The 141,194-nt window shown below is 43.5% G+C and overlaps 11 protein-coding genes and 4 pseudogenes across 18 annotated transcripts; 3 read left to right on the top strand and 12 right to left on the bottom strand.

Annotated features, from left to right (window-relative positions):
* Positions 1–4,268: 4,268 nt before the first annotated feature.
* Positions 4,269–5,967, bottom strand: LOC133896645 (uncharacterized). 3 transcript variants are annotated; one of them, XM_062337246.1, is made up of 2 exons: positions 5,944–5,967; positions 4,269–4,948 (listed from the first exon to the last, which is right to left on the bottom strand). In XM_062337246.1, exon 2 carries the CDS (start codon positions 4,855–4,857, stop codon positions 4,468–4,470), a length of 390 nt encoding a protein of 129 aa, XP_062193230.1. In that variant the 5' UTR covers positions 4,858–4,948; positions 5,944–5,967; the 3' UTR covers positions 4,269–4,467. The 3 variants fall into 3 exon arrangements, with proteins under 3 accessions (XP_062193230.1, XP_062193229.1, XP_062193228.1); XM_062337245.1 differs by lacking the exon at positions 5,944–5,967 and adding an exon at positions 5,422–5,765; XM_062337244.1 differs by lacking the exon at positions 5,944–5,967 and adding an exon at positions 5,464–5,763.
* Positions 5,968–21,737: 15,770 nt separating this feature from the next.
* LOC133897197 (protein EMSY-LIKE 3-like) lies at positions 21,738–26,544 on the top strand. Of its 5 annotated transcripts, XM_062337833.1 has the most exons (10): positions 21,738–22,095; positions 22,912–23,111; positions 23,212–23,321; positions 23,419–23,632; positions 23,707–23,829; positions 23,927–23,995; positions 25,164–25,406; positions 25,494–25,556; positions 25,670–25,733; positions 26,020–26,544. In XM_062337833.1, the coding sequence occupies exons 1-10, from the start codon at positions 22,059–22,061 to the stop codon at positions 26,088–26,090; spliced, it is 1,194 nt and encodes a 397-aa protein (XP_062193817.1). In that variant the 5' UTR covers positions 21,738–22,058; the 3' UTR covers positions 26,091–26,544. The 5 variants fall into 5 exon arrangements, with proteins under 5 accessions (XP_062193817.1, XP_062193820.1, XP_062193816.1 ...); XM_062337832.1 differs by lacking the exon at positions 21,738–22,095 and having other exon boundaries at positions 22,103–23,111; positions 26,023–26,544; XM_062337831.1 differs by lacking the exon at positions 21,738–22,095 and having other exon boundaries at positions 22,105–23,111.
* A 341-nt stretch (positions 26,545–26,885) lies between these two features.
* Positions 26,886–30,226, bottom strand: LOC133897217 (uncharacterized; annotated as a pseudogene).
* A 1,540-nt stretch (positions 30,227–31,766) lies between these two features.
* Positions 31,767–33,326, bottom strand: LOC133897576 (uncharacterized). The gene has a single exon (XM_062338350.1). The coding sequence runs from the start codon at positions 33,089–33,091 to the stop codon at positions 32,015–32,017; it is 1,077 nt and encodes a 358-aa protein (XP_062194334.1). The 5' UTR covers positions 33,092–33,326; the 3' UTR covers positions 31,767–32,014.
* Positions 33,327–35,791: 2,465 nt separating this feature from the next.
* LOC133896571 (uncharacterized) lies at positions 35,792–38,244 on the bottom strand. Its single transcript, XM_062337169.1, has 2 exons — positions 37,816–38,244; positions 35,792–36,190 (listed from the first exon to the last, which is right to left on the bottom strand). Exons 1-2 carry the CDS (start codon positions 37,993–37,995, stop codon positions 36,017–36,019), a joined length of 354 nt encoding a protein of 117 aa, XP_062193153.1. The 5' UTR covers positions 37,996–38,244; the 3' UTR covers positions 35,792–36,016.
* Positions 38,245–38,800: 556 nt separating this feature from the next.
* On the bottom strand, positions 38,801–42,762 carry LOC133897211 (AT-hook motif nuclear-localized protein 10-like). The gene is made up of 5 exons (XM_062337854.1): positions 41,488–42,762; positions 40,922–40,974; positions 40,076–40,207; positions 39,710–39,871; positions 38,801–39,528 (listed from the first exon to the last, which is right to left on the bottom strand). Exons 1-5 carry the CDS (start codon positions 42,005–42,007, stop codon positions 39,268–39,270), a joined length of 1,128 nt encoding a protein of 375 aa, XP_062193838.1. The 5' UTR covers positions 42,008–42,762; the 3' UTR covers positions 38,801–39,267.
* A 13,349-nt stretch (positions 42,763–56,111) lies between these two features.
* On the bottom strand, positions 56,112–58,114 carry LOC133897178 (protein PIN-LIKES 3-like; annotated as a pseudogene).
* A 194-nt stretch (positions 58,115–58,308) lies between these two features.
* Positions 58,309–61,070, bottom strand: LOC133897176 (heat shock 70 kDa protein, mitochondrial-like). The gene is made up of 5 exons (XM_062337800.1): positions 60,865–61,070; positions 60,713–60,780; positions 60,544–60,622; positions 59,795–60,361; positions 58,309–59,708 (listed from the first exon to the last, which is right to left on the bottom strand). Exons 1-5 carry the CDS (start codon positions 60,934–60,936, stop codon positions 58,452–58,454), a joined length of 2,043 nt encoding a protein of 680 aa, XP_062193784.1. The 5' UTR covers positions 60,937–61,070; the 3' UTR covers positions 58,309–58,451.
* Positions 61,071–61,474: 404 nt separating this feature from the next.
* On the bottom strand, positions 61,475–64,373 carry LOC133897177 (cinnamoyl-CoA reductase 1-like). Of its 2 annotated transcripts, none has more exons than XM_062337803.1 (6): positions 63,874–64,373; positions 63,577–63,750; positions 63,029–63,210; positions 62,652–62,814; positions 61,912–62,101; positions 61,475–61,833 (listed from the first exon to the last, which is right to left on the bottom strand). In XM_062337803.1, exons 1-6 carry the CDS (start codon positions 63,989–63,991, stop codon positions 61,635–61,637), a joined length of 1,026 nt encoding a protein of 341 aa, XP_062193787.1. In that variant the 5' UTR covers positions 63,992–64,373; the 3' UTR covers positions 61,475–61,634. The 2 variants fall into 2 exon arrangements, with proteins under 2 accessions (XP_062193787.1, XP_062193786.1); XM_062337802.1 differs by having other exon boundaries at positions 63,029–63,214; positions 63,581–63,750; positions 63,874–64,371.
* Positions 64,374–65,810: 1,437 nt separating this feature from the next.
* Positions 65,811–67,839, bottom strand: LOC133897181 (cinnamoyl-CoA reductase 1-like). Its single transcript, XM_062337805.1, has 6 exons — positions 67,584–67,839; positions 67,298–67,467; positions 66,964–67,152; positions 66,711–66,873; positions 66,400–66,589; positions 65,811–66,295 (listed from the first exon to the last, which is right to left on the bottom strand). Exons 1-6 carry the CDS (start codon positions 67,696–67,698, stop codon positions 66,106–66,108), a joined length of 1,017 nt encoding a protein of 338 aa, XP_062193789.1. The 5' UTR covers positions 67,699–67,839; the 3' UTR covers positions 65,811–66,105.
* A 14,974-nt stretch (positions 67,840–82,813) lies between these two features.
* On the bottom strand, positions 82,814–90,329 carry LOC133897180 (cinnamoyl-CoA reductase 1-like). The gene is made up of 6 exons (XM_062337804.1): positions 90,081–90,329; positions 89,802–89,971; positions 89,541–89,726; positions 83,780–83,945; positions 83,371–83,560; positions 82,814–83,214 (listed from the first exon to the last, which is right to left on the bottom strand). The coding sequence occupies exons 1-6, from the start codon at positions 90,196–90,198 to the stop codon at positions 83,025–83,027; spliced, it is 1,020 nt and encodes a 339-aa protein (XP_062193788.1). The 5' UTR covers positions 90,199–90,329; the 3' UTR covers positions 82,814–83,024.
* LOC133897179 (uncharacterized) lies at positions 86,383–89,532 on the bottom strand (annotated as a pseudogene).
* Positions 90,330–97,317: 6,988 nt separating the features above from the next.
* On the bottom strand, positions 97,318–99,518 carry LOC133897018 (cinnamoyl-CoA reductase 2-like; annotated as a pseudogene).
* A 1,224-nt stretch (positions 99,519–100,742) lies between these two features.
* LOC133896712 (uncharacterized) lies at positions 100,743–103,365 on the top strand. Its single transcript, XM_062337312.1, has 3 exons — positions 100,743–100,807; positions 100,886–101,426; positions 102,642–103,365. The coding sequence occupies exons 2-3, from the start codon at positions 100,904–100,906 to the stop codon at positions 103,055–103,057; spliced, it is 939 nt and encodes a 312-aa protein (XP_062193296.1). The 5' UTR covers positions 100,743–100,807; positions 100,886–100,903; the 3' UTR covers positions 103,058–103,365.
* Positions 103,366–110,667: 7,302 nt separating this feature from the next.
* On the top strand, positions 110,668–114,916 carry LOC133897642 (3-hydroxy-3-methylglutaryl-coenzyme A reductase 3-like). Its single transcript, XM_062338434.1, has 4 exons — positions 110,668–111,617; positions 111,840–112,021; positions 113,021–113,367; positions 114,148–114,916. The coding sequence occupies exons 1-4, from the start codon at positions 110,695–110,697 to the stop codon at positions 114,388–114,390; spliced, it is 1,695 nt and encodes a 564-aa protein (XP_062194418.1). The 5' UTR covers positions 110,668–110,694; the 3' UTR covers positions 114,391–114,916.
* Positions 114,917–141,194: the final 26,278 nt, after the last annotated feature.

Raw genomic sequence — 141,194 nt, forward strand, 5'->3', positions numbered from 1 at the left:
CGTAATTCCGTCGCTTTCTCGTCGTCGCGCCTCAGTTCACGAGCGCCCGTGCGGGCGCCGTATTCGCCGAGCCGTCCACACCGCCCTGGAGTCTGGACAGCAGCCGATTCTTGCCGCTGGTACCGGCAGCGCCTGCGAGCCTCGGCCCTCAGGTACAGAGACGCGACGGCGACCGAGGGACTACGGGGATCAGCAGTGGCGCGCGCGCGCAGGGCAGCGCCGTGTCGCGCGGGACAGGCGACCAAACGAGCGCGGGAGGGGCCGGGCGGCCGGTGCTGCCGCCGTCGCTAGCGGCTGGCGTCCGCACTGTTGCTGCGCTTACCGGTGACTGTGCACGCTGTGGTGCGCTGGGGTAACGCTGTGGAGAGCGTTACTGTGTGTCTTGTGACTGTGAGCCTGCGAGTTGGGCCGGCCGGGGCAGCGATGGCATTCTAGCGAGGACTGTAGCCGTGCGCTTGGTTTGGGTTGATTGAGGAACTTGATAGGCAGATCGAAGTATTGTCACTGACATCCAAGCGCATATTGTGTAGCGGGAGCGGCTGCTGACCATACCCTGCATGAACTCTAAAGCAACATTACAGGCCTAGTCGATTGCAATTTACAAGCTCAGTTACCCACTCGAGCTACCATGCAAGCGACTAAGCGAGCGAGAAGATCTCGTGCAAGCGTCTCGCGCCAACACGGGCTCTGCACCGTCCGGCGCTCTCGCCTTAGCCCTCCTTACAGTACAGCCCGATGCGGATCCCATGACCCGGACGCTGTGCCCGTGGATTGGCCCGGTGCTGTGTGCTGCGCAGCTGCCCGGATGGGAACAGTGCGTGGGCTGTGATGTCGCTTTCCTCGGCGCCCCGTCTGGTTTGAGCTGGCCCGACGGTGGAGCAGCCCGTGCGCATGGGGGGGGGGGGGGCGTCCCCTCCCGCCTGCCACCTTGCGGAGTTGCGGTGGTACATACGCGTTGGATTGGACGGCACCGGAAAAGGCTGGGGAAGGGACGCCATTCCTGCTCGGTTTTTAGCTGTCGATTCGATCTGCGAGTTTTCTTTTCGACGTGGTCTCACTGTCACCTTCGCGTGTGCAACGACAGACAAAGCATGAGACCGATGTACCACCCGTCGTCGTGTTACGAGCGGAAGTACGTGCGCTCGGATGGTGAGCGTACGCATGGTAAGGTTGGGGCGATGGCGTCCTTGGCGTAGTAGTGCAGGACCTTGGGCAGCAGGAGGACCTGCTTCCTGACCATGACGTTGGCCTGGATGAACTGGAACCAGGCTACCTCCAGCTGGTGATGTATCTTCTTGGCCGTGTACAGCCGAACCTGCAATGAGAAGGTTTCGCGGTAAGATTTTGCAAACAGAATTGAATCAGCAGCAGGAGATGATGCTATGCTGAAGGGCTAGTTACAGGTGGGTCTGAAAATGCCCCGGTCGAGAGGGCGAAATGCGCAACCGGCTATGGATGGTGGAGAGCATAGGGGTGCCTGGTCGTCCCTGCCATGGATCTTTTTGTCGGCGTGAATAGCGCACGAACCCACTTCAAGGCCATGCTCATTAGTTTGTTTCAAGCGATTGTGTTTGCATTCTTATGGAAATTCAGTATTCTGCACATACCAACGATGGCGTGTAAAGCTTCACGCCACCGTTTACATCTGCACATTTCACCTTTTTATGCATGCCAAAGGTAGCTGCATAAGGAATTCAGGATCAGTATGTAAACACAAACGGCCTGAGGAAAATGATCTTCAGAGGTTGCAGAGGATGTTCAGCGATGACAAACGGTAGCATGCGCCGGAACTCTACATATGCACCTACAGAATACAGAAGTTCAACACAATACATGATGTGGATATAAGTTCATCTCATTTGCTCAAAAACAGGTGGAAGAGATATGCTGCCTAGTAAAGCCACCGTTTTTTATGACGCAGGCAGGCTCATCCAGGCAGCGATTCAGATACACAAGTTGACCGAAAGCTACTGGTACATGGTGAACAAGAAATGGCACAAACAAAGAGGCAGAGGTGTGGAAGAATGGAAGACACACAAACCCAATACTGTGATGAGTAAATAGATTGTTCATGTGAGTAAAGAAGGATAATACATCAAACTTAAAAGATGAAGGCTCTCACCTCATAAACTAATTTTTGAGGTGTTCAAAGGAACTTTTGGTCCAACAACGAGTATGAGTGCTTGATTTACACCTCTCTTGCCCGATGGATACTATTGTGAGAGGATCCACTGTGGACCTTTAATATTGATGTGGTATGATCGAGAGACCATCAGTGTACAGTGAAAAGACAGTGAATAGGGAGATTATAGGGATAGTCCCATATTATTGGTGGAAAGGTGGAAGGGCAACACACTCACCGAACTTGGTGTGCGGTGAAAGGGCTAAGGGACATCAATGTGTAAAGATTGTGGAAATAGTCCTACATTGGTGGTAGAAGGAGGAAGTGGTCTGCACTCGGCTTAAATACCAACTTGATGTACATTAAATGGGCTGAGAGACATTATTGTGTGAAGAGAAAGACTATGAGAATAGTTCTATGTTGATGGTGAAAGGATGGAAAGACAATACACCTAATTTAAAAAAAAGAGAGCCTTACCTCAAAGGTTAACCTTTTGAGGTGTAGAAAGACCCTTTCATTGCAACCGTTCAGAAACTACTGCTCCACACCGGCTTGTATATCTTGGTAGTTCCCGCTTGTGTTAGTAATTTGGTAAAGGAAAGAACATATTATTTTTTTTCCAGCATGTAAATAAACTACCAATGTGCTTAAAAGCTTAATGTCTACAGTCAACACTCAACAAAAGAGTGCACTTAACATGGTTAAACGTTGAACATTAATATCTTTTTTGAATATTTTTATTAATCTTTTGAAAATGGTATAGCTTGATACAATTTTGCTATATTTTGCATACATTTTATACTAGTAATTAATAGTTAAAATAGTGTATTGATGATCGTATCGATATACAAAATAACACTCGTTTAGAGCAACTCCAACCAATCCCTTAAATTTGGCTCCCTATTATCCTAAATAGTGAACTCCCTATCCAGATTTCACTACCTATTTATTAGCACACTCCAACCGGCTCTCTAAATTTAGCTCTATATTCAACTGTTTCAAATTTAAAAGGTGTCATTTCGAACAACGATATTTTCAACTGCTATATTTTCAGTGATCATAATTCAAGGCAATTGAACAATTCAATATCAAGTTGGACTGTAGCCAGTGGTGGCGCGAATGGAGGATTCCGTGGCATCGGTTGCTCGATAGCCAGCTGGTGAGGCTCGCTAGATGCGACGAGCGAGGGGGAGGAAGTAGCGAGCCACCAAATTTGGCGAGTTGTATAAGGAGCCGGTTGGAGCTCGGTTTTATTCTATTTTTGCTAGAAAATAGGGTAGGGAGTGGGATCGCAAGCCGGATGGTTGGAGATGCTCTGATGACTAGAGGGAGTATAAAACTCATCTCTTCCTTGTACAATAATGCTCTGTGGCATGGGAGTTTAACATAGCAATGCAGTTAAAACTAAGGGTGGACAAAAACATTGCAAACCGAACATAGAAACCAAAACCAAACCGATATAACCGTCTTTGCAGTTTATTCGGTGTTTGGTTTCTAAAATTATTCTGTTCGGTTTTCAACTTCCAGAAACGGAACTAACATAATAAATCGAACTTATCGTGATTATCATTGTTGTTGAACTTCCACCTGCTAAGTGTGAAACTATTTGAGTTAAAGCGTTGGATTTATTGTGAATTTGTGATGTTTCATGACTGTATCTGTATTGCAATGCTTCATGCTTGTGTGTCTTTGTCCTTTTGTATGAAGTACAAGCCAGTTGGTTATAATGAGCTGTTTAAAATTTCTATTTAAAACCATAAACCTGAGTATGGCGGGTAATTGTATTTGGTTCCTATATTTTATCTGGTTGTTCGGTTTCTAATTTTAAAAAACCGAACCAAAATAACCGCACTAATCAAATGCACACCCCTAGCTAAAACACATCTTTGCCATGAAAAGTGTTCAGAGAAACGGTGAAACGTTTGGAATATGTACAATAATCTACATTAACTGCGATTATGACCACCCATGACCATGATAAGCAAGGAAGCATATATTACACATTCTCTCAGAAAACTATACTGCCTGATAGGATACTGATGAGAGAATATTTCACAAGAGGATTAACCGATCAACAAACCACTGCGAAAAATCCATACCAACAAAAGTCTAACTACTACTACCAGTGCATTTTAAGCAATAGAACTGCTTAATGCCAATCGGCAACTTATCATTAGCATTACACAAGTCATAGCATGCTCATGCTAATGGAGGCAAATCACCATGGAAGCATAGATTCCTGGACACTTGATCTATACAACACAGAGTAAGGCAATACAGAAAGAAAGAAAGAAAGAAAGAAAAAAATCAATCAGTTTTGGCTCGCATAGTTCATCCGAACCTCACTACTTGCACTCAACCCCTGCCTCGGCAGCTCGCCGCGGGGTGCTCTTCCGCCGGCTCCCGTGTTGCCGGAACCCGTTCTGCCTCACCGGTTCGTCCTTCTCCTCCATCGCCGGGTCGCAGCCGCGCTTCGGTTGCCTCCTCCTCTTCTTCCCTCCGTTCTCAACCGAGGCGCCCTTGCTCGGCACGATCGGTTTCGCGCCGTCACTGTCCTCCTCTACCTTGGCATCGTCCTCTTCCTCGTCAGTGTCGGCCTTGATGTGCTTCTGTGGCCTTCCCCTCCTCTTGTAGGCTGGGATCACGGCCTCCTCGTCGCCGCTGCCGGCATCGGTGTCCTCGTTCTTCGTAGCTTTGGTCGGTCTTTTAGCATTTCCACCTCTAGGCCTACCCATCCGGGAATGGATAAACTCTCAACCTGCACTCAACCAACAAGGGCCAAGGCAGTCGCAAGCTTGTGCAGGTGCCACTCGGTCAATCACACATCTGCAAATAGCCAAAAGGAAAAAAAAAAAAAAGGACCTTTTTTATGCATGCCAATATATATGTGCGAATTGCAGTAGCTATGACATGCATCTCTACTCTGCCGGGAAGGATAAGAATACATGATTCTAACATCTGAAATATGCAACTAACTTTTACCCCCAAGACCAAGGCAGGCAGGAGCTCTGCTATTCGTTAAAAGGAGAAGAAAAGCTAGAAAGGAAAAAAACAGCGAGGAAGATAAAGGAAGAATCCTCTCTTTCGAAAAAGAAAAGAAACAGGATGAATCTGCAACTAGAATGGTTAATAGAAAGGACATGACAGACCAAGCTACTATTGTTTGCCTATTTGATATGTCCTCAAAAATGAGATTCAGATGTTGGGGAAGGAAGATTGCTACCATAGATCTATTCTTCAAGTGATGGATAATACCAAAACCAGAACCAACTACAAAGGAGACGAGACGGCTACTGTACCATCGAATGCAAAAACCTGAAACAGAGGCAAGAACAAAGAACCTTGTGGTTTGTTCTCCGCGATTAAGAGATTTCTACTTGTAGCACTAGCGCGATATCTTCAAGGCTCGGCGCAAAAACTACCAACCGGGGCAAGAACAAGACAAAGTTCAGAGAAGGAACAAGAGATGCTGCAGGTTGTGATGGATTTTAGATAGCCGGATAGAGCGGTGAGCGTTAGAAGTTTTGCACAAGAGTTCCTGGGCATTGAGAAGAGGAGAAGGCCGAGAGAGAGAGAGAGGATGCTTCACTTGTCCGCCAGAAATATGCTACTCCATAGTCCCCATGAGGCCATGACCCGTACAAACAATGAGGACGGCGAATGTACCACGGCGGCAGGGCCCGGGGGACAGCGTCACAGTAAAAGCAGTTTCGCTCAGTATTAACTGTTACAGATGGGAAAAGAAATTGAGAACTCGTAACATGCGAGTGTGCGACACACTAATGTGAAAATTGAAATGTCCATGCTGGCTCAGTACACACTGCTGATTCCTGTCCGGAGGAAAGGCGAAGAGACGGACGAAATGGAGAAAGAAAGAAGAGTCACAAGCCATCCATGTGATGTTGCAAGAGGATACGTTTTTTGCCATCCATGTGATGTTGCAAGAGGATACGTTTTTTTCTTCCAACGCGAGGTAGGGGTGGCGGAGCAGAATTCGTGCTTCATACCTCTTCATACATGTTGAGCCGATTAAGGATCTGTTTGTTTCAGTTGAAGATTCTGAAAAACAGTTTATAGAAGTTGGATTGTGAAAAACTGAATTATAAAAAGTTGAATTATAAAAAGTTTTTAGATTGTAGATTCTCAAAAAATTTAATGGACAGTTTAGTAAAATAGGCTTTCATAATCTATCAAAAACTGAGAAAAACCAGCTTCTCAAATTCCTACGATCCAACTAGCAGATTTTAAAAAGCTATAACCAAAAGCTGTCTGTTTGTTTCAGCTTCGAATTATAAAAGTTGAAAGCCACAGTTCAAAACTGAAACAAACAGACCCTAACGCTATTGAGTGGAACTATTTATCTTATATGTGAGTAAGACGGTTTATGGCTCTGCTTTTGTAATAATAAATGATTGCGTGCATCAGAGATAGAGGCTAATATAGTTTTATTTGTTTACGTAAAAAAAGTCTCATTACACAGCACCAAATGCGGCATGTACCGTACTGACTGAGGCTATCTTCAACAAATACTTTAAAAATTTATCCCCTATAACACTATTACAGCATCCTCTAACACTATTATAGTACTCTTTTTTTTCTCCAACAACTACCCTATTTCCTACCTTCTACTACTCTTCTCCTCCTTCCAGACCCACAGTCAATCTCTATGAACAGTATTGCGGTTACTACAGTGTTCTACAAATTTGAAGTATCATATTCTCTCAATACTGTAGCAGAACTGTAGCTCTAGGTACAGCATCTGTTGGAGAGAAAATTCGAATGTTTTCTGTCTCCAATAGCTACCCTATTTTCTACCTTCTACTACTCTTTTTCTCTCTCGGAACTCACAATCAACCTCTATAAACAGTGTTACGGTTGCTACAGTATTTTGGCAAATTTAAAATGTTAGATTCTCTTCTCAATACTGTAGTAGCACTGTAGCACCGGGTGCATCACCTGTTGAAGAGAAGATTCAAATGCGACAGTGTTTTGGGGTATTGTAGCAATAGAAATCTCTTCTGTTAGAGATGGCCTGATGACCACAGTTACCTCTGCTCCTGCTCCGGCGCACGAATCAACCAGTTGCCCGGTTGGGCTTGGGCACCGTCGACGGTTTAAGCAAAACCGGGTGCCACGAAACCGGCTTTTCTTTTTGTCTCACAGAAAATGAAGAGATTTTTGCTTGCCTCGTAGATCTGGGGCCATTTGGTTGCTCGGACTGGTTCGGCCGTTGCCTGATCCTGTGTACGAGCTGCTGCAGGTCGTCAATAGTGAGTACGTTTTGATACGGCGTCGCTGTGTAGTGCAGGAGCAGTAAAACTATAGCGCGAGATCACTGTAAGTGTAAGGTTGGTGCCCGTCACCAACACACACACGTCCAGCCTTGTAGCTCTGGGGCCATTTGGTTGCTCCTGCACTGGAACGACTCAAAAAAGAAACGAACTTGTGAAAAAGGAGGCGGCCGTGGTGAGGTGGAGGAGTCGTGGAAGTGGAGCGGGAGGCGCCGCCGTCGTGTCCGGCACAAGAAAAGGCAGCCGCGCGCGCGGCGGCTTCCCCCACACTCTACCTATCCGCCTATCTCCTACCGCATGTTTCATGCTAGTAACTTGCATGCAGCCATGCAGGTAGCCAAAGTTAAAACTGATTTGCACTCAATATTTTACCGGCTTTTCTTCAAGTTCATTTTTTTTTTCGAAAGACCAGAATATTACTGGCTTATGTATTAATAAAAAGAGAAGCAATTACATGAGTTATGAAACTTCTCATCTATTACATATATTAAAGGGATAATAACCGGAGCAATTCTAGGGTCAAATACTGTAGATGCTATTTATGTTGTTCCTATGTATGTGTAAGTATACATATGGATACGTATATGTATCCGTATATGTATCCGTATATATATGTATATACAGGTACATATGTGTACATGTATGTATCCATATATATATATACACGTAGTTTTTTTTCAAAATTCCAAAAAAATAAGGAAAAAAATAGTTATATTGATAAATTGGCTGAAATAATCTAAAATGCATAGTAAAATATCTAAAACTCAAAAAAATATAAAATAAATCTAGTTAGGTTCGTATTACTATCGTCTAAATGTTATATTATATGTATACATGAAAGTAACATTATTTTCTCCATAATTAAATGAATGTATTAAATATTGATAAATACATAAATAAATATTGGGATATCTAAAAATGATAAATCTATTTTTTAATCTTCTTTTATTATGCTCTGTGCAATAAAAAAAACAGGTGTGATGTAAGCACGTCAATCCACCTAAGTAAGAAACTGCACAACCAAGAAAAGCGGCGTTGGTGGTATTAACGAGTGGGGCGGGCAGGCGGGGATGGAGAAGAAAGCAGCGTTGGTGGTGTCTGCCGCTGGTGCACGCCGGCCGACAGCCTCGTGCCAAGGCCTGCAAGCGCGCTCGTGCCCCCCTGCCCTGCCATGCTCGCTCTCTCGGTTTGCCGGTTTCAGACCCACCACGGCGTGCCTGTGGTTGCAAGGCAGGGAGCGAGCGCCGCCGACGGCCGTCCGTGTTAAAACAGTCGAGGGAGGGAGACGCCAGATGCATGCACGCGCAGGGTCATGGCTACAATGATCCGTCGGTCGCCACGCCGGGTTGCAGAGGACGGAAAAGACGGCCTTTATCCAACTCACGGGAAGCAGATTACCAGAAGCGTGCTGGCGTGTTGATGGCTTGCTGCTTTGTTGGTGCCACACCTCTCTCTCTCTCTGACACGGTGGTATGTGACACTGGTGTGCACCATCTTGTATACCGCTGGAAAGCCCATGGATTGGAGGGTATTATTGCGTATGCTGAAAAATGCAGAAGGCCTGTCATTGGGTTGCCGTTGCAGCCTGGAAGAAAGGCCGCGTTCCCGCTTCCGACCCATCGTGCCGCGGGCTCACATCCCATAGCAACAAAGGCGTCCCAGGCGATGCGAACTGCTGTCAGAAACATACACCGCGGCGCGTAGAGCCCTCGCGCTCACGCCGGCAGCGCGGCCACGACGCGGAGCGGCACCTTCTTCCGCGACGTGATCCCGGGCGCATCCTCCGTATCCACCACCTCCGGCGTCCCACCCGTCGCTGCCGGAGGCATCGCCCAGTCGAACCGCCCCACGAGTTTGGCGAGCGCGAGCTCCACCATGGCCGACGCAAACCCCATCCCGATCTTTGAAGGATCCCCACGGATGAATCTAAAAATTAGTACAAGGCAATTGAATGAGAGGTCAATTCAGCTCTGACTAGGTCTATTCAATACCTTAAATGGTTGAAGATTACGATCACCTTCAATCAAGTTGATCACCCAACTACGGTTCCACATCCTAATCAATACCCGATTATGATCCAACAAACTATCCTCAACATCAAAGTTGTCCAAACTTAGGTCGACATGGGTAGTTCACTTAACCTCATCTTCGCTAAGACCCTAGACAAGATGAGAGTTTAGAGGTTAGAGTTTAAGGCGGGAGTCGAGCCTTTCTATAGTATAACCCCTAACTCATCGACCATGTCCCTAGGCTAAATCGAGTTGCCAATTACGTTTGGCACGTCTGACAACTTTCGAATAGAGAAGCTTACCTTCGATGTCGTGGACTTCGAGACAGCGTACAATATGATCCTATGTCGTCTAATGCTAGGCAAGCTCATGGCTGAAGTGTACTATGCATATAAGATACTCAAGATCTCAGGTCACAAAGGGATCATAACTATCAGATGAGACCAAAGCGGCGACCAATGCTGAGCAAGTTTATGACTATGGTGAACTATGCATACCAGTCACTCAAGATCTTGGGTCTAAAAAGAGTCATAACTGTCAGGGAGACCAACGCATGGCGGTAAAATGCGACAAGCAGAGCCTAGACACGGTTGAACACTTCAGTCAAGCGACAACCACTTCTAAAGACATGAATTCCAAGCATTAGAAGCATCAAACCACCGTTGAGATCAAGGACTCCAAGCTTTTAAGTCTTGCTGACACCTCCAAGTCTAACGATGCCGCCAACGATGAGATCAACAATAGCACTAGCGACAAAAAGACTTATGGTGGCGTCAAGGCGATGCCCCTCAACTCGTCTGAACCAACCAAGACAGTTAAGGTTGGGTCTAACCTCGACCCCAAATAGGAATTCGAGCTCATCACTTTTCTCTAGGCAAACCAAGACGTGTTCGCGTGGCAACCGTCCGATATACCTAGAGTCCCTAGGGAAGTGATCGAGCATCAACTAGCTGTTAAACCTAACTCCAAACATGTGGTGTAGAAGTAGTGAAGATTTACGGAGAATAGGAAGCAAGCTATCCAGGAGGAGGTTGACAAACTCCTTAAGGTGGATTTTATTCGAGAAGTTTGTCAACCTACATGACTCGCGAACTCTGCCTGGGGCCAAATGGGATGAGCGGGTGTAGGATCTACAGCTCAAAAAAATAATAAGAGGGGTAAACGGTTGCCAAAGTTAAATTCAAATTATAATCCATCTTAAAACAAAAATCCAATGTATCCTTGTATTTCACTTTAGACATACTATAGACAATTAGACACGTCACGAATAATATTATAGATCCAAATCATGCTTAAATTTTAACAATAAAAAACTAGACAAAGCTACGGAACTAATCCAATAAAAAATCATGTCAATAGGATATATATAGATATAAAGTTATGAACCTCAAAAGATAAACTATGACAGATGATGATGAAAAATAATTAAACATTAATTTCATGATTAAATATAAATTACGAATGGTTAAACACTAATCTAGGTTATCCTCAATAGGAAATAACAATGATGGGAGCGTCTATACAACACTTATGTTTTAGAGGCTCCTACACCCGATTCTTCAGCCATTCTGTTTTGAGATCCGCAACTCATATTATATCAAACTTTGTACTAATAAAAAAATTAGGTGTTATTAGAGGCTCCAACGCACGAATTTTGATTACACCATCATTACTAAAAATTACACCAAAAAGTGACTGTAAATTCTATGCAAAGTAGTTGTAATTTCAATATAATGTAATTGTAACTAAGGTGTAAATAAAATATGAATTGTAACTAAGGCCTTAAAACATATGAATTTTTCTTACCTCATACACGCATTATCCATAAAGCACCAATCTTATACAAATCCTAAGGCACCAAAAATCAAGTGTTAGATGCCATCTAAAACACTCGAGTGAGATTTAGCAATTCCCTAATTTAAAAAATAAATAGTTGAGGATTAAGTCGTATGGAAGAAAGCGAAATGCATTCATTAGGCAGGAGAGTAAATGTGGCGATGGGATCAATACCACACACCATGAGAATTGAAGGCTTTTTACAAAATATTATACAGATCGAACTGATTATATATGGTCTATTCTTTTCTAACGGTTAACAATTATAATAACCAAGACGGGACAGGAGAGCACTGAATTAGATTTCTGTGTTAGGCCATCTCCAGTAGCAACTTTAAAAATTCGTTCTGTATTAGACCATCTCCAGTAGCAACTTTAAAAATTCGTTCTCTATAATACTATTACAACATCCCCTAACATTATTACAGCATCCTCTAACATTATTACAGCATCTTCTATTTTTTTTTCATCTCCAACAGCTACCCTATTTCCTATCTTCTATTATTCTCCTCCTTCTCTCGAACCCACGTATATACTCAGAGAACAGTGATAGAGGCTCCCTTTTCTATCGGCATATTTGCCGTTGCTCAGCCCCCACTCGTATTCCTGTTCATCTGGAAACCGGAGCTGTTGGAGACTGATGTCGCTGCTCCCGATCGGCAAAGGACGAATCTTTTCGTCGGCACAGGGATACGGTAACATTTTCCATCTCCGTTGAAGTCGGCCTTATAGGGTTCGATGAGAATGTCAGGGGTTGTTTGACATAACATCAGCTCTAAGAATTTTTTTACTAAAATATTAGTAGCTCTAAAAATTTATAAAATTAGAGCTAAATATACACTAAAGATATTTAGATGGGTTATCTTGTTTGCATTGTAAACTAAAAATATATATTTAAACTATTTTATATTTACCTACAATTATTAGATCTAAGATAAATCTGAGAAGCAGAGCTCTATCAAACAATATCTTAATTTAATGCTCTAATCCGTGGTACTCTGTCTTTTTCTTAAGACAACCAAATTTAAGTCGTGCGAATGAACACGAAATACATTGATTAGGTAGGAAGGACAAACGCATTGATTAGTATAAGAAAATGCTAAAAGTATGATTTTTTTCTTTAACTTTTAAAGCAACATGAAATTCAACACTTATAATTTTGTTTTACTTTTAAAGGAATCCAACGGTGCGGGACAATTCCACTTACAGTATGTTGTTAGTATCTTCTAGCTTTAAATAACCATGATAATTAAGGTTGGGGTTCCGTGTAGGTGTTTGGTCACTGTTGAGAGCTAATTCATGATAATATTTTTGGGTATATCAGATGATCAACGTGTTTCGTGTGTGTGAACTTAGAACATCATGTTTATTCATATTCAAGCCTCTCACCGGATAACTACCCAACGTCCTGTATATTTTTTATGGGTAATAAGAAATTGTTTGTAGGTATGTTCTCTTCTTCTTACAAGCTCGGTCCTTCTCTATTTATATAGCAAGAGTGGTGTACATATAAATAGACCCCGCCAATAGCGTGATCGGTCTAACCTTGACGATACCAACTACCCCTAGCTATGGTAGGTATGCAGACCCTACACTGGTCGACCGACCTGTTCTGTCCCATCGGCGAGCTCAAAGAGCTCGGTAGTGCTCTGGACTTTCTTGGTGGCCAACTTCTCGACCATCTTTTGGCCCCTGACCCCCCCCCCCCACCAGAAGGCTATGACCACAAAATCACATGTGATCCTTGGAATGGTATTCCGATGTTCGGTGAAATACCAGATGAAGTCTCGCAACGACTCGACTTGTCATTGACTGGCTTGATACAGGTCATCCTTGAAAGTGGCCGAGCATAGGTCTCCTGGAAGTTAGCGATAAACTGGTCGCATAAGTCCTCCCATGAGTGAACCGACCCGTGGGGGAGGTTCATAAGCCAGGACCAAGCTGAATCGATCAATGCGGTTGAGAAATAGTTAGCCATGACTTTCCCGTGGCCTCCCGTAGCCTGCACTATGGTGGTATAGATCTACAGGAACTCTTCGGGATTGATCAAGCCATCATATTTTGAGGCTAGGACTGGCCAGAACTTGTCTGGCTAGCGCTCCACTCAGAGCCAATAGGATAGGGTGTTGCATCTCGTCCCGTAACGGGGTCACTCACTAATGGGCAACGACACGTGCTCGGGGAGAGAGACGGTGGTCTCACAGCCTGGGCAACAGGTTGGAGGAATCTGATGCCTCCCTGCGAAGGGAAGGTTAGTGGTAGGGCTACTTGCCCTTTTTCAGCTCACGCCGAGCATGATTTCCTTGCTCTCGGTCAGCCCTCTGACCCTGGATCACGTCGCGGAGGTCGCCTTGGTGAAGAGAGTCACGCATGTCGGTGGGTTGGCTATCCCAACTTGATGGGGTCTCCAAGCATTTCCTGCCGTGTAGGGAGCACGAGATCTTTCCTGTCGCAAGGCCTGCTGTGAGTCTTGGTGATCGCGACCTCCACCAACCCTTGCGATGGACGCTGTGTTTACGGGCACGGTTTGGTGTCAGGCGGTCTTAACCAGGAGCGTGAGGTTGCGCAGCTAGGGGTGGCTAAAAAGTATTCACATGGTCTGCAGATTCTGTGTGGATGTCATGGCATCATAATCAAGCTGCTGAGCACAGAGAAGCGACATATCACGAGGAGGGGAGCCCCCAGTGTCCACATTGTGTGATGGCCTAGGTGACGACGCTGCCACAAACTGTGCCCTATGCGGGAGTTCCTTTGGACGGTGATGTAGATGCGGGGGTTGTATCGAAGCGCCACCTTGTTCGGTGTCAGGCCGGTTTCCCTCTAGGCACAAGGTCTAGGGCTCATTGACAGTACTCGGAGCATGAGGACTTCCACTGCCCCTTGCTGCATGGTTGCCCATGCAGATTTCACGTTGAGTCTCAGAGCCTTCAAACTCTGATTCGGTGTCTCATGCTTGGAGCACACTGGGCTCATCTAGGTTGTACCTCATGACGAACACCTCGTGGCGACCAGAGTCCTCAGAGTGGCTCAACGATTGCCGTGTATCTGGCCATAGGTAGCCCAGTCAAGTTATCAGCACTTACCAAAACGTGAAAACACGCCTCCTACCTGACGCTCCAACTGTCGAGAGCTAATCTTTGATAATACTTCCGGGGTATACTGGGTGATGGGTGTGTGATTGACATATTCGATGTGTGTGTGTATGAACTAAAGAACACTAGGGTTATCCAAATTCACACCTCTCACGGGATAACAACACTATGTCATATGTATTGTTTTATTGATAGTATGATACTATTTGCAGTGTGTTCCCTCCTTCTTACACGTCCGGTCCTCCTCTATTTATATAGCTGGAGTGGTGTACATACAAACAGACCACGCCAACAGCGTGACCGGTCTAATCTTGATGAAACCAACTACCCCTAACTAGGGTAGGTATGCAGATCCTACACTGGTCAATCGGTTTGCCCTGTACTATCGCTCACGCGCGCATGCCTGCCTCCTATGCTATCCCATTGACCGTGTGGTGCCAAGCCTGTCTATCCATTGGGATGGGACACTGCCCATCTGTGTCGACCAATAATTTGTTCGCTGGAGGGGGTGTCTGGGGAAGAAAAATACTTGAGTAGATGACATTTAATGCGACTTGATAGTTTAAGATGAAATATCTACTCTACTACGAGTGAGACTGGTCGCAGGGCTTACCTCCGCGACCAGGGGGCTGGTCGTGCAATTAGGACACGGTCTTTGAAAAAATATCTACCGCCAATTGTCACTCCCTTGTACGGACACCCTCTGACAGGGGACCCCCTTATTCAATACACCGATAGTCACTCTCAGTGTTAATTTTTAGACATCAATTAGGTGTCCACCTAAGCAAAAAAGATGATGTAGCAAGTAATTTAAAGATAAAAGAGAATGCGTTTGTTTTTATGGAAGAAACTAACTCTTTGAGCAATTTTAGGTGATTGTGAGACAATAAATTGCTTTGAGAGACCTTAAGAAACTAGCAAGATACATGCATCCATTGTAAGTTTGTTTCTTAACATCAATTTCTTACTCTCTCTTTTCTTAGACATCATTTAAGAAACAAAGCATTGGGTGTGGCCTTAGTTGGGTGCTTTAGTCCCGATTTGGAATGCGATAATTGAAAAATACAACAATACAGAAAACACACATGGATTCGTATGGACACAAGTATCTCATCCGGTCATAAATATATATCATTTTGAAAAATGTTTGGTTAAACTTTAACTAACAATAGCTTTCAAAATATTTAGTTTGGAAATCTTCAAATTCTATATGTAGATTTATCTTGAAAAATAATTTCATAACATCACAAATTCAATGAATTTTATAAATATATTATAATAAAAAAATAGTGGTTAAAGTTATGCATCGGAGATCATGACTTATCTAAAATGCCATGTATTTATGACCGGGGGAATATAAGACATAGGATTGCAAAAACACATGAGGGTTTCAGGATGAATTCTAGTAGAGAATGACACAAAAGAATATAGTCAAGGGTTAATTAGATATGTGCAATTACTATTTTTTTGATATTGAAACATAACACTGCAAAGGTCGAAATTAGAAACATGATATTATTATTCGGTGTCTAACTGAAACATATCATTTTGTACAAATTTGGACAACAATGCCCTCATCTTCTCATGCAAGCCATCCATTTCCTCATTACCTTCCCCATCTGCCATGACCGCCACCAGTCGAGTCCTCCTCCGGTGACCCTTCACTTTCTCTGGAGGACCATAACAACCCAAATCCAAGTGGATCAGGATCGGAGAGGTCCAAATTCGAGTGGCATGACTGACGGTCGAGGCAGAGGCGGACGTGAGTGGCGTCTGTGTCGTTGGCGTTTTGGATGAGCTCATGCAATGCAATGGTGCCCTTTGGGTAGTTGGCGAGCACCTCGCGGATGTGCCGAGTTAGGTCCACACGTTTCCCTAAGTCCTTAAGGAGCATCCCATCCTCACTGCCGCCCGGATCCATGGTGGTGATGCGTCGATCGAAGCTATCGGGCCATTCAAGAAGTTAGGCCCTAGCACGACGGTTGGCGGTGTCGGGATCTCAGCGGCCACAAACCCATGGTAGCATGCCTCATTGGGTCACTTGAGCGCGCGCCCAACGAGCTCTTGTGCGTACTGGTGCACATAACAGCAGAATGGGCATGCCGTCTAGAACTTCGTAGGCTCGGCAGCGGAAGCAGGCTGGGAGCAGGGGGACCACCGATTGTGGCAGTGGCGGCGAAAGGCGGGGGGGGGGGGGAGGAGGCGATGGGATGCGTCGGAGAGGAGGGAGAAGGCATTGTGGACGAGGCAGAGCGACATCTTGGCACTAGGTTGCGGAGAGCGAGGAGGAGCGCGATGTGGACGGCGGTGACGACGAGTCAACCTGCGCGACTAGCTTCGTGGTGCTACTACAGGATTCCTCGGCTTCCCGCGGCCTAGCGGAGAGAGTTGAGGTCGGCGGAGGGTGTCGAAGACGAGGACGACGGCGGCCAGGAGAGGGGAGACCACACCTGACGAAGAGGCGGCAGGGGTGTTGGAGAGGAGCAGCAAGGAGATGGGGATAGGGAGCCAGATGTGGCCTTCGCTGGTGACCTCAAGGGACTGATGGATGGATTGATTCGGTTAGGAGGAAGAAAAGGTAAGGGAGAGATGGTATGTTGAAGATAAGGACATTTATGTTCAATACGTGTAAAATACATGTAAAATATGTATATCAATGGTATGTTTCAGACTGGCCCGATTTCGACCGGTCAATAGGTTGAAGAGAAATTGTAATCGTGCTGGCCCGATTTTAACCTTTGTAATGGTATTTTTTGAAACTAACAAAATTGTAATAGCATGGACCTAATTAACCTTATGATCAATGCGTTGGACAACACTTCACATTCCTCCAAACTTCTTGAAGCAATGCAACGAGTCATTATATGGGAATTTCATAGGATGTTCAAAAGGCTTCTCGAAGCATTGCAAGGAGTCATTATATTGCAATTTCATAGGATAATCGAAAGGCTTATTCTTTTGTTCTAGGTGGCTTCATAGATCTTCCGCTGAATTGTTATTTAAAAAAGAACAAAAAGGTAATTTGTCAGTGTTAAGTCTTCCTTTCGAACTGATTGGTTGTTCTCTTCTAAGGTTCTAACTGTCAACAACCATAATAATATTTTCCGGTTTAATTTATCAGTGTCAAATCTGCCGTCCCCGGCCTACAACAGCGCGCCACGTGCATGGGTTATCTTTTTGAGTGCACCCAACGAGCGACCGTTGTATAGTAATTCGGCTTGCTAGTTCCATGTTGCCTTTTTAAAGTCCATCGATCAGCTTTAGGCTGTGGCCCATCATATCGATCGCATGAAAGCCCATGGATTGGAGTGCATCTTCGATAAGGCCTATCTAGTAATCCATAAGGCCCAGGGAAGGCCAGCCCTGGGAGAATTTTATTTATTTGTATATTTTTTATTTTTAAAATTAGCAGAAATATAATATTCTCTTTTATTGAGTGGGTGAGATATAAATATCGCCAACCAAACGAGCGATATGTTTAAAACGAGCTCTCCTATTGAGCGATTTATTTTCTTACCCAATCAAAGAGCGAGAAGAGGGCACATGCCATCACGGTCAAAAACTTTTCTCCCATGCCAGGAGATAAGTTGAAAAAAATCTCTTGTCCAGTGAGCGACAATGGTCAACTGCGACACTCGCGCTACTGGTAGGGTCCTCCATAACTATGGAAGGGGAGATTAATTTTTGGCTCATACTCCATAGGGACGGCAATTATCTCCCTTCTCACTGGGCGAGAAGTGCCCTCCCTGCACATGCTAGTGTCAGATATGTCGTCCGTTCGAGCGATATAAGTACGTATGTTCATTCAACAGGTGAGAAGAATATTTTTTGTAAATTTTGAAAATGATAGTACATTTCTACTAAATTCAAAAAATATAAAAAACGCGCTGCGACACAGCCGTAGCTACCGCAGCCAGCGTCTGTGACGCACGAGCGCCAAGTGGCTAGCCAGCTGACCTGCACGTGCCACAAGTGTTACCGGCCACGGATGCCATGTCCCCTCCTCATTTCATTTCCGGTAAAAATCTAAAAATGGACAACATATGATATCATATTTATTAAAATAAATAATATGATAACACATACGATATCGTATTTGTTAAAATAAATAATATAATAACGTATTTGGAAATTTGACATGTGTATTCGACACCTCACGTAACGAAAACCTGATTTCGGCACGCAAGGTGAAAAAAATCATGGGTCCGGCAATTTTTTACACCCGAGGTGCCGAATACGGCACTGTGTAACGTATTCGGTGCACTATGTAACATATTTGGTTCCTCAAGTGTCGAAAATAGTATGTATTCATCACCTTAGATGTTGAATACGGTGAACAGGTGCCGAATACAACCGCCCAATTTTGTACCGCTCACGAAGAAATAAGCTAGAACCTGGTTGTACATGATTGTTTATATTTTTATTTAATTCTCGATTTTATTTAGAGTACAAAAGTAGTTCAAAAATTCTAAATATTTTTATGAGCTAACTAGAGCTTACTAGCAACCTGTTTTAATTAGTTTTATAAAAAGCCGGAGCCAATGTTTAAATAAAATTATCCAAATAAGCCTACCTTTATAAATTCTAGCAATTTTTAATGCCTCAAATAAATTCTCAAAACTCTAGAAAAAATCACTAATATTCTTCTCATGTGATGTACTAATTTATAAAAATATGTACAATACTAGGTTATTTGGTGAAAAAATAAGTTCTTTTGTAATGCTCCATTTATATACAATTTTTCTCATTTCATGTGGAATTATCTTTTAAACTCCATTTGAATAACAAAATTTAAACATTCATTTTGATGCATAGAACCAAAAAATCAACAATTCACTAATATCTCTCATTTGATGCGTGATAGGTTGACAACTGCTACTAAGATGGTAAAGTCACACACTTAAGAAGTATATAGCCCAGGAATTACAATATATTTATATTTACATTCGTCTTTTCAAAGCAGACAGTGATACGATAAGTTTTAATATTTAGCAATTAAATATGGCAACTGATATATCTAAAATTTAAACAAACAAATAAGAAGCTTGCAGATAGGGATGTCATCTCTCAAAGCAGGAAGAGAGAATCAAGGAAGAAATAAAATATAAAGAACAGTAAGAATATGCTTAATATTAATCTGAGAGGTTGTTCGATATTTTTAGCTTGGTGCCAGCAACATATTAAAGGGAGCATATTTGAATTAATCTGAAAACCAAGGTTTTCTGCATGTTTAGATTTTTTATTTAAAATGAATTAAAAAGAGAATATCACATGAAATAAAAAAAAACATATAAATACAGCATTACAAATGCTTAATATTAATCTGAGAACTAAAATTTTGTGCATGTTTGAATTTTTTAATTCAAATTGAATTAAAAAGAGAATACCACATGAAATGATAAAATTGCATACAAATGAAGCGTTACAAAGGAACTCATTTTTTTACCAAATAACTTAGAATTGAAAATATTTTTATAAATACGTACATCACGTGAGAAAAATATTAGTAAATTTTTCTAGATTTTTAGGAATTTATTTGAGGCATTAAAAATTACTAGAATTTATAAAAGTATGCTTATTTAGAGTATTTTAATTAAATATTGGATTGAGTTTTTTGTATAAAAAAAATTAAAACGGGTTCGTAGTGAACTCTAGTTTGCTCATACAAATATTTAGAATTTTTAGATTACTGTTTTAATCTAAATAAAATTAAAAGTTAAATAAAAAACATAAACAAACACGTACAACTAGGTTCTAGCTTCTTTCTTTGTGAAAGATACGACTATATTAGACACCTATGGTGCTAAATATGATATTATTCACCGTATTCGATATCTACAGTCTATTTTTAGTATCTAAGTTGCTAAAAATATTGCACAGTGTCGTATTCCGCAACTCAAGTGACAAAAACTGTCGAGCCCATAGTTTTTCAGTGTCTTACCTGCCGAAATCGGATTTTTAGTACGTGAGGTACCGAATACACATGCTAAATTTATAAATACATTAATATATTATATATTTTAATAAATATGGTATCATATATTGTTTATTTTTGAATTTAGACCATTTTTTTCCTTAACGACGCAGCATTCATGAAGCAAGAAGCATCGCCGGTATTGCTTGTAAAGGTGCTAATGGTTTGGATTGGGATGGATTAAATGGTTTGGATTCTAATCTGGGTTAGTCATGGATGGGGTGCAAACGGTTTGTTGATGATAATGGGCTGGGGTGGTTTACGTTGAGGAAAAAAACGGGCTGGTTTGGTTTGGTGTGGGTTAATGTTTTTTTGTTGTAACGGTTTGAACTCGCGGTCTGATGTAGTCGCTAGTTCGCTACGAAAATTATTTTGAAGACCGGTTCCTAAAGCAGTTTTGAAATGTGTCGTTGTGAGTAAGCTTGTGCCTCGGCTGGAGATAGATAACGTGGCCGCGACCATCGTCACACCAAAGCCACCAAGACTTCTGACCTCTTCGGCGTCACATGGGTCATCACATCCACTACCTCCTCCTCCTCCTCGGTCATAGTTTGCGCGGGTAGGTATGCCATGATGTCGGCTTGACATCGCGAGAAGTCCTGCTATCTGGGCGGGCCATGAGCAGCAGGATGCACCTGGTCCTACGGAGGCAACAAGTAGGTCCCCTCCCATATCAGGTGGCGTCGTGACATCGCCAACGCATTGCGAGGGGAGGCCAAGGTGCGCAAGGCACATGCAAAGGGCGTGCATCATGAGACCCTCTTGCTTGGAGTCGTGCACGAACATGCGCCTGGTCCCTCGTGGTCACGGCTGCAAGATATGAGACAAGGACAAAGCTTGATCTCGCAACGATCGACCCACACGCTCGCAGATCTAGTGACACTGACACTATTTCTGAAGTGAAAACAATTTCTAGCATAACAGAGCAACACAAGAGGGAGGGAGATCTCTCGAGCGACAACGAAAGAAAGGGTGGAGAGGTGCGGCATGGGGGAGTGAGGCTGCTGGCGAGACCGCCATATACAACGTGTTTAGATAAGATTGGTTCGGTGTGTTTTTGAACTGATTTTTAGCCCATTAGTAGGCTTAATTGCTCGGTGCCGAGAAATTGTCTTGAAAAAAAAAAACCCTCAAGTCAAAGTCTTCGTACTTTGAAATCAAGCCTCTCCAGCGTTGCTTTGTTGAGTTCGAATTCTACTATTTGAGATCGAGTTCGAATTTTGCCGCGGCTGCTCGCCCACTTTTTAATCGTTATTCCTTATACTCTTGTCAAAATTATTTTAGGAAACCAGCATGAACCAAAATATGATTCCCATTTTTATTCCCTTGCGCGCGTGACTTGAATTCGTCCGCGATGACATCACACGGGTATAAAAGCGCACAACCACCTCGTAGTCCGGCGGACGCACACAATATTCAGAGAGCCCCCCTGAAAACTTGTCGCGGGAAGGAGTGGAAGCACTACCGCAGAAAAATAGTACTCTTCAGGGGGCTAATAGAAAAACACCTCTTAATTTTCCCGACCGCCTTGAACCCTAGCCTCTCCGCCCCCCTCCCCCCCCCCCCCCCCCCCGCGTTCCCCAACCCTCGTCCGACCGAGCTCCGCGCCCGATTCGGCCTCGGAGCGCCCCGCAAGTAGCCGGATTGGAGCGCACGAGGGCCGGCGCGTCGAGATCCGGCGGAAGCGCGGCGGATTTCCTGCGGTTCCTCCGTCTCGCCGTTCTTGGCGTGGTTATGAATCCGGCCGGCTACGACCCCTACGATAGCAGCGGTGAGTTTTCCCCGAATCGGCGGGCTTGTTGTCCCCGCGAGTTTTCTCGTGGCGGGGAATCCCCGTTCTGTTGGGTCGCTTAGGAATGTTAGCTTGGTTGTGTGCTGCCCAGTTTCGATGATGAGGTGGGAATAGATGCGTCGACGCTGTTACAAGAACTGTATGAAATTTCCACGAATTTGTAATCAAGGAGAAAAATGAAAAGGGCAGTCATTTTTGTAGTTTTAAAGAGCGTTGTTATGAACTATGGCATTGTAATCCTGGAAGAAACTCTCGAGGGGATATTGGTATTTGTTGCTACTTAGTAAGGTAAATGTCCTGCAAAATATGTGAGTTTCTTTCTTATAAAGACAGGACAATAGATAACTTGCTGAAATTTATTTTAAGGGAATTAGCCAGGGGCTTCTTCATAGCCTGATAGGGATTCCACAGAGGTTGCTTGAAAAATAAAAGGGGATTTCAGATATGTACTATTGGCTACAGAAAATCCATATCAATTCTGTAGGTTCTTTAGCTTGATAATTTATTGCATCAAAAAGGATTTCAAGCTTTATAGCTATCGTTATCCCAACTTTGGGTTGATGGTTTCATGTCACCCGCCTTTCCTGGCTTGTTGTAGGCTTCCTGCACATGATGCCATGCAAATTCTAGTTCTAAGAATAGTTGGTATAGCTGGCATTGGATTATGTGACCTTAAGATATTTACAGCAGATTTTGTGACCTTCTGCTATATATCATGATGTGATAAGTTGATGGCTTGCTGTCAAGTTGTGCGTTTCATTTACTACAGTACTGGTTCCTCTCCCTTGGTTGCAGGGACTGATGACGATCTTCCCCTGGCACAAAATAGAGGACTAAGAGGACGATCATTCAGTGGGAATGGCCGAGCATCTGTTGTGCCATTCCCTTTCATGAGGACACATAATGATTTAGAGAGTGAAATACATCGGGTTGAGCAAGATGCATATACTGGTGTTCTTAGAGCATTCAAAGTGCAATCTGATGCAATATCCTGGGTATTAGTAACAAAATGAATTTCGTTCCTGCAGTTTTAGTTATGATATCTTGGCCCGTCGTTTGTGCTGAGAAAAAAAAAACAAATATGCTTCTGTGCAGGAAAAAGAAAGTTTGATTACTGAACTCAGGAAAGAACTGAGGGTTTCTGATGAGGAGCACAGGGAACTATTGAACAAGGTTGATGAAGATGGGACCATCCGTCGAATGAGGTATTTCCAAAAACCATTCTGATAAAAACGTTTGCACATGTTTCATCATCACGAGGTAATCCTTTGTTAATTGCTTGCAACAAAATACTCTCTGCAGGGAGTTGAGACAGGGAGGTGGAACCCAGAGTGGTCTGCATCGTGGCAGTAGGGCTCTATATGATGCAGAACCTGGGTCCACTGCCAAGAGGCAAAGAACATCTCATTCAATTCCTTCACAATCTGCAGGTCTCCAATCCCCTGTCATGCCTTCCCACTCAGTTCAATCTGCAAAATGGGGCCCCTTGTCAGCAAAAGGCAAGAAGGCAAAGACGGTAGGTTAGAATATTACGCATATTGTTTCTTGCTTCCTGAGAACAATATTATGATTGTTTCTTGACTTGTACAGCCCATGCCATTGGCACTACCATCTGTGGATCCAAGTTCATTAATAAACCGCAAAATTTATACAAGGTGGCCAGAAGACAACAACTTCTATGCGGCCACCATAACCAATTATGATCCCGCAACGGTGGGTTTAAAACTTCACTACTATTTGCTCCTTGATGCGGATATGTATCCGTGTCAAGTAACCTCACCTACTCTCCTGATCTCCCGATCCCTTTTAGGGTGAACATGCTCTCGTCTATGACATGGGCACACAATCTGAGACTTGGGAGTTGGTCAGGCTTTGTGATGTAAGCGCTATTTGCCTGTAATGCTTGTATTGTTTTCTGTTATCTCTTTTCTTACTCTTTTCCTCCATATTTGGTTGTGTGCTCTGCATTGTATACCATTTAAGTATTCCTTTTATGGTTATGTTTTCAATCCATAGCTCAGATATTTCCTTCTTTGCCCTTGGTTAAGAATAATTCAATTTTCTTATATTGTTACCTGTGCTAGCCTCTGTTGATTGACACCAACCAGTCACTGTCTGTTCATGTACCCCAATTACTAAAATGTAAAGAGTAAAGGGTTTGTCATTGCTGCAGTTGTCTTGCCACAATTATGCTTATAGTTGTACCAACTATATGCCATTGAATAAGGACTGGTTCTAAGATTCGCCATCGAATAACTTTGGTTTACTTCTATGCCATTGAATAGCAAGTTTTTTTTCCTCGTATGACATCCCCACCTTAGCTGCCATTAATGTTTCAAAAATTCCGAGACTGCCTTTAACTACATGTACAACCAAGAAGGAGAAATCGATTTGAGCCACACGACTTCCGTTCACTTCGTTCCCACAGAACTTGTCGCCATGGCCTCCCGAGCCCGTGAACCCTAGATCGATAGATAGTCCATCCATGGGCACTAGAAGAAAAAAACACTAGTTGTCCGATTCGTGTGATGTTATTTCGTTGTTATTTTGCGAAGTGCACATGTAATGTTATTTTGTGAAGGTGCATATGGAAACTCCTGAATGTGACTGCGTTGTTGTCTTTTGATACAAATCATTGAGTCTAATCCTATTTGATGCTAAAATGGCTGCAGCGGATGGCATAAGTGAAAAGGGCATAATGGTCTTTTTACCTCGTCTAACGGAGCAAAACAGCTAGTCTAATGGCGGGGGTGGCATATAAGGAAGAAAACTTGCTATTCAATGTCATAGAAATAAACCAGAGTTATTCGATGACGAGTCTTAGAACCGGTCCTTATTCGATGGCATAGAGTAGAATTTCTCAAATATTAATACCTTTACTAATCTATGGGGGCTGAAATTTACTGCTAAGAGCATCTAGAGTATGGAAGTTTGTTGAATTAATATGTTTGATCTGTAGGAGAAATATTTTTTTCTTGTTGAAGCCTGGCTGATTGCCGCCTTTTGGTTAATTGTTTAGTGAAGATTGATAAACAGTCCTTTGACAGATGGCACCTGAAGATATAAGATGGGATTTTGAGGGTCATGGCATTTCAAATCGAGATGGCTGGGCTCCTTCTGGTCCTTCGTTGAAGAGGCACCCGAGCAACAATGGTGCCATGGCAGGTGCAAGCAGGAGAGGCAGGTTATCAACAATTGCGCCTATAAAGGATTATGCTCCACCTCAAAACGGCATCAATAGGAATATCAATCACATTGACATACCCAACACTGAAAGTGTTGTGATAGAGGTAACTACTAAATTTCAATAAAGAAGTCAGACATCAAAAGGTAGTCGGATATAATTATTTCCTCACAGTTGTATGTTCCCAACACAGGTGGAGAGGGTATTGTCCAATCCAAATATGCGTGAAATTGAAAAGGCAAGGAAACTGCTGAAAGTGAGTTAGCTCTTATGTTCCTATGCCATGCTGTTCCCTTTAGAAAATAATGTTTTGTGAAACAAAAGCATCCTTTATTTGAGAATTATGAGGCTAAATGATTGTCCTTGTAGGATCAGGAGCAGTCATTACTTGATGCAATTGCCAGACTTGACGAAGCGTCGGATAGTGAAAGTGGTAAGTTACTGGCTGTTTCTACGGTTCTACCTATGGAGTGCACTGTAAAAGTAGTAGTATGATTGTAGGGCAAGTAATATTATATCCATGATGGCCGTTTCAGCATTGATACCACATCTCAATCAATATAAACCAGGAAAGTTGGATGATATTTTTGTGAGAAATTTTGGTTTTAACTAGAATAGTGGTTGTTACTTGTGAACATCTGAAATATATATTCCTCGGCTGATGCATCAAACATGGTCCATTACTACACATATTTCAGTAACCACCTTTTGTATAACAGAAGATATGGCAACGGAAGGCCGAATGGGTTCTGCTGGTGACCACATGGGTGGGAATGGCATTGCTTGTTAGTAGTTACTGGCAAGTTGTTGGAATTGGAAGAGTAACATGACTTTGTGGACCACCTGCCTGGATCACTGAAGCAAGAAACCGTGTGATGGGGAAACTGACATGCCAAAAAGGGTGTGCTGAGAACAGTTGGTCCCTGAAGTGGGGTTCTTTTGCTACTCAGAATTGAGCACACGAGGCGCAGGGATATGCAAATGAAAAGGAACTGTCGAGGCACCATTCCTTCAGGTGATTATGGCGGTGGTATTTCCTCTGTAATAGACTAGAAGCAACTCTAATCTTCTAGAAATGATTGTTAACATGAATCACCTGAAGATTCCTGAATTCAGTACAGACTGACGTCTAACCCTAGTGTAATATCCATTACTTACTTGAAGATTCCCGAATTCAGTACAGACTGACGTCTAACCCTAGTGTAATATCCATTACTGTCTCAATTCATCTTGAATTTTGCTGTGATTGTGCTCCGTAGCGAACAGCCAAAGTTGGCCGTTCTGTACTCTAATGTTAAAAAGGACTCCATTCTTTATTTGTGGTGATGTACAACGTGTTAACGCTAAAGCTGCTGGCGGCCGTGTTCGACAGGTTCAATCTTGTAGGAAAGATAATGTAGCATTATAACATGTAAGCGCGGATAGCTCAGTTGGGAGAGCGTCAGACTGAAGATCTGAAGGTCGCGTTTTTTTTTTTTTTTTTGGATAAATGAAGGTCGCGTTTTTTATGCACGCTCACCGCGTGCATCTTTTTTGCTTCATCATTAAATAACTTTTCCCCTCTAAACCAGTAGAGCTGGGCAGCTAACAATCTTTTTTTTTCAACCTTTTTTATTTTCATGGTACACGATATTACAAATTTCAATCTGGCGTTCTTTCATGCCAACATCGTAAGTGATTTGGCACCACGAGGAAAAAGGAAACAGAAGCACCAAACGAGTTGCAGACTTTTGCACGATCAACTGATCGATTTATCACTTCAAGCAGCACATGATGAACCAAAAACACAGAAGATCTGTTAGTTCTCCCACTACAGCTTGTCAGCTCGGCTCGTTCACTACCACAACCTACGTGATTTACACACAGCAGAGACAGTGATTTCACTCGCTAGTTGCTACCGACTACCTCTGCTTCTACCATCGTCATCCTACCTACCTCCTCCCCTCCCTCCACGCTTTGTCATCGTCGACGGCTTCTCCGACCTGTTCGTCTTCGCCCTCTTGGACGGCGGCGGCGGCGTTGTTGGAGCCGGGCCTCGTTTCAACGGTCGCCCGACGCTTCTCTTCGTCGCGCCAGCCTTGCCACCCCTCTTAGAGCCACCGCGGCCGGCGCCTCTCTTCCGGGTGTTCTGCTGCTCCGCCGCCACCGCCGACGCCCGCCGCTTCCGCGTCGCCGCCAGTGCCGAACCCCTCTTCTTTGAGGGCGACGAGCCCTGATTCAGCCGCTTCAGGAAGTCCACGGCGTTCCGCTTCTTGGCGAGCCCGCCTGCGGCTGCGGCGGCGCCTCCACCCTTCTCGTCAGCCTTCTTTGCACTTTCCGCGGCTGCCGTGTCCTCCGCGAGCTTGATGGCCGCCAAGTTCTTGACAGCGCCTTTCTTCGTCCTCAGCCCCCACACCTTGTCCTTGGTCACCGCTGCCACGGCCTTCTTTTCGTCCTCACTCTCCTCCTCTGCCTCGCCCTTCTCCACGCTCTCCTCCTTTCTCACGGCCGCGGCCTTCGCGATGGAGCTCCGCTTGCGGCACACAATCAGCGGCTTCCCTTTCTCGATCAGCGACCCGACGATGCCAGCGCCCGCTGGCGCCGGCACAGCCACGTGCTCCTGCTTCGGCTCGCGGAGCACCGCCGAGGCGTGCTCGGAGACGAGCGCGCGGGCCTCGACTGCCGCGGCGTGCTCCAGGCCGGAGCGCGGGAAGAAGACGACAGCATTGGTGCAGAGGAGCAGCAGGTCGCGGTAGAACTCGGACGCGGGGTAGCAGCAGTCGCCGTCGCCGTCGCCGCCGCGCGAACCGGCCGACGTTTTCAGCTTGCCGCGCACCATCTCCAAGTCCACGTGGCGCCTGATCGTGTCCCGGTACGCGGCGCCCTCCTGCAAGCGTATTGGATTGACTCGGACACAAACAAAAGCTAAATAGGATAAGAAAAAAAGAAATGGGAAGAAAATATCTGCAAGCTGATTGCTACGCTGCACCAAACCTGGCCGTTGCTACAATGTAACGAGAAAAGAAGACAACTCTCCTTTCTTCTGAATCTTCACACGATTGGTAAATTAACAGTTACTCTATTTTCCTACTCACTAAGGCATCTTTGAAAATAAGAGATTTCACATGAATTTTTAGAAAAAACGATCAATCATTGAATGAACCAGAAAAAAAAAATCATGCGTTCTATTCTGAGTTTGATGATTGAAGTCTTGGACAATGGCACGGTCTTCAGAGTGTATCTTTAACCACTATTTTCGTTAAGAATATATTATAAAACACAATTAAGTTACGGTATTATAAAAATACTTCTCAAAACGAATATGTACATATGATTTTTATATCTTGGCTCTTAGTATATTCATAATTAAAGTTTTAAAAGTTTGATTGAAACTTATCTAAATTATTTTGGAGCATATTGATAGTTAAAGTTTAAAAAGTTGCACCGAAACCTTGTCCAAAAGGTAATGTATTTATGACCGGAGGATACACAAGAAGTTGTGCAGCGAGCTACCTACCACAACAAACTCGAAGTCATCCTACTAATCACAAGGCATATCACAGGCCATTTCACGTAAATCAGGTAGCTAATCACAGGCCATCATGCGTGCCTAATCAAAACTTGTCCATAATTCCATACCCAGAGGCCCGTTAATCAAGGGGTGGGGCCCAATCCCTGACAGTTCACCAGACTCGGTCCTTTTTACCACAGGCATTTCCAAGTTTACCCCTGCCCCTATTTTTAACCTGGTGGCATCCCGCGGGTGGAACGAAGAGCAGAACGGTAATTATTACCTTGCTTTCGTGCTCGTGTAGCCGCTGCAGCACGGAACCGAGCTTGGCCGCGACCGCGTCGAGGAGGGCGGCCAGCGGCGGCGACTGGGTTGGAGGGCGGCGCGGGGACGCCTCCTCCTCCTCCTCATCATCGGCGCTGCCGGCCTCCCCGCGGCGGCGGCACAGGCTCACCGAGCTCCGCACGTCGCTGCTCTCCTTCGACGCGGCCGCCGACTCGCCGGACAACTCCTGATTCGCCACCTCCTCGTCCTTGATGCTGCCGTGGTGGCCGGGATGCTTCGGGGGCTTCAGATCTGTGGAGTTTGACTCCCTGCACGACCGCCCGGGCTCCTCGCCAGAGAGCTGGTCGTTGCCGCTGACCTCGTCCGGTTTGGCATCGCCGGAGACGCTCTGCTCCCTCTCCTCTCTGAGCCGTTTCACTTTCGACTGCAGCGTCCTGCGCGAATAAAAAAATCAAGCTTTTTTTCATTAAAAAAGTCACGACCGAGTGATCGCCATCAAACGGCTAGGGAAAAAGGGGGGGTTTCAAAGGGTACTTTTTTTCTAGTTTGGATATTTTTTTCTTTCTTTCGATTACATACCCGATGGAGAGATCGCATCGCTCGACGTCGCGGCGGAGCTCGGCGACGCGCAGCCGCCGGAGCTCGTCCACCCACCCTTCGGCGGCGGAGGCGTCGGGGTCCTCCTCTTCGACCTCCTCCTCCCCGCCGCGGCCGGCGGTGGAGAAGCGGCGGTGGAGGTGGCGGAAGCGGCGGCGGCAGCTGCGCGGCGTGAGGCCGGGCCGGACCGCGAGGGGGCTCCGCGTCTGCACCTCCATGGCCACCGAGTCCCAGCTCGCCGTGCCGTGCCGTGTCACGGCGCACGCCAGGAGGAGCTCCTCCAACGTCCCCCAGATCTCCCCACCCCGCGCCGCCTCAGACTCCGGAGACACGCCGGTGCCGTCCGACCCGTCCGCCATGCTCTGTGCTCGCCCGTGAGGCGGTGGTGCTAGTGGTGGTGTGGTCTTAGCCTTCGTCCCTTCCCTCCTCCGTTGCTTTCCCCCGTCACTTTTCTCCTCGGCCTGTTTGATTTTTATCGGTGAAGGAGATGGCAGCCAGCCCAGCGCGCGTTCTCGGACTCCCGGACAGTTTCTGCGTTTCCCAGGGGTGGTTTTGGAAGAAGGACGAGGGGGCTAAGTTCAAACTGGGACCCACCTGCAGCTATTTCCCCCTGATTCCCATATTGCCCCTGCTCACTGGTCGCTGGCCAGCTGCTACTGGTACGTGTACGTTCGTCAGCTTGGCAAGCACAAGCTGCACGACTGATTACACTACGCAACAGAATAAACCGGAGGAGCAAGCCAAGTCAAAAGCATACAAGATCCAGCTATGGGAAAGCTTGATCCACTAGGTGAATCTTGGTAGCTCACATTTTAATGGTTTAGCATGCTAAAATTTAGATGCTCGTGATTCTATTGCTAGATGCTCAAACAACTCATCATATTGTGCTAGTTGTGAATAAGAATACTTACACGTGCTAGTTGTCATACTTAAGTCAAACACCTATGCATGCCAGTCCTAAAGATGTCAATGGAGGACTCATGTAGATTCTTCATAGGGAATTCTCTTAATAGAGGACTAAAGGAGAATTTGTCCTTTAAGGATACAAATGGTAGAAAAACAATCTCGTCAATAATCAGAATAAGTATAGAAAAGTATTTTCCGTCCCTATTTTTCCCGTAGGGACCCATTTAGACCATTTATTCAATATCTTGCACTCTACCTCATCCTAGGCCCAATCGATCAGCAGCCAAATATCCACCAACCCATACTAATCTCATCCATTCAATTATTAGCAGGGACTTGATTCCTCATCGAGTCTCCATTCTCTGGGGATGATGAAAAGAAGAAAATATTCTCTATGAGTGGGAGCGGGTGCTAGTAGCAAGACTTGCTCCTGCATTCCTATATATGCTATCTACACAAGCACATCAGTCTAACTCCGACCCATATTAATTTATACACTTGCAACTCTTATGCATACTAGTTTATTCATTCTCAAACTCACATTTCTAGGAAAGGAAGAAGATGCAAGAATTATTGGATTAGAAAGATGCTCGATGACGCTTATGACCAAGAGCGACGGTGAATGCTTGCACCTCTTTAATCCTTCATCTTTGCTTTAGCTCCTACCATGAGCAATCAAATATAGATAGCCAATTCTGTGCCCTAATGATGCTTGATGCAATTTAGCAGTTATAGGGACTTCAAGAAAATTCTAGAACACATTTACAACACTGTGTAGTTTAGCGCACAATAGATAGCTATCAAAAGGAAAAAAATACTGTTAAAACTTGGATTTTACACCGCTCACCATCAGACCGTCACCCACCGCCTACGGCCTGAAAAAAGATAGTGGTTTCACTCCATCATAAGGTATTGAATCGAGATGGATACCTGTGGCCATCCCTCTAACCCCACCCGCACACCTGAAACCTAGCCCTCGAACCCTAAAATCCTAACCCAACCCTAACCCTAACCCTAAAAGCTTGCTGGAGCTGCAGAAGGGCAAGGGAGGGATCGCCGGAGCTGCAGAAGGGAAGGTAGGGCAAGAAAAAAATTCAGGTGAGGCAGATGGTTAAAACACCCAAGTATAGCAAACCCGTAAACATAAGACTTCACATACCAAAATTTCTCCTGATAACGCCTGAAACCAAACGATGAAAATACTAACGATTCATCCGAAAGGGGAAAAAAATACGAATTTATACAAAACAGGACATCCTAAAACGCAAGCAGTGGGAGTAAAATTAAGGCAAACCTATTACATCACCTTATGACAACCTCATTTGCTTCCAGCCAGAGATGTAAACTGCCCTACCAGTCTATTATTAAACACAAAACTTAACGCAGCCATGTCAAATTGCAGAGCTTGCAATGTCAGCAAGCCCTAGAAGGGCTCCTCACTTCCGACGGGCCTCGAGCGCCTTCTTCAACTCCTCACTTGCCTCGTCCGATGCCGGCTTCGGTCCACAGTCCACCATCTCTTTGCCGTGGCGATCCGGTTTCAACGCAAATGGCTGTTGCAGAGGAGGCAGTGCTGCTGGCAACCTGCGACTCTCGCCTTTGCCGGCCCCGATCTCAGCACGCAGGTCCTCTACCGCACGCCGCAGCATTGTGCTCTCAGCGTTCAGCGCCTCCAGCTGCCTCTTCATCAAGGAGAATTCCTCTCCCTCGCCTGCCGGTGGAGCATCTTTCTTCCTCTTCTTGTCCGCTTCGGAACGCGACGGTGCCTGCAGCGTATGCTCGATGGTGATCTTGTTCATCACAAGCAGCGGCAGCTTGCTGATGGCGAGGCTCCCCGCCTTGCGCCCGCACCCGTCGTCCGCAAGCGCGGCCTTCAGCTCCGGCGGCACGCGCAGCCCCCACTGGAACCGCAGGCTCGCCTTGCTCCACAGCGGCAACACGCTCCTGGTAGTGAGTCGCATCCCGGACAGCAGCGCGCCCACGCCGCCGCCGCTCCTCCCCGCGGCGGCCGCGACGTTCGCCGCGAACCCGTTCCCGCTGAACGAGAACGCCCTGTGCGTGTCGCGGTCGCGGTCGTCGCCGTTGGCGGTGAGGTCAGCCATCTTGATAGCCAGCGGCGCCGGGGCGGGGGCGGGGGGTGAAGGCGGGGAGATGACGGAACTGGTGAGGGCGAAGTCCCCTATGCGGGGCTTGAAGAGGAGCGAGAAGGCGGGCGTGTTGGAGGAGAGGAGGTTGAACTCGGCCGCGAGCGCGAAGGGCGCGCGGGCGGGGGATCCCAGCGGCCCCAACCCCGTGCGGACGGAGAGCGCGAAGGGCTGGAGCGGGTCGTTGGGGCGATACGAGAGCCGCAGCGCCGGGCCGGAGGGGAACGCGGTGGAGAGGTCGAATCGGAGGTCCTTGGCGTCGCCCCCCGCCGCGAGGCCGGAGAGGAAGGGCAGCCCGAGCACGCCGACGGGAACCTTGGCCCGCAGTAGCGGCCGGTCGTCTTCGCGGAACTTGATCGACGCCTTCATGGCGGGCGGGAGGCTAGGGTTAGGGTATTGGATTGGAGATCTGCCGGATCGGTGAGGGATTCGTGTGGATTTGGAGTGTGGAAGCGAGGGAATTAAGGGCGGAGGCCGGAGATCGGCGGCGGCCGCGGCCGGATTTAATTAGGGGAGGAGGTCACGGAGGGGATTGAAATGAGGAAGAGGTGGAAGTGGAACAAGATTGGGTTGCGAGCATGCCGGGCCGTTTGTTTTCTCCTTTTACCTCGCTGCCTTTTTTCACTTTTTTTAAGGAGATTTTTTTTTTTACTTTTATCGCTGATTTAGCTCGTATAGTTGAGGGACAGTAAAATGCTGCGGCTTCGGCCGTTGGACTCGGCACTGCTAATGATTTCTGAGAAAGATGGGCCATGTTCGCATTCGGCCCGCACTACTAGCCTACTGCAGGAAAAGAGCGATGCTATTTACCAGTACCCAGAACGTCTCTCTTCTGGCGACGCGTCTATACCGATCCGATCTTGATCTGATGCATATGCTCTTTTTTTTCTTCCTTAATGCTGCTTGTTCCAAACGTGCATTATGCTTCTTCTTTCTCACGACATGTAGCTCGTTTCCTCCAATCTCTGATGACGTTTGTACCACCACACTAACCCAATATCCTTGCATCTCTCGTTCTAGTATTGGTCCATCTGTCATCTTTCGTTGCCCATAGCCGGTGACATTCCCATCGCTTCGCCCTTCCTCCTCCAGACCGATCTCCCTCCCTGAGATCTCTTCTAAGTTTGATGATGAAAGAGCCCCAAATCAATCCCCTCCTCTAAACCCCGCCGACATTCTTCGTTGCTCTAACATACCTCCTAAATTTCAGATTTAGGAGTGGTAGGAAAAAGGTTGGTCACTCGCATGCCAGCTTTCAGAAGGTTGGGCTATGCCCAGACAAATGTCTGGCTGCGATCGAAAATCCCATTCTCTCTCAAAAAATAAAAACGTAACCACCATGTTTGCAAAACTTCATCCAAAAGGGATTTTTTGTAAACTTCATCTATCTATTCCCTTTTTTCCTCTCTCTCCTTTTCATTCGAAATCACTCACGTGATGAAGTATGGTACAAAGCACAGAGAGAATTGTCCGATTCGCTACAAATCAATTCTAAACAAATAACCAATTATAAACAATCCGTTGCTAGTTCACATAGCAAAGATGGAAGGGAAGCTCCTGGGAATCACTGGGCGGCGAAGGACCGTGCGTGCCAGCCCGGGACACGCCCTCCTCGGCCATCCACGTCCCGTCGTCGAAGTTGCGCGCGTAGCTGGCCGGGTCGTACAAGTACTCGCGCCCCGCCGCGCCCCTCTTCGCGCGCCGCGCCGCGACCACCCTCCCGCCCAACAGCCTCCGCGCGGACCGCCGCCGCCGCGCGGCGTACAGCCGGGCGACCCCCGCGGCGGCCCGCCTCAGCGCCGCCCACGCCCACGCGGCCGCGCGCGCGCCCCCCTCGGGCTCCGACAGCCTCCGGTAGTACGCGACGCGCATCGCCCAACGGCAACCGGCCCGGCCGTAGGAGCCTTAGCTTCTGCTTCGTTCTTGGCGACGTGCGCACGTACGCAGAGGCCGAGGTTGGTTGATGTCATGGTCGCGGCTCGCCAGGGGTTATATAACCGTGGCGCGAAGTGAGGGCGAATTGAGCGTCGGGGGTGTCTCTGCTGGAGTTGGATCACACGGTAAGACCATCTCCAATTATATTTCTTTCATTTCATTCTTTTTTTTTATTTTCTTTCTTATTTTTATTTCTTTTATTTTCTCTTATCTTCAACAGTTTTATTTTAAAAGGAATCGTGGAAAAAAAGTAGAAAGAGTTCTGTCATGAAGGGAATGACCTGTAAATCCTTTTGTAACGGGAACCTAAAGAAAAACTATTGGAACGCTGAAAGAAACGAAAATACCGTCGTAAAGAGATTCTGAACTCTGAAAGGAAATCGTTGGAGGTGGTCTAACGAAATAAATTCTAGTTATCAGTTAGATAAACTGTTCGAAAGGTATGCCTCCTGAACTGATATTTATTAGAGAGGATCGAAGGAATATGAATTTATCTTTCGTTCTGTGTAAATCAAACATATGTGTAATGAAAGAACTAACATTTCTATTTCTCTACCGAGTACTTTCTACTATCTTTACATCAATTCTCAATACGCACCACGTATTCGACCAAGCTGGACGGTGGGCCCTACCGACCGGAGAAGGACCTTTTCTTCGTCTCACCAGCTGCCAAATGGACCCATCGCTACGGATTGTTCTCCGTATGCTCTAATCTTCATTGCTAATCACTGGCATTTCGAGGCTAAATTATGGTTTTTCCAAGATGGCATATCGGCAACATCTCGCGTTGTTCATAAGCTGCTACGAACCACAGCTGTTTTGATTGCGTTTGGTGAACTGAACTGGGAATGCCAGTTGCTGAGCTAAACTTTGCTTGATTCTTTTGTAGTTTCAAACCAGCTGTATGAACGGCGAGTTTTGTTTATTAACTTGACAAGCATGTTTAAAGGTGGCGTCAGACCATACTGAGCCAGTGACAGCTTCTTAGCGGCCAATTAGCTGGAACACCGACAAAATCTGACACACCCACTAGGCCACTGCAGAGCAGTTGACCAATTATAGTGCCTGCACTGAGCTGGTTTAGCGGGCAATAACCTGTAAACATGTCTGGGATGACGGACAAGGCATGACAACTGACAGCAATCTTCCATCATCACTAACTCCCATTGCAGCTGGTCTAGTTGCCCATTTTTAATGAATAAGACAGACAGACAGCCCATTTAAGCAATTTCAGGGTTTCCTGTACACGAAAAAGAAAAAAAAACAATTTGAATCGGAGTAAGTCGATCTTAAGTCCAGCAGACCAGCACTAACTGTTGAGTACACAAGCTTAGCAGCTCCTTGTTGCCAGTTCATCTCTCATTTCTTTGCCTTGGAGAAACGAAGGCACCTGTACTTCTCGCCACTGACGGTGATTTCAAGGGCTCCATCTTGGTTGTCTTGGCTGGAGGCAGTTCCCATGAGGACGCTCTTTTCCTTCTCCAGGTTCTCCTTTTCTATCTTCAGCCTGGCCTCTTGCCGCGCAATCTCAGCCTGTTGAACATGCAATTGAAAGAAGTCACGTTGCAGCTCCCTAAATCATAGTTAATATTGATGAATTGGGGAATAATGGTAACAAGACACATTTGGCTTTTACTGTCAGAATGCTCTATCAACATCAGGAAGATCCTGCTCTAAGCCTCTAACACAGTTCAAAGAAATTGAAAGAGCACGTGGTGAAGACATTTCATGCTAATCGAACAAAAGGGAACCAACTTTAGCATTTCATGCTACAGTACTACAGGAAATACGACCAAGTGATTAATCACTTCACTTTATCAACAAAATACCTTGTTAAAGTTACAGTTTTAAACAAATTCCCTTCACATATCGATATATCACATCCATACGCTTCAAATTAAGCATTCCGTACATAGACAACCAGTTATCCATTGAACTTAATCATGCTCAGAGTTTGCCAAGAGAACGTATCATATCATTTTGGTATGACAGCACAAGATATGAGCATTGTACATTACAAGCATCTCAACCACAGCCATAATATGGAATACATTAAGACTCAGCATTTCGGCGAGACCATAATACACTGATAGGAATGCAACGTAGTGAAGACATAACTACACTACTGCAACAATAGCAACCAGACATGTAAGGAGAAACAAGCCAAAAGGGTGTAATCAGATTCCATAAGTGAAGCAACAAGGACAAGACATCTTATTCCAGCGGTGCTAATCATGGCAAAAAAGAAGATATTAACAGCAGGGTAGATTGCTAATTCAAACATGGGGCGAACCTCAACTTTTCACATTATGGGTGTGTATATGTCTAAACCGGATGTTTTCCTCCCCAAATCATCCAAATTTGTGTCCTTTGATCTAGATCTAGTGGTTGATATCTCTCCTTTCCCCATATAACCTCTCCCATCCAGCATGCCGCCGCCCTTCCACCCTCCCTACTCCACCCTCTATCCCGTGCCCTCCTCTTCTCTCACCTTTCTTCCTCAACTTTGGCAAGCCCACACTCCCCTGCAGCACTGCCCTTCCTCGCTCCGACGCCTCCTCCTAACCACCCCTTCTCGTTGCCCCTGCTGATCTCTACCGCCCACCGCCCTCTGACTCATGGCTGGCGGCACCCGCACCACTACGCCGCCACCCACCGCTGGCAAGCTAATTCTAGGGTTAGGGATCAGTGAACCCCAAAACCTAAACTGGCAACCCCGACCCTAAAGCTCACCCGAGAAGCCAGGCTCACCGGAGCACGAATCTCGGCACAGGATCTAAGGTCTGAAATTTGGATGATTTCCTAGTTCATTTCATCTAGGTGAGGGCTATCAAAACCGTATTTTACATACAAGGATTAATTACTGAAAACTTTCTGACAGAACGCCTAAACCTTAGACCTCAGAGACCATTGAAACAGGTTAAGGACACCATCAACCTGAACTACCTCACTTCAATGGCTTCTCAACTTTGGATTTCCTTCCGGAGATCGTGCGATTAATGCAGATTACAAGTACTGATTAAGTGAAAAATGGAAATGCTCGGCAAACAATCTACCATCTCATCGACAGGACCCAAGTAGGAGTAGCGCGCACGGGTTGTTTCAAGTTTCGACACCGGGAGCGAAAAATTGTTTTTTTGGGGGGGGGGGGGGATCACCTCGCGGCGGGAAAGCTCGGCCTTCCAGGCGGCCTCCCTCTCGGCGACCTCGCGCTCGCGCTCCTCGATGTAGCTCTGCATCTCGCGCTCCTTCATGATGCGGTCCTGGATGTCCGCGTCCAGCGCCTCCTGCAGCTCCTTCACGAACCGGTCCACCACCGCCTTGATCCGCACCGACATCGCGCCCGCCCGCCTCTCTTCCTCCCCTCTCCTCCTCCTCTCCGCGCCACGCGCCTCAGGCGAGGCGATTCACAAGGTAACAGCAGCCCGCCCACTGCTTGGGTCTTCCCTTGCGTCTCGCTATTGGCGCCGATCTCCGGCGATCTCCATGGGCGGGCGAAGCGGCTAGGGTTCCGAGGTGGCGATGTGGGCCGTGGGCGCCGGAGTTTGGTGGGCCGCTGGTTCCGTGGTCGTTTGGGCGCTTTCACTGTGTCCGTGTGGAAGAGAAGATGCAGGGCCCAGCGGCAGCGAGCCGAGTCAGCATCTGTACGTTTCCGTGATACTTGAACCGTCTTTTCCGGTGGAAGACGCATTATGCTAAGCCGTAACCATGTCGTGGAAATAGATTATCTCTATTGTATAAAACACCGCGTCATCTTTTTTTTCTCTCTCCTTTATCTAATAAAAGTCTCTAAAATTTAAATAACTTATCTATTTTTACCATCTAATCTCGTGCTTCAGTCTCTCCGTCTCGTTACTGATTACAAATATGAGACATGTTTTAGTAATAAAAAAAATTAAGACGGAAATAAAAGACAATCTCTTTCTCAATTTTTTATTTTATTGAAATCAAACTACGGCATCGCTCCGACGTATTTTTTCAACAATGCTCCATAACGCATCAACATTTCCATACCTAATTTATACTTTATATTTTTGTTGCAACGTACGAACACACATAGTGTCCATAAACTTGGCATAACTTTACAATTCCCTTCTCAGTGCAGAACGGGTTATCAACAACACCAAACAAAAGATTAGGTCATATTTGAATCTCATGAATTTCATCAACAACAGTTCAATTCCCGTGTTACAAACAGGTCCTAAACCTCAGAGGTTCATACAATCATACCCAACTGGATTGGGGAATACCAAAAGCGAAGAAACTGCACGCACCAGGTGAAACCCAACAAATATAGAGACAATGAACTTCCAACATGCTGCATAGGAGCACAGATTAACAGCCACCTAGTAATCCGTGATTAACAGTTCAACACCTACACCAGAGCTAGAGAGTTTGACTGACATTGACACCACCTACAAGCTTTCTTCTCCCTGAACAATAAAAGCTTCACACATCACACTCAATATTCACCTAGGCGCTAGATGTAGATAGACGATCATCCCGTAACTAATGAACACTGATCACACTACACAAGAGCAGCTGTGACATCCCTTCTTTCTGCCAGTTCTACGGCGGTCAAACGGAGTCTTGTCACTGACGCAGGGGGCTCATTTCCATGACAGGCCGGAGAAGCCCCCTGACTGGTGGCCATGGTTGCCGCCGGTGGTGGCCCCTGGGTGCGGCGGGCTCCCGGTGCCGCCGGATGATTCACTCAGGCTCATTGTGCCTCTGGACGGCGGGCTGCTCGGCCCCGCCGCCCCGCCCATCAGTGCCATCTTTGGTGGCGCTGATGAAGGGTCTGACGGAGCAAGAAGCTGCTGCTGCTCCTTTGGCTCCTTTCCATCGGCGTTGAAGCTCCCCACTACAATCTGTTCAAACGATTAACAATGGTGATTACTCATCGAACAAAATTGGGAAATAAGTTGTTTTAATTGGTATGAGATAGAAGTAAAGATTAGCAAATCCTAATGAGAAAAGCTAAAATAAGAAGAAAAGAAGTTCAAGAACAAACTGTGACTGCACAATGGGTGAATGAGGAAGGCAAAAGACCTGCACTGGTGAAGCAGCTGTCAGGAGTCCGGCAACTCCACCGCCCAGGACACGGCCATCAGGACCTGCTAACGAAACACTGAGCCCACCAGTTCGACTACGATGGCCGCCATTCTCTGACAGGAGAAACGACCCAGACAGTGACAGTATCTCGAATCGGCCCTGTACAGAAAACAAGATTTCATCATCACCTGTATAGCAGAAATACAACCAACAGTGACAATTCTTCAACAGACTCCATGTATATTTTTTATCACGTTATTTTTGCAATGAGGAGAAAGATCTTGTGTTAACAATTTGCGCTGTTCTTAGCGTTTCATGAAAGAGTTAGATTGTCTTGAACTATCTGACAGTAAAACTACTAACCTCGTATGTCACCGTTCCACCTGAAGTAGCAGCTTGCCGAAGTGTCACATTTGATATGGCGCCATTTGCTGAAAGAATGCAAACCGCACGCTTTCCATGCTGAGAGAATGACATGATCTTTGCTGATACGTCCTGAAAAGCAAGAATTCGAGACTTTTGCTGTGGTGAAACTCTGTACATAAATATCTGCAACCTACCCTCACATCTACAAACAATCGAACTCCAAACTAACTCACTTTGTTTGTAATATGCAGATAATTAACAATAGATATGGTAAATATGATCTGCGCTAAAAACAATATGTCTAACCATCCTGAATGGTGGTATCTTTTTGGGAAATAACTTATAGATGGCCGATACAATTGATAATCAAACATACTAAGTCAGTAACAGTGCATTTGATCTCTACTTAACTAAAACAGCATATGATTTATATGTAGTTATGCCATGATACCAGGTTACCAGAGAGGAAAGGGTAATCAGAGAGATTGCATTCAGCTAACATAAGTTCTGTATGCGAAGAAGGCGCATATGGCTACATTTTCACACATATTCAATGGGCTGGAATATCAAATGCCCTGCTTTAGTATGTGCTCAGAATGACTCTAAAAGGCAGTAAGATGATAAAGGCATCACTAATTCACCAAAATTAATAGCTTAATGCAAAGGAGGAGTGTTCCACAGTCACTAGCTGAACCAGAAAGATGACATCTTCACTATTAATGTTAAACCTTACTTAAAAAATCTAAACTGAATAATGTGCAACCAAATGACATAGTGCAGCATCCAAAGTGAGCAGACATTTGAAAAGAATCCAGGAAATTAGAGATTGAGGATTAATTATACCTCTCCAGCTTTAACAAAAATAACATGAGGTGTAAATCCAGCCCCTGCTGAGCCTGCAAGACATACTTGAATCAGCACCGATCAAACACATGTACAGTGAAGGTTATACATTTTGAAACATCAAGTTTTTCCATGCTGGGACGAAGGCCAGAGTTTTAAAAGTTCAGTTAAACAGATAGTATTTCATACATCAACAATGTAACAACCAAACATTAAGCATACTCAGCCAAACATTCCCACAGAAATCACAGAGTGATTCAATTGAAATGGCCTATCTAACATGTAAACTAAAGAATAGATTTCTGCTTTTTAAAAGAAAGTTGGAAAAGTACTAATTTCCTGACACCACTCCTGCAGTTCATCATCTCAGATCTAATCAAAAGCCGACCAGCAATTCTGAGCAAGGCCAGAGTCCAGGCATTAATTTTCTTATTTCAAAAAAAAAATACAACAAAGAAGAGAATATTTTCCCTCTAATCTCCCTGTTCATGAACAGTTGAGCCTCATGAAATAAGAAAACTTCAAAAATAAAAAAATAGTTTCGGATGGAGATGTACTAATATTACCAAGAGAAGGAACGCGCTTCTTGTTGGTGGAGCCCTTAGGCCGTCCCCTCTTCTTCGCGCCGTCCGGCGACGTTGACGGCGCAGTGTTCGGTGCCTTCGCGCATTCAGGCGAGAAAGGCCCGGAAGCGCCGGGAGCCGCCGGTGCTAGCGCCGCGGCCGTGGACGCAGGCACCAATGCCAGCGACATGGAGCCGTCAGGGCCGTACTTTCTCGGCCGGCCGCGCTTCTTCTTGGCCAGCGGCTCCCCTGCTCCCCCCGGGAGCACCGGTGCGCCACCATTGCCTCCTGCGGCAGCCACGTTGGGACGCGGCGCGCCACTGCCGCCCACAGGTTGGTACGTCGCCGCCGGCGGCGGCGCGGAGCTCACCGGAGTGAAGACGGGGGTGCCGTCCGTCGTGTATGCCATGCGCACGCTCTGCATGGCGCCGGAGGACGGCGGTGCCGACGGGCTTTTCGGCAGCCCGAACGGCTCCCTTCCCGCCAGCACTCCTTGCTCCGAAGACGGCCTCACCTCCATCATTCCACTCCGAGTAAGTGAATGGAAGGAGAAGCAGAGCTACAAATCAACAGCTTGCTCCAGCGAAATCTTGGACCAAAGACTGCAGCTTTTCTGCTGCACAGGCAAATCTTACAATCGGCGAAGTGAGCTAGGAGCTGCAAAAACCCCAAAACCCCGTGCTGCTCAAAACTGAAATTTGTGAAGACGAACAGAGAAGCATAAATTATACAGCGTAGGGTGGTAGTGTCTTGGAATGGCGGGGAATAAATGAGGGAACACGGAAAAGAATTTTGGAGGAAGTAATGGTAAAGCGCAATAAAAATAGAAAATAGTTGGGATGGCGTTAAAAATCCAAACTATGGCTAGGATTTGGCAAATAAAGCAGAGAAATTGAAGATCCACATCTGAGAAAGGAAGCAGTAAAATTTCCAAGAAATCGCCAGAAATTAGGATAGCACTAGGAAAATAGAAACAAAAGACAAGAAAATAATCAGCGACAAGCAAGAAGCAAGCTTGCACACTGGCAGGTTAAACGACGGAGCTCAAGAGTCCTCGCGCACCACTGTTTAACTCAACACACGCAGCTGAGAGAAATCTAGGGATTTCGCGTATGTCCTACGTAATTTTCCCTCACATCACAGAGCCTTCTATCTCCATTTTCTTGTTTTTTCCTTTTCCTTTTCTTAGCTCCCCTCTTCTCACGTAAACTTTAGTGAAAAGAAAAGGTTTTAATCAGGAAATAAAAAACAAGCAGGTCAGTGAAGCACGTCAGGATTGCATTGGTAAGCGTCTACCTTATTTGACCCCTATGCTTATTTTATTTACTTTGTGGCCTCATATGCTTTTGGCTTTATCTTCTTCTGCATTTCTTTTCTTTTGCCCTGTCTGTTTTTACACTGTGCACATGGACCTAACCAAGACCATTTCCAACCACATGACAACTGGCATGAAAACCATAAGCAAAATAGCATGTTTTTGTTTGACCAAGTTTCAAATTCACGTGAAAAAATGAATCTATCAACCTGACTGAATTGATTATCATAAAAGTGGGATGCAAGGAGGCAAAATAATCTTGATTACAGTTAGCTAAATCACATTTTTATGTATCTAAATCACCTTTTTTTATAATAACTCAATGCCCCACCATTTACCTTACCGACCCTAGCATGCCCTCATCTGCTACAACTGTATCCTTTTGAGGCCATACCGCTTGCCTCTCCTCCCTCCCCAATCTCGCATCCTACCAAGTGTTATTGGTGTATGACAAACTCTTCTAGTCATTTGATTCAATTAATGTCATGACAAAATAATATGGTATGAAAAACTTAACATTAAGAGAAATATTAAGAGGATACATTTGTGTTCACGATATCACGATGCAGATAACTTGATCATACATTACCTTATTTTTTTCTGGTTCTTCCAGTCTTAGATCCCAATGTAATATAAATTAGAGGCTGGTGGAATTGGGGGAGCGATGTTAGATCTACCATCTTGCTAATGCGAGGCGATGATAGGTTCATGGCCAGCTTCAGTGTTTTTTATGGAAGAAGACAGTGGTATCGTGGTATATGATGAAGGCGAACTAGGTTTGGTGGGAGAGTTGGGAAAGATCGAATGGGATATAATATAGTGTGAAAGATTAGTAACCATCTGATATAATTGGATATATTTCGGTTAGTATCTATTTGTTTCATTTTAAAAAAGTATCTATTAAGAGGAGACAAAAGGATGAGGTCCAAGAGCTAGTAGCTTCTAATAATGAGATGTGGCTAAGGGTTGTCACTAACTGCATGTTTGGAAGAGCAGGATCACTCTAGGAATTTTCAGAATTTATTTTAAATTTGGACTAAATCTTAGGGATTTGAATCTCAAAACACCCTTTCCAAATAGGCCCTAATGATTTTCTTTTTTGTTTGTAGTTGCACTTTGTAATCCTGGTCATGTGCGCATTTAATATATTTTGAAACGTACGAAAAACCTGATGTGCACAAATATTTTAATTTAAAGTTTGAACTGTGCACACAATTACTTATATTTTTGCAGTCCATGATTCTTTTGGAATTTAGTGATTTCTTTGTATGTTTTATGTACATGCTTAGAATATGTTTTTTATTTTTGGAGTTATAAATTCTTGTGACATTTTTCATGGCATCTCTGCATCGCTCCCAATCCTTCTATTTATAACATTGTTTGTACAAAACCTGATCCAGGAATAAAACCTGGGCCTAATCCACTGGTACAGTACCATGTGTGCCCAGCACAAATACAGGTTTATTCTAGATAAATTAATTCATTGATTCCTGGGGATTTTGTACTATGTACCCGGAAATTCTGTTGCCGGAGCCTTTTTGTTTTTGTTAGGTGACACAAAACAGCGAAAGGTCGTCACCAAAACTACTGAGCCGAAACGGAACGGAAATCGGACACGGCATCTTAATAGCATCACTTTCGTTTCGAAACGATTTTGGCATAAACAGTACACTAATAGAACAACAGGTGGGTCCCAAAATAAATTTGAGCCTTTTTCTTGTCCCGTGCAATGCTTGATCCTTCACGGCAAAGTATACATTTTGCATAGATTTCTTTTACGCGTGGTGCTCTGAAATAATTGCAGCCACTTTTGAAAGAAATTATTTGGAGCTGGAAAAAAAGAGTCACTTTTGAAAGAAATTATTTGGAGCTGAAAAAAGGGAGAGAAGAATAAGCCTAGGCTTGAGAGATTGAGTGCGTGCCAAGAATTAGCCTGCAAATCGAATAAAGTTTTTTGCTTTATTTTATACCGCCACTTTTTAACTTAAACTTGTCCAGCATGTGTCGCTTACGTCGTCCTTATCGCTCTCACTTGGCTTCTTTATTTATTTTTTATTTTTTGAAAAGGCCCAGGAGGAGTTGAGTTTCTGTTAAGAGAGGTGCACGCTATGAGTTTGAGCCTGGAAGATTAACCTCTCATAAAAAGGTCTTACCAGCAGAGCTGATCTCGGTTCATGCTTCTTTAATTTTATCACATTCAGTTAGTTTGTGGTTTAACATGTGGCTTATTTTGCCGTGTCGACGTGCTAATTTGAGGCAGCAATTTATTAAATTGAGAAGGCCAAGAAATTGTGGTTAAGTCCAAGATCTGTAGCTGTCGGCAAGGAATAATTTGGGAATACACACCTGAAATTGAATTATATTTTTTTCCTTCACGACCAAAAAACAAACTGGAGTAGATTTCTATACCAGGGCCTGATGTCTCATTGATTTGTTCGGTTCCGGGATGGGATATTTTTTTATAGACATAAATTTGCAGGTGATATTCATTGGAAAGACTTATTATTTATGAAAGAAAGGTAAACATTAAGAATTATACTACTCTATTTTGGTGAAGAAATACATGGAGCAGTTAGTTCAGTCTGAATTCTGGACAGTGGAAAGCAGCTACTTCAGCTGAGCTAACAGCTCGCCAGTGTTAACTGCATCTTGCCAAAAGGGAGAAAACAGATCGATTTAAATGGCCAAAGGGGAGAGAAAGTAGAAATTATTGACTGCATCTGTCCCTGGAACCAGCAGGAATATACTGAACTTTCCGGGGACATGAAACGAGAATATACGCAACAGTTACCAGTGTCGCTGGCTACAGCTCCTGCGTACTGTACAACGCAGAACAATCACGTCTGCAACTGCAAGTACAGCATCATGGATGTATACGTATCTCGTGCAAGCAGCAATTAAATGGTTAACGACATCATGCCACGAGCTGCAAAGAACGAGGAGAGGAGAAAAAAACTTTACATATATAAATATTTAGAGCTAAATATCCCTAGCTCTAAATATTACTGGAACTAAAAATGTTTAGATGAAGCATCTTGTTTATATTTTAGAAAAAATAAATAAAGATTTGAACTATTTTATTTTATCTTATAAATTCCACATCCAGTTTGAATCTAGAAGCGAAACTCTATTAAACAAGTCTAAGTAGGCGCAAAACATAAAAAAGTATTGGAAAAAATCGACGGTGTATAGTGGCTTATATTTGATGAAGAGTGAGAAATGTTGAAATGATTTGTATCGTGGGTCACAGGAAGTTCATTTTAATTCCAAGTTAGAATAATTTGAGCCATCCTTTGTGTTGAACCTCTGTAGTCTGAAGTGTCTGTCTTTTCTTTTTCTCCATTGCTCGTGCATGAATCTCCGGTTAATGATGTCTGTGTATCTAGATCGTTTTAAATTATAGCTTTTAGCATAGATTTGTGTGATGCGAAAATATTTGGTTTGCAGAAAGCGTGCCTCAATTGCAAACTGTGATGTTTGCGTGCACCTATCGACTAGCTTCCTATTTTCTGATGCCACGCCATCTTTTCTCCTTTTCTATTGAAACCAAGCCGTCTATTTTCGTGTATCTTGACGTTCAGACTCTCTCTCTCTCTACTAGTGCGGGCAAGCTTATCCATGACAGAGAAAGAAATCTTTGTCAAAAGTAACCCTTGCAATTTTCATACCTCCTCGGTGCATGCGTGTTAGGTAGATAAGAACGAAATGGAGCCACAATTTCCCAAGAAAATATCTGCTTTAGACGATGGAATCTTTGTGTTATTTTAACAAACTAGGTGAAAGACGACAGTGAATTGATGAATTGGTGGTTTCTGTGGCTCCAAAACCTCCACTGTTCTGTTGTTGCCTTGCAAATCAATTATTGGTGTGGGAAACTGGAGAAGTTGGAGAAAATTTGGCCACTTGTATTGACTATTTCTCCTGTTTTTGTACTTGTTTCTTTCTCATAGAAAGAAAAGGGGTGTCTACTGTCTAGAGGGTATGTACATGATAATTAGGTACTGGAGCAATTTCAGTTTCTCCTGTTAGGCAGAGGCCTTTGTTTGTTGGGAACTCCATGCTTATTGATTTTTTTTATGAAACTATGCTTATTGAATTGACAAATACTACCAGTGTATAGTGACACTTGGATCACACCTTGAGATGATATTGGCCCTGTTTGGTTAAATGACTGTGTTACATCCTCCACAAAAAAAAAAAGGATAGTGCTATATTTAATTCAAGTGATATGAATATTTCCTGAGATGATTTTGAGTTGTTCTTCGCAACAGAAAAGGTGATATGAAATTGTTGTTTGTATTAATCGCAATAAAGAGTGATGGAGCCAAGTGGCATGTAACTTCCATAGAAATAAAAAACTTGGTAGAGAAATGTTTCACTCAATATACATTAAAGAGAAAATTCCAATGCAGCACTCTTTAAAGTATAGGGCTTTGTCAAATCACAAGATCGGGAAAACGAGAGCATGATTACTACTGGAAAATGAAAAGAAAAAGGGAAAGGAGGCCGGGCTCACCATGTGACCTGCCCTAAAAATGCAATCCCATTCTTCTTTCACAATAGCTGGTTATGATAGCTTTTGGAGCCTTGTAACCCAACAATCCATTCCGGTATAGCAATGGACTGAGACTTGCCGCTGTTGGTTTTTGTTTTCTTAGAACACGCAAAAGCTTCGTGCGCTTTACTAAGGCACACAGAAAATTTACACGACGTGTGACATAACTTTTGCTTGCCAACCGGAAAGCCCATAATCAGATGCTAATTAGAACATAATTGCTCATCCGGAAAGTCCAATTCACATACTTTCCCCAAATATCCTCTCACTGTACTGTGGATGCTGTACAAGAAAAAACTGCGATGTAGTTTACTGTTTTGTAGATCGATCACTGCACTGTAATAATGTGCGCTGAATGGCGCATAGGCTGGATATATTTTCCATTATCTAAAAAAGATCATCACTGCATTTTGTGCTATTCTGTCTGTTTTCTGAATTTTGTGGGTCGGTGTAAATTTTATCATCATCTTTTGACAACCTCCCAACAGCCCAATATTCAGCCCAAGCCTCGCGCTAACACTAATCGTTCTCCCCTTAAACCAGCAATACTACGCAGGATGCACGGAAAACTGCAAAGTCGAGTCAATATTCAGTTTTCTTTTTTGCCAATAAATAAATATTCAGTTCTGTTTGCAAATCAGGCACATAAATGGCTCATGAGGTAACTCCAACCTGAACAGCAGCCACATCCAAGCTCGTATAAACAACCAAGAGCTGAATGAAGTTTTCGTCCATTTCCTTTCCATTCTTTTCTCTTTCCGTTTTCCCCCAAGGGAGCTGAAGCTGAGCTGAGCTGAACTAATCCAACGGGCTCAAGCATACTCACCAGTGTGACTAAGGACACGAAAATTCCACTAGAATATATGGACGTATGACTTATTAAAACCGTTTATTTATATTGAGATTCGTGTTTTATGAGGAGGGGTTAAAAAAATCATGATGTAGGTAAGAGAATGTTCCAGAATCAGTTTTGACGTCATCAGTGATAAACAATACTATATCGCATAAAAGCAACTTTGTTGAAATAAATACCAGAGTTTTAAACAGCAGCGGAATAACAAGAGAAAACTTCAACGAAAGTTTTATGCCATACCACAGGCTATCAACTGGGAGCAACGTGACCTAAGACGCTTCGTCTTCCTTGTAGTCTTCAGCTTTATAGCTCTTCGTGCAGTCTTCTTTATCTGAGCAGTATTTATTATTAGAAATAACAAGTGTGAGTACATATTGTACTCAGCAAGTGTGAGAAAGCATGATATGAGGGCTTAAGACAAGAAAGACGTGACTCGAGTTTATTGTAGCTATGTCATCATAACTTAGGACTCAAGAAGGCACGACAGTCATATTTACTATGTGTGATGACACCAATATTAAGGGAAATAGCTCATCGGATTCCATCTGACTACCAAACTCATCAGGTATCCCATAACCTAGCTATACCACCACCCGACTACCAGAATCAACCATCCTAGATCCCCCACTAATCATGAAGAAGTCTAAGCTCGCTCTTGACTGTGAGCGCAACTGATATATCAGTTTTACACTCTACAGATGTTACACACTTTACCCATGAGTCGTGATTCCCGTGTTGTTTCATACTTCCGGGGTATAGAGTCGGGATCTCACTACATGACCTTTACAAAGCGCCTCCTAATCTATGTATACCCACTAAGGATTCACCGGTAATAGAGATTCCATCTACTGCAGGGGCTCTCTCTTGTGCCACTCAATAACCAACTGATGCATACAGAATAAGGAGGATATCTAATTAATTAGTCAGGTCATACTCATATAAGTCTCGTGGTTATGTTGTTATGCCGAGTTATATGTCCATGAACCAGTCCTTAGTATCCCAAGCAGGTACTACCATCAACCCACAGTGTTTACCCGTACTTGTGCATACCCGCACCATCATCATACCACCTCCTGCTCAGAATCCATATGTTTCATGTTGCTAAAAAGATTACAAGACCGGTTCATGTTGCATAGACCATTAAATAGATTAACATTTAAACCACCCAACTTGACAGCACAACTAAGCAATTCTACCCATGACACCCAAACTACAAAACAGGTGACAAGTATAATCATGGAAGAATCTAGTAAACCCTAGTTATGAGATTCATATTGACAAGCATACAATAGAAATAAAAGACACACTTTCCTACAATGGTGTCAATGTGATCAATGACACTTGTTTTCTCCGAAGTGCTGCTTAGTGTTATCGAAATTTTGATCTTGAAGTCTTTCGAACTGTTTCGGAACGTTATCAACTATTCGTGGGAACTATCGACAAACAACACAAAGGAAACACTAAGAACAACATACCAAACAACAACAAAGCACTATAAAAAGCCTACTAACAGAAAGTACTCATTACTACGATCATGTGAGCGCAAGAATCACCTAAAATGGAGCTTATATGAAAAAGTTATAAAGGTTTTAAGCTACAGAGGCCTTTCTATAAAGAACATGGACTATTTGGTAACAAAAAAGGCTAGGGGCTTATTTGTAAAATTTTAGGGGTCTATATGTAAATAAATAAGCCTATAGGGGACTAAATGTAAAAACAGTAGTTGACAAGGGCCTTTTTGTGAAAATCTAAAAGTATAGGGACCTAAATGCAAAATCATCAAATTAAGAGAATAATTAGATTAATTTTTAATTAGAAAATCCTAATTATTGCATCATGGTGACATCAGCACGCTAACGGGCTCGGGTGCACTGATGTGAACCACCATGTAAGCGAATACACCAACGTGGCACGTTGAGGTGGACTATGAGTGCTGACTGGGATTATGTGACACGTGACGACTTCTTATTGGCTCACAAAGGGGTACACCCAGGTCTAATTGTGGTTGTTCATCAACGATCGAACGACAGAGGAGGCACCTACCTTGGTTTTCCGACGATCGATGTCGTCGATGACGGGCGGGCACGGCGGCGCGGCTTGGGAGGGTCATCGGAATAGCACTCCAATGGTCGGTTTGCGATGGCAAGCGACATAAGAGGGTGTGGGGATGATGAAGAACCTCCCTAGGGGTAAAGTTGGTGTTGGGGCAGTCTCCAACGGCTCGACGACGGTGGAGGGTAGTGGCGAAGGCTCGATGACAACTGGAGCTTAATGCAGCAACCGAAACTCGATGAGGATCGGCCAGGGACGTCGACGTGCGAATGGCGACCACAAGTGTGGACTCGATCGACGTCGGGGAAGGCTCGAGCAACCCGACAGCGGTGACAGGATGCGGCAAAGCTTCTGCGGTGGCGCAGAAACTCTCGGGTGGAGCAAAACCGAGGGAATAAGGGGGTTTGAGCGCGGTGAGCGAAAGGAACCTCGGTTGGGGGGTTTGATTTGGGTTTTATAGCCACGGGCGATGGTTGCCAAGATGTGGGGGCGCGGCGAACGTAAGGGAGCGGCGGTTTCGGCCAACGAAGATGGGCGGGCGACAGTTGCATGTGGGACGGTTGCGACGTGGCGAAAAACGAGCGTCACAGCAAATCAAATGATGGATGAGTATTATATAGAAGAGATGGACAACCAAGATATGACATACGTGCGCAAGGGTATTAGTAGTTATATTTCCTGTGTGACCAATCTAGCCCAAGTAGGCATGATGTCATGGCTTGAATGAATATCTTGAGCATTGAAACGTGCATCACGAACCTGAAGATCCAAATCCTTGTGTTCTTGCGAGTAAATCTCACCATTTGCATGGTGCAAGCATGTACCGCCATTTTGGCAGTCCCGTGGGGTAGTGTGGTTCAGACGCTATAAAGAGGGGGGGGAGAGGGAGTGGTTCCCCGTCCCCGTGCTTGGAACGGCTTGAAGCCCGTCGTCCTCTGCCCCGGGGCCCTGACCGTATGGCCATTGTCTCGGCCGTGATTAATGCGACGGAAAGAGGTGGGGGCACCCCTCCAGCCCCGTCGAGCCCTGTGTTTCTTTTGTGTGTGCTCATGTCCTTCAGCATGCATGACTGTTCATTTCGCTTTGGAGAAAATAAAGTCGGATGGGGTTTGATTCTGGTTGCATCTGGGTCGTCTTTGGGTGAAAGCGGTTCTTTGACGTAATTATACGGGATGACATCGTCATTGACATGTAAAATTCACTAAAAGTTTATTCACGTGTCAACGATTACGTCACGATGCAATTACATCAGATGATCTTCTTCCTCTTCGGGCTCGGGCATGTGGTGTCCTCCGTTCCTGGTATGGACAAGTGCTCACCTCTGATGGCCAAGACGCCAAGGATTTGTGGAGGAGTTGGTTGAATCATGATGTTGGCTTGGGCTGGGACGTTTCCTATCCTTGCAAAAGGAGAGAGACTGAGGGAGCTGCCACGCGCGCTGGCACTGCGACGGATGTTACTGTCGGCCGTGAAGCGGCGAGGGGACCCAAACCGACGTAATGAACCGAGTCTCACGGAATAGTAAGTCGGCAGGTGGGCCCATGTTCCTTCCGGATGCCGCATATTCCTTTTCTTTCTAGCAAACCAGATCCATTGTTTTATTTTCTTTTTGAAATGAAATGGGCGAAAGAGCTACCTATCTATATTAAGAAAATGAGTAAAATTCAGATGGACAAAGTACAAGGGACAATAAGATTCTAAAAAACACAAAAAATACTATTCTCTTAGGATAAAGTGAGCAAATCGTCTAGCTCCTGCTAAGGTCTCTATAGTAGTCTCCCTTTTTCTCTTGATCATTGGCTATTGTAGGGACATATTTTTTATCTTGCTTTGTACTTCTTCCATGTCACACCCGAGTTTCCAGGATCAGTTTCATCATACATATAGTGGTATCATTAGTGATAATACTACTATATCATATAAAAATAACTTTATTGAAATAAATACCAGAGTTTTAAACAGCAGCGGAGGAATACGAGGAAACTCCAACGAAAGCTTCAGGGCACACCACAAACAATCGACTGGGGGTAACATGACCTAGGACACTTTGTCTTTATTGTAGTCTTTAGCTTTCTTGATCTCCTCATAGTCTTCTCTAACTGAGCAACTTTTATTATTAGAAATAACAAGTGTGAGTACATATCATACTCCGCAATATGAGAAATCATAGCATGAGGGCTTAAGATAAGAAATGCTTGACTCAGATTTACTGCATCTATGACATCCTAACTTAGTACTCAAAAAGACATAGCAGTCATATTTACTATGTGTGACAACACCGAATTCACAAGAATAGCTCATTGGGTTCCATTCGACTACCAAACTCACCAGATATTCCATATCCGGCTACAAACTCATCGAGTTACCACCACCCGACTACCAGAACCAACCATCCAAGATCCCTACACTAATCATGGAGAAGTCCAAGTCTGCTCTTGACTGTGAGTATGACTGATATATCAATTTTACACTCTGCAGAGGTTGCACACTTTACCCACGAGTCGTGATTTCATCACCCATATTACCAAGTGACAGTCTCCATATTGTTGTGCTGGCCAAGCACTTGCACACTTGCTATGGTGTGCCGTCAGGAGATCACTATAAGGTTGTTACAAACCTCCCACAGACCCGTAAGCACCCACTAAGATTTCACCGCTAACAGTGATTTCATCACTGTAGAGGCCTCCTCTTGTGCCACTCAACCATCCACTGGTGCCTACAAAACTGAAGGGGTGAATAATTAATTGGTCAAACCGTACCTATATAAGGCTCGTGGTTATACTATTGTGTCGGGTTACATGCCCACGAACCAGTGATTAGGATCCTACACAGTTACAAACCATAACCCAACCGTGCATTCCTGCACCATCATCAAGTCAACCATTCTGTTAGGATCCCTAAATTCCATGTTGCTACAAAAATTACCATTCCTGGTTCATGTTGCATAGATATTAGTCATGTTTAAATTATAATCCAACCATGATCGCGACTAGCGTATCTATCCATTATTCCCTGGACTCATACAACGATGATAAAGAAAATCATAGAAGAATCTAGTAAACCCTAGATATGGGTTTCATATTGACAAGCATGCAATTAGAAGTAAAAGACATACTTTCCTACAATGAGATCAATGTGATCAAGGACACTTGCTTTCCTCAAAGTGCTGCTCAAAGATCACCGAATTCTTGATCTTGAATATCCTCGAACGACTTTGGGATATGATCGTCTACATGCGAAGAGAACAACACACTAAAAACAAGTGCAAAACGAAGCTAACACAACAAACAAACGCTAAAACTGGCTAGGTTACGAATTTAGAAAGATGTGAGCGCAGGAATCATCCAAATCGGAGCTGCTATGACGCGGAAGCTATGACTAAACAAATTTTTAAACCACTAAAAACCATAAAACTAATTTTCTGGAATTAAACTTAATTTTTAAAAGGCCTAAAACATTTATTTAAAACATAAACTAATTTTTGGAATTTTTAAAAGAAAACCTATTTTCGCGAATTATTTTCTAAAGGAAAACATATTGCGTCACGCTGACGTCAGCAAGCTGACGGGCTCAGATTGCTGACGAGGTTGACACGTGGTGCTGATTGGACCACCACGTGGGACAAAGATGCTGTCGGATGATTAACTCCTGTCGCAGGGATCCTGAGGGACCCCTTTTTAGAGATTCGGTCGGGGGGATGATCCTGAATATGTTCGCCGGAGAAATAAATGGGTATGAATGCGATGGCCGGTGGGGTGGAATGATCTAATGCGGAACAGAATAAATGCGCTGGTGTTTAGACAGGTTCGGACCGCACGGAGGCGTAACACCCTACTCCTGTATGGATACTATAAATACCTTGAGAATGTCCCTCAAGGATGTTGCTAGTTACAAGAATATTTGTCTATCTTAGAGCGTGAGGCTCCATGTTCTTCGGTCTGCGTGTGGCTGCCGGCTTTGGGTGCCCTCGATCTTCTCTTCTCTGCTTATGAGCAATTGTTTCCTCTTCCAAAGCTTTTTCTTGTCCGTGCTGCCGGCTGCTTTAAATACCCGCCGGCAGCAGCGTGCCCCGAACGGGAGGGGGAGCACGAGTTCCAAGACACCATAAATGGAAAGGACGTCATCATTACCTCTGGGCGAAGTGACCGGGGGTGGAAAAATGCGTCCCACGTCCGGTCGTCCGTCACCATAAATGCACTGGCAACGGGCGCCGTGGAGAGGGCCCACCGGACAGCCGCAGAGCGGCCCGACGTGCCCGCCCTGTCTTGTTCCCCTGCCACAGCAGCGTGGCAGACGGAACGCCTCGGCCCTTACGACGTTATCCCGAGACGGGTCGGATGGCACGGGATGGGACCCGTGCATTTAATGACCCCACGCCCTTCTGCCAGAACGTGGCAGGAACTGACACCGAGCGTGGCGGGAGCAGTTAGAGGTGACAGGCCACGCACGCTCTTTAAATGCGGCCTTGGACCTTTGACTGGCCGACACCTCATCGGTGGGCCCCTCGGGGGCCACTGTCAGGGGGCTCTCTGGGTCGTTGGGGAACCGAGTGCTCGGGGGTCACTGTACACCTCCCCGAGCACTCTCTCCCGAGAATGCCCTTTCTTGATCCTCGGGGAACCGAGTGCTCGGGGGTACTGTTCACCTCCCCGAGCATTCTCTCCCGGGCACACTTGTGCGGATCCTCGGGGGACCGAGTGCTCGGGGGCTGCTGCACAGAGCCCCGAGCACTCTCTCCCGGAACTTCCTTCAGTGGGTCCTCGGGATACTTGGGTGCCCGCGGGGCCACCGCTCGCGGCCCCGGGCACGTTTCTCCCGGTACTTAGCTTTCCTGGTCATCGGGGGACTCGGGTGCTCGGGGGTCACCGCACACCTTCCCGAGCACTTTCTTCCCGGCACTTAGACTTCGTGGATCATCGGGGAACTAAGGTACTCGGGGACCACCGACTGCAGCCCCGAGCGCCCTCTCCCGGGACTTAATCTTTTTTACCTTGCGGAGGAGACTCCGCGGGATGGCGCCATATGGCGGATTGCTGGCCTGGCCTCGGGATTCGGGGACTCCCGGTTCCTGATACACCGACAGATGCCGACATGATGTGCTGACGTGGCTTCACATAAACCCAGTCATCAAAGAGGACACATGGCTTCATCTGATTGGCTAGCGAAGGGGTATCTCACCTTTTAATCTTGGCCGTTGATCTACGATTGGGCAGTGGAGGGCGGGCTTCCTTGGCTCCGGTTCAGGAAGGCGGTAGCGACGGGTCTTCACGACGGCGCATGGCCGAAAGTCGGCGGAGGAGACGCTGCGGTGCTCGGGAGGCGACGGCGAGCGGCGAAGCGCGACCATATGTCGACTGTGAGTCTGTTTGACGGGGTTGCGAGCATCGGCGAAGTCTGAGGCGACGACGACGTGGCTCGGGAAAGGTTCGGCGTTGCGCTACCCGAAACTCGACGGGGATCGGTCGGGGACGTCAAGATGTGGACGGCGAACGGTGTCGTGGGCTCGGATGGCGTCGGGAAGCGGCACGACGATGGTGCCGGGGAGCGGAGGAAGTCCGGTGATGGCATGAGGGAGCTCTGTTGGAAGAAATCTAGTGAGGTTCGAGGGCTTGAGCGTGGTGGGACAAGAGAAGCCTCGACCGGGGGTTCGATTTGAGTTTTATAATCACGGCCGACGGTTGCCAAGACGTGAGGACGTGACAAACATGGGGAGCGACGGTTTCAACCGACAGAGATGAGCGTGCAACGGTAGCAAGTGGGACGGTTGAGGCGTGATGAAAAACAGGCGTCACATTCCACATTCTTCATCTAGCAGAAAAAAATAAAGGTCGACAGGGCTTCGTTCCAAAGAAGTAGAGTGTCTCCCCGTGTCCAATAGTCAGCTGGTGCATGAAACTATTTAGCAACAAGGTTGTCTCATTTTCAGCAACACGATACAAACAGACAACACAATGCTACACTTCGGTCACGACAACAGAGTCCACATGAAGAACGCGGACCAGACGGTCACGGCGACGGACGCAAGCGAGTACACCCAGACGAAGATCACGGAGCACTCGCTCTTCCCCACGACGCCAAACAGCTGCGTCATAGTCCCTGAAACGAATCAACACACAAGAGGCCAAGACCAAAAAAATGAACACGCGTGATCGATGAGAAAAACAGCAAGCATCTCTGCATGTATGTAGGTGTGTGTCTTACCGATGTTCATCGCAGGTGGAGCACTGGAGCGACGTACTGCAGCAGGAGGATGAACTGGTACAGAGGATCAGGCTGGATGAGGCCGAGACGGACTGCTTCCTTGACTAGCCCAGTGCCTACCAAAGGGAGCAGTATGTATCTGACAACCATGACGCCTACTATGATCGACGGCTGAACTCTTGCTCCTGGGAAGAGTTTATCATGATTCAGCTCATCAGAGTCAAATGCTTCTCTCGAACTATGATAGAGGAAGTGGTGCAGCATTGTATGATATTTTTGGTTATGATAGAGGAAGTTACAGTTACCGTTGAGGAGGTTTCCTCCCATTATCAATGTGATGGATGGAGTTGCGCCTCCATTGTAAGAAACGACCCATGAAAATGATTAGATGTGCTGATTATACCATAAGAACTCGTTTGTCCGCCTACTGACAAAAAAAGAAACTCATTTGTCCTCCTACTGACAATGACTACAAGAAAGTGAAGTCTGTCCACAGAATCAAGAAAGTGGAGGAATTACCCTATCAGTTCAGTTGATTCCTGGAGGACACGAAGAGGCACATTTTCTCCAATTATAGCATTTCTAATTATAGGTATTCCTCCAATTATGAACCCGACAATCTACAAAAGGGAGGCAGTAAATTGTTTTGAATTAAAATAATGGATACTCTGACATTCTGTTGTACTAATATAGAGTTAATAGCTTCTAAAATCAGTGTACCGCTGCAATGGTTGAAGGAGCAAACAGCTTCCTCAAGACAACTGTCCTAGAAATCCACGAGGAAAAATTCCTTGCTCTCTCCGATAGTGGGACCTGCACAAGTTTAAATTTTATAGTGCTACAAGCCAGCAAAACAGTATTGCATATAGAATAGTACGATATGTGGAAGAAAGGTCTTTCAGGCTTTCAGCGCTATGAAACCTTATATCTACTGGGAGGTATGTTCTTGGATGCCAACAGCAGCGTACATTCGTTCATTTGATCATTCAAGGTTGAGCAATTCTCTTCTGGAACTGTTCCTGTAACACTTCCTTAAATCGACACTTCTGTCTGATTTGTTTGAGCATCCCCATCTCCTTCAGTCACCTTTGATGTGGCATGCATAATATGATACACAATTATCCACAGAAACACAGCACCAATCTGCAGTAAATCGTTCACGACAGCAGCACAATGGTGTTAATAGTAACAAACATAAGCAGGCTTACGTGATCGGGAGATTATACTAAAAAGAATTGCCTTACAGCCATCGAGAGTGAAGAATATGCTAGACTATAAGTCTGGCAAGCATCAGGTGCTCCGCAAGGACTTCCCTTCTCTTTGCAAAGAGCTGGAATGATGATGAGAAAAATATTGCCCCAATTGCTTGCATCCATCCAAGAAGTCAACTGCAGTTTTTGAAAAGCAAATAAAAGGACAAGATGCTTATGAGTTATGGCGATCCAATTTTTTCATCTGAAGATCTCATAGTAGAGCTGATATATATAATGAAATACTAGAATCGTCATTAACAGGAGAGCTGATACGAATTACAAGATTCTGCTACAATTCCCTTCCCCAATTAAGGAAACTATTTTCAGTTTGATCACCCGATTACAGCACAGGTGGCAAGCAGAAAAAAAGAACACATCATCCAAGACATTGATCCTCTATAGTCGAGACCAGCAAACAAGAGCTAACAATTGACATCAGGAGATAAAGGGATACGATGATGTTACGTGAAGAATTTTTTTTTTGCCAAAACTGACAAAAATAATTCGAAGCATCGATGTCGAATGTGACCACAAACAAGAGCTAACAATCAAAGCCCGGGGAATGTCTCCTCCCAGTGGTCGAGAAGAAAAAAAATTATCCACGATCCCAAAACTTGCCAAAAATAAAGTTACAATTATCGTCACCCTGACAGAAAACTAAGAAAACCGGAGGCAGGTAAAGATATTAACTTCCTAAATGGGTACATGGAAAGGTAGAAAGTTTGATGTAGATTCAGTCTACATCTTGGCTTCCTTTGCATCCTCATATTCAGCTTCAGGAGTCTGGTCACCACTGCTGCTGCCACCGCCGCTGCCAGCGTTGCCACCACCACCTTGTTGCATGTGCTCTCCAATCTTCGAAACTGCCTTGTTTGCAGCTTCCAGCTTCTGCTTGATCTTGTCCAAATCATCCTCAGCCATTGCTGCTCTCAGATCAGAGATAGCAGACTCAATCTCCTTGGTGACTTCAGCAGGAACCTTGTCCTTGTACTCGCTGACACTCTTCTCTATGCTGTAGATTGTGGTGTCTGCAGAGTTCTTGAGATCAATCAATGCCTTCCTTTCCTGATCCTTCTGAGCATGTAGTTCGGCCTCCTTCACCATCTTCTCAATATCATTCTCCGACAATCCGCCAGAAGATTTGATAGTGATTTCTTGCTCTTTGCCAGTGGATTTGTCCTTTGCTGACACCTTGACAATACCATTGGCATCGATGTCGAATGTGACCTCAATCTGGGGCATACCTCTTGGAGCTGGTGGAATGCCTTCAAGCTGGAATTCGCCAAGAAGCTTGTTATCTGTAGCCATCTCCCTCTCACCCTGAAGCACCTTAACTCCAACCTGTGTCTGGTTATCTGCGGCAGTGGAGAAGACCTGGCTCTTCTTGGTTGGAATTGTGGTGTTCCGGTTAATTAGCCTCGTGAAGATGCCTCCAAGAGTCTCAATACCAAGGGAGAGGGGCGTGACATCCAGCAATAGGAGCTCCTTCACATCACCCCTCAAGATGCCGCCCTGAATTGCAGCTCCCATGGCGACAGCCTCATCAGGATTGACACCCTTGCTCGGTGCCTTGTTGAATATCTGAGAAACAACATCCTGGACCTTTGGCACCCTCGTCATACCACCAACCAATAGAACCTCATCAATCTCCTTTGCAGAGATGCCAGCATCCTTGAGGCAGTTCACACACGGGATGCGAGTCCTCTCAATGAGATCGCTCACAAGAGACTCAAACTTTGATCTGGTCAGGGTAATGTTGAAGTGCTTTGCGCCAGAGGCATCAGCAGTAATAAAGGGAAGGTTGATTTCAGTCTGCATGGTTGAAGAAAGCTCAATCTTGGCCTTCTCAGCAGCTTCCCTGAGCCTTTGCAGCGCCAACTTGTCCTTGCTTAGATCAATGTTGTCAGACTTCTTGAACTCACTAACCAGGTAGTTAAGCAATGCACCATCAAAGTCCTCACCACCAAGGAAAGTATCCCCATTGGTCGCCTTGACCTGAACATGGTATCAACATTAAGAATCAGAATTCCACTTTAATCATTTGCATTCAGAATCTGTACAGGACGTGAGAAGAAAATTACCTCAAAAACTCCATTGGATATCTCAAGGATTGACACATCAAATGTGCCACCGCCCAAGTCAAACACAGCAATCAGGCCCTCCTTGTTGTTCATTCCATACGACAGAGCTGCTGCAGTGGGCTCATTGATAATCCTCATCACCTCCAGTCCAGCAATCCTACCAGCGTCCTTGGTAGCCTGGCGCTGAGCATCATTGAAATATGCTGGGACAGTAATAACAGCCTTGGAGACTGTCTTGCCAAGGTAATCCTCGGCAGTCTCCTTCATCTTGGTGAGAACAAATGCGCCAATCTGGCTAGGGGAGTACTGCTGGCCACCCATCTCCACCCACGCATCACCATTCGGTGCCCTGACAATCTTGTAAGGCACCATCTTCATCTCCTTCTGAGTCTGTGGGTCATCAAAAGTTCTACCAATCAGACGCTTCGACCCACGGATTGTGTTCTGGGCGTTGGTCACCGCCTGCCGACTCGCGGTAACGCCAATCAGGAGATCACCATTCTGATTCTTGGCAACAATGGAGGGTGTTGTCCTCGCGCCTTCTGCATTCTCAATCACCCGGGGTGCCTGCATAACAAATTCACTGATCATTTTCTGACTACCAGCATCAGCACCAAGTACCAATTGAATATGTAATCCAATTACAGCAATTCACGACATTCTATTAATTACAGATGGATACAGCAACTACTTTCTTACAAACAGCAGAACATGACAAGTTTCAGAGCGAACAGGAGAAAAGGCCGCACCTTTCCTTCCATGACAGAGACACAGGAATTTGTCGTGCCCAAATCGATCCCGATGACATCTGCCGCGGCCGGCTTTGAGCTGCAAACAGCTCATTCAATTAAGGATCAAGAATCAAACTGACATTGATGCACAATGGTAGATGATATTACATCCCAAACTCTTAATTACCTGAAAGCACGAGCCACTGCTCCAAGCCTGGAGAGCAGAGGAGGCGCTGTTCGCTGGGCCATGTGTGCCTATTCAGATCACACAGGTAACAGATCAACACATCGAACTGCAAGCAAGATAGGCGCGCGCAGGAGAACAGAGGTGTCACGCACCTGTGAAACGGAGGAGGCGAGGGCATGGCTCGACCTGGCCAGCCTCGACGCGATGAGTGCTCCGATGGCCATGGCTGGAGCTTGAGCTTGGGCGCGGCTCTCCGCGGCGGCGGGCCAGGAGGAGGTGAGGTCTGAAAAACCCTAGTGAGCGGCGGCGGCGGCGGCGGCGGGTGTGTGCTCTTAAACCCCTCGCGGTCTGCGGCATTGGCTTGCAGGAGGGGAAAGAAACGGAGGTCTGGGGGCATTTCTGTAATTATCTTCGGGCCAGGTCTGTGGCTGACAGTGGGCCACATGAGTTGTGGGCAGAAGGTTCTCGACGGCATCAATCTGCCTCCCTACGTTGGCTCTGGGTTGGGTTCAGACTTCAGTCGTTCCGATCGTGAGAGATTCTTTGAGATTTTTTATTTTTTAAATAAAAAATTGCAAATATACACACCGTTTTGAAAAATTGTAAATCTAGACACAAATATTACGTTACAATGCTCCCAAAATTCAAAATAGTAATGAAAAATTCTGAAACAATTATGCGGTGGTGTATAACATACTATCATCCCGCTCTCAAAAAACTCAGATAAAAATATAACTTGTACAATGAGAAAAAAAATTCAGGGATTCTAAATCTGTATTGATTGAGTGAAAGGAAAATGCACTTCATGGACTACAGAACAAACCACACGTATGTCTGAAAGTGAACGACTGAAAGAGCAGGTCCATCGAACATAAGCATTATTGTTGTATAATGTAATACAACTAGTAGTCCAGAGTTTGCTTCATTTATCAGTAGCCCAATGAAAAAGAGGAGGAAGACGGCAAGGGCATCCCTCTATATCCTGCAGAAGCCCCGCCATCTCATAATATTCAATGCTATCCAACAGTGTTTCCTCTAGTTTCCTTGGTTTCCAGCCCAGATTCTTCAGTTTGAATGACGTAATTGGCGTAGCTACAGATTTACGATCTGGATCACTGTCACTGCAGCAGAGTTGTAAACCATGTAAATAAGAATTAGCCATTCAAGTTCTAACAACACAGGTATGGTAAGAGATCCACCAGTTTACGTAATTGTAGTTAGGGTGAGTCTTCTTCAGCAAATTAACCAGATGTTCTGTGATAATCTGATCTGGTGCGCAGATGTATCTCCCAGATGATTCTACTTTCTCATATACAAGAAGCAAAGCATCAGCCACATCACGGACATCAACTATGTGCCACAACATGTTGTTCATTACAGTAGGACCTCCTGCAATCAAGCTAACATAATTTCAGCGGCATTAAGAAAACTATTGTACTGTAGCATGAGCTTAAGAGGCCGAAGTACAGTAGCACAGCACCGCAACAAAATAGAACAGGTAATCTTTAATATTGAAACTAGTGAGAAGTGTTGTTATTTGATTTAATGTTAAAGTTAATAATGAAAAGTGTTATTATTTGATTTAATATTGACGTTAGCAATGAAAAGTGGTGTCTTCTAGAGATAGCTACGATTGCAGCTGCTAAAGAAAAACATCAGTTCCAAGAACTTCACATCAGAAGGGAGCGAACAATTCTCTTTCTTTTTCCTGATAATTTATAGAGTAGAGAAACCGTGTACACCTTGGTTGTAAGGTAATAAGTGCGTAAACTAGCACTATTACTAGTCTACTCTGATCCCAGCTAAAAACCTTCAACCACAATTGTTTACTGAATGCAAGTAAGTTTCCCAATCAAAGACAGGAAAATCGTCATATGTGTGATTATCCTTATAATAAGCAAGAACTAATAGAAAATAGTAGGATATGTATATAGGCAACCTTTTATAATGTAAATGAGAAATTCGCTGCTGGTATTGACCACAGGCTGCAGGAGTGGGCCTAAAACTACACAAGGGCAAACTGTAACAACAGTTAGTCCAGTTTTCTCTGCATACTCCAAGGCTGTCTCTTCAGCAGCAGTCTTGGCAGCCATATACCATTCCTGCCAGAAGAACTAGGTTAGTCTTAACTTAATCCTCCCTAGCAGCAATCATTAGCAACAAAGAATTGATAAATGATAAACGCATTAGTTATATCATTAACCAAAAATTGATTCGGTGTGACTATGTAAAAAAACTGATGTTTGTGTGCCAGCATGTGCTCTGTAATGTACTTTTATTGCTATAGCAACTCAGTGCCCCAACATCATTACTAACCTCATTCTTCAGGCATAAATTTTTGTCCGACCAGCAACTCTCGTCTTTCGGTTTACCTTGAGGCCAATTCGGGTTAAAATGAACAGCAGAGGTGGATGAAACCACAACCACCTTCTGAACATTATTAGCTGAACAAGCCTGAAGAATGTTTAAGGTGCCTTGCACAGCAGGAGCCAGTACTTCTGACTGCATGGTTAAGGTAAACAATTAGAAATCTCGGATGTTTAAACAGTAAAACTCAGTAAGAGAAGTGCATCTTTATAGCAGTGTGTCAGTGAATTATGGCAGTGAAAATACACAAACTGTGCACAAAGTGTGATTCATGACCACTAGGGATGCAAGTTTTGTAATTTTTGGATCATTGGGTCCATCCAAAATTCAAAAAAAATGAACTAAAGATTCACTGCTAAATTAAGTTTAAAAAATAATAAGTAGTGACCTAGAAATACCTATTGGGTTTGCATCTCTAGTGAGCACAGCACGCAGTCAACGTAAATTAGTTTCGAAGAAAACGCTGGTTGCCAATCCAAACCAACTGGGCATGGTACTTGCCTCAGGATCGACAACCTTATCCGCAGGCACCGGACAGGCAACATGGAAGACCCCGTCGCACCCCGCGACGGCGGCCGCCAGCGCGTCGTGGTCGAGAACATCGGCCTTGAACATGCGCAGGTTCTCCGCGGCCCCGTCCAGCCGCCCCAGGTGCGCGTTCTTGGGATCACCTGAATCAGCGGTAGTACCCGCTGCCATTAGTCCCACGCTTCGACCCAGAACAGCTGCGCGCAGAGGCAGCAACAGAGCAGCGGCGTGTGGGGGAACGAACGTCGAACGGGTGGGGAGCTTACATGGGTCCCGGACGGTGGCGTGGACGGCGAAGTCGCGGGAGAGGAGGAGCTTGACGAGCCACGAGGCGACGAACCCGCCGCCTCCGGTCACGCACACGCGCTGCTGCGGCGGCGCCATCCCCCTCCTCCTCTAGACCACGCCGCCTCCCTGCTCCCGTGCTGCCCTCCTTCCATCCTCCCTCCCTCCTCCTATATATATCTCCACCGGCGCTCGCCGGCTTGCCGGCTTGCCGCTTCGCTGTCCCACCACCGAAATGGTCGCCGGTAGCATCCAAGCCGCAAATCGACAGGGAGAACACGCCAAACAAACGAATCTGACTCCCTCCCGACCAGGGTGGAGAGGAGCGAGAGCCACGCGGGAACCGGAGGAGCACCTGGCGATCACCCGCCTCCTCCGCTTTGCCGGTGGATTGGTCGGCGGTTGTCGCCGCTCGTGGCCTCGCCATTGATCGGGAATTATTTTTTCTTTACCAAAAGAAATCACTCCTTTTAGGTTTCCATACATCATCTCATATGGCATGCCATAACATCAAACACAAATCTAAATATAAATACATGATTATATCATACGAACATCACCATGCGAATACATCATAAACAATATGGATATTGTAGTTTGATTTTAAAAGAGTTCTGAAAAAATAAGAAAATTGTACGTTAATTTCTCTCGTAATTTTTTAATTTATTTTTATTAGTAAAACAGATTTTGTATCCATAGCCGGTAACGTGGATAAATTGTTTAAATTTTACGAGTTTTTATTAGATGAGAGGAGAGCAGAGGATGAGATGATATAAAACCAACTTATATTTTATATAATAGAGACTAAGCATAAGAATAATAATTAAGGAAATTATTATTTCTCCAAAAATAAATAAGCCATGAGTAGTTGGGATATTGATTGTTCGCTAAAAAAAATAGCATACGAGGATTAACTACTCTCTAAACAATGTAATCCATAATTTGTCTAAACATGCCAATAGTTAGCATTGGCACAGTGCTACGTAGGGCGGTAGGGGAGGAAATCACTGGTGCAAAAATGATCGCAAGTGTTTAGTGAAGGGACATCACACTTTTTCCTTCTTCTTTTTTGAAACATGAACATCTCACAATAATTAGAACATACATATACTGATATACAACCGGTCATTGCTCTAGGAATTTAGTCGAAAGAAAAAGAGCGATGCTCAATCTCATACGCCTGAAAAATGTTGCTATGTTCAGTTGATCTAGCTTAGCCATTGGATCATAATCGAATACGCGAGATTATTTCTTCTTCTTTTAGCTCCATGCACATTATCTTCTCTACCGCATCAACAAACCTCGCTCCCCATCGGATCCGCATCCACCGTCCGCCGCCGCGCTAACTGCTTTGTTTTCATCGCCCCCGCCGCCAACCCCACCTATCACCTGTGGTGCTGCATCTCAATATCGTAGCCCACCGTTCGTCCGACAAAATGGCCCAGCCTCACTCTAATCCCTAGAGTCACCGATAAACCCGTACCCTAACCCTTCTTTTAAACTCGCAGAAGCTGGTGCGTCCACGCGGTCGTCTGAAAGCATGTTTCTGAATGCAACACACGAACTCAGGAACCGCGACCTGCTCTCTCTCCGTGTCGCCAAACTTATTCGGTGGCATTTCAAGCGTAAGAAAGAGCACATCGATCGACGACAGTGTACTGGTAATTCGTCAGCAGTCATGCGGCAGAAATTGGGAAGTCGGCAGTCGGCACGGTTCCTGAGCAAGGCCAGCCTTGTCGAGGTAATCGAGACCACCCGCGATCGTTTCCTCCTGGCTCCTCGACTTCCACCCCAGGTTCTTCAGTTTATCCGCTGTAACAGCAACCTTGTAATCCACACCGACCGTTCTGCAACCCGAATCGTGTGTAAATGGACTACCATTTAGGTTGGTTTCTTGAGTTTGCAACAAGAGAAAAATTGTCCGGTGCCAAACATAAACTCTTTAACTTGTAGCGGATATTTGCAACTAGAACTGACTGTTACGGGGTTTATGCATTTTTTTCTCGTTATAGAAAGAAAACATACAAAGCCTCACAACTTATTCAACTGACCCGGGCGGGGACACCGTCCAACGTCAGTACATACATAGTAACATCACCAGATTACAACAACAAAGTTCAAATATAAGTTGGTACATGTAAATAGGAGAAACGGAAGACACACACAATTGCACACTCAGCTGGATGTCCCCTAAATCCATGCTGTTGCGGCGACTAGATTTTGTTGAAAAGAGGAGGGAAACGGCAGGGAGCCGCCCCATCCACATCCTCAAGAAACCCAGCCTGCTGGAAGAACTCGACCGTGTCCGCGATCGTCTCCTCCAGCGGACGGCAGCTCCACCCGAGCTTCTTTAACTTCTCAGACGTCATCGGAGCTGGGTGATCCATGTCACATATGTTCTCCCTGCCAATCAATTGCCAAGTAGATCAGATTCGACACCGGGTTCAATGTTCAAGAAAATAAAAGAGCAACTACTCTTTTTAAGCGAGCCCGAGTATGTCTTTTACTTGCTAACGAAAGGGTAGCCAGGGTACTTGCTCATCAGCAAGTCCAGCAGGTCGCGAGCGCTGATGGCATGAGGCGCGCAGATGTGCCTGCCGGAGGGTTGGGGCACCTCGTAAACCAGGAGCAGCGCGTCGGCGACGTCGCGGACGTCGACGATGTGCCAGAGCTTGTTCCTCACCGGGTCAGGGCCTCCTGCATCGTCGCTCAAAGATACGGTGCTCGTGTTAAATGGACTGCGCAATGATCTAAGACGAATGGATCAGGAAACAAAAATAACGCGATGCATTGTTGAGTGTTTTGTGATGGTCCAAACCTTTCAAAAAGTAGATGAGGAACTGGCTGCTTGCGTTAACCGTAGGCTGCAGCAGGGGACCAAACACCAACCCTGGATTGACAGTCACCACATCGAGTCCGGTTTGCCGCCCGTATTCAAGCGCCGCCTCTTCTGATATGATCTTGGCGACCGGATACCAGCTCTGCAGTTACACGGGGCAGCAAAGTGACTAGCCCAAATTTGGCAATGAATTATCAAACGTAAGATCATAGAAGTTTGCAGTACAAGTTACCTCATTGTTCCTGCAGAATTCTCTGTCGGACCAGCAGTTCTCATCTCTGATCTTACCTTCAGGCCAATCTTTCGGGTTGATCTCGACGGCTACCATGGATGACACAACAACCACTCGCTGAACATTCGCGTCAGAGGCAGCCTTGAGTACATTTGCGGTGCCAGTAACAGCAGGAGCCAACATCTCTAGCTGCACGCTTGTGTACGCATGGCATAGATATGTTAGGACAAATTATTGTTATCTTTTAACGATGCCTGTTTCTGAATAAGATTTCTTTTTTTTCTTTCGAAACGAACCGGCAGGAGATTTCAGATTTAAGGAACACAAAACTTGCCTCTGGATCAGTCAAATTCTCTGGAGGCACTGGAGTCGCGACATGGAAAACTCCCTGGCATCCCAAAATGGCAGTCGCCATCGAGTCGTAGTCCAGGAGATCAGCCTTGAAAAGCCTGAGGTTTTGAGCAGCATTCTCTAGCGTCTTCAGATGGGCCGTCTTCGCGTCACCTGAAACACAGCAATTGACAGAACGGATCATCATCACTCCTCGACCTGTCTTGCTAGCGAACACAAACAAACAAACAATCCAGCAAGAAAAGAAACGGCAAGGTCACATCACGTACCGAGGTCGCGGACGGTGCCGTGGACGGTGTAGCCACGGGAGAGGAGGAGCTTCACGAGCCACGAGGCGACGTACCCGCCGGCGCCAGTCACACACACTGCCGCACTTCCGGCCATGGCGTCGCCTCCACCGAGTCTCGTCCACAGCTAGGCTGCTCTTCGTGTATTGGTTGCTAGCGCTAGCAGCCCTACGAGTAGAAGTTATCATGGTTTCTGACCATGAGAACTCTGAGCAGATTATCACATGGCCAAGAGTGAATGTAAATTGAAGCGAAGCTTACTGGCTGTACGAGTACGTACGAAGCTATCATGGCTGACCAGACTATCACATGGCCAAGAGTGGCGGCGTTGCTGGACTGCGGTTCACTGAGCGACCCGTGACGGCACCCACATGCCCAGCTGAAATGCAGTGGCGTCGCCCACCCGAGCGGTGGCCACCAGCGCCGTGACGCCGTGGTGGCGATCGGGAGCGCTCCCTGTGCATCTCGTCGCGCCAGTAGGCGTCTCTACGACCTCCGCCGCGCGCCTGGTCACGCCCGCCACGCGGAGCGTCATCATCTTCTTCCGAATCATCGTGATGGCGGCAGCGAGGTTCAGGCCCCGGATGGTCATCGCGCGAGGTGCGGCGGCCCTGGCCGTCCCTAACAGAGCCAGTAGATTTTTTTAAGATAATAGGAATTTTATTTTATCAAACTAATGAAATTATCTCGGTCCCTAAATCACAAGACGAATTCGGCAGCCGGTAGATGAGTACAAAAGATCATCAGACATAGTACGAGGTGAAACAGAAATCGTGCATCACATCATTTGATACGGAATGAAAGCCCTTGTGCACTTAGGGTGTATTTAATTGATCGAACGAAGTTGAATGTGACGAGCTCGTTTTGAAAAGATGGTATGATTCTGTATAAGATGGTATAGATACGTTGTTTGGTTAGATGTATGTGATGATATATAAATGTATTTGGTTGGATATATTGGATGATATGAGAATGTGTTTAATTATTTAAAAGTTATATATTATATCCATGTATAACTTAATTATTTTACATATATAATAATTTTTATATTTGTTATTATCAACAAATTATGCTAATTAGTACTAATAATTACTAATTCTAATTAATCATAACCTAAGTGGTCAATAATTATCACTAAATACCCACATTAATAATTAGTTATGGTTAATATCATTTAATTATAACTAATGTTTAACTAAAAATCCTTAATAATCACTAATAGTCACTAATAATCAATAACCGTAAGTGATTAGCGGAGTTGACAGAACCTGTGCGGAGTCGTTCGACCGATTTTGCCGCACGGCTTGGTACATTATCTTCTCGATATATTCTAAGAATCTAAACCATCTTATTCTGGATAAAATGATACATTCAACAAATCAAATACCAGAACATGCTCAGATCTCACACAGGGTTCACAAAATCATCGATAACTGCTCGGTTATCACGGTTACCGACCAATTCGGTTCACACCGCTTTCGTAAATCGACTGGTTTTTTGTTAAGTTCAAATTTAAAATTAAAAAAATTCAAAAATTTGATAAAATTCGATCGGTTTCTATAGAATTTCACCGAATTATTATGTGGTTATCACGGTTTTCATGGTAATTGCTGAGAGCCGGTTTTCGAAGATCAAACACATTTATAAGCCCCAATCCTGTACCAACTTATATATATATCGATTCATTCAACCAACCTAACACTCACGTATATGTTATAAGACAAAAAGAGGGCACGCCATCACTTGTATTTTCCTTGTGAACACTTGAGATTCAGATTCCCCTAGAAAATCTTTGTACTGTCAACGCCTGAGCAAGAACATGAATTCGGAAGAAAAAAAATCAGAGGCACTTGTGCTATCCAGCTACTTCAGATGGGATATTGCCTTCTTGGGATCACCTCAAGGAGGAGAGTATCCGCCATTAGACCATCCTTTAACTATATTTTTTTTTATTTTGTTCCTTTTTTATTCCCCTTCCTATTTTTATTTTTTTAATTTTTTCTTATCTTTAATAGTTTTATTTTTAATGGATTCATGAAAGGAAATGAGAGAATCTCGTTCTGAAAGGAATGAATTTAGGAATCTCTTCGTAACAAAAATCGTGAAGAGAAACCGCTAGAACGCTTAAAAGATTCTAAACCTGACAGTAATTGATTGAAGATGATCTTACTTAGCTAGCACACCTTGAAACCCCTCCAATACATATGCGATTGCCCTTTTGCACTACTGCTTTTTGGAGGGACCTTATCAGCATAATCCCAAAACACATCACGAAACAGCTATTGACCAATAAGAAATCGGTAGTGCTTACTTGAACTAAAAATATAATCTATTTGAGTTAATTTTTGTCATCGTATCTTTAATGTTTTAGAAGCTCAAGTTTAATATTTCAAGTATTATAAAAAATTATTATCATACTTATTTTTTATGTTGCATTCTGAAATCTTTTGCGTACAGATCCGGATCTGAAAAAATTATCCATTCGAGTTAATTCTTATATTTTCGCATCTCTAATATTTCAGACGTTTAAATTTAATGTTTCTGATGTTATGAAAATTTGTTATCATATTTGTTTTCGTATATTGCATCTCAGAATCTCTTGTATACAGATCTGGACCCAAAACAATTATCTATTCAAGTTAATTCCTATGTTTTCATATTTTTAATATTTCAGACGTTTAAATATAATGTTTCAGATGTTATAAAAATTTGTTGCAGAATTTCTTCAATAATGTTCCACACATCCGACGAAATTAACTTAAATGGATAATTTTTTGGAATCCGCTAATTACTTTTTCGATGTATGTATTTCGATATTGCAAAAGTATCTTTAGATATTACAGAAGTCCTTTGACAATGTTTAAAAAACCTCCGATGCTGTGTGCAGATAGAACGTCCGGGTGCTAGCAGCCTGATAAGAAATCCGTATCTCGGTTTCTCCAAAGTGAGTAGAGGATGAAGCAGAAGCAGAAAGATAGCGCCGCCGTGCACGGTGTGGTAGTGGGGCATGAACACAAGAACATCACACAAGAATTGGCATTAAAAAAAATGCAGCTGTCTTTGGCTGCATGGCACCGAGAGTTCAACTGAAAGGCACACAAGCTAATTGCGTCCTTCTGAATCTCCGAGCAACTGAGAATTGGGACCCCGGTCCCTACCCTATATTGTTGATAAAGATATTTACTATATATATATATATATAACAAATGCCATATTTTGTATCTATTAATTATGGTAATACCTATAGGGTACATCGTTTTAAGCTTAATTTTATTCGACAGACTTCGCTTTTAATTAGTGTAAATTTTGATTAAATTACTCTTAATTAAAAATTCATAGATACTATTCGCAGCCGGGTTTTGACAAGTTAAGATGACAAAAGAATTATAGAATTGACACCATTCATATGTCCACAAGGATATTTTGAATAACTTATAATGCATTTAGACTTAAAAAATACGTCTGCATTATTTTAGAGGAAAATGCAAAATATTTTTAATGATAACCAAGAGTTTAAAAAATACTGCAGGCATATTTTCCTCTAAAATAATACAGGTGCATTTTTTAAACCTAAAAGCATTATAAGCCGTTCAAAATGTGTTTATGGACATATAAATGATATCTATTCTATATATTCTTTTACCATCTTGACTTACCAAAACTCAGCTGTGAATTATATCCATGAATTTTTAATTAAGAATAATTTAATCAAAGTTTACACTAATTGAAAGCGAAGTCTGTCGAATAAAATTAAGCTAAAAGCCACATGAGTGGGTGAATAGCGGTGAACAATACGTAAATAGTGCATGCTATAAGTGCTCAGACCACTGTATTAGAAGGCTAGTGAGAAGTCACTATAGACATTCATAATTTAAATAGTAAATAGCTCGTAATTTTACATCTCGAATTTTGGTCGCTTCAGTCTGTTTAATAGATACATAATATTTGAACCGGGATAAAAGTGATATCAAAGCTTGGTCATCATTGAAGAGCTAAAATATCTGAATTCAGAAATTAAATACAGGAAAGATTATCAATACAAAGGATAATATTAATATTAGGCCCAGATTAAATTCCTCCGAAGAACATAGTTGATATTCTTCTCATAGCCAACTAAATCTAATTGTTGACTTATTGCAAAAAAATTATATAACTTGGGATAAAATACAAGATGAATTAAATTTAAAATTAGAAAGGTTATACAAAGAACATAATCAGCTATAAGAAAAATATTCCCTCATACGTAACAAAATAAATTTGGCCTTACAAGTCTTAGGAGAAAACAAGGCTGAGCAAAATAAATCCAGCCAAAATAGTGATTACATTAAAGAATAACTTATCTTGCTATATAAGAAATTAGACTCTTTGCTGATTCTAGAAAAATTATCTGGTAAGAAAGAAGTTATAAAGGCTTTAGACGAATCAAAGTCTTTAGATCAAGATATATTTAATATTGAAAGGCTTTTAGAAGAAGTCAAAACTTTAATTCTCTCGTAAATATATGTTAGAATATAACCAACCTTTAAGAGAAACAGAAAAATACTTAGCTGATCTTGTATGTTTTTTTATTATGAATTATCTAAAGAAGACTCTAAAGTAATAATAAGGCAAAATAATACATTTCTCCAATTGCTGATTTAGATTTTAAAAAGAATTAATATTGAAGAAAACAACAAAGAGATCGTATTAGCATCATCTGGTATAGTTGTATCCACTAAGACTATAAATTCATAAAAATGGATATATCTAAAAGCTTCGTCAGAAGAAATAAAACACTCCAACTAGTAAACTAAGATGTAAGACTCTTAACCCTAATGGATAGGCTAAAGGGTAAAAGTTAGGATATAGATAACTAGAAGAAGTTATAAATGTAGAAAAGAACCTTGAAATATATCAGAAGGATACTTTAAAAAAAATAAAATCTCAACAGTTCTATCAAATAGGTATATTTGAAAGTAGGAATGAGTTATATAGGATATCTAAATAGTAGAATTAAGTGTTTTATCACAACCAGTAGAATTAAGAGTTGTAAGTAAGCAATTTGAAAATAATTTAAAGTATTCAAGATATAAATATATTCACTAAGGAATGTATATCATAGGAATGAAGGGTATAACAAGAAAAAAATTAGGAACAAATGTTCTAATAACATTATTAGATAAAAGATAGGATACAATAAATAAAGCTGTATTAGGATTCTTGAGGAGATATGAATAAAAATAGATTAATAAATTACATATCTCCAAACTTGATGATGCCTATAAAAGAATTTATAGAAAAAGTAAGCTTTGGCTTTCAAACCAAAGGATACAAAGAATTTGAAGAAACAAATTTGTTAGTAAGCATAGAATAGAATTTATAGGAAGATTGACTGATAGAAGTAGAACTAGATATAAAGTGAATGTGAATGATATAATTGAAAGTATGCAAGCAATGGGAATAAAGTTTATGAGTCCTTTAAAAATAGACTCTGAAGATAGAGCAGAGAAGAATATAATATAAGCGAGTTAATAGAGAATAAGACTTTAAAACAACCTAAAAATTATATAAGTTATCAAAATAATAATGACATATTAATATTAGATTCATAAATTATAAGTCAAGGGCTTTGGATGATTTAGTTGGATGATTTAGACTCTATTATATTAGAACAAGATATTAAAGATAATAGACGGTTATAGTGTATCTGAATTTATGGGGAAAAAAAAGGACCTAGATACCGAAATAAATTATTATAAGAAAAAATTAAAACAAATATCTATAGAATATACATCATGACAAGTGAATGATCTAAATTAAGAGATAAAGAACTTTCTTTTTATAGAGAATTAGCGAGATTATGAAGTTAAAAAAAAGATAAGAAGTTAATTTTAGAAAGTTCAGAGGTTAAGAATGAAATAAATAAACCTACGAAAGAAAAGATAGAATATACCGATGATAAATGTAAGCAAATAGTTAATAGTAAAATTACAAGTGAAGATGAACATTGAGATATAAATAATAAATTATTATTAGAAAGTTATGAAGAGGAAGATGAAGTAATTAATGAAATATAAAGTAACACTTATAATGCCTTGCAATAATATATTAATTTTATAGACTCCCTAAGTGAAGTAGGATTGTACAATCTAGATAACACAATGGAAGCAATGAAAGTAGACATAGTAAAGAGAAAGAGGAGAAGATATGGTGAAAGTTTAGTAAAAAAATGAAGGAGAAATGAAGAGACTATCTAGAGTATCAGGAAGATAGCCTTAGAAAAAAAGACTATCTATATAATTATATTTCAGGACAATATATATACATGGGTTCTAAGAGAAAAGAATTTAAAAATACTGTAAAGTTTCAAAATCATAAGAGTGACGGTGCAATACTAAACTTAGCTGCACATGATCTCATTGATCAGCCAAATATCATAAACATAAGGAAATGTTTGATAGTTTAGAAATATATACGAAATCAACATAATATTGGAAATAAAGTAGAAAACATGATAATTTATTTATAAATATTTCTAGAAGAATTAGCGAAGGTTTTAGAGGAATAATGAGTAGAAAATAACCGTAACCTTTATGAATAATTAAAAAGAGTAGGTAGCAACCCAAATAATTTTGTAAATATAATATCAAATATTATAATAGTAGAAGACCCAGAATTAGGTTATTCTACATTATAAAATGAAAGGCTAAGAGAAATAGAGAATCTGACATTAACAAACTGGAAAGGAATGAAATAATTCTCGTAACATTATTTATATAATGCTATTACTGCAAAGCAAGGTTATAATAAGAGAGTAGTTGAACGATATTGTAATAAACTATCTGATCCCTTAGGAAGTATGATATTTAAAGAGTATAAGAAAGAAACTGAAGGGGCAATCATTAATATATCTCAAGCCATAACTTTTGTATTCAAACAACTGAAGAAAATATGCACAAACATATAACCTTAGAGATCCATGAAACACTCGGATTATAATTTTTGCAATAAAATAGTCCAAATACCATTAACATATAGAGAAGAAAGTTACAAAAATAGAAGATATCATAGATCTCAATGAAAGAGTAATAATAATTGCAAAACTAAGAAAAGATATTTTCTAAGAAGATCAGATAATAAATGTCCATTTTTACATAAAAGGAACATAAGACATTATAATCCTAAGAAAAATTAGGATAAGACATGTAAATGTTTCGTATGCAATTCACTGACCAACTAAGTAGAACTTGTCCTAATAAGGATCAGAAAAGATATTCTGGCAAATATGAAGGACAAGAAAGAGTTTTAATAATAGATAGTGTAAATAAAAATATATTAGTTTACGATGAAGACATCAAAGATGATGAGTCGATATATTCAATCATATAAATCGATGAGATTGAAAACAATAAGGCTAACTACAAGTCAAGTAATGATGAAATGGATTTAGTAGATGAATTAGCAGGTCTAACAATAGAAATGATGAATCAAGCAAGTTGTGATCATGATTGGATTAGAGGAAAATGAGATTACAATATAAAATGTGTTTTTTTATATACTACCCAAGTCAAGAAAATAGAGCTACATGCATCATATGTCTAAAACAAGCATGCTCCGAATGTTTGAAAGCAAAAAAGCAAAGATGGAGAAAGGAACTAGAGCTAGAATCAGATGAAAGAATAATGTCCAGCTGAGTAAGAACATTAGAAAATAGAGTAAATAAATTAGAAGTAGAATTAGAGGACCTAAAAACAAAAATTGAAAGTACATGTTTGAAATAAGATGAATTCATAGAAAATATTGAATGCCAGGAGCAAACTATAGCATTAAAAGATAGTAGAGGTGACAAGATAATCCAGTTAAAAGATGCTATAACATACTTTGGAAATAAGTATTGTCATGCCCCAATTATGTAATTATGTATTCAACATTAATCATGCATCATGAACATTATGTTTAATTGTTGAGTGCTTGTTATTCTTCAATGGTGGTTTAAAAACTTGCTATGAGTTATGAAAAATACTGACATTGGAGTTTTGTTTAGTTTAAGTTCTGGCTTAGGCGTTGTGGGTGAATCCATTTTTAAAATGGGTTCATCTCATTTTGTAGTCCCGGCACAAAAATTCCTAGGTTTTTGAAGTATTAGAGCACCTCGTGTTGGGTGAAAAAGAATGGGGAGAGAAAGAAATACTTTTGCAGCTGAAAATCTTGTTTCACTAACCGATAGGGCCCACTTGAGCTGGCCCACACCTCACCCTCTCTTCTCTCCGGCTGCCACCACAGCAGCCCGTCTCCCTCACTCTCTCTCACGTGCTCTCCCTCACTCCAACCGTGCAACCCAAAGAGAGCAAGAGCAGAAGCTCTCTTCTCCCTCAAGCTCCTCCATTCTCCCCCAAATCCCACCTCAAGGAGCAAGAAGCAAGGTATGCATGCGTTGCCATAGTGTTCCCTAGCTCTTTAGCTTCCCTTCCATCCAATTCGTTCTCACATGCATGAAGTTTGGGTGTTTTCCAATCCATTGTCGTCACCTCACTTCTCTAAAAACTTCAGCAACTTGACCTCTCTTCCCCAAGCCATTTTCCTCCAAATTGACAGTCACCAACCTTGGCAAAGACCTTGGGTAAGTTCCCTAGGACCCCATGAGGTGAATGCACATTTTAAGTTCAGTTTTGGATGAGTTTGTGAGCTGCGATCGAGGAATGGTGAAGCCTTGGTGTTCATGTGGAAATGGAACTAAGAGAAAAGGTTTAGATGAGGAAGAGTTAGTGAATCAAGCTTGTGGAGTGGATAAACTAGGTGTAGAATCCATGCATTTATGCCTTTACATGCTTGTGTGGGTTAGATTTTAACATGCAAGATGAATCGGTCGATGAATCGACGCAAACACGTGTTCTGCAGGAACTCGGAAGTTCCGGGTAATCCTATTTAAAGCTACCTAAGGACCCCCACCCAGAAGTTCTGGGGGTTAAATAGAGCAAACAAAACCTGAGAGCCATGTTCGTAGGAACACCCAAAGGTTCCGACCATCTGGAAGTTCCGAGTATAACCCGGAAGTTTTGAGTTAAGTCGAGTTAGGGTTAAACGAGAACCCCATTCGGAGCCAAACCTGGATGTTCGAGCCCAACCCAAAAGTTCCAACCTCGACCCAGAACTTCTGAGTCTATCATGCAACACGAGGACCCCTGTCCGGAGGTTAACCCGGAAGTTCTAAGTTCAACCTAGAACTTCCGAGTTTCAGTCAGAAGTTCTGTAGTTGTTTAGATCGCAGAATTCATCGTTCTTTCATTTGTTTTGTACTTTTAACTTGTTGTTGCGCTACATCATCTATTGCTATGCATCTTGTAGCATACATCTTTGCACCTCATTCATACTCGTCACATTGTATGTGTTTTTCTTTAGTGAACGAAGACTGGAGTGTGACGCGTGATCGGGGGTGATCAAGACTTTGTGATTGTTAGTTGTGAAGCTAAGCAGCAAGACAAGCATCTAAGCATACTCTACCTATTACTTTGGATCATATGATGTATCATATGATGTCTAATTTGATAAATTATGCTTTATGTATGTTATGCATGTTAGGTAGTCGATATTGAGCCTTTATGGGCAGATCCTATTTGTTGTATTATCTTACCTTGAGGGTGTTTCTCTCTTGATCCTTTGTAGCCGGGTTGTCGATATATATTTGTCCAATGTAAAATGAACACGATGTGCTTAGCAAGCTTAGATCATCGGTAGAAGTCGAGCGGTGGTTTGTCCATCGTTCGCGAGCTTAGGGCTTACTTTTTATTTACAAAGATAATGATGATGGAGGGATGTGTAAGTTAGTGAGGATGAGACGAGGTTTGGGCTGGCAATAGGGATGGTTCGAGAAGGGAGTCTCGGATGCTATAGGCCCGTTTGAATCGATTAAGTACCGATCGTTGGTGCAGTTGATTTTAGCACTTTCGGTGCTTACCATATGTCGATATAATGGTAAGATAAGCCAAATATCTTATGTAGCTATGATCTTTTGGCGTGCAAGTCTCGGGTGTTGTCAGCATAATAGACTTGTAAGGGACATCTAGTTTGCTCAAGGAGTAGTTCTAAATGATTTCCGCACGTCGAGGCGCATGTTCAAGCGGTTGAGGCTTATTTGGGAAAGTTTGTCACGGGTACCCCTTATGTGGACTTTAGCGGATCACACAAGTCGAATGGCCCCTTGTTTCATGTGGGTAAAAGGAGTACTCCTGCAGGGTGTAAGATCAATTTAAATTGTTGCGCTCTCGGTTATGAGCACACTTCTGTCTATTTGCATCAATCATAGAGTTCCGATTTTGGGATGATGCTATGGTATGTTGGGAGATGGATAGTGATATTCGATATGGATCATGTTGCAATTATAATATGTTGTAAATCTCAGGGTAGAAGATTAGAAGTGTTTAGGTGTAGATGCTCACACACACTTGAGTCAATTTCTGCTTTTGCAATTAAATTCATTTGACCTTCAGGACGATTCCTTGCTACTCATTCTCAAATGCATTCTCCTTGGAGTTGGATTATTTATAAGTACCCATTATAAATTAAGTCTTGCGAGTACCTTCGTACTCACGCTGCTTGTTTGCTTTTCAGGTAAAGAAAAATTAGTTTTTAGTTACTTCACGCCCACCGATGTTGGTGACGGGCAAGAGTTGTGCCATCTACTCGGTTAATGTCTTTCGGGGGTGGCGCCTTAGGGCAAATGACGCTACCCATCTTTTGCTATTCTGTAACTTATTTCCGCTGCGTAGTGACTCTAATCCACTAGGAGATTAGACTATTTTTATCCTCCTAGTGTTCATTTATGTAAATTATTGTGAAATTGTGATCACTTAAAGACTTGTAATGTAATTTTCTTACTCGTTCTTTATTAAAATTTGTTGTGATGACATATGTTGGAAATACGTTTGTTCGACTTGTGCATAAAACACATGCCAGGACTATCGGGATGTTATTCTGGATAATCATTGCAGTCGTGATCGTGAAAATGATTGACTTAATGATTAGTTAAAATACTATTTGAATGATTCCTCACAACTATATAGTTAAGTAACCATTTAAAGAAATATTATGAATAAGAATTTCAGTAAAAATAAAATTAAGACCAAATATTATCTATAAAGTATTGGTATTAGTAGACACGAGATGCAAAAAATATTATTCATGATAAATACTATGTAAAATATCTTGAAATAGTACAAACGATAGATGATAATAAAGCAAATATATCCACTGATATGTCAGGAATAAAGAAGATACATAACCAGTTAGCATATAATATTTAGGTATTACTAAATGACACAAAATACATAATAGATGAAATTACAATATGAGACCTATCTATGATAAACAATGACATGGTACTTGGATTAAGGTTTTTACAATATTTTTTACAAACCACAATTATACATGAACAATGTAATATATTTATTCCATACCAAGACAATGTTCCATAGAAGTACGAAAGCATGGTGGAACGCAACACAAAAAAATTGGCAATTTTGATCTTGAAAATGGTAATTTTGAATGTAGTATAGACAATGAGTTCTTAGATTAACATAAAGAAAACAAGCTTAATGCAAGCATAAAAGAATATTACATGACAAATTCTTATATAGAATGCATTAGATTACAATCATTCGCACCAAATTGATATAAAGACATAAAATTAAAATGATATAGAGAAAGATTGTACAAAAATTAGGATATATCTAAATAATTAGCGAAATACCAATGAAATAATGGGATAAGAATTATATTGTATGTAAGAAAAATATTATCAACCCAGATTATATAATTAATACATGTCCTATAGAAGCCACTCTAAAAGACATAGACAGATTTAAAATGCATATTGAAGAATCATTAAAATTAGGAGCAATAAGAGAAAGTAGAAGTCTACAAAGATCAGCATATTTATAGTAAGAAATTATTTTGAAATAGTAAGGGGTAAATTAAGGATGGTGATAAATTACAAAAGGCTAAATGATAATACTGTGGAAGATGCATATAATATTCCAAATAAATAAAATAGATTAATAGGATACAAGGTAGCAAAATACTTTTTAAAATTTGATTTGGAACTGGGTTTTGGTAAGTCATGATGGCAGAAGAATTTACAGAATGGACATCATTCATATGTCCATAAGGACATTTTGAGTGGCTTGTAATGCCTTCAGACTTAAAAATGTGCCTACATTATTTCAGAGGAAAATACAAAATATTTTAATAAAAACCAAGAGTTTATATTAGTTTATATAGATGATCTGTTAATATTTTTTAAAACTTATAAAGAACATATTGCCCACCTTGAAATATTTTTTTTAGAAAGATAGAACAAATGAGTTGATATTATATACAAAGAAAATGGAAATTTGTAAAGATTTTTTTTTCTTGACATAAGATAGGAGAAGGTAAAATATATCTATAATAGCATATTGTAAAGGAAATCTTACAATTCTCGGATGTCATGAATGAAAAAAAAAAGTTTTAAAATAATTTTTAGAAATTGTAAATTATATGAGAAACTATATAGATAATCTGGCTAAGTTTGCTGGGTAATTATATATAAAGTTAAGAAAGAATGGTCTAAAGTACTTCAACTCACAAGACATAAAATTAATAAAATTGATAAAGGAAAATGTTAAGGATTTAAAACTATTAGAATTACCTTTAGATGATAATTATTTTATTATCAAAACTGACATCTCTAAAGAAGGATAAGACGCTAATTAAAGCAAAAACCTAATAAATATTCCCTAAAAATTGAAGAAAAAAATATGTAGATATGCTTTGTAAGGTTACAAGTTAAAAACTGTAAATAATACTAATAGAAATATTTTAGCAATAATATATGCAATAAACTCTTTTAGACTATATTTAGGAGTCAAATAATTTACAGTTAGAACAGATGTGAAGTTATACGTAGATATTATAATCAAATCAGTAGCAAGAAGAGTTCTACTATAGGGTGAGTTTTGTTCGAAGATATTATTACTGAAAATGGCTATAAAGTAATTTTTGAACATATAAAAGGAAAATATAATAAGTTGCGTGACTTATTTTCTTCTTCATCTATTTTGCAGGTATGAAGAGATCGATAAATTTTAGCAGAGTTGAATCATTTAGCTTTGGAGCTGAAAATAAGCTAAGAATATTCCCACCAAATTTATATAAATTTAAGTCAAATGATCATATAGTCTTAGATGAAGTACATGAATGCATACTAGATAACTTCTGGTTCTAATATAATAATAAGCGAGAAGAGAAGGGATATATGCTATCAATATAAAATAGTCTTGCTGAATATTTTCACATGATAAATGAATTATTGCCTACATCAGAAAATCCAGAGGTAATAGATGTCTAGCTTCCCAACTGGTAGATGGTTCCCTTTCCCCCAGATCAATGAATAAGGGAGAAGTCAGTTGATTCTTAGCCGAAGCCTATATATGTTGTATTCGATGGAAAGGTACAAAATAATATCTCAAAAGAGAGATTTAAAATTGGTAGGAGAAATGTCATGAAATAAATATGCAAATATTTATGAAGCATTAGACCAACCCGAAAAATTTAAGAATAAATTATTATATAGAACTAGCCGCTAAAGATTATATTCAGAAATTTAGAAGAGCAATAAAAAAATCCGGCAGTAGCATCTTGTATCAAGGAAGAAGAGTCTTCAAAAAAGCTCACATATAAAGAATGCCTAATAAAATATGTGGATCCTTTGGATGGTTCATATGTAGATTGTAAAGTTGAAGAAAAATTTGAATCAATATTACCGCAATGAAAGATAGAAATGAAGGAAGAAATTCTAAAAGAATTACGAAAAGAAATGAGTGATAAGTTTGAAGAAATGAAGAACGTATATGATGAAAAATTTGAAATTCCATTCTCAAATGAAGAAACTATGAATGTTGTCGGACATGGGCAAAATCCAAAATAAAGAATATACTTAAAAAGACTATAATTAGGTCAAATCTTAAAAAGAGAAACTATATATGGAGACATATCCGTTGAAAGATAAGATATCGGGAATATTATCCTTCGAAGGTATATGATATTGATAAGGTACTATCAATAATTTAGGCGTGGAAGACCCATACAGAAGAAAACCCGTATACTCACACGCTCAGAAGACTGCATGCAAGAAAGACTGCATACTCACATGCTCTCTAATAGCCAAAGTGTGCGCTCCGTCATCAAAAGAAGACACCAACAATTCAAGAAAAAAGAGATTCCATGCGCATGAAGACAACCAGCAGACGGCTTCACGTGGCTTCATGTTCCATCGGTAGAACCTTAAGATTTCAAGCTACTAACTAAGTATCTAGACCAAATTAAATAGAGGAAAGGAGCTCCTCGCGCGGCTATAAAAAGAGGCTTCAGGCAGCAGAAGAGAGGACACCACCAAACACCGGCCACCAGCCATCGAGCATCATCCAAAGAAGTGCGAGAGTATCTGTAGCACTCACTCTCTCACTCATTGTATTAAGTTCACCTTGTAAAATAGTTATATTAAAGGAAGGATTTGTGTTACTGCTATTGTAAGATAATCCTTGGTGTGTGTAAGTATTGAGGGTTTCTGAAAGGAAAAACCATTTGTAAGCTATGCTTATGGAAATAAAATAGTGTTATCTTTGAAAATCTCTTGATCTTCTAGTTTGACTATATAAAATCAGTTTTTATGCTATGTACCTTATAGAAGAAATATTTTTGATAGTTCTAAAGTAATCCTTACATCTGGTATGATCATAATAGGATAAGGAAAACTATATGTTCGTAACGAAGTATTCTCTTTGGGTGAAACTGTCTGGAGTGATGATAAAAATTTATCACATATATTTATAAATAGGGATATCCAGATAAAGCTTTGCTACTTCCAAAATAAACTAACGATAAGAATGATTAAATATCGAATAAGATTTTTACGATTATTATGCAACCGGCTACATTATTAGTTTAACCAACCAACCTGCAAAGATCCTGCATAGTATTTAGTGAATAGTAACTATAAATAGTATCCACACATTTTTAATTAAGAATAATTTAATCAAAATTTACACTAATTGAAAGCGAAATTTGTCAAATAAAATTAAGCTGAAAGCGACATGAGTGGATAAATAGTGGTAAACAGTACGTAAATAATTAGAAGGCTAGTGAAAAGATGCTGTAAAAATTCATAATTTGAATATTAGAAGGCTGGTGAAAAGATATTGTAAAAATTCATAATTTGAATAGTACATAACTTGGAATTTTATGTCCCGAATTTTATTGCTACAGTCTGTTTAATAGATACAGAATATCTGAACCAGGATATATATATACTCCTGACTCTCAATTCATTCCTCCAACAGTACGTACTCCTCACTCGATCTATAGTCGATCCAAATTCATTCCTCGGCTGCAGTGTGTTCAGTATCCCGTTCATTCCTCGGCTGTCACGCGGTAAAAATAGGGGAGTCGGCAAGGCTCCCCATCTGCATCCTGAAGAAGTCCAGCCTTTTCGAAATACTGAACGCTATCCGCGAGCGTCTCCTCCAGCTTTCTCGGTCTCCACCCCAGGTTCTTCAGTTTATCTGATGTCATTTTGGCCTTGTAATCCACATCGATCATTCTGCAGTAATCCAAACCATGTGTAAAAAAACAAGTACAAGAAACAAGTGTTCACAGCTAAGTCTCTACCATGACTTTTTCCTATCCCTGGCAGAACTCCTGCCGTTTCTTTCAAAAATGAAAAGCTCTAGCATGACACTCATACGAAGGCACTTACTTGTCTACGTAGTTGTAGTTAGGGTACATGCTCTTCATCAGAACTACCAAATCCTTTAGGTCCATTTGGTCCAACGAGCAGATGTATCTCCCAGATGATTCTGCCTTCTCGTATGCTAGGAGCATAGCATCGACAACGTCGCGAACATCAACTAAGGGCCAGAATTTGTTGTTCATTGTGTCAGGGCCTCCTGCAATCAAACTGATGGAATTAGAGTGGAGTAAACATGCAAAAAATTGTTCTTTTTCTGAACTTTGTTGACCTATAAAGGTGGGTGGTAGAGTAACTATAACAAAGGAAACCAGCTACCGAATTTTTTCAGATTAATGAACTGTGCAATGTCCAATAGTATCCTGGTGATAGATAGAAGGCATGCTATATAAAATTCAGTAAGGACTAAGGAGTGAACCTTTTATGATGTATAGAAGAACTTTGCTGCTGGTATTGACTGCCACATGCTGCAACAGTGGGCCAAAAACCAGACCAGGGCAAATTATAACAACATGCAATCCGTTTCTCTTTCCGTATTCCAGGGCTATCTCTTCTGCTTCAGTCTTGGCAAGAGAATACCAGTTCTGCCAACGCAACAAGTAAATGTCCTCAAGTTAGTGCTCCTTCCCAGCAGTCATTTATGAAAGAATGAATTGTGGGAATGATTGATTGTATTCCATATGTGTTACAGGAGTACATATAGGCGGCCGGGGTGGCATGCAAGCCAACCGCACAGGCGCGATTACATCCACAAATCATGGGCCTAGTTACAACATGCTAACACTCCCCCGCAGTCTAATCGGGAGCATCGCTAACGGTCAGGCTGGACCGAAACTCCTGGAACAACGAGGTGGGGAGACCCTTGGTGAAGACGTCGGCGTACTGTGATGTCGTAGGAACATGAAGAACTCGAACGTGACCAAGGGCGACCTTCTCTCGAACAAAATGGAGATCGATCCCAACATGCTTCGTCCGCTGATGCTGCACTGGATTACTGGAGAGATATACAGCACTGACGTTGTCACAATAGACCAGGGTGGCACGGCGAGGTGGGTGGCGAAGCTCAAGGGGTAACTGACGTAACCAAGTAGCTTCAGCAACACCGTTCGCCACAGCACGGTATTCGGCCTCGGCGCTGGACCGGGAAACCGTGTGCTGACGCTTGGAGGACCATGACACCAGGTTGTCTCCGAGGAACACTGCGTAGCCAGAGGTCGACCGGCGAGTGTCGGGACATCCAGCCCAGTCGGCATCCGTGTAGACAACGAGCTCCGTGGGGGAAGACCGGCGCATAGTCAGTCCAAGGGACATAGTGCCCTGCAGGTAGCGCAAGATGCGCTTGAGAGCCGCGAGGTGGGGCTCCCGAGGATCATGCATATAGAGGCAAATCTGCTGAACAGCAAAGGAAATATCCGGACGGGTGAAAGTCAAATACTGTAGAGCACCTGCTAGGCTGCGGTACTGAGTAGCGTCATCAACAGGAGATCCATCTGCAGATAATTTGGAGTGGAGATCAACAGGCGTGCTGCACGGCTTGCACGCACTCATCCCGGCGCGCTCCAAAATATCCTGAGTGTACTGCCGTTGAGAGAGAAACAGACCATTGGCAGAGCGTGTCACAGAAATGCCCAAAAAATGATGAAGCTGGCCCATGTCCGTCATAGCAAACTCACGCTGGAGAGCCCCAATAACATGCTTGAGAAACTCAGCAGAGGAGGCAGTGAGAACAATGTCATCCACATACAGCAACAAATAGGCAGTGTCTGACCCTCGGCGATAGATGAACAGCGAACTATCTGACTTGGTTTCAACAAATCCAAGGAAAAAAAGATGGGAGGCGAACCTGTGATGCCAAGCACGAGGAGCCTGCTTCAAGCCATATAGAGATTTGTTGAGCCGACAGACAAGATCCGGACGAGAGGAATTCACAAAACCAGAGGGTTGTACGCAGTACACGGTCTCGGTGAGGGTGCCATGTAAGAATGCATTCTTCACATCTAGCTGATGAATGGGCTAGTCCTGAGAGAGAGCCAGAGAGAGAACAACGCGAACTGTCGCAGGCTTGACAACCGGACTAAAAGTCTCATCATAATCCACACCGGGGCGCTGGGTAAAACCTCGGAGGACCCAGCGAGCCTTGTAGCGATCAAGAGACCCATCGGCGAGCAATTTGTGTCGAAAAATCCACTTGCCAGTTACCAGATTGACTCCAGGAGGCCGTGGTAATAAACTCCAGGTGTCATTAGCAATCAGAGCGTCATACTCAGCCTGCATAGCGGATCGCCAATTGGGGTCTGACAGTGCATCACGAACGGAGCGAGGCAGTGGCGACATAGGCACAGCGTGGAGGTTGAGGCGATCCACGGGCTGAGCAATGCCGGCTTTGCCGCGCGTGCGCATTGGATGCGCATTGGTGACCGGAGGGACGACGATCGGTCGGGTAGTAGCTGTGCGGCCGGTACCGCTGGCAGCAACCTGTGCGCGAGCAGCAGGGGCAGCAGGACCGGCAGCACTCGTGGTCGGCGTGGTGCCACTGGCAGCGACCTGTGTGGGGTGCACAGGGGCAGCGGCACCGGACGACGCGGACGGTGGCATGGCAGTGGCGCCATGGGCAGTAGAGCTGGACCCAGGCGACCACGGCCCTGCACCAAGGCTCGACGGCGCAAGAGTGGCCTCGGGCACGGGGTGTGCCGCCGAGGAAGCTGTGGTACCTGCACGCACAAAACGAGCTCCAGGAACTGAAGCAGTAAGATCATGATCATCGATGAGAAAGTCCAGGGCGGAGGGTGCCATGGGCGTGGTAGACATGTCGGAGAAAGGGAAAAAAGATTCATCAAAAACGACATGTCTAGAAATAAGAATGCGATTTGACTGAAGCTCGAGACACCGATAGCCTTTGTGTTCCGAGGAGTAGCCGAGGAAAACGCATAAGGAGGAGCAAGGGGCAAGTTTGTGAGGCGCTGTGGAAGACATGTTAGGATAACAAGCGCACCCAAAAACTTTGAGGTGGTCATAGGAGGGTTAGGTGGAAAAAAGGGCGCTGTATGGTGTGGAGGAGGCAAGGATTTTAGTGGGGAGGCGATTCACAAGGTATGTCGCAGTGTGAAGGCCCTCAACCCAATAAGCCGGAGGGAGACTTGCCTGAAACAAAAGGGAGCGCAAAATGTTATTGAGGGTGCGAAGAGAACGTTCTGCTTTCCCATTTTGTTGAGAAGTATATGGACACGACATGCGGAGTGCAACACCGTGGGAGAGAAAGAACGTGCGGGCCGGAGAATTGTCGAATTCACGGCCGTTGTCGCACTGGACGCTCTTGATGGTGGTGCCAAACTGCGTGCGAACATAAGCGAAAAAATTAGAAATAGTGGAAAATGTCTCGGATTTGAGGCGGAGCGGAAAAGTCCAAATGTAGTGGGAGCAATCATCAAGAATAACCAGATAATATTTGTATCCCGACACACTAACAATTGGAGATGTCCATAAATCACAGTGTATTAAATCAAAATTATGAATAGCTCGAGAGCTAGATGAACTGAAAGGCAAATGTGCATGGCGACCAAGTTGGCACGCATGACAGATATGATTGATATCATCTTTATTACATGAAATGACACTGGAACTAATAAGTTTGGACAAAGCTTCACGCCCAAGGTGACCGAGACGGCGATGCCAAAGGGAGGTGGGTGCAGCGAGGAACGCGGAGGTGCTGGTGGAAGGTGCATAGAACGGGTAGAGGTCACCGGAGCTATTGCACCTGGCGATCACGTTCCTGGTTTGCAAATCCTTCACAGAAAGGCCAAAAGGATCAAACTCGATGGAACAGTTATTGTCGGTGGTAAAACGACAAATGGAAATCAAATTCTTAATAATGTTGGGAGACACTAAAACATTGTTAAGAACAAGATTACGATGTGGTAACGAAAAAATATGTGATCCAGTGGCTGTGACAGGAAGCAAAGCACCATTTCCCACAATGATAGATGAAGGAGTAGATGAAGAGGGCAGGGAAACGGTGGAGAGTTTACCAGCATCCGAGGTCATGTGTGATCCAGCACCGGAATCGGCATACCACTCAGAAGTCGAGGCGGGCGGGTTCAGTGTCATGGTGTTGAAGGAGTGCGCCAGGGAGTCCTGATGCCATGACCCGCCGTGAGTGGGGTTCCAGGGCGCCGCCTGATACGCCGGGGCGGGCGCCTGGAACACTGGTGGTGCAACTCCCCCGTAGTACGCGCCGTATGGAGGGGGTGGAGCACCGTAGGCGCCACTGTAGGCGCTGGGAGGGCCGCCAAACCCGCCATACTACGGCACCGCAGTGAACGCAGGGGGAGGCGGTGGAGGACGCCCAGACTGATCGTAGGGCCACATCCGCACGGTGCCAGCCCACGGGTACGCGAAGGATGGGTGCACACCGGGGGGAGCAGCACCGGGTCCGCCTGGTGGAGCGCCGCCAGGAGTTGCCGGCGGCCCAGTAGGTGCCGAGGGACCGCCGCGTCCGCCACGACCGCGACGGCGGCCAGTACGCTGGCCACTGGCGGGCGCAGGAGGACGTGCAGCAGGAGGTGCCCCCGGGCGTGGAGGCACTGGTGCGCCATGTGCTGCTGGACGTGGCGTTGCAGCAACAAGGGCGGACGACGGGGATGGTGGGTGAGCGTCGAGCTCCATCTCCTCCAGCAGTAGGTGTGTCCGGGCCTCCGGGAACGTCGGGAACGGCCTGTGCATCTTGAGGATGGACACCATGTGGCGGAACTTGCCGCTGAGGCCGCGAAGGAGCGTGAGCACCATCTGGCGATCGCCGATGGGGTCGCCGAACTCAGCAAGGGAGGCCGCCATCGACTCAAGACGACGACAGTAGTCGGTGATGCTCAGGGACTCCTGGCGAAAGTTCCGGAACTGCGTCTCGAGAAGGAGAGCACGGGACTCCTTCTGGCCGAGGAACTCGTCCTCGAGATAGCACCAGGCCCCGCGAGCGGGACCCTGCCGCATCATGAGTGACTGTTGTAGGTTGCTGGAGACGGTGCCGTAGATCCACGTCAGAACGCAGCAGTCCGCCTGTACCCATGCCGGGCGCGAGGGGAAGGCTTCATCCTCGAGCACGTGGCGGGTTAGGGCATACTTGCCGAGGACGGTGAGGAACATGCCGCGCCACTTGGTGTAGGTGTTCGCGGCCTGATCGAGGACGACGGGGATGAGGGCCTTGACGTTGACGACGGCGGTGGCCTGCGCCCAGAGGGCCTCGTGGGTGCGCTCGTATTCATCCAGGGCGGCAGCGCGGAGGCGAGCTTCCTCAGCGCGGCGTGCGTCCTCAGCCCGACGAGCCTCCTCGGCACGGGCTTCGGCTTCAGCGGCCTTGGCGGCGGCAGCAGCCGCGGCGGCGTCGTCATCGGCCGCCATCGCGGGTCACACACGACGGACCGCACGGAGGCGTCAGAGGCGTGACCTCGTGAGTCGCGAGGTCGGGCGTGGCGTCCGCGAACCGCGCGAGCGCCCGCGAGGTCGGGCGAGGCGTCGTCGCGAGGTCGGGCGAACCGGGGCGAACCGCGCGAGTGTCGCGAGGTCGGGCGAACCGCGCGACTCGTCGCGCGAGGCGATGGACGGTCGGGCGGCGTGGCTGGCGATCGGACCTGCGTCGGCACCCGGTGGCGTTGCAACGACGGGGCCGGCGATCGGATCGGCAGCAGGAGGTTGCGCAGGCGAGGAGATCAGCAATACACCCGGCGACAGCGTCAGCGACGAGAGTAGCGATCGGATCGGCGACTGGCTAGGGTTGCGGAAGAGTAGCGGATCGTAACCGCGATCGATACCATGAAAGAATGAATTGTGGGAATGATTGATTGTATTCCATATGTGTTACAGGAGTACATATAGGCGGCCGGGGTGGCATGCAAGCCAACCGCACAGGCGCGATTACATCCACAAATCATGGGCCTAGTTACAACATGCTAACAATTTATAGCAAGTACTCACTAATGCAGAGGATAATGTTCATGTTTAACAAATGGAAACAAGGTTAATTGGACCTGTCTATTCCTTCAAAAAAGGTTGGACCTGTTTATGTAATGAATTTCAGATGCAGATTCATGTGTTAGCAACTTAGCATGCGTTTTCTGATGGATGTTGATCTATTGCTTTGGCAATTGCCATACCAATCAACTGCTAATTTGAGGATCAGTATCTCTGACCTCAGTTTCCTTGCAGATCTGTTTGTCTGACCAGCAACTCTCGTCCTTGAGTCTCTCTTCAGGCCAGTTTGGATCAAAACAAGAAGCAGCAACGGACGAGACCACGATGACTTTCTGAACATTCGCTGCTGAACAAGCCTCGAGCACATTTGTAGTGCCCCTGACAGTAGGAGCCAACACCTCTTTCTGCACGGTGGCGTTCAGCAAAAGGTCAGTTACAGCACAAGGGATTGTCGACTGCATTTAGCAAAAGATGCTTTCCTCAGGATCATCCATCTTGTATCCGGGCACCGGAGAGGCCGGGTGGAAGACCCCCTCGCACCCCGCGAAGGCGGCCGTCAGCGAGTCGTAGTCGAGGACGTCGGCCTTGAAGAGGCGCAGGTTCTCCGAGGCCCTGTCCAGCTGCTTCAGGAAGGCGTTCTTCGGATTGCCTGAAAGAAAAAGCAATCACACACGCTTGATGAACAAGGAGACGCAGATCGAATCAAGAAGACAGCAGCTGTGCGAGTGCGACATGAAAAGGGAGAAGGCACGAGATACTTGGGTCGCGGACGGTGGCGTGGACGGCGTAGCCGCGGGAGAGGAGCAGATTGACGAGCCACGAGCCGACGAATCCGCCGCCTCCGGTCACGCACACGCGCGGCGGCGGCGACGCCATCTCCGGTTGCCCTGTCGCTGCCTACGCCGGCTCAATCTTCGCCTGCAAGACTGCAGCAAGTCAACAGCTTTCTCCACCCGGATCGTGTTTGTTACAGTTCCGGATTCTTCTATAAAAGTTTCGGTTCAGTTAATCAGTTTCTGCGAAGAAACGTTTCCACGTGAATCACAGGCACTTTGTATAATCATTTATCTAGTTAGGCAGATTCTGATTCTCGAGAAAGAATAATAGTGGTAAATAAAAAGTAATTTAAAAAACCATTTTTTATCTCTCGTAATATAAAAAAGAAAAAAATTCTACTGTTTCATATTCAAATCACTTTCAAAAACACAGTTTAGCAGAGATTACACTGACTCTAGGCAGAATCTGTAAAGTTTCTTGCGCCAAAGGCACCCTAAGTTAAGGTAATAAACCATTAACCAGAGTAAGACTTACCTATGAATTAGCAAGTGTTAACGAACTCTTAGCAATGTTGGTAAAGGTTTGGCTGAGAGATCCTTTACAATAGAAAAATAATACTGGTAGAGGAGAGTATATTGTTGTAATTCAAACATTTATTTAATAGGGGTATTTTAGTAATAATCTTATTATTTGTAAAGTTACGACTAATTACCCTTATGTCTACATTCCTTTCATCAATGTTTGAGATCCTGTGCAGATCTAACTGTTTCGTCGTACCCAGTCTAGTTTGTCACGAGCAGCCGTCACCTGCGCTCGTCACCTCTGCGTGCGCCGATGAGCAACCCTCACCGGCGCTAGTTCGTCGCGACGTCTATCTACGAGCTTCGCAGTAGGCGCCAGCGCCCCCCCTCGCCGTCCGTCATGCCGTCGCGACCTCAATCATTCAGGCATGACGAGGGCTGCCATGTTGGGGATCTCGCTGGCGGTGGCACTGCGATCTGACCGAACCACAGGTCAGAGCGGTAGTGAAAGGATCTAAAGGCCCTAGAGGGGGGTGAATAGCGCACTAATAAAAACTTAAATCAACTACCGAATTCTAGAACAAAGAGCAATCTTAGCCTAGAATGAATAAAAGTAACTAGACAACTTAGCAAGCTAGAATGGTAAGTACAAACATGCAAGCATATATAACATAAGTAAAGTGCGGAATTGAAACTTGCATGAAGAAAATGCTAGAAGCAAAATGCAGAATGTAACAAGAGTAGGGAAAGGGGACACCGAGTTTTTTTCCAAAGTATCGTAGAGTTGACACTCTCCACTAATCCTCGTTGGAGCATCCACACAAGGATGTCGCTCCCCCTTGAGTCACCAAGACTCAAGTACTCACTATTGATTGCCACTTCTTCATCTCCGAATTGGCGGGCATCAATCCAAGTACACGAGCTTCCCGGGGCTCTCACAAGACCTCCAAGAGCTCACCGAGAACACCTCCAATCTCCACGACCGGCTAGGTATTGCCAACCACCAAGAGTAACAAGCTAACTGGTTCACTTGATACTTATCAATCCTAAACAATAACTAGATGCACACTCGCTACTCTTGAAGCACTAATGAAGTCCTTAATCTTCAATTGAGAACTTGCAAATCACCTCAAGTGCTCTCCCTTTCTTCTAAATGATACCAATTGTGTATGAATGCTTCTGGGTTGCAAGAGAGACGAATGAAGTCAAGTGAGAAGGTATATATAGGCTAGAGGTCCAAATCTAGCCGTTACCCAACCACTCACATTTTCTGTGAACACCGGATGGTCCAATGCACACGTCTCTGTCAGCACCGAACAACCCGGTGAGACTACTATTTCTCACATGTTGTCTGTCATCTGTTAGTAGTCGTTGCAAAATACTCTGATGTTCCTTCATATAGTATCACTGGACAATCCGGTGACTTATAATTCATTTCCTCCAAAAATGTTAAGTCACTGTTAAATAGTCCGGTGATAACTCCTTTATGTCACCGGATAATCCGGTCAGTTCAACTCAGATTTTCTCCGAAAAATAGTCCTTCTATTAAATAGTCCAGTGTATGCGTCCTTCTAATCACCGAATAATCCGGTGCATGTAACTTCAAATTTCTCTGAAGAATGACTCTTCTGTTAAATGCTCCGATGCAAAATTCCTTCAATCACTAGATAATCCAGTGAGGTCATTTGAAACCTTCACAGAGAGGAAAAATAGTCCGATGAGTTTAAACATTCTCACACCGGATAATCTGGTGAGAACAAATTTTCTGGAACTCGTCCAATTCAATCGACTTTGAGTTCTAACTTCTCAACTTCTCATCTATAGGCTTCTATGAGCTACCTAGTGCTAGATTTTCGCAAGTGTGCATTCAACTATGTCTAAACTCAACTATGTCCTAGTTACAACACTTAGTACGATGAAAAAGATGAAAAGAGACATATGTCTACTCTAAGTATCATTCAACACCTTGTGACACTTAGAACTAGAAGATCATTAATCTTGACGCGAATGTCCTTTGATCGACCAATAGAATTCCATGAGGGACCAAGAAAACCCATTCAATCATTGTGAACTAAAAAATTTGATTCCCTTCAAAACATACGCATTAGTCATAATAATACAGTTGTAATTAATTACCGAAACACTTACCATTTACCTAGGGGTCTAGATGCTACAGGTAGTCAACAACGATGATGCTGGGCGGCGTGATGGGGTCGCTCCGCGTTATCAAGCTCCAGCTCGTGGCCCTCATCATGGTGTTCTGTGCCTCGGGCCTTGTCGCAATCCTGGACCTCGCCTTCCCCGTCGTCACCACGCTCCACCTCCTCGTTGTCTCCCGTCTAGGGTTCAAAAATGCGACGGTTATTGAGCGATTATCGCGATTATCGAGCTCATCGGTCTGCACCGATTTTATAATACGAACGGTTTTCGAATTTAAATTCAAAAATTAAAAATTAAAAAAAAATTAAAAAATTTAGAGACAATTATAAGACCTTCCGTGAAAAAAATTTAAAAAATAATATCGTTTGCATCATATTTTACATGGAGGAAGTTTAAGAAAAAAAAGAAAAAAAAGTTGAAACGTGCATCTCATTTATTAACTCAGGTTAAGAAAAAGCTTAAAATGCAAACACATATTTTTCTTGTGTAGGGTATATATTAAGAGGATCTTTAAAATTAGTTTCACTTCATTTAGAGATTTATTAATTTCTCCATAATTTTTACAAAGTTCACAAGCATAAAGTGAATATATTAAGAAACATCACTGTAATTAACTTTATCACGTCTACCATTATTTTTCCTACATAAAGCATAGTATAAATAAACTAATAAAAATAGTTTTACTAATTTTGAAGGTGTGATGAGTTAGTTATGAATTAATCTAGTTGCAACAAATTTATACAATCCTGCATGTTACAATAATTATTTCATGACTTCATGTATTTTTAAAAGAAATAGGATCATGTAAGAAGACTAAAAAAATTAGTTTCATGATTTTTGGATTAGTAAAGAGTTAACTATGCATTAATTAGGTTTAGCAAATACATTTTCTCACAGAAAATATTCAACTTTTTTATAATTATAAATATTTTTATCATGTAGATCATATTACAAGAAAATCAACAAAAATTGTTTCACTTGATTTGAAGCTTAGATGAGTTAGTTATTTATTTTACAAGTTTGAGCCTTTTTTGGGTTTTTTTTTCAACTCCACTTAAATTCGAGAAAATCGTTTGATATATCGGGAAAATTGAACTGTTACCGAGGAATATGATAAATATGAAAAATGTAGGAAAAACAGTCAATAAATCAGTGAATTCGCTTGGTTATCAGTGCAATTCAACCGGTTACCGAATGTCGATTCGGTCGATTTTTTCTTCGATTTTCAAATTTGATCGAGTGAATTTTGAATAAATTCTCAACAATTTTTGAATGGTTTTCACAATAACCATGAATTTTCGGTTACTATCGGAGACCGGTTTTCGAGTTCCAAAGATATTGTAAATCTTGCTCCCGTCTCGCCTTCCCGCCACCGCCGCAGTCGCTCGACCACCAGGACGCCTTCCTCCGTCGTCACCGCTGCCGCTTCGGGCGACCTTTACGATCTCCTTCGCTGCTCGCCCAGGCTGCTCGTCTACTCGCTCCAGCAGGCCGGCATTTCCGATAGCGACGGCGCCGCCACGGTGGAACAAGGCAAGACCCCAATGGGTCCCCACGAAGAAGACGCGTTCAGCGTCTGCTCCGTGGCAGCCGGGTACTCCTCCATGACAGATGTGCCCACAAGTGACCTCCTCATCGTGTTTGTGCCACTGCTGGTGCGCTGTCCTTTACTACAGATGCTTGACGAGCTCCTCGTGCTCCACCACCGCCGCTGCGTCCTCGCTCTTTCCGGTGGCGGGCGGCATCGCTGGTGAACATGCGAGAAAGCGGAAAGAAGGGAAGTGGGTGAAGGGCAGAGTTGGATGGTTCACCGCCATTGCTCTCGTGACCATGGGCATCATTGTAGCCATCGCCGTCTCGGAGCTCCGCGTGGACGAGGGCAGTGCGGAATTCCTAGTGCTCACATGATGAGATCGGTTGTAGCTGAATCGTGAAGTGAAACAATCTATCAAAGTTTCTTGTATGTTGTTCTCGATCTTCCCCGGATTTCGCACGACATGCGCATGTGTTAGGATCGCGGTAAAAGAAGGATCATCGAACAGAGCATGATGCTCTCATGCATAGCACAACACTTTTGATTATCTCTCCCTTTCTCCTATGTACTGTTTGGTCTGAATGTCGTAGCTATTAGGCTTGTGTCTTGTTGTAGCAATTGGTTCAGCGCCTATTGCCAAACCAGATATCTTGACTTGCATTGTTGAAAGTACCCTACCTGAGACATGCTTGCCACCGATGTCAGTCTTGCCATAGTGAAAGCAAAATGGCAGACACAGTTGTGCATTTCAATCTCTGTATGAATGTCCCTTATTTTGATTCAGAGATGGCCGACTAGCAAGTTGGTCATGGTGAAGTTCTTGTACTCGGTTTCACCAAAAAAAACTTGTACAGTTTTACTGATCCTCTCATGTTGAGGTTGCAAGCCATTTACAATCCATTTTAAAATATTTGCGAACTGTACAAGTTTGTCAATGTTTGCGTTGCACATGACTTCAATATTTTGACAATTATTATTGGTCAAAAGCTGTAACAATAAAGTCAAATTCGCAAATATTTTAAAATGGATAAAATAAATCTAAGCAAGCTTTAGTCGCAAATACGTAGTCAGTCCAGTGGAAAAGGGCCGAGTTTATGAAACCAAGTTCCCATGTTCAATTCTTTGTCTTTTGCTATTTTTTCTCCCTCATTTCTTGGATAAAATAAATCTAAGCAAGCTTTAGTCGCAAATACTTATCCAAAATATAGCAAGCATCCAAGCCTAGCCAAATACAAGCATCTAGTTTTGTCGAAATGAGCCTTGAATCTATGACTTACGAAGTGGGGTTCGATTCTTGCATAAATTATATTGTGCTTCAATTTTTTTGGCTTTTTTAAGGAATCGAATCAGGTTAGTTTTGAAAATATATACACACAAGCCCCATATACATGCGGCTAGTTGGGGACCAGGAACACTGCCACGATGAGCTTCCACGGGAACATCTCATCGTCCCGGGCCGCAGCGACTGCGTTGAGCAGCGGCCGAAAGTACTCCTTGAACGACACCACCTCGTCGTTGCACGCCTGGTGGACGCTCGACAAGGCTATGTCGAGTGCGGTTACCCAGGGTCACCGCGCCTGATCCATCTAGTCTTCGGGCTACAAAGCGCCCCCTTAGCCCCGTGAAGCCGTAGAGAGCGCGCCTTGGGCGTGGGGACAGCTCCGTGGGCACCAGTCTTGGGGGTCTAGACGCCGAGCAGGGAGCAGTAAGAGAAGAGGGAGGCGGAGCCAGCAGGGAGAGGACATCGGCGGAGCGGACTAGGAGAGAACGATAGTTGGCATCGGACGGGTGAAGCGATGAAGAACCTAGCGCATAACGAATCAATCGATATGAATCTGTAAAAGATTCAAAATTATGATTACTACTTTGTTCTATTTAAATTTAATTATTTATAAGTTTACCATTTATTCTATTTTCAATAATATTCTTATGATACTTATAGATAATATCATAATACAAGAGACGATAAGAAATATTGTTAGACTGATCTTAACCGTCCGATCGAAAAATTAAATGGTGCATATTAATTGTTATGCACCATAAAAGTTCTCTTGCTGAACTGCGGCACGAGACGGCAACGGCCATGCGCCCATGCCCATGCCCATGCCCGTGGCCCGACCGACCTTGTCCCGGCCGGTGAGGTCCCCTACTCCGCCTGTCCCTGCCCGGAAGATGCGACACTAGCACCACGGACAACGAAGGGTCCGCTCGCTTCCCGTTTCGGGACGAATCGCTTCGGACGGGAACCGGGTCGTCGAGGTGGTGTCGCCGAGCGCGAAATGATGTCCCCGGCGTGAGGCCATGCACCGGTCTCGTGCTGCGGCCTGCACTCGCCTTGCGCCCGCGGGGTTGTACTTCCGTCGAGGCGCTTGGGACTTGGCTGAAATTCTCGGTGCACATGTGAAGCTGCAGCGCCGCAGCCTGCGTGTGCAAGCAGCAACACTTGCCTGCAACAGCGGCTGTTGTGGTGTCGTGGTCGAGCACGTCAGCCTTCAACAGACGCAGAGTCGCAGATTCTCCGGGTCTTGTCCATCCAGCTGCTTCGAATGGGCGCTCTTTTGAATCACATGAGAGAGAGAGAGCATCCACCATTAACTAGCACAGGGGCAGTGGAACCCGGAAACACAACTCTACGTCGATCTGTGCACATATGTTTAATCTTGTTTGTCTATTTATCTTATCTGATATTTATATATCAGTTAATTCTCTCATCTATTTTATAAAATTTTTATTTATTTTTTAAGTAGGAATCTTAATATAAATGAACCGTTATGATAAACCATACGTGCCTATCAACGTACAAAATTTTTCCTTCGGACGGAACCACTGCGGCCTACGCTACATATGCACTTCCCCCTTTTCATTATTGCTTTTCAAGGCCACGAATCATCTGAATCTCCCAGGTTCGTGACGGTGTTCTTTTCACAGGGGCGGTAGCAGTTGTCGCCATGATTCCAAAGCACATTACGAAACAGGTACTGACCAGCAAGATTTCCAAAGCGACTAGACGATGAAGCAGAAGCAGCGAGCGAGCAGAATGAAAATACAAACGCAGCATGAATCCACAGATTCAGCTGAAAGACATCCTCCCTCCGGTTTTAAGTACTCGACGCTATCTGAGAGCGTCTCCTCCAGTTTCCTTGGTTCCCAGCCCAGGTCCATCAGCTTCTGACATGTTATCGATGCTTTGTGATCAACATCACGGGTGCCGCAAAAGCAAAAGAGTAGTTTTTTTTTTTTTGAGAAGACCTCCTCTTCGAAGTACAAGTTGTAGTAAAGCAAAAGAGTAGTTCAGATCATGTACAGAAGAAATGTGCACTCTAGCTCTCCAAGTTATAGCAGTATAGACATGACGAAACGTACTTATTTACATAATTGTACTTTGGGTTCATCTTCTTCAACAAGTCCACCAAACCCTTTGTGTAAATGTGATTCGGTGAGCAAATGTATCTCCCAGATGACCCTTTGTTGTCGTACAGCAGAAGTAAAGCATCAGCCACATTACGGTAGTGTTATCTGGATACACGGATATGAGTGTTGGAATTCGATTCAGATTTGAGTGTCCGATTCGGTAAAAAGAATTTAAACACATGAAATACAACTCAGAATCCGACTCGAATTCGAAGTATCCCATTCGACAAAAATAAATAGACACGGATGTTCATATAACATTGCACTGCAGACATCTACTATATGCCACAGCTTGTTGCTTATCGCATCAGGACCTCTTGTAATCCAGCTAATGGAGCTATAGCACAATCAAGCAAAACAACTTGTACCCAGTAGCAGTACTCTTGTGCGCGACAGCGAGGCTAAGGCAAGAGAACTATCAGTTCTTGCACGGCACAACTCATTATCTGAAAGCTTCAATTGCACACTGAATCTGAGAATAAAATGTGGACCAGATGCTTCTAAGATGCCATGATTATAGAATAGAATTTGCTATACATGGGTTTGTCGTTTGTATTCATTTCTAAGCATGCAATGTCAACAATAGATGAACCGAGTGTGGAATCACATGCAATAGATTGTGAAGAATCTGCTTGTGGATGAAGGTTCTAATTAAACAACTGTAGAGCATTAAAAAAAAGCATAGCAGCATAATTAGACAGGGACCTTCTCATCGTTTGAATTTGAAACAACTACGCCTAACAACATGACCTATTATAATGTGATCTCATCTCAACGCCTTGTATTGAACAACATAAATGTAGTCCACAAAGGATAGATAGTGCAATTGGCATTAAAAACACAACTTGACTAGTGGTTAAGGAGCACATCTGCACAACCAAGGGGTCGTTTGGTAGAGCTTTCAGAGCTGATTCCCGGCTGGAATCAGGGGGAGCTCTGCCAAACAGCAGAATCAGACTTTAGCTCCCCGGCTGGAATCTGTGGGAGTGATTCTCTGATTCTGCTGATTCTGAGGAGCTGAAAAAAGTAGCTTCTCCTGATTCTGATTCTATTGAGAATCATTTTCTCTGCTAATTTTTTTTTAGAGAATCACTAGAGAATCACTTTCAGCCACAGAATCACTCCCACCACAGAATCACTCTCACCACAAAATCAGGGCTTTGGAGAGCTCTACCAAACAGGCCCCAAGTCAAAACAGAAAATTCAAGAGAAGCGGCAGTCCTGGTAACAAAGGAGAAGGAATGTAAATAACAGGCAGTAACACGGGAACCTTTTATAACATAGATGAGGAATTTGCTGCTGGTATTCACTGTATGCTGCAACAGTGGGCCAAAAACCAAAGGTGGGCAAAGTGTAACAACATTCAGTCTATTTTTATCTGCATATTTCAAAGCTGTCTGTTCAGCCGTAATCTTGGCAAAAGAAGACCAGTCCTGCCAGCAGAAAGCAGTGGAGGTCCCAATTTACTAATTTAGTCCTACCTCAAAAAAAATCTCTAGCAAAGGACTTTCTAATCACAATGGAACTAACAAATGGAACAAACATGTATGTTTATTACTCTAGCAACTTGCTGTACTAGCTAGCATTACCAACCCCATACTCCTCGCAGAACTCTTTGTCTGTCCAGAGACCAGCGACTCTCATCTTTGAGTCTATCTTGAGGCCAATTCGGGTTAAAATTAACAGCAGCATTGAGGGACATCACAAACAAGTTTCTGAACCTTCGCAGCTGAGCAAACCTTTAGTACAGTTAAGGTACCTTTCACAGCAGTATTGAGTACTTCTGACTGCATGGGTGTATTCAGAACGGGGTGAGTAAAGAGCACTAGCATTCTATACAGCTCAAAACTTTCAATAAGATTCACAATGCAAACGAACATTGCATTTTGACAAAGCGAGTACTGAAGTTGAGCCGAGTACTGAAGTGACTTCACCGCTTGTCCTTATTCGATCTCATCCCTTCATTTTAGATCCAACGGTCCAAATTAGTTCCTTCCGGCCTAGCTGAGCCCATCTGCTGGACTGCATCCAATTACAAGACCATCTTCAATCATATTCCCTTTATTTCGTTCCCTTTCTAATTCCTTTTCCCATTTCTATTCATTTTATTTTCTCTTATCTCCAATAGCTTTCCTTCGAAGGGAATCGCAAAGGAAAATGAGAGAGAATCCCATCCTAAAAGGAATGACTCTGAGAATCCTGTCGTGACGAGAACCGTGAAGTGAAACCGTTGAAACGCTAAAGCGAACGAAAATCCATTCACAATAAAAATATCACCCCTGAAGAAAAGCTGTTAGACCCAAAATGAGACACGCCCGAGGACACAAATGTCATCCATCGTAAAGATGGCCAAATGGGCCGTGCTTACTGGGCCGGCCCGAGGCACGGAACTGTAGGCACGGCCCAGGCACGGCCCGACCCGAGCCGAGATGGGCCGGGCCGGCACGGCACGAGGCCACGGGCCGTGCCTGGGCCGAGCGCGCGGCACGGCACGGCCCGGCCGAGTCGGGCCGGCACAGGCACGGCCCGGCCCACGGGCGGCACGGGCACGGCACGGCCCGGCACGGCCCGGCTCAGGCACGGCTGGCCCAGGAGGCACGGCCGGGCCGGGCCGGCACGGCACGCGGCAGCCCATCACGGCACGGCCGGCCCATCACGGCACGGCCGGCCCGGCACGGCACGGCCCACCGCGGGGGGGCACGGCCCGGCCGGCACGTGGGGCACGATGGGCCAGCGGGGGCACGCGGGTTAACGGGTTAAACGGGCCGGGAACGGCCCGTTTAACCCGTTAACCCGATATTTTTGAATTTTATAGCCGTTTTGTGACCGTTTGAGCTCCAAAAAATTCGAAAAAAATTGCAAAAATCACCATTTTTCACCTATAAATAGAGGAGCACCTTGCCCTTCCATTCCACACCAGCAACACCATTTTCTCTCTTGTTTCCTCCTCTCATTCTTGTCTCAAAGTTCGTGAGAATTAGCGATAATTTGGCAAAATTAGTTTCAATTGTTGCAAAAAAATCCGAGCAATTCCAAAATCGTCATCCTGCTGATTTGCTATCTTGAAGTTGAAGAAATCTTGGTGATTTTTTTGCATCGTTGTTGAGTCTTATTTTATTATTTGATTATTTCTAACTTTGAATATTTGCAATTTTTGTAGTGTCATTCGACATTGATCATGGATGCCGGTGATCATGATACATCCATAGATCATGATTTTTTTCTCCAAGGACTCACAGGGGACTACGGCCCCTTTGATACTAGTGCTGCAGGTGATGATGGACCCGACGGTGAACCTCCGGTTGGTTCACATCCAAATCCAGGTGATGCAGCAGGAGTGCCATCGTCAGGCTCTACAACTGCGCACACATTAGCAAGCAGCGGGTCTAAAAGATCAAGAGCCGGTACTTCCGAAGTTTGGCAAGACTTTGAAAGGATCTACAAAGAGGAAGATGGGGTAAGTGTCAGGTATGCTAAGTGTTATATTTGTAAAAATGAATTATCTGCAAAGCCCTCGGGTGGAACGGGGCACTTGAAGAGGCACGCCATAAGTTGCAAGCGAAAGAGTGGAGCAGCTATGAAGCAGACGGTGTTGCAGTACAACCCCGACGGCTCTGTTTATCATTGGGAGTACGACTCTGCTAATGCTCGAAAAGAGCTATGTCGCTTCATTGCAAGAGCGGATCTACCACTCAATATCGGTGAGTCTGCTGCATTTGAAGATTACATTAAGCAAGCCCATAATCCTAGGTTCACGCATGTTTCTAGACAGACAACTAGTAGGGATATGGTAAAATACTACAATACGTGTCGTAGCAAACTTAAAGAAATGTTGCAAACATGTACATTTTCAGTTGCTTTGACCTCGGACATATGGGCAGGTAGGGCTAGAGAGGATTATCTTAGTGTGGTTGCTCATTTTGTTAATAATGATTGGGAATTAGAAAAGAGAATAATAGGTTTTCGCTTGATTGACAACGCGCATACCGGTGAAAATATTGCTGAAAAAATATCTCAAGTAGTTGCAGACTTTGGCCTCACGAATAAAATATTTTCTATCACTTTAGATAATGCCGGTGCAAATTCTAGAGCAATGGATATTCTTACTCCGTTGTTTAGTACTTATGCTGAATCTTTCTTGTTACATCAACGTTGTGCTTGTCATATTATCAATCTTATAGTAAAATCCGGTTTGAAGAGGTTATCGCGATACTTAGAAGATTTTCGTACTGCAATATCTTTTCTGAACTCTTCTAACCAACGAATTGCAGCATATAAACAGTATTGTGTTGCAATGGGTGTGCGTCCACGTAAGTTTGCTTTGGACATGCCGGTGAGATGGAACTCTACTTTCTTGATGCTTAAAAATATTATACCATATAAGAGCACATTTGGTGTGTTTATTCATACACATTACCATCAGCATGGGGGTCAAACTTTACTCACGGAAGCACATTGGTATGTTGCTGAAAGGATACTGGAGTTTCTTGAATTTTTTTATGATTCAACTGTGAGTTTATCAGGAGTTTATTATCCAACATCTTGTTTAGTAGTGCATAATATTGTTGAAATTGCTACTCATTTAAACAACTATGAAAATGACAATCTTTTAAGAGATTGTGTAGTTCCTATGAAATCTAAATTCTTAAAGTATTGGAAAGAAATTCCTTTGTTATACGCTTTTGCCTTTATTTTAGATCCTAGAGCTAAAATTGTAGCTTTCTGTAGAGTTCTCGCAATTCTAGGTGATGCTCTTGGCCATGATTATTCTAATTATTATACTAATGTTCGTTCTAAGTTATTCGAAGTTTATAGTAAATATGAAACAAAGTATGGCGGAGTTCGCCTGCAACGACCTCCACTAGCACCCACAACAAGTAAGAAGACGACAACATGGGGGAAAATATTTGGTGCAGGTTCTTCATCAAGAAGTTCAGACTCTTCGTCACGATCGTCTACGGGCACCGGAATTCCAACATCCGGAGGGGAGCTAACTACCTTCATCGACAGTGACGTTATCAGCCACGAACAAGAAAACTTCAACATACTGCAATGGTGGCATGAGCACAAGACAAATTATCCAGTCCTTTCACTGTTAGCGCGAGATTTGTTAACGGTTCCTGTATCTACAGTTTCTTCTGAGGCTGCCTTCAGTCTTACAGGAAGGATAATCGAAGAGAGAAGAACAAATCTGTCAAGTGAGATGGTTGAAATACTCACCATAGTAAAGGATTGGGAACAAGCTGAAGCACGAATGCAACACACTGCAGAAAATACTGAGCTTGAAGAATCATTCCAAAATTTGTATCTAGATGCTGATGAGAACGTGTAATTTTAAATTTTCTGAGCTATGTTGTACTCTTTTTTCCTTTGCTAGAAAGGTTTTTAACGAGGCAACCTATCAATAAAGCTCATTTTTAGAATTAATCATGTGCCCCTATTATTTCTAAGTTTTTTTATTCATGTTTTTTGTTTATTTTTTTAAAATACCCCCCGCGGCCCCACCCCCACCTACCTCTCATCTCATCCCTATAAATACCATCTACTCCATCTCAAACTCCACCCTGCCCACCCATCTCTCTTTTCCTATTTGCTAGCCAAGTATCCAGTATTCACTTCACATCAAGAAACTAATTCCATATTTCAATTCATGGATCAAGGCGCCGAGAACTCAGGTGAATGGTTCCAAGTGTGGCAACATTTTGAAAAGGTCTTCAAAGAAATTAACGGGGAACAGGTAAGATTTGCTAAGTGTAATATATGCAGTATAGAAATAGGTGCCAGATCTTCACATGGAACGGGACACTTGAGGAAGCATATGAAAAATTGCAAGCAAAATTCTGGGGTTTCTAATGAAACCATGTAATTTTCGGAGCATAATCATTGGTTGTACTCTTTTTTCCTTCTAGTAGAAAGGTTTTTAACGAGGCAACCAATCAATAAAGATGTTATGTATTTATTTTCCATATTTTTTATTGTTTTTTGGATTTTTTTAGCTATTATTTTTGATTTTTTTCTATTTTTTTGAGTGCTGACGGGCCCAACGTGCCTCCACCGTGCCGGCCGGGCCCGTCGTGCCTTCCCGTGCCTGCCGGGCCCGTCGTGCCTTCCCGTGCCGGCCGGGCCCGTCGTGCCTTCACGTGCCGACCTGGCCCGTCGTGCCTCCACCGTGCCGATCGGGCCCGTCGTGCCAAACGGGCCTATCGTGCCTCCACCGTGCCGAACGGGCCCATCGTGCCGACCGTGCCGTGGGCCGGCCCGACACGGCACGGTGACAGTTGGGCCGTGCCGTGGGCCGACGGCTCGGCACGCGGGCCGGCACGGCACGGCCCGTAACAGTAAATGGGCCATCGGGCCGTGCCGAGATGGGCCTGTGCCGAGCCGACCCGATTGACCCATTTGACCATCTTTAATCCATCGTCTATCTCGATCGCATCTGAGAAGAGATTGCACGTCACAAACACTGAAAGCGCACACCAAAACTAAATGCTCGAATTATTATGCACGTCCAACAAAACAAACAAGATTTTTGCTCAAGTATACTAATCGATCTAGCTACTGTTAGAAAACAACATGTTTGGCCAGATCGCTCATCGTCACCGGACGCATGGCATGAACAGGAACAGGACCTATCTTGTGCATGATGCATTCGTTCGATCTGTTCGTCGTCCACCGACGTACGGACGGGAGGAGCACCGTCGTCTCCGATGCTGCTAATAGCCAACAGAACGTTCTTTGTCACCAACGTTTGGACCCTGGCTACCCGGTGACGACGAGCGTAGAACCCTTCGTGCACGCACGATCTCCGGCGACTGAAACGCGCCGCCGCGACGTACCCGTACGTGCGCACACGGCGCGATAGGTGAAGAAGGCGTCCAGCGATGGAAGAGCTGATGACAACGTGAACTTGAGCCATTCCAAAGGTAAACGTACGTGGTGCCCCGCGTTAGCAGACGGGGAGATCGACGGGCGAGCAGTCCCGGAGACGGAGAACCAGGGAAGGTTCGCACGTTTAATTTGCACGTCCCGGGAAGTTCGCGCGCGCGCCGATGCCCGTCGTCCCATCCGTCGCCCCAACCACCGCCGCCGTCGGCTCCACCGCATTTAGTGGCGGCCACATGCCGGCCGCGTCCGGCGTGGCAGGCAGCCATCCCCTGGGACCCCCTCTCGCCGCCCCTACTGTTCGATCGTGCGCGTCGCTCTCGCTCCGGAGCTGACAAGAGCGTCGTGTCTGCAGCTAGCTAGAGCTACACGATACCACCGTATCCATACCGCGGCTCACGGCTCCAATCAAACCATTGCTCCAAGCTCGAATTAGGGTAACAATCATTGTAGCTCGAGGTAGAAGAAGCTAGCTAGAGATCGATTGCACGACGTGCAAAAAGAACCGAGGACGGCGAGACTACGTACGCCGCCGTTGTCTTCAACATTGTGGCGCCCCGAATCGTGATACTGCCATGCCCATGCCGATATGGATCATGTGACGTCGCTGTGCATCGCGCACGCGTATAAAGTCAGCAATGACCACTGAGAAGGAAATGAGCAAATGAATGATCGAGGTGTTGACCACACAGTATGCAAGACCAGATGGGCAATTTTATTAACTAAAGATAAAGATAGCGATGGTCAAATAGTTTGTTTTGTCCTTTTTTTTTTGCCGGGGATGGTCCAACAAATTAACTTTTTTTTTGTCAGGGATGGTCAAACAAGTTAATATGGGACGGGTCTGTACAGATAGATTTGAAGGAATGAAATATCCCTAAATAATTATTCATGAATAGAAATACGTGTAAGTTAGCAATCCACGTATTAGAACTATAGCTTATGTATCATTCTCCTTGCGCCGTTATTATTTTTATTTTTTATTTTTATTAACTAACGATGGTGATGGTCAAATAGTTTGTTTTGTCTTTTTTTTTTTTTTGCCAGGGATGGTCAAACAAGTTAACATTAGACGAGTCTGTACAGAGAGACCCGGAAAGAATCTAGAGGTTCTGACTACTCGGAATTTTCAGGTTCAGCACTGAGGTCCTAACCAAGCACCCTAGCCTGGACTCAATCCGAAGGTTCCAGCTACCTGGAACTTCCGGGCCAGCCTGGAACATCTGGGTTGGTTTAAAAAGCAAATCAAGCACCCTTGCTTGAAGCACCACCCGGAGGTTCTAGCTACTCAGAACTTTCGGGTTGCACCCATAACTTCTGGGTACATAGAGCAACAGAAAGCCTAGTGTTCGTAGGTTGATTTGTGTCTCTCATATTTTGGATAAAATGATACTTTGAGAAAGAACTTGGAATCGTCAATCTCTTCCTTCAAGATTGAGATTCCCATATAATAGGTTTTGTTTCTCAAATTTTCCTTTTTACCAAAGTGATTCATTCGACGAGCACTCCAGGACCCGCCTATGCTTGTAAAAACCCAGGTTGGTCCTCTGACCAGATGTGTCGATAACGAGGCCACTATGCGTTTTGAACCCTAAATAGACCGTCGGTGTTAAGCTAGACAACTATTGGTTAGTTTTTTCAGAGCAAGGGGTTTTCACCCAAACTCTACGCAAATGCTACAAATGTTTGCTTCGACTAATGTCATCTAAGAATTGTGAGGTGCTCTTCTATTCTGGTTCATGGTTTCTCTTGGCTAGATAAAAAGATAAACAGATAAAGTGTCCCACCAAGACGTCAATGAAAGACTTTGCAGACTTTTTCTCATTTCTTCGCGATACCTCTAGAACTATTCCTTTTCAAATAGTAGGCTTTAGTGTTCCGTATTATTACATCTTTTATTTCATTATTATGAAATTCCATTACCAAGAATTATGGATAAAAAATAAGAAAAGAGAAGTGTTTAGCCATACCAAGCAGGCACTTCTGCCACATATGCGATCACCACACCTCCATGTACCTACATATGAGGATCACCTTGCTCATGGAGCTAATTTTTTTCATTAGGGATTATAATCCAGAACAAAATGAAGATAATGCCAGAATCTCAAGGAACTAGCCATAAGATAAAGAGGTGGTCGAATACGGCCACTCATCAGCTTCCCATCCATATTGGATCAATTCCCTACCCTACTTTGAAATGAAATTAGAGGAATGACATGAAAACAATGTCCTTTCTTGATACATAACATTGTATAAGTCAACCCAAGTTGCTTCTTCAGTGACAAAAGGCGAATTAGGAATTTATCTGGTAGGACATAATAGTCTTTTTCCCCTGGAGATGGAAAATCCGTCCACCTAAAAAGGTTGTGCAAGCAAAATAAGAATAGGAATTCAAAACACCATGTGCTGTCTAAGCTATTTTCCCAACTTTCAATTGCTAAAAACAACAGTTCTAGAAGGGACATAGCCACAGAGAGAGAGAGAGAGAGTGAGTTGTAGGAGCGATAAAGCAAGCCCCATGGCCTGGTTCACTACACACTAAAAGATGGAAGCAAATTCTATAGGACTCTATTCAGAAAGATCTTTATGAGACCTCATCTATGTCGTCCATCTCGTGATCCAATGACTATGCTGAAAAGGAAAGAGAAAGTGGACACGTGCCATCATGGGGAAGAGAATCTTTATAGGAACAAGTCCTATAGAATTTGCTTCCCCAAAAGGGCCACCGGCTTTACCAAAAAGGGGATATCCACTGCTTACTGCTCACATTTTAAATGTAGCAGATAACAATGGAGATGTAAAATTGATATGTATTCGCCTTCACAAGCTTCTTTTGTCCACTTCTTCAAGTTGTAATACAATAAGATCCTGGTATTGATTCTTATTATGGTGGACCAATCGTCGGGACAGGCCATCTAACTTTCGAATGGTGTTGATCCTACAGACCGTGAACGAATTTGCCTCTGGCCTCCTTAGTGAAAGTTGATATGGAATTAGATTTGTTGGTCCGAAATAAGACTATATGAAAGAGAAAAGATGCTGATAAGGCATTTCATTTTTAACGAACATATTTCATTTTTTATGTTTTGGATAAGATGTGCTCGGTTTCATGAATTAAAGAGTGATTTACCTATATTTGAATTGATTCGACGTAACAAGAACACAATCAAGCTCGGCAGGATTTGAACCTACGACATGGAGCAAAAAGATAACATCTTTCTTCTTATGAATGGAAGGAAACATCAAAACATAACTAAATAGTCGCAAAAAAAAAAAACATAACTGAATAGTGGAGACTCACAAGAAGTATTTCGCTATTTACCAGTGAGTGGTATTATTGGACTAAAGACCGTTAAGTTCAAAGAAAACATACATGTACTGTAGATTTTAGTTACAACACGAGGATAAGACCTCGAACGTGGGGGTGTTTTATACTATTTATTTATACTTTTGTTAGCTGCGGTGTAGAAGACATGTAAAATTTGCACAAATTTTGTGATTCGTGTTTGAATGGTTAATTGCAGTCCACGATTCAGTAGAAAGCAATGTTCGATTCATGAATGAAACCGATGGGCCTGCTGCTCATGTTGCGACTTTCGACGACCTGGTTATGGTGATACAGACAATAGCAGATTGATGTAGCTACATAGGAAAGTAAGATTGGGGAAGTAAATTTTATAATATCCTGTCATATGAAAGATTCTTTTCTATGTGATGATATATATTTATTCTTTCTTTTCTCTTGAGTTAAGTCATTAAATTATGGGATGAATGACTGAATAAGATCTTACAGAATCTTTTTGACAGAATGAATTTGCTTTCCAAGATTGGCCAGCGGAGGATGTAGGTCAGAGAAGAGAGAAAATAGTCGTAAATTGGTTAGCGTCAAGTCTCCGATTTATGGAGGTCAAATCTTAAGAGTCTTAAGATTTGAATTTTTTTATCTCGCATGCATGCATCTGAATTTTTTATCTCGCATTAATCCATTCCAAGGAAGCGAGATGGTATCTCGTGTATCTAAGCCAAACTAAAGAGTATACTACGAAATCCAATATATACAAATCTCCATAAGTCCCAGTAAAGACAAAACCATATCTAGTGGTGCTTAAAAGGCACTGTTGGGTTGGGCTTTCATCTGTAGGCATTTAATCGGTCCAAAACCTAAATCACATGTTGTTGACGTCGTTGAAATCACTGTTTAGATAAGGTCAGGGTACAAATTAAGTTGGAACAAGCTTAGTTTTTTCCTTTTTTGTTTTGAGGGAACCAGCTTAGTTCTCTTCACAGTGCTATACATGTTTACAAAATACAAGCTCTTTCTTTTTTCTCTCTCTGGAAAAGAGAAACTAGAAAAATTATCATGTGCTATATCTATATTTATACTCCTATAAAATAAACGAGTTATGGTAGATCTAAATGACATCTACAGTACATCTTACATAATTAAATGATTCACAATCAAGTTAGTCCCCTGTCTACTCCACTCTCAATTGTTTGAAAACTTCTAATCAATTTAAAAACCTATAATTAATAGACGCTCAACATGAAAACATATTAATACAATATTATTTCTTTTCATCTATATCCAATAACTATAATCAATATATATCTTATATAACAATTATATTGTTATGTATAAACTTTTGATTACAGAACGTAACTAGTGAGGATCAAGGAATTTGATTCTGGTTATTGGATAGGTTCTGCAAGAGTTATGTATAATAATTAAGACTCACGGACGTTCTGTAATGAAAAGCTCATGCAAGAGTTATGCATGATAAGGAATTTAATTACATTATATAATTAGTGATTAATTAGTGAGGATCAAGAAATTTAATTACGTTACATAGTCAGTGAGGTCTAAGTACGAATTTGAGCCGTTCACAAGTCTAAATACCAATTTGATTATGTTCTGTAATCATACGGCTCAAATTCGTACATGGACCTTACTAATTCCTTATCCTCACTAATTACAGAACGTGATCAAATTCATTGATCCTCTCCTCTAAGTAACAACTAATCACCTCCCATGCCTTATATAGTTGCGTCTAACTCTGAGCCTGCTTTGCCATGCTGCACATTAGAGGATAGCTTGACCTTCTGTCTTTTCCTTTCTGTGTTATTTCATTTCTATGTGAAAAGATATGTATATTTTAGTTACCTTAAGTTGAGAAGTTTTAGGATACATTATAACTTTTTATTTTTTAATTATTTTTAATTGAATTATTTTGGCTCCTGTTATAATATTATTGATTTCACATGTGTGTAACCTTGCTAGTATCTCAAAATGGCCAACACTACATACCTTAATTCTCTCCGCACTTATCGATTACTATACGGTTTTTATCTTGGTTCAAGAGGACATCGCAAAAACTCTATCTAGTCCTTTAAAAATTTTGAGATCATTCATGCCGTTCATTCACACCAGATTATTAGTATAACACTTAAATACCTTCCCTCTTTTTTTTAAAAAAAATATACTAGTCATCAGCAGCAAATCTCAAGAGGAGGGGGCTCAAGCGCCCGACCAGTTGTCACTCCCCAATAGTCCCAACTCTTAAACCCTCTCTATTTTTTGCAAGAGAATGAGGAGAAAAATAAATAGATAAAAGTGAGGAGGGAGGAATAATAAGATCAACCTCTTGGTGCCTTCGTTACTTCGCTGCTCGTAGTCATGTTAGCCTGTGGTACTAACAGCATATACTCCTACCTGTTAACCACACACTGGACACGTAGTGCCGGCACCGAGATTCGTTGGTAGCGACCTCGCCGGGACGTGTACACAGAGCATGGCCCCTGCAAACCACGTAACGGCAGATCGAAACACAAGTGCAGCACTAGAAGAAACCATCAACCCCAACGGCAGATCGAAACCAAACCAAAGACAGGCAGGACCCCGGGCCCACCGCGACGCGTGTGGGGCCAGGCTGTCAACGAGTCCGGGGGGCTCACGGCCGCAGCACAGGCACGGCGCCGAAGCTATTAAAAGGGCTCGACGGATCTGATCCATCCCTCCTCCCCAAATCCCCAAGCAGCCAAACCCCCTCCGACGCGGGGAGTGAGGTCCGACGAGCCCAGCACCGCCCTATGGCTATGGAGGTCCGCCGCAGGGTGCCGCCGCGGGGCCGGTCGAGCGGTGGGGATGGGGAGCGGGAGCGGGTGCGGGTGCAGGCCGGGGACGCGCTGCCGCTGCCGATACGGCACACCAACCTCATCTTCTCCGCGCTGTTCGCTGTGTCGCTGGCGTACCTGATGCGGCGGTGGCGGGAGAAGATCCGCTCCTCCACGCCGCTCCACGTGGTGGGCCTCGCCGAGATCGTCGCCATCTGCGGCCTCGTCGCGTCGCTCATCTACCTCCTCAGCTTCTTCGGCATCGCCTTCGTGCAGTCCGTCGTCTCCAACAGCGACGACGAGGAGGACTTCCTCATCGATTCCCGCTCGCGCGGGGGCGCCCACGCACAGGGGCCGCCCGCGCCGGCCCCGTGCGCGCTGCTGGGGAACCCCGCCGCCGCGCCGGAAAAAATGCCGGAGGAGGACGAGGAGATCGTGGCCGCGGTGGTGGCCGGGAAGATCCCGTCCTACGTGCTGGAGACCAGGCTCGGTGACTGCCGCCGGGCAGCCGGGATCCGGCGGGAGGCGCTGCGGCGGATCACGGGCAGGGAGATGGACGGGCTTCCGCTCGACGGGTTCGACTACGCGTCCATTCTCGGGCAGTGCTGCGAGCTGCCGGTGGGGTACGTGCAGTTGCCGGTGGGCGTCGCTGGGCCGCTCCTGCTCGACGGGCGCCGGCTCTACGTACCAATGGCGACCACCGAGGGCTGCCTCGTCGCCAGCACGAACCGCGGATGCAAGGCCATTGCCGAGTCCGGCGGCGCCTCCAGCGTCGTGCTCAGGGACGGGATGACGCGAGCCCCGGCCGTCCGGTTCCCATCTGCCCGCCGCGCCGCTGAGCTCAAGGGCTTCTTGGAAGACCCCGCCAACTTCGACACCCTGGCCGTCGTGTTCAACAGGTAAGAACACTAAATTCCAAACCAACGTCTCACTGTCCCTTTCAACCCATGCCCCACGCGCTCAACTTCGACATTATGCTAGTGCGGATCTACGTCTCTGTGCCATCAGTCCCCATCGGAACAGCAGCAGCTGTCAAATTTCAACCCATAATTGCTTGTACTGTTGCTCAATTTTTGACCATAGGTCGATGTGATGACCGAGCTATTTTGGGAAACATTTAGGTCGAGCAGATTTGCAAGGCTGCAGGGGGTGAAGTGCGCGATGGCAGGGAGGAACCTGTACGTGAGGTTCTGCTGCAGCACGGGGGATGCCATGGGGATGAACATGGTCTCCAAAGGCGTCCAGAATGTGCTGGACTACCTCCAGGATGACTTCCCTGATATGGATGTCATCAGTATATCAGGTTTTTCCCATGTCGACAAATTCTTAAACTTTATTTGTGAAGCTCAGTCTGCTGTGTTGCGAATCTGCTTAGTGTTGTTCCTCTGTTAAGTGTCAACTTTGGATAACACTGTGTTGCGAATCTGCTTAGTGTTGTTCCTCTGTCAAGTGTCAATTTTGGATACCCTGTACATGACATAAACGTTGGCTTTATGAGAACCTTCAATTAACATAACTGATTGTTAGGTTGCACATGCTCATCATTGTTTCTGTTTGCGGTATATGCACCACCACCTTAAGCACTTTCAAATTTAGGAAACAGGTGGGAAAATTCTCTTAAAAGTTCATCCCTATTATACTGTTTATCTGACTCAGATAGACAGTGATTCATCTAGGCATGAGACAGTTTTATCCATTGAATTTAGATACCCCTGCTTGAGTGCTCGTTATGGCATTAGAAAAGTGACAGGCGAAACATAAAATTTGTCGATATAATTGCAAAATCTGTTTGATGTTTACCACTCGAGTACTCGGCATAAACTGATGTTGACTTTAGTTGCTCTCATTTGTAGTAGTTGGGGCTACCTTTTTGTCCATTTCCTCCACCTGGATGCCATGAATAGTTCAAGTCCTAGTACTTAGAAGGAGAATTCACTCAACAGAAGATTTTTAAGACAACCACTGTGTTCTAGTGTTTCCAAATAATACATTTACTCATGTTTGGACATAGCACAAGTCATATCAGTGAGCTGGTTTCCAACAGCATAGGCATGAAGTGACCTAAGTGTAAAATATCAACTGATTAATGCTATGAGAGAGATAGGGAAAATAGAATCTACGGTTTTTTGGGGGAATTTTTACTTGCAGCGTGTTAGTTAGTAGCACTAGATTGACCCCCCTTACTTTCGAAGTACAGTTGTATTTGTATATATCAATTAACATGATATATGAGTAAAAACCATTCTCTTCCCACATCTTTGATGCCTTATGTTTTCTTAACTCATTCCCTGTAATAAAACAGGTAACTTCTGTTCTGACAAGAAGTCAGCTGCTGTAAACTGGATTGATGGGCGTGGGAAATCCGTGGTTTGTGAGGCAATAATCAAAGAAGATGTTGTGAAAAAGGTTCTCAAGACAAACGTTCAGTCACTCGTAGAACTGAACGTGATCAAGAACCTTGCTGGCTCAGCTGTTGCTGGAGCTCTTGGGGGTTTCAATGCCCATGCAAGCAACATTGTAGCAGCCATCTTCATTGCCACTGGTCAGGACCCTGCACAGAATGTGGAGAGTTCCCAGTGCATTACAATGTTGGAAGCTGTAAATGATGGCAAAGACCTTCACATCTCTGTTACCATGCCATCTATTGAGGTATGACATAATATTAAACTGAGATTTAATCATATCATATTAGTCTGTGCCAATTGATGAATGTTCTTTACACTACTTTTTTTTTTGTCTCATGTTAATGATTTTGTTCTTCGCCTAGTTTGTGGTCCCTGATTATTTAACATGCATGTATTTTTTTTAGAATTATTGATTACTTGAAACAGTTAGATGCCATAGTCTTCTTGGAATAGGTATAATGGAGTATTGATACCCAGCAAATGCCCCTTTTTTGTATTTTGTTGACCTCATCAAGGGGCAGGTACTCTCGTACTAACATTATTGCTTCCAGCTAACCCAACCCTTCGTTTTAATTTGTATAGAACCTAGGAATTTCAATATAAGACCAGTATACCTAATACATGATTTTTTTTCATTAAGCACTAAGAAGATGCTGGAAGAACTACACTAATAGAAAAAAATTCGGAATAGGGAGATGATTAGCTATGCTTATATGTGCTGCAGAATAGATGATGTCTATGCCATCATGGGCCATTAATTTTTTATAGCTACACGAGCAATTTGCATTAAAAAAACACTTCCCATTGTTGTTCACTTGCTCTTGTTTTCATAATCAGCAATCACTGGCAATATCAACTCCATATCTGTTTTATTAGTTATTTAATCCTGTAATGTTCTATTTGCTATTGTCGAGAAAGGCATCTGCCTACACTGGACACTTGCAGAAGAGTGTTTGCTAGTGTCATTATCTTCTGGCCATCCATTACTTATAACTGACGAGGTGTTGTCGTAACCGAAATACAGGTTGGTACAGTTGGTGGAGGTACTCAGCTGGCCTCACAGTCTGCCTGCTTGGACCTGCTTGGCGTCAAAGGCGCGAACAGGGAATCCCCAGGATCAAACGCAAGGCTCCTGGCCGCGGTGGTTGCTGGTGCGGTCCTCGCTGCGGAGCTGTCACTAATCTCTGCCCAAGCCGCTGGCCATCTGGTCCAGAGCCACATGAAATACAACAGATCCAGCAAAGATATGTCGAAGGCTGCCTCTTGAGCGCATCATTTCGACCTTTGCAGAGGAAACGGACAGACCCAAAAATGTTGAATACTGTCTAGTTGTTTTATACTCTTTGGGAGAACGGAGGGAGAAGGGTTTCATAAGTTGATTCCTTGTGGTAAAAGGAAAACCCAGGTGAAAATTTTCCGTCGACTTGTCATATTTACCAGGCAAAGGGAACTGTACTTATCGACGGATCCTGGAGTATGACCTATTTAATTCGTTGATGTTGTTGGTGTCCGTCTACTGCCGTTGACCCCCGCTTTCTCTGCATCTTGTTTTGCCCGTCTCCTAGACTTTGGAGATTCTGACCATGGGTTTTTGTCCAAAGCTTACATCACACCCACTGGATGCTTCCTCTGCTCTGCTGTGGCGCCGGCAGCTGACTGGTGCTTGTATTTCAGCTCTGTAAATTTTTACTTTTGTTCCAATCTTTTGAATAGTAGAGTCAGTGAAGTCGGTGATGTGGTTGTAAAGAAAGTGTGGTCCAGAATAAAAAGTTTCATATTTTATTGTCTCTCTAGATCGTGTTCATCTCAATTGTATGCTCCAGTTGCCCACCTGTCTACGGATCAGGTTTTTGTTATCGTTTTCTTTAATAAAGCTGATACTTTAGTGAGGCTTGATCCCGTTTACAATTTTCAATCTGTCTTCAAGACGTCGGATCCAAAGGTTTTATCTACGCATCTTTAGCGGCGTGTCTGGTCCGGAAGCATTTCCTCTGACGCAATGTCAGAGGGCAGTGGTTACTGAGGATCCCGTCGCGTCCGGTCCCTCGGATTCATCTCCCAAGCGAGTCCGACTACTCGTGGACATGGTCTTCTCTTCACACGTATCTGAAGGAAGACTCGAGTTGCTCCGTTCTTCGACCTGGCCTCGTGCCGATGCTGCACGCAAGGGCAGCAGAGGTGAGCTACCGGAGCTGTGAATGCGTGATGCACACGCGGTTTAGCTAGAGGGCAAATGCAATGCACGAGCTGCCGTTTGGATCCAGCATCGCACATGGCCCCTGGATTCTGAATTTATGAAGCTTAACTGCCATAAACCTTGTACCGTCACGTCGTTCCCCAAGCTTCGCGCTACAATCACGCATGCGATATGGTCACTCAATCATGCATGTGAGTAGCGGAGCTTTTTCTTTTTTTAAAAAAAAACACCGGTATAATTCGTATACACTCATATCACCACACACGCCCTCACACAATATTAACATCTGCTAAAAATTAGAAATACAAAACTTAAAGATTGATAAAGTTATCATAGACGTATCTATATCGACAGATACACCGTTTATCATTAAAAAAAATCAGCTTAGTAAGACACATAAATAAACTTAGATTTGATCCAAACGGCTAAAGATACAACCAACTTCACCAACCATATAAGCCAGTTCTTGAGGGAGCTACTGATTCAGCAACATTGAGGGAAGTACCATGTGGGATGGGGATTCCTCCAACGGCATGTGCGAGAGCAAATTAAGACCACCTCGCTTGTTGTTGGCCGGGCGAGACATTACGCACGTACAACTGCAAGCGACGACGATGGTTCGCCATGGCACGCACGCCGCGAGGCGTCGGGCTCGAATGGCATGCTCAAGACACCACTCGTGGTGCCGCCGAGGTCGTGGAGCGGATGCACTGCATCGGTTCTTGAAAACCATGGGAGCCATCCCAGCCACGCCTCCTGGTTCGGGATCGTCGAGCCGCGAGTGCTATGCGATTAGCTCGTCGTGTTCATGCATCGTTTCGCTACATATATGCAGTATTACAGCAAAAGGTACTGCACAAAAACAAGACCTTTCACTTGGTACACACAAGAAAAATCTCTACGTGCATAATTGCATTGGCACAATCACCCTTTTAAACATCCTTATTCACATGTAAACCTCAAAGCTAGAGAGCAGAACAATTAACTTGGTGTTTTCATGTGTAATTGAATGAAAAGGGTGCATAACTCAGTCGTCGGCGACTGGATTGACGTAAACCGGCGATTCGACTGCTGGCTACCAGTTTGCCAGTGTCCGCATCCATCGGTGAAGCCGAAGGATCACAGGCGAACATGTCCGGAGCCATCTGCACCACGAGTTTGAATGCGCAGCGCAGGTCACTGACGTGTGCTCGGTGACCTTGCAAACCACGATGGGAGCAACGAGGATGGTTGGTAGTGCCTTAGCAAGGTTGCAAGAGCATGTTCAATAATAGACCACTTTTGATTGCTTATAAAACTAGATATGTCAACAATGCAACAGTCAGTTTATAAAACTAGATAGTCTTTGGCTTGTCTACAGCCAACTCCATAAATACTCCCTACGATCATAATTATTTGAGACTGACTTTTTCACGGCAAGAGATAGTGTTGTGGGATCGCCCGGGGACCAATATATGATGATACCTCGGAGAATGAGAGACGGTTACGCTCCTCGAGTCCAGTCAGGGAGACCGCTGTCGGCCACCATTCTCCCATCTGTGGTGACGTACTGCAAGACGGTTGCACGTCGGTTCCATCTCCTGTGCGAAGCCCTCAGGTTTGTACCTTTCACTTGATTATGGTCGCGTGTAATAGGTGCATGAGAAGTGGCATGGGCGAACACGCGGAAATTCCCCAGAATCCATGGGTGTGCACCACGGGATTAGGTTGGTCCGCCATGGATGCCATCTACGTCCCTGCAGGTGGGTCCTGACAGTCCTTGGAGGGCAATTTTAGGTTTTCCATGCGAAGAGGTGCGGGTTCTTGCGCCGATAGCTACGAAGAACCCTAGAAATCCGTCAATTGAACCGCTTCCTCTCAATCCCTCCCTCTAGAAACTTCTTCACCACTTTTGGAAACCTGGTTCCTCTTCTACTTCATCTAGTGGGGGGGGGGGATCCATCTCGTGAGATACGCTATCGTTCTCCCAGGTGGTAGCCTCGCCTCCGCGTTGACATCAGATCGCTACTCTGGTTGTCATGCCGGGTTGCCAAGGTTGGGGGACAAGCAGAGATGGTTTTGGATCCAACGGATATGGCCATGGAGATAGGCGTACAACTGCTCGGAGTGGTTTCAGGCGTTCGGATGGTGATCATTCATGGCAGCCTGTGGGTTCTAGTACTCACGCTAATCCAGATCCAACTCAGGGCTTCAATTCTTCTTCGCTTAATAAAAACCAAGATCATGATCCTTGAGCTTTGGTTTCTGGCGATACAAGTTGAGGTTGATTGGATCACCAGCCTGCGATGAGATCTAAGTGCAATCAAGGTTATCAAGATGCTTGAGGGGAACATAAAATGAATTCTGATGCTTTGGAGACTAAACCGTTGTTGCAAGTTGTAAGTAATCCCTCCTCCCCTTCAGGCTATACAAAAATCCCATGCTTTTTCTTCTCAGGTGGGTAGAGATTTGAGGTCTAATTTTGAAGTGAGGGCTTGTTTTAGTTGCGGGTCTTTTGATCATTTGGCAAGGGATTGTTCTAAATATGTTAGACGTGTTAGGTGTCGCTGTGAGGGACATGGGTCTAGGCTTTGTCCAGATCGTTAGCCATAGGAATTTGTTGCACTTATGTGTGGAACACAAATTGCTGAACAAGCGTTTTTCTTTATTAAGAATGTTCTGAATGCTATGGCTTTAAAAAAGTGTGATAGTTTTGTGATGATTACAGTTATCAAAGGGTCTGCTACGGCCCACCGATAGAACAATAATTTCAAGATATTTTTTGTAACACGTGGAGATGACATGCAAAGAAATGGTCAGACTCGCAGTGTTTCCCCAATGCTAAGAAGATAGAGGAGTGGTCTCGCTTCACTTCCATGGGTATGAGGAGGGCTAAAGCTGAGATCAAGGTATCTAATTGGAACCCAGTTGTTGGAGCTAAGGGTGCCCTACAAATTACTTAGTTTAGCGTTAGAAGGATCCCACATGAAAGCAAGTCTAAGACTGTCCTTGCTTATGTTAGGTCCCTGGTTGGTATAAATCTTGAGAATGATAAAGTTAGCATTTACAAACAGGAATTTATAAGGTTGAAAATTGGATGTAGGGATGTTAAGAAAGTGTTTGCGGTTGTTGAAGTGTGCTTAGCAATGCCAGATGGATATTTCTTTTATTATTTCTTATTTGAGAGGGAAGTTCCTGAAGATGAAACTCCTTAGGTAGAGTCTGTGTCTATCCCTAGTAGTGCTAATAAAGCTAAACACTTTGTTGGGCCTGATTTTAGTAAGAGAACTCCTAAAAAGGTCAATACAGATTCTAAGAAAGATGAAAAATATACATATGTTTTTAGCAATGGTGGGAAGACATATTGAAAGTGCATCTAGGCCCTCTAAGTGGGTTTTGGCTTATTGATGACAAAACAATTAAAGAACTAACATGCTTTTCGAGTGATGAACAGGTTTAAGCATTAGTTGTGAAGATAAATGACGTTTGACGCCCGCCGAAACAAATGAAGAATCAACGAAGGGTACTAGATAGGGTTTACATTCTTTTATTTTTGAAATTGAGTCTAGGATAGACGCCTTTTTTAGAATGATGGATTTGATTGCTTGGCTAGTGTCTCAATGCTCAAGAGATCCTTTAGAACCACCCAGTTGAGAGACACATTCACTCACGGACACAGAATTCTTTATGAAAATCTTCACTGAGTTCGGAGTCTCCGGTGTTCACCGGATACTCCGGTACTCAGTGTTCAGTCGGAGTGTCCGAGGTAGCCTCCGGCAGAGAGTCCGGATACTCCGGTAAAATGTTTAGAGTTAACCGGAGTCTCCGAAGCAGAGACTTTCGGTTAGCATTTAATCTTTTTGATAAAAGAAAAGAAAGACGATACTCCGGTACCTGGAGAGGCCGGAGGGTCCGACTAGTCTCCGGACTTAATCTTTTTGGAAAGACTGTCAGGACCAGAGACTCCGGTGTTCACCGGAGACTCCGGTAATTCAACAGAACTGTAACGGCTAGTTCTGACACGTTCGGTGACCGTTCTGACGCCGTTTTTGGATTTAGGACCGGAGACTCTGGTGTACACCGGATACTCCGGTAAGCTCTGACAAAAACAGTAACGGCTAGTCTGTGAGAGAGTGCTATAAATGCCCCCTCTCTCCATAGCATTTAGAGCTTGCTGTGGCTGGTAAACTTGAGACCTCTTGAGCACTTTAAGAGCATTCAAAGCCCCTCCAACCACCTTTAGAGCAAATTTTGTAAAAATTTGAGAGTTTGTGTTTGGAGAGGGTTCAAGCCACTTGAGCATTGAGTTCTTCATCGAGCATCTATTGCAATCATCTCTCTTGAAGCTTTGGGCTTCTAGAAGGAAAGGAGTCGCCCGAAGAGCACCCGAAACTTGTGGTGTGCCTCGAAAAGTTTGTAAACATCTTCGTATTGAGTAAGAATTTCTAGCTTGATCTTGGTGGTCGCTAGAAGAGGATAGGGTTGGAAAAGACCCGGCTCTTTGTGAGCTCCTCAACGGAGACGTAGGCACTTCTTTGTGAGGTGGCCGAACTCCGGGATAAATTCACGTGTTCTTATTTGCGCAATTTACTTTATCGTGTGAATTTGGTGACTTGTCATTTAAATTGCTCTAGTGACAATCTTGCTAGTATTAAGTGTTATTCTAGCTTTGTGATATCTAGTAGACCTAGTGTAATCCTTAGACTCTAGCTGTTATGTTTAGTTCACATTTATTCTGAAAATCCCTTTTAGGCTGGAGACTCCGGACTAGACCGGATACTCCGGACCATACTGGAGTATCCGGCCTTCACCGGAATATCCGGCAGTTTTAATCCGCTGTTTTTAGTTTTAATTTTCAGAAAAGCCTATTCACCCCCCCCCCCTCTAGGCACTTTCACATATATCAAAAGTGCATCTTCTTTGAAATTGGTTCAGAATCGGTCTCAAACTGCTCCCCTTAAAACCTATGGATTAGAGCATACTAATGTGAGTCTGGTTCAAACTGTTGGAGGTGGTTCTGAGATTGTTCTTGATGGACAAATAATCTCTAGCAGTCTTTTTGATTGCATACTCTTCCTAAGGGGAGGAGTACTGAGAAAGTATCTGAAAATATTAGCACCAAAAAAATTGATCCTCTAAATGATCTCGAAGTTAGTGATGAAGAGGGAGATCTCCACTGATGAGTTACTTGATGATGAGCAATTAGAAGGGGATCCAAAATTTCAAGGGGCCCATCAAATGGGGCTGGTAAGATGTGAGCAGTTGGATCATGCTATCAATGTAAATGATGTTGCGATGGGTGTCATTAAACCTCCTTCAAATGAGATGATATAGAGTGTGAAAGAGCTGGAATTCATAAACACTGACCTATGTGTGAAAGTCACATGTGATCATGAGGATATCATTGAACATGTGAAGAGCCAAGTCTTTATTGAATTGAATAAAGGATCTATCCTTCCCATTAGGGCCATTGAGAGGTGTGCTCACTTGGTGGTACAAAACATTTATAATATGGCTATGAACAAGCTAAGAAGAGAAACCTTGAAGGTACTCCTCCTCCCTCTACACATTATAAGAACTCTTCTGTTACTCTATATGATTCTAATTTCGCTAATAAGGCTTCTGAAATGGTGATTTTGCTTGATTCTAGTGATTATGAGGTGATAAATCTTATTAAAAATCTTGAAGATGCTAGATGTGCTCTAGCAGATAAATGTAAACCTAGTATATGCCCTGTAGATTTTAAGAATAGCTCTGTTAACAATCATTCTCCCAAATTGCTTGGTTGGATTGAGGAAGACCCTATATCTGATCATGAGGACTTTGTTATAGTTAGTTTCAAAAGAAGGATTAGAAGAAAAAATCATATGAGAATCTTATCTAATTATGTGTCTAAGGGACTTATAAGATCAGGGTCTCAAAAAAAAAATATAAATGATTGGTTGTTTTTGAAACTGTAGGGGTCTGGGTACAAAAAGGAATGAAAATATGTATAAGAGATCCCATTTCCTTCCATCATCTTGAGTTCTTATGTTTACAAGAAACTATTAAACAAAAAATATCTCAAGTTGTTCTTAGAAAAATTCATCCTAACTGTAATTTCTCATGGGAATGGATTCCTTTTCATGGGAGATCTGGAGGTTTACTAAGTGGTGTTAATTCTAATTACTTTGATGTTTTGGCAGTAAAGAAAAATATTTTTTACTCCAATTAGATATTTGGGATAAACACTTGATAATTAAATGGACAGTGGTGAATGTTTATGGTGCTGCTCATGATGAGCAGAAGCAAGAGTTCCTAGCCAAACTTGCATGTTTTTGTGCTCAAATTATTTTACCTGTTATGATTGGTAGTGATTTTAACATCATTAGATACTCTCATGAGAAAAATAAAACAAATACTCTATCTCCTTTCTCTATCCTTCTCAATTGTACCATTCATGTGAATGAGCTTAAGGAATTGCATATGAAAGGGGTTTGTTTATAGGTCTAACAATAGAGATAATCCCACTTTGGAAAAATTAGATAGGGTTTTGATGAATAATGAAATGGAGGACTTATATTCTTTGATCTCAGTCTAGAAATATCCTAGGGATATGTTTGATCATAATATTTTGGTGATTTCCACTCCTGCTTTTAAGGGAAATAAGACCAACCAATTCAAATTTGAATTGGCTTGGTTAGAGGTGGTTTCTTTTTAGCAAGAAATTGAAAAAAAATGCAATGAGCAGATTGATGGTAATTGCATTGAAATTTGGATCTCTAAACTTAAGAAACTAAGAGGCCATCTTAAATGATGGGGTGGCTATAGAGCTAGTCAAGTTAAGAAAAGAAAGTTACTTTTATCTAAAGAGTTAGCTAATATTGAAAAAACATGAAGAGCTTGGGCCTTTAAATACTAGATCCGCCTTGAGAAAAGTGGAGATAATATATGAGTTACAAAAAATCTATAATGAGAAAGAGTTATATTGGTTTAGGAGATCTCATACTAGGTAAATTTTGAAAGGAGATAATAATACCAAATTTTTCATAGTATGGCTAATTGTAGAGTTAGGAAGAATTCTATTCTCTGCATGATGCATGATGATATTAAGATTCGTAGGGATAAAAACTTGATGCAACATGTTACTAATTACTATAAGGATTTACTTGAGTATTCCCCTGTTAGCTTTATCCCTATTGATTCATTGTGGCATAACCATGAAAATCTTAACAATGAAGATAATATGATTCTTGATGCTCCTTTCTCTAAGGATGAGGTTAAGAAAGCTCTCTTTCAAATGAATAAAAACAAAGCCTCTGGACCTGATTGTTTCTCTGTGGATTTTTTTTTCAGAAATATTGGGAGCTGATTAAAAAGGACTTGATGAACCTTTTTTATGACTTTTATTATGTCTCTCTTGATGTTGGTAGATTGAATTATGGGGTTATAACACAGTTACCAAAAATGGCTAGTGCAGATAGGAGATAGGGTGAATCAATTTAGACCTATCTGTTTGTTAAATTGTTCTTATAAGTCAATAACTGAAGTGTTGACTCCAAGGATTGAACCCTTTATAGTAAGCTCATTAGTACTTGCCAAAATGCTTTTATCAAAATAGAAATATTATGGATGGGGTCATTACTCTTCATGAGATTATGCATGAAACTAAAATGATTAATCGGATTAATCAGACTAGGATTATTCTTAAATTGGATTTTGTGAAAGCTTATGATAAAGTCAACTTGGATTTCTTATTCAATTGTTTGAGTATAAGAGGCTTTAGTCCCAAGTGGCAACAGTGGGTTAAAACAGTTGTAAGTAATGGTACTTTGAGTGTGAAGTTGAATGTCCTTACTCAGGAGCTGTAAAGGGGTTAGAGAAGGCGATCCCTATCTCCCTTTTTGTTCAACCTAGCTACTGATTATTGGCCAAGATGATCCATGCTACTCAAAGGGCTAGTAGTATTACTAGTTTAATTCCTCATCTTATTGAGGGGGTGTTGATGTTTTATAATATGTTGATAATACTATTCTTTGTTTGCAACATGATTTGACTCAAACTAATAATATCAAGTTGTTATCTTACCTTTATACGCATATGTCTAGTCTTAAGATCAATTTTCAGAAAAGTGAAATTCTAGTTATTGGTGGTGATTCCGATATTTTGAAATGTTATGCTGAGCTGTTTTATTATCAAATTAGGTACTTTCCTATTAGATGTCTAGGGGTACTTAGTTAGTCGTAGCAAACTTCATATCATTGATTGGGTGAAATTTGTTGAAAAGATTCTTAAAAAGTTGGATGTTTGGAAATGTGGTTTGCTCTCTATTGCAGGTAGGATCATCTTGATTAATACTAGCCTTTACAGTGTTCCTACATATCATATGTCTATGCATTTACTTTTTAAAATAGTGTTTGATAGCATTGACAACGCTAGAAGAAGATTCTTCTGGTAGGGTGGTGGTACCAAAAAAAGATATCATTTGGTTAAATGAGATAACATTTGTAAGCCAAAGAAAAAAAAAAGAGGTTTGGGTATAAAGAATTTGGCTAAAATGAATGTGGCTCTTTCATGTAAATGGTGGTGGAAGTTGGATAAAAAAGAGGATCTTTGACAGCAAACTGTTAAACTAAAGTACATGCGTTCTTCCATCTTACTTTCTGCTAAACACAAACAAGGAGATTCTCCTTGTTGGTATGACATCCTTCAAGTCAGAAGTATTACCTTCAAGGTAGAAGGGTGAAAGTTCAAAATGATAGAAATGCCAGATTTTGAGAGGATGCCTGATTACTCCTAAGCCTTTTTGTGATTCATTCCATATTCTTTATAATATTTGCAATGAACCTCACATTCTTATATATGATGCTTATGATAGAGCATGGGATCTATCTTTCAAAAGATAGCTTAATAATGAAATTCAGTTTTAGTGGGATTTTATCAAAAATATGGTTATGTTGGTACAGTTAAATAACTCTGAAGACTTAATTACTTGGGCCTTTGAAAAAAAACATATTTTCTGTCAATCTATGTATTGTTGGTTAGTGAGTGGTTTTTCTAATATTTCTTATGATCATATTTGGAAGGCTAAGATTCCTTTGAAAATCAAAGTTTTTCTTTGACTGTTAGAGCAGAAAGCTCTTCTCACAAAAAACAATATGCTTAAACATAAATAGATGGATGATGGTACATGCTATTTTTATACCCAGCAAGAATCTTGCGTCCACATCTTTTTCCTTTGTCCTGTGGCTAAGGCTGTGTGGGGTTTTGTTGCCATTTTCATTGCTGCTGATTTTATTCCTAGTTTTGTCAATCAATACTATAATTGGATTAATTCTTTTCTTCCTCAAGTGAAAATGTTTCATGCGATTAGTTTTGCTGCTATTTGTTGGACGATTTGAAAAGCGCGTAATAATTCTTATTTTGACAAAAAGATCATTCGTGATCTTACTGAGATTATCTTTCATGACATTTCTCTTTTAAAAACACGGTCAGATTTGATGAATACGTGAATAAGGAGGAATTGATGCAAGGCACTCAAAGTCTACTGGATACGGTAATGAATGTGCTAGCAGATCAACATCAGTTGTTGGCTAGAGCTCTCCCAAACAACCTATGGTTGTCTCTAAAGATCAAATAGATGATAAGGAGCAGCAGTAGCGGGAAGATGCCGCTGAGGAGAACGAGTGATCGTGGTGCCCTGGTGTCACTCTGTTGGCTGAACTTGAACTGTGTGACTTCTGTTTTTTGTACTATTGATATCTGTCTTGCTGCTAAACCCTGTTCCATCTTTTTATGGTTGTAAGATGGTAAAACGGTTTATTCTGTTACTTGTAATGAAAATGGGTACCCGTATTTAAATCATAAATATTTGATGTTTTAGATAAAATCTGATCAAATTTTTAAAACTTTAACTACCAGTAACTTTTAAAATACATAGTTTGAAAATATAAAAATTGTATGTGAAGATTTCTTGAGAGCAGCAAGGTCTATCGTCGGCACCTCAGTAACCGCCTCGCTGCTGTTATTTGGAGAAAAAAAATTGTGTGAAACGAGCAAATCATATCAATTTTCATGGCCTCCATCTTGGCAGCACCTCGGCAGCCCACTGCCATTGCTGGCTCCATCTGCCGCCGTTGGCTATATCTTCACTATTCCTATGCAGTATGAGACCATGACGACTGACGGTTTTTTTATTTTTATTTTTAAAATAAAAAATCAGGATCCAACGGGCGATATGAGATTAGATTTATAGTTTTTTTTAAATAAACATATATATATATATGCAATTTTTATTTTTTTAAAAATTTCATGCCTGGCACGCAGCCCGAAGATCGCCGGCTCCGCTTGTCATTTTTTTTTTAAAGAGGAACTCAGCTTGTCGTAAGTTCGGTGGGCTAGCCCCATTTGCTTGTGATCAAGTATGCCGGCCCGCGCGATCCGTACTGTGCTGATATCTCGTATGGGACTTCCTTCATGTTCGAAGGGAGGCCGGGATATTTTTGTTGGCCTGACAGCCTAACCGATAAGAGACCGGGATGAACAACTGGGCCGAGTTTGATGTGTCCAACGGCACTCGCGACCTCATGTGCCTCTGATATTTTTCTTCCAAATTCATGTTCTTGTTCAGACTTCAGAGGTTGATAGTACAATGTTTTTCTAGGGGAATCTGAATCTCAGGTGGGTTCACAAGGAAAATACAAGTGATGGCGTGCCCCTTTTTGTCTTATACGAGTAACATATAAGTGCACAGGAGCTTTCATTCCGTATCAAATGATGCGATGCACGATTTTTGTTTCTCTTTTAAAAACATGGTCAGATCTAACGAAGGATGTGAGTAAGGAAGAATTGATGCAGAGCGCTCAAGGTCTACTGAATACGGTAATGAATGTGCTAGCAGATCAACAACACCAGTCGTTGGCTAAGTTCTCCCAAGCAACCTGATGGTTGTCTCTAAAGATCAAACAGATGATGAGGACCAGCATCAGCGGGAAGATGCTCATGAGGAGAACCAGTGATTTGTGGTGCCTTGGTGTCACTCTATCAATTGTGTGACTTCTGTTTCTTGTATTGTTGATATCGGTCTAGTTGCTAAACCCTGTTCTAGTTTATTAATGATTTGGACTTGTATGTCTTGTTCCATCCTTTTTTTATGGTTGTAAGATAGTAAAACAGTTTGTTCCGTTATTTGGTAATGAAAATAGGGTATCCTGTATTTAAATTATAAATATTTGATGTTTTAGATAAAATCTGACCAAACTTTTAAAACTTTGACTACCATTAACTTTTGAAATACATAGTTTGAAAATATAAAAATTATATGTGTAGATTTCTTTAGAGCGGCAAGGTCGATCGTCGGCACCTCAGTAACCGTCTCGCTGTGGCACTGTTATTTGGAGAAAAAAAATGTATCAAACGAGCAAACCATATCAATTTTTCATGGCCTCCATCTGGCGGCGCCTCGGCTGTCCACTGCGCTCCATCTGCCGCTGTTGACTATTGACAATTTTTTATTTGTTATTTTTAAAATAAAAAATCAGGATCCAACAGATGATATGAGTTTAGATTTATAAATTTTTTAAATAAACATATCTATTTGCAATTTTTATTTAAAAAATAAAAAAATCACGCCTGACACGCATCCCGAAGATCGCCGGCTCCGCTTGTCATCTTTTTTTTAAAAAAAAGAGGAACTCCGCTTGTCATAAGTTCGGTGGGCTAGCCCCATTTGCCGTTGTGATCAAGTATGCCGGCCCGCGCGATCCGTACTGTGCTGATATCTCATCTCGTATGGGACTTCCTTCATGTTCGAAGGGAGACCGGGATATTTTTGTCGGCCTGACAGCCTAACCAATAAGAGACCGGGATGAACAACTGGGCCGAGTTTGATGTGTCCAACGGCACTCCGCGACCTCATGTGCCTCTGATATTTTTCTTCCAAACTCATGTTCTTGTTCAGACTTCAGAGGTTGATAGTACAATGTTTTTCTAGGGGAATCTGAATCTCAAGTGGGTTCACAAGGAAAATACAAGTGATGGCGTGCCCCTTTTTGTCTTATACGAGTAACATATAAGTGCACAGGCGCTTCCATTCCGTATCAAATGATGCGATGCACGATTTTTGTTTCGCCTAGTACTATTTCTAATGATAGTTTGTATTTGATGATAGTAGTATAAAACTATCATACACAAGTATATCTTATATGTATTTAGAATTTTTGATTTTTTTTGTATTTTTAAGTATATATGTGTTTGGAAAAAAAATCCTCAGACATACAGAAACTGCTCTTAGGTAATAGAGTATCCCATAAACAAAAAAATTATCTTTAAAGATAACATAATTCTATTTAAAAAGGAGTGTGAAGGCTATACAATAACACACGCAAACCTATTGCACAAGCCTACAAAAACCTCAAGTTCACCACAAGCCTGTGGCTTTTTTTACTCGCGAACTACATCAATATCTCACCGAGACTTCACGCAAGGAGACTTCGACTAGATTTAGATCATATCTATACTAGCCATGGCCCCTTTATAATATATCTCGAAGATTGATATAAAACCACATAACGTAGAGTTATTATCATTCAGGAGCTGAATATATAAAAATCTATGTTTTGACGTACAATTCGACTATAAAGAGTATCTTTTATTTTATTTTATTTTATTCATATATTCGTAAGATGATGATTTATTAATGGTGAACAATACTCATCTACTTTTTCTGGTAAGAGCTTGGAATGGGTGGACAAGGATTATGCCTCTCCGCGGCTGGAACAACGCAACCCTGGGCGGGCAGTGGCAGGGAGCCCAAGGTGCCGGCCGCATGAGCACTTCAGGGATGGTGATCACTGATCGGGAAACTGGCCTATATGCTTGCTAGTTGCTGGGCATTTGTGTTGTTGCATTATTTGTATTGTGGCGCTGGCAGTTCCAGCTATCGTCTAGAATCGTGAGGAAATGTCAATTGGTTGTTGTGACGAACCGATTGATGAAATTTTACGATGTAGAGGTTGGAACTCAGCTCCCGTTTTCTATTTTTTTTTAAAAAAAATTGCCATCTTCAGGTCTACTTTCCTTGTAATTTACGTGTGAGGATTGAGACTGATTCAAACCCAAGCGATGTTGCTGTTCTTCCCTGCTAGCATTTCTCGGCTTGTTTCATCCAAGAGACCAAGATTCCAAGTGTCCCCCTCAGTGTTACTTAAACAGACATGGACTCGGATTTGGATATCCAATTCGTCAAAGAAAAATTGAACAAGTAAAATACAATTTGAAATCTAATACGAGTGTCAAATTTAGGTGACTGATTCGGGCAAAAAAAATTTGATAGAGATGTCCCAGTAATGTTGCCCCCTATATCTGTATTCTCTATATTTTCTCAAATATAATGGTGCAAATGCCAGCAATAATTCTACAGATATGCATACGTGACTGTAACTGCTTCGAAATGCTAAACATTTTGATCTGTGGATGAGAAGTTGTGTGTTTTTTCGACCACATGGATAAGATCCCAAAAGACACGCAACTTTTTTTTTTTCAGGGAGAGATGATATATTAACAGAAACAAGAAGCAATACAATTGCCATGAATTAGACATGTTACAACACTTTCCTCTTGCCTTGTCCACGTATTCAAATCATAAATATTTGATGTTTTAGATAAAATCTGATCAAATTTTTAAAACTTTAACTATCAATAATTTTTAAAATATATAATTTGAAAATATGAAAATTATATGTGTTGATTTCTTGAGAGCGGCAAGGTCGATCGTCGGCACTCAGTAACCGCCTCGCTGCTACACTGTTACTTGGAGAAAAAAATGTGTCAAACGAGCAAACCATATCAATTTTTCATGGCCTCCATCTGGCGGCACCTAGGCTGCCCGCTGCCATTGCTGGCTCCATCTGCTGCCGTTGACTAGATCTCCACTATTCCTATGCAGTACGGGAGCACCACGACTGACAAATTTTTATTTGTTATTTTTAAAATAAAAAAATAAGATCCAACGGGCGATATGATTTTAGATTTATGATTTTTTTTAAATGAACATATATTTTTGTAATTTTTATTTAAAAAATAAAAAATTCATGCCGGACACGCAGCCCGAAGATCGCCGGCTCCGCTTTGTCATCTTTTTTTTAAGAGGAACTCCGCTTGTCATAAGTTCGGTGGGCTAGCCCCCATTTGCCGTTGTGATCAAGTATGCCGGCCCGCGCGATCCGTACTGTGCTGATAACTTCCTTCATGTTCGAAGGGAGGCCGGGATATTTTTGTTGTCCTGACAGCCTAACCAATAAGAGACCGGGATGAACAACTGGGCCGAGTTTGATGTGTCCAACGGCACTCGCGACCTCATGTGCCTCTGATATTTTTCTTCCAAATTCATGTTCTTGTTCAGACTTCAGAGGTTGATAGTACAGTGTTTTTCTAGGGGAATCTGAATCTCAAGTGGGTTCACAAGGAAAATACAAGTGATGGCGAGCCACTTTTTGTCTTATACGAGTAACATATAAGTGCACAGGCGCTTTCATTCCGTATCAAATGATGCGATGCACGATTTTTGTTTTGCCTAGTACTATTTCTAATGATAGTTTGTATTTGATGATAGTAGTATAAAACTATCATACATGAGTATATCTTATATGTATTTAGAATTTTTAGAGTTTTTTGTATTTCTAAGTATATATGTGTTTGGAAAAAAATTCTCAGACATACAGAAACTGCTCTTAGGTAACATAGTATCTAATAAACAGAAAATCTTATCTCTAAAGATAACATAATTCTATTTAAAAAGGAGTGTGGAGGCTATACGATAACACACGCAAGTTTATTTGTACAAGCCTGCAAAAGCCTCAAGTGCACCACAAGCCTCGGGCTTTTTGTACTCGCAAACTACACCAATATCTCACCGAGACTTCACGCAAGGAGACTTCGACTAGATTTAGATCACATCTATACTAGTCATGACCCCTTTATAATATATCTCGAATATTGATACAAAACCACATAACTTAGGGTTATTATCATTCAGGAGCCTGAATATATAAAATTTATGTTTTGACGTACAATTTGACAATAAGGAGTATCTTTTATTTTATTTTATTTATATATTTGTAAGATCGATAATTTACTAATGGTGAACAATACTCATCTACCTTTTCTGCTAAGAGCCTGGAATGGGTGGACGAGGATTACGCTTGCTGAGCCTGGAATGGGTGGACGAGGATTACGCTTGCTAGTTGCTGGGCATTTGTGTTGTTGTACTATTCGTATTGTGGCGCTGGCAGTTCCAGCTATCGTCTAGTATCGCGGGGAAATGTCAACTGGTTGTTGTGACGAACCGATTTATAAAATTTTACGATGTAGAGATCGGAACTCAGCTCCCATTTTCTTTTTTTTTTTAATTTTGCCATCTTCAGGTCTACTTTGCTTGTATTTTACGTGTGAGGATTGAGACTGATTCAAACCCAAGCGATGTTGCTGTTCTTCCCCGCTAGCATTTCTCGGTTTGTTTCATCCAAGAGACCAAGATTCCAAGTGTCCCCCTCACTGTTACTTGAACACAAACACGAATATCCAAATTTGATTCAGATTTAGATGTTCAATTCGTCAAAGAAAATTTAAACAAGTAAAATACAATTCGAAATCTAACATGAGTGTCAAATTTAGATGACTGATTCAGCTAAAAAAATTGATACACGTGTCCTAGTAACGTTGTGCCCTATGTCTGTATTCTCTATGTTTTCTCAAATATACTGGTGCAAATATCAGTAATAATTCTACATATATGCATGTGTGACTGTAACTGCTTCAAAATGCTAAACATTTTGACCCGTGGATAAGAAGTTGCGTGTTTTTTGGACCACATGGATAAGATTCCAAAAGACAAGCAACTTTTTTTTTTTGCAAGGAGAGAGGATATATTAACCGGAACAAGCAATACAATTGTCATGAATTAGACGCGTTACAACACTTTCCTTTTGCCCTATCCACATATCATTAGTAGCAAGGATGTGGGAATAATTTGCTAATTCATGGCTAACTATATTCTGACTTCGGTCGACTTTCCTGAACTCCAAACTCCTTTGACCGATGAATATGCGTTTCACCTCCCTAACCACATGGGTGAGGTTTCACCTCCCTAGCCACATGGGCGAGGATTGAACGATCATCATCATGAGATGTGACTAGTTGAATAACAGTAGCACAATCAGTCTCCACAATGATAGGTGATAATGTATACTAAAGCGCTAACTCAATACCCTCCTTGCATGCAACAGTAGCACAATAATGTATACTAAAGCGCTAAACCTCTAGAGGTCCTATGCAATGCGAAAGTGATCGGCATGACGTGACAATCTCTTTGCCATTGCTATCTTGCAGCACCATCCCAATTCCAGCACCCCCATCCAGTGCAGCAAAGGACCCATCGAAGTTGAGCTTGTGCCAGACAGGAGGAGGTCGTGCCCAACATTTGGCCTCAGTGGGTTTCCGAATGTTATCACCCTTAAGCTTCCGGATATTCTCCAGAGAAAGCCCGAGGACTTGCTTACCCTTTGCCACGTCCAGGCAGGGGTCTTGTTTGATCAAAACCAGGGATTGGACATAACTTTCCAGAAATCTTCGAGACGCCTCCACTGGTGGTGCCGGTTTGTGGTGCACCAGCTCATTCCGCACATGCCAAACTCACCATAACAGTATAAGCAGTAGCATGCGATCCGTGCAAGACATATTATCCATTAAGTTTAGTAACCAATGTGTACCTGCCACTTGCAGCTCCTCTGCTGAGGGCAGACATCATACGTGGCGCGTAGCATTCCACAGAGCTTGGGCGCTTGGGCACCGACACAATGCATGGTAAACATCATCCTCTTCCGTTCCACAGACACAACACGTACCATCCAATTCGAGGCGATGACGTCGTTTATTTTCACACGTAGCCAAACTATTAGTGGCGGTCTTCCATGCAAAAATACGAACCTTCTGTAGCACCGGGCATTTCCAAATATGACCCCATCCAAGACTACAGCCGTTCGGGCACGAGCTTGTAGCTTCACACCCAGCATCACGCCTTTGAACATTCACAGCCAACTTGTATGTACTCCATACAGTGAAGATGTCATTCTTCTCATAATGCCACACCAGAAGGTCCTCTCCATCATGCCTCGCGGTTTTGATTTTAAGAATATAGATCACATCCATATGCAGAAAGGTCTGAATCAACTTCTGAACATCCCAGGTACCATTAGCATCCAAGAGGGCCAACACCCGCTTAATTCTACAGTTTCCCTGCAAGCTAATGTCCCTACGTGTGGTATCTATCAGAATCCACAAGTCTCGCCAAATTCTTATCAAATTTCCAATCCGCATACGCCAAATCAAACCTTGTTTTAGGAGGTTTAGGCCATATTATATAGCACACCATATAGACGAGGCATTTCCGGCAAAAACAGTCTCACCCAGGCAGCCATTTGGATAATAGTGTGCCTTTAGCACCCTTGCACACAGGCTATCTAACATCTGGATGAGTCTCCAGGCTTAGTGCGCAAGCATTGCTTGATTAAACAATTTCATATCTCTAAAACCCATACATCCTCTGCTCTTTGAGGTCATTAGCTTATTCCAGGAGATCCAATGAGTCTTTATTCTTCCGTTCTCCACACCCCACCAGAAGTCCCATGTCAATTTGGTGAGATCTTCCAAAACTGCCTCGGGTAGTTTGAATACTCCCATGATATACACTGGAATTGCCTGCAACACTGCTTTAATCATAATTTTCTTGCCCCCACTGGATAAAAAATTATCACCCCACTAAGTTAATCTTTTACTCAACTAAGGCCGAAGACTCTGAAACCTTCCTTTCTTCATCCATCCCTCCGGCTTTCTTTGGCAACCCCAGTATCTGACATCAAATGACTCCTGAACTATTCTAAGAATTGACTTAATTGATTCCTGATTAGTACTTGGGCAAGACTCATTGAACAAAATAGAACATTTGTCCAGGTTAGTCCCGTGCCCCGCGCATAAGTGTCCAGCATCCTTTTAATATTTGTAGCCTGATAATCACTAGCTTTGAAAAACAATAGTGTATCATCTGCAAACAACAGATGGGAAACCTCCGGTGCATTGCGACAAACCCAAAAAGGAGTTACACTCTCATTATCCACTTCAGCTTTGATCAAAGACGACAAACCGTCAGCCACAAAAAGGAATAAAAAGGGGAAAGCGGATCACCTTATCAAAGGCCACGAGATGGAATAAATGCATCCAAAAGAGCTCCATTAAATTTTATAGAGTATCTCACCGAGGTCACGCACATCATAATCCACTCGACCCACCGACGAGCAAAGCCTATTTTAAGCATCGCCTGTTCCAAAAAAGACAAGTCTACCCGATCATAAGCCTTCGATAAATCCAACTTGTAAGCACAAAAAGATCTTTCTGGTTTCTTCGTATTTTGTATATGATGAATACACTCAAAGGCCACTGAAGCATTATCCGTGATCATGCAACCCTGCACAAACGCACTATGCTTTGGTGAAATGATGTCATTCAGAAAAGGCATCAGCCTGTTAACCAGACATTTACATATAATTTTATATAGAACATTACACAAGCTAATAGGCCAAAAATCTTTAAGATCAATTAGATTATCAACTTTTGGGATCAAAACAATGGAAGTGTTATTAACTCCCTCTGGCATGACCCCTATCTCGAAAAATCGAAGCACAGTGCCTATCAACTCATGCTTCACTGTTTTCCAATTTCTTTGATAAAATCTTGCAGGAAAATCATCTGGTCTTGGTGCCTTGATCGACCCTATCTGAAAAAGGGCATCGGCTATCTCCTCCTCCTTAAATTCCCTGCACAAATACACATTCATATCATTTGTTACCTGTACATCAATCAGCTGAACAATTACATTAGAATCAAGCGAGGGATCTTTAGTATACAACTCCTTAAAATAAGAGATAGCCATTCTTTCCATCGTAGTGGGTATTGTTTGGTTGTTCCCATCGCTATCCCACAACTTAGTTATTTTATTCTTCCCAGCTCTCCAGATAGCCTTATTATGAAAAAAAAAAAACCTTGTATTCCTATCACCTTCATTTAGCTAGTTAATTCTAGAAAGTTGCAGCCATAGCATTTCTTCTCTATACATGAGTTCATTCATCTGATCTTGTATTATCCTAATTTTCATCCTGTCCACCCGGCCAACTTTGGAGTTGAGACAGCTTCGCTCTTAACTTTTCAACTTGCCTTCATATATTCCCAAATTTCTTCCTCTCCCATGCTTGCAGAGTGGACATGATGTTTTCCATTGCTTTATTAATTTGTCACAGGTCTGATTTTCTGCCAGCCTCAAGCCATGCATTCGAAATAATCTCAGGTAACTCGGCTTCTCGCTCTCACATAATTTCATAATGCCGACACTTACCTCTGTTTAAATCCGGTATTTCTTGCTGCAGCCGAACTAGGATAGGGCAGTGGTCAGAGCAAGGGGAAACAAGATGACTAACAGCAGCAACGCTAAACAGATCCCTCCAAGCATCATCTACTACTGCTCTATCCAGCCTTACTTTTACATTCCTTCTCCCAGCTCTATTATTATCATAAGTATATGGAAAACCTTGAAACCCCAGATCCTGCAGTTCACACACTTGAAGGGCTTCCCTAAACGCCTACCTCTGGCGCTTTGATCCTAGAGTAATCGAAGCATGTTCAAACTGCCAAAGAGCTTCATTAAATCTCCCATTACCATTCAAGGAAGGTTAGAACTTTGTTTGATACCACACAGTAGTGACCACATGAGGTGACCATTCTCAGTTCTGGGCTCACCATACACAAAAGCGATATGCCATAATGGAGCATTCTGGGAGACCCACACATACACATCAATATATCTTTCATTTATTTCTTTCACATCCACGTACAATTGTTCATGCCAAAATAGACCTAAACCTCCACTACGACTAGAACTATCAACCCAACAAAGCCTCTCAACCCAAGCCTACTACGCAACTGGCGAACTTTATCACACTTTTACCTTGTTTCACTAAGGAAAGTTATCTGGGAATTAGTGGCTTTGACTAAAGCCACAAGATCATGAACTATCGGGCCATTCCCAATGCTCGACAGTTCCAGCTTATGCAATTCATGGCTCTTGAGGAGAACTCCAAAATGCTCCGTCAATTTACCAGTAGCCCCAGGACTGGTCGCTTCCCTACCTCCCATAATTTCCACTGCATCCTCCCATTTTTCCTGCTCATGCAAACTCTCTTTCATTGTGGGTTTCAGTTTCTTCTTCTTCAGAGCTCCACCTTTGGCCTCACAACCAGTGCCATGGAGGGATTTAACTCATGTGGCTCCTTCTGGTCTGCTATTCGCTTATACCGTGATAACCCCTCGTCCTATATCTTTGATGATCCATGAGATTCCAAAGATGACCCAAGTGCTCTCAGTGCCAGTATCATGTCGTTTGAAGAAAGGGTACGTTCCATATATGGGTCACTTGCTTGGGAGGTACTCCTATAATCTCCACCACACCAGGAAATTTAATTTGCACAAGCCAATTATGATGCTTTGACTTACCCACCTGATTGTTGTACTAGGCTTGTAGATTTTCCTTTTTATCAATTAGCAATTTGTTAACTTGTTCTGATAATTCCTTATCCACCTGCATGCTACCCTCCTTTTCATTCGCTTCAAAGTCATTCATCACACCAACTCAAACCGGACTGTCCACCCTCTCCTATTGTGTGAAACCACCCTGTCGCCAGGCTGAGGAGGAATCTGCACTACCCGCCTGAGAGAAGTGGAGTTGGCGTCGAACAGTTGGAGTAGCCTCAGTCTTCACATAGCTAGTCCGTCGTTCAAACTGTTTATATGGGGAGCAGCGCAGCTCTGCCGAGTAACGTAGCGATGCTTCCCCCTTCTCTAGCTTCTCGCATTCCTTGTTTGAGTGACCCATAAAACCACAGTGAAAACTAATAAATAGGGCACACACACTCATAACGAAGATCAAAGTTCCTCACCACCTTTTTACCATGGGTCTTGATTTTTAATGGCAACTTCACCTTGAGGGCTCTATCAACTGGAAGCTCCACTCTAACACAAAGGAAGTCATGTTTGCTGCGACCACACTCCTCCACGTCCATTGCCAAGACCCGACCAAGGCTCTGGCCGAGTATTTCACCAATGCGTTGTGTCATCATCCCGAGTGGCAAGTCATAGATCCACACCCATACAGGGATGGCGTTGAGCTAAACCTTTGTCGGGCTTGTAAAACCATCAAAAGTCGCAACAATTAGAGCATCGCCTCGATGGATCCATGGTCCACCCTTCATCACGAAGTTAAAGTCACCTTCCGAGCCGAGCGTGATGATGAAGAGGTTATCCTTTAAGACCTTGAAGCTGAAATTTGCACGCAGTTGCCATACGCGCTTAAGATCATCAAACAATGCCGATGGATTAGGGCGCTTCAGCGAATAGAACCTTGCGAGAACCGTCCACTACCCAACCAAACGAGCCTCCGCTTCATCAATTTCGAACTCCACGGCCTCTTCTTCCTCGTCATCTATCTCGCCCTCAAGATGACCACTTGGACCTACGTTGATGCTGGCACCTTCATGTGTTCCACGTTGGTCCTCTGTTCCGACACTTTGCCAGAATCTTGCGCAATCCCAATCTGGGGGATCATGACGCTAGCTGGCACCATCTCCATCCCAAAAGTGATCTCCGGCAAGGGCTGCATCAAACGTCCGAGGAGACCATCCAATTTTCCCAGCTACGATGAAGTGATTAATGATTGCTATTTACTGGTACCCTCGTCACATTTACAGGGCTAGAACTGCGTGCTGTGATCAGATCCAGTTCTCGGCTTTTGTACGCGTCTTCTCCCACACCACTGTTCCTGCCGTGGCCGGTGCCTACTCTAGAACACACCACAGAAGCCTTGCCACAGCTGCACGGCGTGATCCGATCCATTGGTAGGTGGCTCGACCGGCCGGTGCGTCCCCGCATGCGCAACCGCGGCACACCGGGGAGTGCTCGCTCGCCCGCGCCCCGCCCCGCCACGCCACGGCGCCGGCCTGGATGCAACTTTGCAACGACGGGACGGACGCTGCCGCGATGGAACGACCCGTGGGTGCGCTGCCGAGATGCGTTTTCTTGGCAAATTGCCTGTGCCGGTCGCGTGTGCCGTTTCTGTTTCTCCCTTTTTGTTTTCTTCCGGTGATCGACGGTTTCGTGCCCGGTGCCCGTGACGCGAAACTCACTCGACTTCGACGCCGCGTGGGAGTGTTCACTGTCCAGAGAAGCCGGTGTTGCACGCCACGAAGTCGGCACATGCTGGTCTGTGGCCTCGAGCTCTCCGTGTGATGGACTTTCTCAGGAGCGGTCTGATTAGAAAATGGACTTCCGTGCAAGAAACCGGCACTTCCTTCGTAAACAAGTTTTCAGAAGGAACCGGCACTTTTCTGAAAGAACCGTCAATTCCCCTGAAATAGACAGTACATTTTCTTCAGAAATGAAAGACAGGATTCTTTTGAGCAGGCAAATACAAGGTATTTTTGTCCTCGGAACAAGCGGTTGAAACGGAAATACGTGCAAGATTACACTACCAGTAGCTCTGCTGGGGTCAGATCAACAATTTCTGCTAGTGGTCACCACGTCCTTTCAGTTAGTTCATTCTGCATGGTAAGCAAGCGGTCATAAAAGGGAAACAGAACCCTGTCAGAGAAAGAAAAAGGGTGGACAGAACAGACGAACGGAACGCGTTTAAATCCTGGGGAAACTCGCTTCAAATGCATTGTGGCGTACTGCCGTTTCAGATAAAGAATTGAATCAGGAGGCGTCCACCAGCTGTCGTCTTTCCGTAGTGAGGTCGATGTGCAGCCATGCTGGTTTCTGCAAATGGTAATTTTTTAGGTCTGGCAGCGAGCTTGCACACCAAACCCAGGTGAAGTCGATACCGCACTTGAAGGGCAGACAATCTGGGCTGCAGGTGAGGTGCTGAGCAGGAGAAGCTTGTGGTCATGCGACTGCGTTTCGTCAGAAGAGCTTGAGGTGCTACTGCTTCGTTTCGTGGTTGTGCTAGCTACTACTACGGTACTACCCGACCAGCAAAAGGAAGCAACCTTCCTTCCTTGGTGCCCCGGTCAAACGCATCGTTGGCCGGACGCAAAGCTTCTAATCCACTTCGCTGTCAGTCAGTGACTCGGTGGCGCGTGAACGGCCCGGAGATTGCGCCTTTCCCCCACATGCACGCCTGCTTCTTCTGCTTGCTTGCACCACTCGCCGAAAGCAACAGCGAAGCGCGGCAGATCCAGCCGCCCTTTCTTTCACCGCTGCGCGGATGTTATCACGGGCCGGTTAACCAAAATGCTCGGTGGCAGTACTCTACTTGATCTCACGGTGAGCATAGCAGAGCAGCGTTCGTGATTGGTGAACCGGAGGGGAATATGCTCGTCGTGACTTTGCGTGCAGCGATCTCGACGCGGTGTACGTGCGTACATGTTGCCGTCAGACAAAAAATTCCCCTCCAACCGACGCGCGCCAGCTCCCCGGATCGGGGTGCGAGGGCGAGGCGGTGACGCGGACGTGTGGTCCCCGGGCTGCTGCTGCTGCCGCCCGACTCCGAGGGGCGTGAGCGTGAGTGACGCGACGCGCCTTCTGGCCATTCCGAACCCGCGCGGTCGCGTGCGCAGCGTCGCTTTCCCCCCGTGGGGGGGGGGGGGGGGGTGGGGAGGGCGCTCGGCGGGGGGCGGTGACGCGGACGTGCGTTTGAGCTGGAAACCAGCGGAAAACGGTGGAAATTTGGAAGAAGTCGTGCTGCTGGTGCGGCACGGGGCGGGGCCGAGGCGCCGAGGGGAGTGGTGGAATTGGGTTGGGGCTGCATCTGATTCTCGTCTCTTTTGCCGGCCGCTGACAACTATAGTTTCTCCAATTTCCATCGCTGCAAAGTTTCTCAGTCACGGGTGGAACCACTTCCCCGGCGAATGGTCAGGTCAAATCCGGTTCCTATATTCTTTCCGCAGAGTTGTTCGGCATCCAATTCATGTGCGGTGTACACATTGCAAGCAAGGGGCGGACTTTGTTCTAAATACGGCTAGGTTTTAATACCAGGTTTTCGAGCTTGTGGGTTGTCTTTACTCTATTAACTAACCTTTTCCATGTTCAACCGGCGAGAATCAGGACCACCATGCACTGCTAGAAACTCTTATGTCCCAAATGTTTTTTAGTTTTAGACAGAGGCAATACAAAAGGGAATTGTATGGTCTGTAGTGGTATGAACTAGCCATAACCAGTGCGGACGTAAATTGGTACCATAAGATTAGGTCCGAATAGTCATTTTAAGTTCTTTTATACCAGCGGTGAAGAAGAGGATATGTCTATGTAGTCTTTGCAATTTGTTTATTTCTCATAGACCTCTATGCAATATGGGAATTATTTTTCCCATTGTTAACATAATTCCAACTCTGCTAAAAAAAATTCTTTACAATGGATCACTTACCATACTAGAGGTAGGACACACTATCAAACCTCAGATGTTGATCGACAAAGAGCAAATGCATGATGTCACCTGCTACCGTCGATTACCATTTGTTCCAAAACATGGAGGATTCAAATTATTTAATAGCCACTTTCTAGTGGTGCATTTTTTTTTCAAAACATTTAATACTCCAAGCCTAGGATATGTTTGATTGGATGATCTGATTGGTACCAAAAATTAGTAGTGCCCCAAGTATCTCCCTACTGTTTAGATAGCTACCAAATTTTGGCATATGGATGTTTGATCACGCCTTGGCTTTTCTATGTTGATTCCTGGTCATATCGATGGTGTCAATGACAGCGGTGGTAATAATGTCATTTCATAACTAAAACTGACAGTGATAGTGGTGATATCAGTGCCAGTTCATAGCTCAAACTAGCAATGATACTAGGCTATCACTGATGGTTTCGCAACCGGTACTGATACTATCAAACTATCACTATCAATTGCGCAATACCGGTAAAAAATCGGCATTGATGATGGTTCTGAACTGACACTGATGGCGGAATATGTAATATGTTTTCAACATTTTGGCAAACATGCAACATGGTTAAAATAAGTCTATATCAAATAAACAATTAGGAACATATTTTCCAATAATGAAAATGGAGAGCGTAACAAACTATGAAATAACTTGTAACAATTTGCCATAGGAGATGCATGGGGACGTCAATGAGAAGATCGGAGCTCAATAGAAGGCGGCAGCAATGGTTGGCCTGGTGCCTCATCATCATCATCGGCATGCATATATCTAGTGTGGGTGAGGTGCCTAGTGCTCCGCCATCTACCGTCCAACATGGCAACTTGAGGACCATACTTGTCATCTTTGAAGAGAAGGAGAAAGTGTGGCGAATCTCACAATTGAGAAATCATGGAAGGAAGAACTCAACGACCCAAAAGGAGGAGATATGTAGTGGGAGAAAGAAAGAAGGCATGGAGAGAAAGAGTGAATGGTATACGGAAAGGGGGCTCCGATATCGATCATGGTTTGAGACGGCTCCTAAGAAAGAGGGAGGATCTGTGGATCGCATAGGGGAAAGGAGGTGCGCCGCGAGAAGAAAAGGCGGAGAGGAGAAATGTGTAGAAGGAAAGACGACCAAGTTACCTGAACACTCCTTTATTTCTATTTCTGGATATTTCTATTTTTGGAAGGACATTTGTACTTCTCTTATTCACCAGATTTATAGAAGCAATTTATTAAATAGTGTAGGCAAATTAGATTGAATTCAGAAAGCAAACTAGAAAGAATGTAAGGGCAAACTAAGATAAATATGCTCAATGCTTTGAACAAAAACCAGATCACTTTTTTTTGAATAAAAACCGTATAAAATTGTCTCAATTTACAAATGCAAATGCATAA

This window comes from Phragmites australis, chromosome 17 (assembly GCF_958298935.1).
Source record: "Phragmites australis chromosome 17, lpPhrAust1.1, whole genome shotgun sequence".
Taxonomy (NCBI): Eukaryota; Viridiplantae; Streptophyta; class Magnoliopsida; order Poales; family Poaceae; genus Phragmites; species Phragmites australis.

Coding starts and splice junctions, on each gene's coding strand:
- LOC133896645 (XM_062337246.1), bottom strand. CDS start 4,857: ATGGGTAGGCCTAGAGGTGGAAATGCTAAAAGACCGACCAAAGCTACG.
- LOC133897197 (XM_062337831.1), top strand. CDS start 22,848: ATGGCTTGCTGTCAAGTTGTGCGTTTCATTTACTACAGTACTGGTTCC. Junction 23,322..23,418: donor GGGACCATCCGTCGAATGAG/GTATTTCCAAAA, acceptor TACTCTCTGCAG/GGAGTTGAGACAGGGAGGTG. Junction 25,734..26,019: donor AGCGTCGGATAGTGAAAGTG/GTAAGTTACTGG, acceptor TTTGTATAACAG/AAGATATGGCAACGGAAGGC.
- LOC133897576 (XM_062338350.1), bottom strand. CDS start 33,091: ATGAAGGCGTCGATCAAGTTCCGCGAAGACGACCGGCCGCTACTGCGG.
- LOC133896571 (XM_062337169.1), bottom strand. CDS start 37,995: ATGTCGGTGCGGATCAAGGCGGTGGTGGACCGGTTCGTGAAGGAGCTG. Junction 36,191..37,815: donor CCGAGCTTTCCCGCCGCGAG/GTGATCCCCCCC, acceptor CATGTTCAACAG/GCTGAGATTGCGCGGCAAGA.
- LOC133897211 (XM_062337854.1), bottom strand. CDS start 42,007: ATGATGGAGGTGAGGCCGTCTTCGGAGCAAGGAGTGCTGGCGGGAAGG. Junction 39,872..40,075: donor GTGGAACGGTGACATACGAG/GTTAGTAGTTTT, acceptor TTTTCTGTACAG/GGCCGATTCGAGATACTGTC. Junction 39,529..39,709: donor CAGCTGCTTCACCAGTGCAG/GTCTTTTGCCTT, acceptor TCGTTTGAACAG/ATTGTAGTGGGGAGCTTCAA.
- LOC133897176 (XM_062337800.1), bottom strand. CDS start 60,936: ATGGCCATCGGAGCACTCATCGCGTCGAGGCTGGCCAGGTCGAGCCAT. Junction 60,781..60,864: donor TCGCCTCCTCCGTTTCACAG/GTGCGTGACACC, acceptor TGATCTGAATAG/GCACACATGGCCCAGCGAAC. Junction 59,709..59,794: donor TATCCAATGGAGTTTTTGAG/GTAATTTTCTTC, acceptor TACCATGTTCAG/GTCAAGGCGACCAATGGGGA.
- LOC133897177 (XM_062337803.1), bottom strand. CDS start 63,991: ATGGCGCCGCCGCAGCAGCGCGTGTGCGTGACCGGAGGCGGCGGGTTC. Junction 63,751..63,873: donor CGCCACCGTCCGGGACCCAT/GTAAGCTCCCCA, acceptor CCGCTGATTCAG/GTGATCCCAAGAACGCGCAC. Junction 62,102..62,651: donor TCTCATTTACATTATAAAAG/GTTGCCTATATA, acceptor GCTTGATTGCAG/GAGGTCCTACTGTAATGAAC.
- LOC133897181 (XM_062337805.1), bottom strand. CDS start 67,698: ATGGCCGGAAGTGCGGCAGTGTGTGTGACTGGCGCCGGCGGGTACGTC. Junction 66,874..66,963: donor AATTCTGCAGGAACAATGAG/GTAACTTGTACT, acceptor GTGTAACTGCAG/AGCTGGTATCCGGTCGCCAA. Junction 66,590..66,710: donor CCTCATCTACTTTTTGAAAG/GTTTGGACCATC, acceptor GCGACGATGCAG/GAGGCCCTGACCCGGTGAGG.
- LOC133897180 (XM_062337804.1), bottom strand. CDS start 90,198: ATGGCGTCGCCGCCGCCGCGCGTGTGCGTGACCGGAGGCGGCGGATTC. Junction 83,561..83,779: donor TCTTCTATACATCATAAAAG/GTTCACTCCTTA, acceptor GTTTGATTGCAG/GAGGCCCTGACACAATGAAC. Junction 83,215..83,370: donor AACTACAACTACGTAGACAA/GTAAGTGCCTTC, acceptor GGATTACTGCAG/AATGATCGATGTGGATTACA.
- LOC133896712 (XM_062337312.1), top strand. CDS start 100,904: ATGGATGCCGGTGATCATGATACATCCATAGATCATGATTTTTTTCTC. Junction 101,427..102,641: donor GGATCTACCACTCAATATCG/GTGAGTCTGCTG, acceptor TATTTGGTGCAG/GTTCTTCATCAAGAAGTTCA.
- LOC133897642 (XM_062338434.1), top strand. CDS start 110,695: ATGGCTATGGAGGTCCGCCGCAGGGTGCCGCCGCGGGGCCGGTCGAGC. Junction 112,022..113,020: donor GGATGTCATCAGTATATCAG/GTTTTTCCCATG, acceptor GTAATAAAACAG/GTAACTTCTGTTCTGACAAG. Junction 113,368..114,147: donor TTACCATGCCATCTATTGAG/GTATGACATAAT, acceptor ACCGAAATACAG/GTTGGTACAGTTGGTGGAGG.